A 144,179-nucleotide genomic window follows, 5' to 3' on the forward strand; every position below is an offset into this window, starting at 1 on the left:
TCTTGTTTCTTTTTCAATGATGAAAATTATCTAGAAGTCTCACATTAGCATTCGAATTATGATTCGTTTTTAAGAAACTTAAGCTAATACGTACGCAATAGTTTTATATCTTTTATGAGTATTCATGCACTGAGTATCATTGATTGTACATGACAATAAGTTTCTGGAAACCACGGTTAGTCTACTTAAACTATCAATCTTGTGAGAATCTAACCAAAAGCCTCGATATGAGTGATTTGTGAGTAATGACACAGAGGAGTAGTTTTTCCGAATAGAGAAAATCACGCATCGACTTACTTGATCACCATCCGAACCTAGGCGAGAATTTAGGCATTCTTTGGATCGACATAGTTATAAATTATTACCAGTTACAAATTTTACCGCTAGTCACTCCACTGAACCTTTCATCAAACCTTTCACTTTCACCAAAAATTCCTTACCCATATATTAACCCCAAATAAAAGAACCTACCTAAGTGATGAGTATGAGAAATAGGACGAAATGTAGAAAAATAAAAGAAGACTTGTTCCAAATAAAAGTTAGTTACCTACTTCAAAAATAAAAATAAAAATAAATAAATAAACAGGATCATGTTTCTTAAGCCTAAAAATAAAATAAAAAAAAAAAAAAAAAAAAAACAAAATAAGGCTTAAAGAGCAAGGTGGTAGGAAAACTTCGGTAGGGAGCGGGGAAAAAGAAAACAAGGATTTCTCAAGTGTAAATATCTTGAAGACCTTATTCTCTTATACTTATCATTTTTGATCTTCCACTTCCATTTCTTTCTACACTATCACCTAAGCCCCATAATACCTAATAAAGACCTATAGCTCAATTAGGAGTAGGATGGTGTGATAATAAGTAGTAGATGTGATTGATCGACCTAGGCTCCTCTTACTGTCATCGAGTATGTGAGGAAAAGTGTGCCCACTGCACACTGGAGTTAACAAAACCTGAGTGGGAAAATTATGAGCAAATTTGTGTTTCTACACATACATGTGAGAACCCATTTAGGTACACTCTCCAAAGGATCCAGAAACAGCCATGCTTGTGCAATTCAATGTAAATTCACTGAATGCATACTCATATGTAGATGTTTTAATTATTGTATGCATATTAACTTGAGTTTCGAAAGAATTAATCCTCGTTCCCCGCCAAAGAGATGTATAGATATCTGAGATTAATTTAGGAAACAAGCTTTTGTTACTAAGTCATTGTAGTATAAATGAAGTTTGTGAGTATCTTCTCTGAAAAACTCTCACGAGGCTATAACTCGTCCACTAGGGAATTCCTAGTGGTTTAAGGCCTTGTTGCATATGGTCAATGCAACCGCACTCTGCGAAACGAGACTTAGCTTAGAATGCACAGTTTTGGCCACTTATCTATTTTAATGTCTCTTCTTTGCTTGAGGATAAGCAAAATGCTGTTTGGGAGTGGTGTGATAAGCACCCAAAACTGTATTATAAAACCAATAGTAGAGACATAACATTTCGGTCAATTTTGTGCTTAATAATCATGAAATAATCGCATCTTCGTGCTTTTGCAGGTTAGCAACTAATGTAAAAATGATGATAAAGCCAGACATTTAAGCACGGAATAGGAGTATACACATGCCTTCCGATCAAGCCCATGTGAAGCCCAACAAATTCGGACTAAAGCCCAAAGACTCAAATAGTACGTAATCCAAATCGAAACGGGATTATGTGCAATGTAAGCATCAAACTTCGAAGCTCATATCTCTTGAACCCGGGACTCACGAATCACGGCGAGTGAACTGCTCCGGCGATCGGTCGCGATGAACTCTACAAATAGGCGGAAGTTGTAAAAATGCCAAAAGACGGACTGCCACTAGACAACATGCGTGGACCCACTAGGCGGCCCATAAGATTTGATGAGTCATCATGCAAGTCAAGACAAAGGTGCAAATAATTGGTGCAAATTTGACACCTTGCATGAAGTTAATGAGTTAGTTGGATTTAGGTGATGATTATCTAAAAAAAAAAAGGTGTCAAATGGGGGTTAGTTGTGGATAAGTGAAAAATAAATGAGAGGAGAGTGTTTCACGGGAGAAGAGAAAAGGCTCTCTTATGTAAAGGGGGCTGATTTTGGGAGTTGGAAGCTTTTACTTCCTTGACTTTTACTTTTCATTTACATCCATGTCTTTAATTTTGTTTTTTAGTTCTTAGTTTTTAGAGAAAAGCTTGTAACTTGTTAATGGGGAACTCTCTCTAGTTTTTAAAAACTCTTCTTCATTTAGGTAAGCAGGGTTGTAGTTTTCTTGTTTCATTCTCTTTCTTTTTCATTTCACATATCTTCTTGTAGTTTAATTCAATCCTAGGATCATGAGCTAAAACTCTCCCAAGGGAGGGTTAATGATGCTCATGTGAGGATCATCTACAAATTTAGGATTCCAAAATCACTACTTAAAAAGACTTAGGTTCTATTTTTCATCCCGGCCCCAAAATGATTTAGAGATTGACAATTATCTGATCAATTGTTGTAAAGTAGAACTAGGAGTTGGAATGATATTTCAGAGATGAAATATCATTTCAATTCTACATGCTAGCATGATATGTTTAGAGATAGGTATATTATGTTAGGGATTTGAGATGGTAGTGACCTGTTTCTAAAAGACTTGTAGCTAGGCCTTGCATGAGTAGGATTAATCCTTCCCTATCTCTCTCTCTCTTTCATTTAACTATAAACAAACTTACAAATTTTAGATAACTTGTGTAAAAAAATCTATCTATAAAATCCTTCTCACTTAGTTCTCCAAAGTGTAGATTCGGTTTGTGATCATTTAAATTCTTGTCTTAGAAGTTGGAACGAAATCCCTACTTCGAACTAGATTGACATTCTCAAAGAAAAAAAAAAAGAGTAAGGAATTATTGAGTTTTAGCACGTAGTAAGTCAACTTCTAAAAACACTGAAAAGTGCTAAGATCAGAGGTATAAGAACAGCGTATCGCCTTCTTCTAGTTTTATCAAAGTTGGTACTTCTTGCAAATACTTTTTTAACTTAGTGAATGCGAGTTCGCATTTGTCATCCCATACAAATTTTATATTCTTCTTCAACAGTTTAAATAAAGGTTTACATCTATCAGAAGTTCGAGATATAAACCTATTCAACGCTGCAATTCTGCCTGTAAGCTTTTGAATCTACTTCATTGTGCTGGGTGAAGGCATCTGCTGGATAGCTCGAATCTGATCTGGGTTAACATCAATTCCTCGTTTTGTGACAATATATCCGAGGAATTTTCCTGAACTTACCCCGAAAGTACATTTCTCAGGGTTAAGCTTCATATTAAATTGTCGGAATATCTAGAACACCGTATTCAAATCTTGAACATGGCTAGACGCCTTCTTTGATTTGATGACCATATCATCTATATATACTTCCACAATATGTTTAATCAGATGTTTGAACATCTTTTCGACCAACCACTGATATGTCGCCCCAGCATTCTTCAATCCGAATGGCATTCTAATGAAACAATAAAGACCCCCTTCAACCACGAATGCTGTTTTCAATTGATCTAATATCGACATAACAATCTGAAAATACCTAGAATGACCATCGCAAAAACTCAACAATTCGAATCCAGCTGTCCTATCCACCAGTTCATCAATTCTAGGCATCGGATAGTAATCCTTCGGGCATTGCTTATTAACATCTGTAAAATCCACACATATACGAACCTTGCCATTCTTTTTCGGAACAACCATAATGTTTGCAACCCATTCTGAATTATCAATCTCTTTAATGATTCCACATTCCAGCATTTTCTGAATTTCATTTTGTACTGCTTGCGCAGACATCGCCTAACCCTTCTATGGCGACGATGATGAACTGGATTGCTCCTTCTCATATTCAATTTATGGGAAGATATCCGAGTAATACCGGGAAGATCGACCATCGATAAAAATACATCTTTATTCTCCTTTAGAAACTCAATTAAATCACTCTTGATTTGTGATCTCAACTCTGTTCCAATGAAAGTGAAACAACTTTCATTGTTTTGTCCAATATTGATCTTTTGCACTTCTTCCATTGTCTTACTTAGGATTATCTCAGAATCTATTTTCGCTTCTGATGTAAACTGAACCTCCTCCTGACGACTTTTACTATCAGACTTTGGAACTAAATTTTCCATTAATTGCTATCTGGCGACTTTCGAGACGCCCCCAGTTTCTACTTGCTTTTCTTTCATCATACCATTCACAGTAACAAAATTGCACTTCTCGGATTCCGACTGGTCTCCTCTTATCTCATGTGGCCCATATGTTGTCGGAAATCTGATAACTTGATAAAAAGTGCTCGAAACTGCTCTCATAGCATGTATCCATTTCCTTCCCAAAATGGCATTGTGATCTGAATGATGCTTTATGACTATAAATTTAGTCATAATGGTATGTGGGCCTGCCCTTACTGGCAATTTGATTTCGCCCGCTGGTCTTGTTGAGGTTCCATTAAAACCATACAAATTAAATTGTGGTTCTTTTAAATGGGATTCATCGAATCCGATACCGGTATATGCTTTCCAAAAAATATATTTACTGAACTACCACAATCGACCAATATCTTTTGGACATCATACCCTGATATCCTTAAAGTGATTAGCAAAGCATTGTCATGAGGTAACATTACCTTCGATAGATCGTCGGGTACAAACATAATAGCTCCAGGTATACTTGCCGATATGAGAGCAGGGTCTACTGGGATTGGTTCCACATTGACTTCCAGCACCTCTTTGATCATCGATATCTTTCGAATTTTGTCCCTTATGATCTTCTTCTGTGGAATAACTCCCTTATATATCATGTTAATCACCCCTAAAGGCTTATCATTCATCACCGCCACCTGCAGTGCGGCATCAGCTCTAAACTCCCTGAGCTTTCCCTCTCTCATTAATCGATCCACCTCCCTGAGCAATTGAAGACATTTGTTTGTCTCATGACTTTTCACCTTATGAAAATTACAGAAAGGTTTATCTTCTATCTCCCGAGGTTTATGAGTCAGATGTTGGAAGTATGGCTCTTTCCCTACCCTTCTCAAAATGTCTTCTAATGTAATATTAATAGCGATATAATTGGATGGGTCCAACTCTTCTCTTAATGACCTTTCGAACTTCTTCTTTTGTGAAGATTAACCGTCAGCTTTTGAGTAAGAATCATTTGCCTTTCGCTTTTCGGATTTATGATGGGTCTCTTCTTTCGCTGAATTGCTTGCCTCAAATACTTGCAACACAGGTTGAATTAAAGCTGATAAAATACCTTCTTCAACTTGCTCGTCTTTCTCGGCTTTATCATATAACTCTCTAAGAGTTTTAATCTCCTTTCGAAGCATATACTTGTGCATATCGGACACAGGAATGAGCCCTGTCTAAAAGGCCATTACTGCCGTCGTTTCAGATTCATCCAAATGTTCTACTAGATGCGCCTCTGCCTTGAATTGTGACAAGAATCCTTTTAGAGATTCCTTCTTTCCCTGCTTTAATTGGAACAACGCCGATACCTGCTTCGGTTTCACTCGTTGATGGCCATAGTTGGTCAGAAATTTTTCTTCAATCTCCCTATAACTTGATATTGAACCCTCTTGTAAAGAACAGAACCACTTCAACGTCTTTCCCTTTAAACTTGAAGAAAAAGATTTGTATAACAATGAATCCAAAAATGCAGTTTCCTTATATATCGAAAACTGATGCCGATATGCGAAAAGATGGTCCATCGGATCCGACGATCCATCATATTGTATGAACTTGGGTAACTTAAACTTCAGTGGAACAGGCATCAACTCAATACTTTGATGTATCGGATTTCTACTCACATCATCCGCTAACTTTCTTATTGATGCTGAAGTCTTCTCGAGCCCTTGATTTCCCAGTTGCTTTATCATCATTTCTTGTATCATCTCCTTTGTGATAGGTTGTGGTATCGGAATTTCCGATATTGGAGATACTTTGGCAACTCTTTCCTTTCTTGTTGATTCCTTTCCAGTATAATGACTACCCAATTTTGAACTGCATTCCTCCTCGTCTTCCTCATGAAGATCTCGTACTACATTACTTAGACCTCCCTTCTTCATCTCTTGGTTCTCTTTAAGTAAAACAGCGTTCAGTCTTTCCACCTCTTTCAATCTTTTCAATACTTCTTAAAGTGAAACTTCACCCTCAATATTTTCTTCCTGTAACCTCCGACTTATAGAAGTTCTTGTATTCCTTGTATGTGATTGATTATCGTTATCTATTTGCTTGCTATTCGCTTTCTCCTGGGAGCCATTATAATCCACCTCTCACTCCTTTTTCACACTTCTTTCACTCAAATTCAAAGAAACACTTCGGATTCTTGATCGAAGAAAAAGAAAAGCTAAGTTCTTCTTGTCTTCGATGCACAGACGGCGCCAATGTGATGTCTAAGAACACTTTTCTTAAGTATTCTAAGATCACACAACCTTACTAATGAATCAGAATGAATGGGAAGAGTGAATGAAGAAATTGAATCAAAGTTTTATTGATTGGCAATAAATGTTTACAATCTCTCTTTCTCTCTGTTTCTCTCTCCTGTTTTTACAGTTTTTTAGAATCTGGATTGAATGAAAAACATGAACCCTTTCTGATGCCCTTCTAGTTTTATATAGTGCCTCATTTGGCCTGGATCCAGTCAATCTTTGACACGTGTCCCTTGCCTTTCTTTCTTGTTTCCGCTTTGTACCTGCAACATAATTTGAACACCCACGAGATTTACCGAGATATTGGCCTATCTCGAGTTTTTAAAAAATCAAAACGAACATGTTTATAAGTACGATATTTGCCTACTACAACCTTCGCTGAAGTCCAAAAACTTTTCGGAAGAGGGTGCCCTCTAGGATGATTGGAAGAAGATGCAGAAGGTTAGGTCGGACGGTTCGAAAAAGCATTCCAGGAAGCAAGCAAAGATAGAGAATAAAGATGCTAATAGGACGAGGAAAGAGAGAAAATCTAAACACAAACACAAGAGTCGGAATTGCAGGTATTTCTTGTTCTGTTTGTAAAATTTGAGCAATAAAGTTCCTTTTCCGTTGATCAGCTTGGTCCTTTATTGAAGTTTGTGTATGCTATATGCAGTGAAGTAGCTACACCTTGATATTTGTTACTTTGTTAGGGCCATTTGATAGCTAGTGTGGAAGAGGTGGTTATGAGCATATATTCATTCGCTACGGCCATTTGTGATTCAAATCAAATATACGCAGTGAATTTTTTTTGAGCATCAGAAATTCAGCCATAAGATGTAACTTCCTGACACTGTCGTCATTTTTCTTTCCATATGCACTTTTAGTCTGGAACTCTGGATAGCTCAAGACTGCATACAAATTTTCTTACTAGTATAGAACTGTTTTCTATATCATCAGTGTCATATTTCTGTTTGCATGATTTAAGGGGAAAAATTTCAATATCCGTAGCACTCCCGAATTGTAATTAGAAGTATCATCTCAAGAAATCAGTAGATTTCCCCACTGAAGACAGCAAAAATTCCTGCATCTGGGTGAAGATTATCTTTGGCTCAACCATCTGTACAATTGTTCTCTTAAGGGTGCCTTTGATATGTGGAAAATTTTCTCTTGGGAACTTCTTTTTCTATATAGTAGGATTTGTGGCAACTTTTCACCACTAAATTGCTGTAAATTAGGTTAAACCTTTTCAAAGTAGTGCTCTTGAGTTGGAAATGTAAATCAAGATCTCCTTATATTTTCTGTAGAATGTTTGTACGGCTTGTTAAAAAGTAAACATGAATCTAGATTTACCTAGTTTTCATTTTAACCCAACAATCCATATCACGAAGAAAACTTTTCAAAAATACATTTGAAGGCAGTAGATGATTTCCTTATCAGAAATGAAGACAATGACGTATGGCACTAAATATTATGAAAACAAAATTGCCATTCAGTATAAAATACAACACTGAATTGGCACTCATTCTGGAAATCCAAGAATGGTAGGGTCAAAATTGCATTTGTATTACAACGAATGTCAATTTACACATTTGGTAATCCAAGAATTTAGTAGATTCAGAGATTATAAGCTTATTATCTTCATGGATACATAAATAAAAACGAAAATTCTATATGAACAAACTGAGGTGGCAAGTATCAGGTTTAGCTACAACACTCCTCAAGTTGCAAAACAGTTCATAAATAAATAAATAAAAAGATTCGATCCCTTCTTTGTGGCGCGCAACTCTCTCTCTCCATAAAACAAGTTGCAGCTAGTATAACAAGTGCTACTCCATAAAACAAAATATTACATGCAAGCCATTAACTAGAATTTTCGTTCTAACAGAGGTTGTTCAAATTTAAGCTATAAAAACTCTTCTGAATTTCCAACTAAATCCAACAACTACTCTATGACCGCCAAACTACTCTACCAGCCATCGTTTCTTATCCTCGCTTATTTCTCTGAATTGTTTGGTCCTCCATTTTTCCCATTGTCCATCTCATCTAAGAATGTCTTCCAAAATGTGTCATCATCATAAGCCTACAACAATGTAAAAAAATATATATTATAAAGATAATAAGTTCGTCAGTTAGTTGAAGTATACCAAAAGTAAAATTAAAGCTATACCTGCATTGGAGGATAGTTGTTTGTTCTATGAAGTTGATCAGAATGAGAGTCTTGAAAACAAGGAACATGAGATACATTGGCTATATATCCCTCAGCATATTTCTGATTGACATCTTCCATGGGAAGATTATATTTTGGAATATTCAACTGGGTAGATATCACTTGGGAAGCATCGAATTGGAAGGATAATCCATCAGTAACATTTAATTGACTAGATATGTCTTCTGAACCATGCGGAATGTGAGATCTCCTACAATTTAATAAAACATAAAGAAACTAAACAAAAAAAATCATTAGGCAAAAAAAAATACGGAGAACTAAATTGTGTAAAATCACCGTACCTTGGAAGCATTGAAGTTGGTACATATACCTAGTGTCTCATATGGGATGTCAGATGCACCTTCTAATTCCTATGTGTTTAACATTATTGAAAACGAATTTGTAGTACAAAAAAATAGAAATTAAAAACTTGCCTTTCTCTTTTTTCATTTGTTCTTTGGAACAAGTTTCTCCTTCTTTTCTTGTGCCCCTTCTTTTTCCTATACGATTAATGAAAGGAATAAAGAACCAGAAAAGTAATAGTAATATAATTAAGAAAATAAATAATATGACAAACTCACAATTTCCTTATTCCGTTTGTTCTTTTGAACAAGTTTCTTTGTCTTTCCTTGGGTATCATGAGGGATGTTAGATGCACCTTCTTTCTCCTATATATGTGTAATGAAATGAATGTCATTATCAGAAAATAATTAAGTAGTTTTACTAAAGAAGATAAATAGTACAAACTCACTTTTTTCTTTTTCTGTTTGGCCTTTTGAATAAATATCTCTGTCTTTCCTTGTTTCCTCTTAATAGTTGGTCGACCCTTTCGTCGAGCAACCAGCAGGTCAAAAATGGTACCACTTCCACTTGGTTGATCAACAGTTGATGGAGTACATTGAGTAGTTTCATTGATGCGTGCACCATTCTTAAACTCATTAATAAAATGTTCAATCCAACCCATTGCCATTTTAGTACGTCTTCTCTTCACTTTCTACGACCAATTCTACCCCCTCATAAAATGCATTGCATAACTTATCACGACGCTCATTCTCAGGATTCATAGCCCAATCGGAATAAAGGATTTTAATCTTCGTGTGACACCTCTTCACATCTTTTCTCCATCGCCAAAAAATATACTTTTCAGGTACATTTTCAAACTTTTTGTGAATCAAAACTGTACGTAAGGCAATGTTTGCATAATATCCCTTGGAACTCAAATAAGCGACAAATACACCTAACATCACAATCAACAGGGTTAAACAATACCATAAAAGTGATGTCTTGCTGTTTTAGTCCAACCAAAACTTCTTGAACTTCATACTTCTCAATGTTGCTATTACCTCCGGTGCGTGACAGACCACAATAAAGCAAACCTTTCAGCTCATTTTGAACCTCAAAAAATTTCTCATTGGTCTAACATTCATGAAATTGTTGCTCAATTTTGTACTTAGTTATATGATAAGCACACAAAATTGTAATATTATACCTCATAGAGACATAGCAATTTGGTTAATTATGTGTTTAATAATCAAAAAATATTAATCGCATTTTCGTGTTTTTGCAGGTTGGAGCAACTAACGTAAAAATGATGATAAAGCCAGCATTTAAGCACGGAATAGGGAGTATACATAAGCTTTCCTATTAAGCCCATGTGAAGCCCAACAAATCCGGACTAAAGCTCAAAGACTCAAACAGTACCGAATCAAGACAAAAACAGGATTACGTGCACAGAAGCATCAAATTTCCGAAGCTCATATCTTTTGAACCAAGACTCCGAATGCGACAAGTGAACTGCTCAGATGATCAGTGTGACGAACTCTACGCATAGGCGGAAAGTTATAAAAATGTCAAAAGACCAGACCGTCACTAGACACTGCATATGGACCCACTATGCGGGCCCGCAAGATTTGATGAGTCATCGTGCAAGTCAAGACAAAGGTGCAAATAATTAGTACAAAGTTGACACCTTGCATGCATTTAATGAAGTTAGTTGGATTTAGGTGATAATTATGTAAAAAATGCAAGGTGTCAAAAGTGGGTTTAGTGTTTGGATAAGAAGAAGGTGAATGAGGGGAGTGTTTCACGTGAGATAAGAGAAAAAGCTCTCTTCATTTCACGTGGGGGCTGATTTTGGAGCATTAACTTCTCTCTTTTGTAGATTCCTTTTTCCATTCCTTGTCTAGTTTTAGTTTTTAGTTTTTAGTTTCTATGAAAAAGCTTGTAATAGTGTTAATGGAGAACATTATTAGTTCATAAATAAAAGTTCATCATTTCTTTAGGTAATTAGTTTTTTTTTGCATTCCTTTCTTCTTTCTCTCTCTCTTTAACAAATATATCTTGTAGCTTTCAAACAATCCAAGAATCATGAGCTAAAATCCTCCAAGGTGGAGGGTTAATGATGCTCATGTGAGGATTCGTATATGTTCTTAGAAATAAGATTCACTGCTTAGAATTAAGGACACAAGTAGCACACTACCCCAAAATGGTGGTGTCCGGCCAAACTTGAGGCCTGGAAGTTAAAAAGGACTCGCGTGCACCTTCCTTTTCATGCCTGGGATAGCCGCGCGCGCGGGTCTTATTTAACCTCTTATTTCCATATTTGACAAGAATATATTGCGTGAGTTCAGGAGTTGAGATGGTATTTCAGAGATGAAATACCAGTTCAACTCCTTATGCTAGGGAAATGGACTTAGAGATGAGTTTGTCTCGCTAGCTAGGGATCGACGTTCTATCCGTTTCGAGTTTGATAATGAACCCAAAGCGGCTTAAAGATTGTAGTAATATGAATTTAAGGGATTATAATGAGTCCTTGCATGAGTAGCATAATCCTCTACCATTTCTTTCTCTTTAAATTACAAGTTAAAAATCTTAGTTTTTCCGTTTTTTTTATGTGTCTCGCATTTTTAGTGTCTGAAGCTTGATTTAAAACACAGCAAACCTTAGCTAGCAAATCAACAATAAAAACCTACTCACTAGTTTCCTAAGGAACATAATAAAGTTGTAAGCTGTCTTAAACTTTAGGTTGGTTTGAATCCCTACTCGGACTAAATGCACAAAGACACATGAGTAAGGAGATTGAGTTTACACTGAACGGAGTAGAGAATTCAAATCTTTATACCGCAAAGTGTAAATATCATTATACGAGGAATTGAAGCTCTAAAGGTGTCCGAATCTGCTTTCTTCTCCTTCTCTGCTTTCGTTCGCAAAGCATTCTTATACTGCTCAACAAACTACTTCAAAGTGGTCTTTGAATTAACATATCCATCAAAGAAAGCATTCATGCTCTAACTTCTTTGAGTGGTTGACATCCCTGCCCAAAATGTATCTTTCGCAAAAGTAGGAACCCAACGATGTCGCTCCTTGCATAGGCTATTCAACCATTCATTTTCTTCTAAGGTTAAACTCCTTAATTAATCATTTCCAACTTGCTTCAAAATCAGCCATAGTTAAAGAATCATAGAAGACATATTTTATAGAACTCTTCATTGACTCATATTCGGTATACCCCTTCAACTTCTCAGGTATTTTTTTCATAATGTGCCACAAGCACCACCTATGTCTTGCATTTGGAAAGACAATTTCAATAGCATTTTTCATGGCCCATCTTGATCAGTTATAATAGCACTAGGAGCTCGGTTTTTCATGCATGTAAGCCAAGTGGAAAAAAGCCAAGCAAATGTTTGTGTTTCCTCATTTGATATCAACCCACATCCGAGCAATATTGATTGCCCATGGTGATTCACCCCAACAAAGGGAGCAAAAGGCATGGCGTACTTGTTCGTCAAGTATGTTGTGTCAAATGTGATAGCATCACCAAACTCCTCATACGCCGCCCTACACCTCGCATCTGCCCAAAATAAATTTCTCAACCTACCATGCATCATCATCAAAATCCATCAAAGAGAAAAAATTAGCATTATTAGCATGCATTTTAACGAAGTAATTTTGAACTGCTAAAGCATCTCCATTCCCAAGTCTCATGCGTCTTTCAGTATCCAAAAAATTATAACTATCTTTCATAAAAAATGGCACATTCTCATTCCCACCGGCTTCATTCACAAAAGTATTATAAGACTTATTTGCTTTTATACTGGATTTAGCATGTTCTAGAAGCGTTCTTTTAGCCGCTGGAGGTATTTTTCAGTTATTTTTAAAACACCGTGCTTTACTTGGACTCACGTCGTGATTGTGGCTAAGATAAACAGAGTTAAGCTTCCACTTTTTATCCACACATAAAACACCACTAATCTTTGCATTACACTTCGTATTACCGATTGGTTGTTTTTGAACAAATTCTTACCTGTACTCCTTGATTTGCCCTCTCGACAGCACGCAAGAATAACCCATCTCATATCACCATCATCCCCTTTTCTTGAAGTCCTAATCTTCACTGGAAAACCTTTTTCATTACCGTATTTTCGGTAGTACTGCAACATGTCATCAAAACTATCAAACTTCATTCCCACCTTACGTTCATTCAAGTTTTCGTTTACAACTTCTTCAATTTTCTCACTACCTTCCATCTCAATTCCCTCGTAGTCTTCATGATATTTATTCAAATCAATGCTTGGAGATTCAATAGAAGCTTAAACATCCATCCCTTATTTAATATTGAAATCACTATAATAGTATAGCTTAAGACAGAGATTGACAATCACAAAAAGATAATGTTATTTATCTAAGAATCATAGCCATTTTCAAGATGGAGTCTTTAGTGAAAAGATTGAAGTTTTAGCACAAGAGATGAAAATTGGAGTATACGCGCCAAACAAAGAAGACAAGTAGTAGTTTTTTTTTTTTTTTTTTTTGGGTTGTTTTGGAATAAGAGGAGTGTTGGTTTGAGAAGTGGCGAGCGCCACGTCAGTTTGTTCTCTAGAGTTTGTTCAAAATTGTTTACAACGAATGTCAATTTACACATTTGGTAATCCAAGAATTTAGTAGATTCAGTACATTCAGAGATTATAAATCTTATTATCTTCATGGATACATAAATAAAAAAGACTAACAACATAATGTCGTTTATTTTCAAAACGTCTCTGCAACAGCCACCACCAAGGCACCAACCAACCCGTTTCAGAAACAATATATGATTCAACATGATGTGATAATAAAGACGCCGCTTTCTCTCCTCTCTTTTTTTCATGCATATTGTGGGAAGAAGATTATCTCCCAACCAGATCCTACCCCCAACAAACATTCTTCACGACATCAGTAATCGTAGGACCACCACCTCTACTGAATTTATCTTAGGGGTTTTTGTTTTTCTAAGCCTCTGAATGCTGAATGCTGGATGCTAAATGACTCATCCTCTGAATGTTGAATGTTGAATGTTGATTGCTGAACTCTGAAAAACATGTTTGTTTTATGTTAGAATAACCTGGCTCTGAATGCTGAATATAAATCATTTAGACAATTTTACCCATGCTATTTATTTTAAACGGTAACTTGATTTCTTGTAAAACAAAATATATATTAGATTTGAGGAGAGGAGATGGATTATCGAAGAAAAGAAATGATAAATAAACTTATTTTAAAATATGTTTTCACAAATATATTTTAACGGTTTATTTTCATATTTTGTTTACTTTCAAAAAATATATATATAATTCTATTTTTAACAAAGTAGATATCATTCACCCTAAAAATGAAAAACTCGTGACGCAAACATCAAATTTTGAAGAACTCATTTTGAAGCCGTAAAGGTTAAGGTAAGAAAGTATATGAGTTTTTGGGATTGGGTTCTTAAGAAATGGCAAGAAGGGACTTCTTTGTTTCAAGTATTAGAATTCAGCATTCAGGAGGGACTTTGGTGCGGAATGCGAATGAATGCTGAAATATCACTGAATGCTTAAACTACTTAAAAAAACAAACAAGTTTTTGAACCTCTTAATGCTTAAAACTTAAGTTTAAGAGGCTCTGAATGCTGAATCCAAAAAAAACAAACAACCCCTTAATATTATTCTCTATTTCTCAATTATCTTACCATGACAGTGCTCAAAAGGATCAATCGCTGATCTTTAACTTGCACTCTGCAGCAGAGAGGAACTCACTTCACCTTTGTGAATTGCAATCGTTGCCCATTAGTTCCAATTCTTTACAGAGGCTGGTTAAATTGGGCATAATCCCTTCTTTGTGATATCTCAAAATCTGGTCTCCTGCCAAATCCTTCAACAAGGTGGAGGGTTCCTTTGCTCCTCCATGCTGCAAGAGTTCAGATCTAAGAGTAGATCCTGCGGCCCGTGACAGTGGATCCTCCACGCATACCTCCTGCCATATGGTGGCTGCGAAGCACCTGGCATATATGTAGGTGTAGTAACCTACACCACCAAGGACGAATTACTTCACTAGGACCAGTTAGAAAAGATAAATTAATTGCATTAACAACATAATCAGGTTGAACTCGAACGATCTAACATTCCAGTCCAGTGAACTAATGCAAGAGCAGAAGACATCAGCTTGGAGAGGCCATCCAATCAATCCCGCCAAAAAACAACAAATGTGTCTTGGTGATTTCTCAAATTAAATAGACGTGAAACTCCACTTGCAACAGTCAATTTGGAAAAATTAGATGAATGGAACAGACCAAACAACCATGTAAATTATATGTAGAGATCCCAAAACATACTATGTGCTTATATGTAGAGTTTAACTATTCAAGGATTGGATTAACAAACCAAGTGATTCATACCGTAACTTTCTATTACAAAATGACAAATTTCTCTTAACAAAGAATTGAAGATGTCAACTGCCTTTCCAATTGCCACACAGTACCATCAACGAATCCCACTAGTGAATCTCCACAACTAAATGGCAGTCTGAACGACTTCTATGTTTGATCATAAACATCTGATCTAGACAGCACTTTTAACAGTTACCCAAGAATTTTCTGACAATTCATAGATATATCAGATTATAAGGCTCATTCACTGCTTCAACTATCAGCTTAATAATCTTTGTAGTAGGCTTAATTAATTGGTACTTTCAAAGCTCCATAGATCCACATTTCCCTTATTGTTTGGCTCAGGAAGGCAATGGTTTTTCCCTATCCTTATTTCATACTTGTGATAATTGTAGCACGCGTGAGATCCTTCTACGGATACTAAAATGTGATCACATGTTTTTAACGCCTACCATAACATGATAAGCTAACCAGAAACAAAAACACGATACCAAATTACGAATAAAGAATATTCTACTCACTTGCTCCATAAGTTATAAAGTGATTAAAACGTGAGTGCCAATGGGTGCCCTCTACATGATTCCAACTAGTATATTGTCTTTTTAAGTCTGCAACGACTGAAATGGTATCCATTGGCATGGTCGACTGTTCCCCGAAAAGCTTTTGATCAATGAGAGAATAAAGAACCTGCAAGGCAGTAATTTTGTTGTTTAGCACACAAAAAAACACGATTGTTGTTGTCAGTGGAAGTATTAACTCCATATGGTATAGTTAATAGTGGACCTACATGGAATTAGACCTTACTACCTTAGTCCTACATTGGTTGTAGTGTGTGCCTCAATCCACATACAGAGGCTTGGTTATGTCCCCAGTTTACTTAGTTGATACTAATAACAACTTTCTTTATTATCATAGTTGCCTCGTCATTATCATCCAGAACCAATATTCAAAACTATGAGGCTCACGCGAGTCTTGATGTTTCATTTTATCTTTACTAGGGCAAAGTCTTCCATTAAAGTTTGTTCTTGAAAGAGCATAGTCTCTCCAAAATATGCTCTAGCATGACCTCAAACTTGCAAAAGTTGTTTTGTAATAACCCTCACCTTACCAATGGTACTCCACTGAATTGCGACCAACAATAGAACAAGTGTTGCAATGTGGTATTTGTTTTGTTTCAAGCTTACATTCAAATTTTGAATGTTCAGCTTCAGAGGGAGTGTAAGAAGTAAGGAGAAGTAAAGTCACAGTCTTGTTCCGAGATAGGTCAGGTGTCTTACTTTGTTACTCACCTCTCACTACCTAAGGAGTGAGGGTTACATACGCACTTAAGTAGCAAGAACATATGTCTTCAAACTTCAGGTCTCTGGCAACTAACCTGACGCTGCAGTTCAGTTGCGGCAAACATCTTTTTAGCAGAATTCATTGACTGTACGAGTTTTTCAGGAATCACTTCACCAGTCAAATAGTGTTTAGCAAATGTTTTTAGGAACCGATAATCCCATGCATAGTACCTGGAAAAAGCGCCAAAACATTACCTGTATGACATCAAATAGAATGCGGATCTTCTACATTGAACAAGTGTATACTTAAGAACCTACAATGTAAGTGGAAAAGAGAATGAACTGAAGGGAAAAAAAAAAAAAAAATGGAGAAGGAAACCTCTTTATGCTTAGGTATCACTCTTCTGGGCATACAATTAGAGAAATCATTTCATGATGACTAGTCAAACCTTGGGCGGTTGGGCCCAAGGTCTTGGGTTCCATTTGCACCTTTACCAGGGAGTAGAGAATTTAAGGGGTTAGGGAATAATGTTCCATCTTCCAACTCTTTAAGAAAATGTCAAATCATGATGACATCGACTCTTTTTGTCTTTTTATTATTTATGCTCTGGTTGATTAGCACGGGAGAAATTCCATGGACTCTTTTTTTTCTTTTTCTTTTTGTGTGTGTGGAGATTTACAAGCATATGTATACATTTACCCAGTTTAAGATACAATCACAAGAGACTTTTCATGACAACTTTCTTAGAGCAAGTCCAATGGAGAGCTGCTAAAAGGTGCCACATAGGCCTTTTAGCTTGCCTAGCCAAATTTGGCACCCAAAATCAAAAAACCAATCCAATCGCGTTTTCTGTTTTGAAGTGCTAATGATACGGACAACATAGTTTCTGCCGTCTGTCCATTATTTTGTAACTTAAGTTGAATATTTTTTGGATGGACGGTGCAGTTTCTGCCGTCCGTCGAAATTTAACACACGAATGACATAAACTATGCCGTCCATCTCCCGAAACTTATTATGGCAGCTGCTAGCGAAGGTCTTAACTTTGGCTGGGTTTTTGACTCCTTCCAAATTTAAGACCCTTTTAGCAGCCCCATTAGAATGACATTTTTGTGGTTGGGGTGCTATATGGCCCTTTAGCAACCCATATTGCCCCCCATTGGACTTGCTCTTAGGAGGCAAAGAAATATTTTTATGCCTTAAGAGACCTCAGAAACAATTTTAAAATGAGAGAGTTAACAAAAGTAAATTACTCACTCGAAAAGATGTGATGGTGTTTCAGCCAAATCAATAACCACTCTGACTCCCGAGAAATGTTGGTAGTCCTGTAGGGTCGACCGAATGTCAGCAAGAAAAGAATGTCATAATGGATAATTTGGAAAATTTAGTGGTACCAAAGGGAAAATGTGTACTGTTCTTGAAAGAAGAGAATGAAGGGCATGCCCAAACTCATGGAACAGAGTTACAACTTCCCCATGGTTCAGCCTTGCTATTGATGAACCGGATGGAGCAGAGAAATCACAAACAAGAGCTACAATCTGCAGTGGACGTACAAAATGGTCATTTGAATGTTACACACTTACACTCTCTATAATAGGGACATAAGTACAAATTTTCTACACATTGAGTTAAGTAAAACTGATAGAGAACCTACTGAAGTGTCCATATTTGCCTTAAGCACGATAAGAGACGGTAACCGACATGGACAATTACTATAAACTAGGTGTCATTTTAAAATAATTTGCAAAACTAAGCGTAAGCACTGACACCTATGAACTATTGTAAGCACTGACATATAAACAACCATATGATACAATTTTTTGTTTTTGTTATATGTACTATATTGATAATGTTAGAGTTCTAAGAGGACATCTCCCTGGATTTTTTGGGATCTTTCTACTATGTTAAACCTTGTTATATTCTTATACATATTGAGTGATACGAGGCCAAAACTAACTAAGGCCGTATCCTCTATTTTCTCTCCAAACTTTCTTCTCCATCAACAGTAATATACTTGTACTGATAATATGAAAAGCTAAAGGATATACAGCAAGAGAAAGAAGAAAAAGAAAAATAAACAGGGGCAGATCAAATGTCCACATGACAATTGCCCAAAAGAGAGTCCCATCTAAACACAAAAATATCAAAAGGAGTATCCCTCCACTCCTCCCAAACCAATGCCCAATGAGCCACCAAACCTTTGATTGAAATAACTATCTGATCCACACTTCGCTTTATCCTCAAAGTGCCTTGATTGCCTTCTATACCTCTCCACCACAAACCCCACATAATCGCAGAGGGCAGGAAATCCCATGATTACCCTCTGAAGAATGCACCCTCAAACCCCGGGACGCTAAGAGATCTTCCACTCACCGGCGAGCAACTCAAAATACCCATTTAATCCAAGATTGATGGACAAAGTAACACCATACCTTCCAAGAGTAATCACAAATGAAAAGGTGATTGACTGACTCCCCATTAGACAAGCTGTCTAGCCAACAATTGACAATGATTTTTTTCCCACTTACGAAGGTTGTCTATGGTAAGAATTTTATTCAAAGTTGCACACCACGTACAAAAAGAGACTTAGGATGGAATTTTGGACCTCCAAATAAATAAGGAAAGCTAAAATAGGATGAGCACGCTGATTGGCCGAACGTGGGAACACATGGAAAACTAGAAAGACTTGGAGAAGTTTCCGTTCCTGCCAGTAGACCACAGTTGATTATCTAGATACAACTTAAAGCTACATAAAATCTCCGATTCTGTAAGATAAACCAGTTCATGTAACTGTACAGTAAATTATTCAAGAGGAATGAACAATTATTCTAGCAGTATATATGAGAACACTGATAGATTTAACTACTCCAATAAATCTCATCTTGTTTTAGATAACAGTGAGAATTCTGTATATGTTAAACCTTGAAATTCAAATTTTGTCTTGACAAAAAATTGCATTAAGCTTGAAAGTTATAGAATTTAGCTGCTTAACAATTCTCTTATACTGTTTCAATACCTATGAAGTTTACTAGACCACCACATTCACAGAATTTAGTGAAGCATCCCATCACATCTTAAGTCAAACGACAAAACCCTACTTTGTTGCACAATGGAAATGATAAGACAAATTAACTGTATGCATTTTATGACAGAAGAACCAGAGTCGGACAAATTCATAAAACTCGGGAGGGAAATATGAACCTACTGGTAGTTGGTACTCCTTCTCAGATATCTTCCGTCCACCTTTGATGGTAAAATGTGCACTGCCAGGATACTTGCCCTTCCTGGAGTACAGATCTAGGTAAAGGTACCCCAAGTCTCCCTGAGAAAAGACAATACCTGAATTCAACTGTGAATAGAACGGGAAAAAAGATAAACAGAAAAGGCAGCAGTAAGCAAACAAAAGATTGTTTAGACCTAAAGTTACATTGACGTGGATACGTGTGTCCGTATCCGACATGGATACGAAGTGTCTGACACGACAAAATAAGAAAAATTGAGGTATATCACATAAATATGTGCCGGACACGTGGATACGTATCCGGCACAGATTATTTTTGAAATATGGCGTGTCCATGTAACATAGCTCGATATGTATAAGAATATAACAAGGTTTTACATAGTAGAAAGTTCCTAAAAAATCCAGGGAGCTGTCCTCTTAGAACTATAACATTATCAATATAGTACATATAACTTCACCGATCAAAAACAAAAACTTGTATCTATTGTTGTTTATTTTTCAGTGCTTGCAATAGTTCATAGGTGTCGGTGCTTACACTTAGTTTTGCAAATTATTTTAAAATGACACCTAGTTTATAGTAATTGTCCATGACTGTTACTGTCTCTTATTGTGTTTAAGGCAAATATGGACAAGTAAGATCAAGCACCAAAAGAGATTGGTTAAAACCTGTGACAATCTTGCTGTGGAAAAAGTATCAAACCAAACTTTGAGGTGAATCCAAAGATTAACAGGTAAAAAAAATCAAAGTATCAATTTATCAATTTCGTTAATGTTTTGTGAAGATGAATTATTCAACATAGAAAAAGATCTCATCAGACTAAAGTCAATACAAAAAGCTTAGCCTATAGTATGTTGCATATTCCCATCATTAGCTTCTAATTCCTAGCTCTAAATTCATCAAAGTTCAATCAAAACTATACTATACCCATAACTGCAAACTTCCAACATCCCAAGTTTAACAAATAAATAAGTAGATACTGTAAGGGTTCTACAGAAGTTTTCCAGGATGTTTTCAATATGTAAAACCTACAATTTTCTTATATATAGATGTGCGAGAGAAGGCCAAAACTAATTAGGGACATATATTCTTTTTCATTCTTCTTCTCCACATTTCGTTCTTCTTCTCTTATTATGTAGATAAAATATAGTTTCACTCATACTCAAAGGAAAATACATAACAATACTTCATGGGAAATACATTATAGCACTTGAGGACAAAATAAGTAGTGTATTGTATGCTCCTTAAAGAAAAGAAAAAACCATTAAAAGAACATAACAAGAAGGGAATACGAGAAATACTGTAGAAGCCTACTATTTCTCAAATCAGCTAGGGCTGCTAGACTAGAGACTGGGGTAAGAAGAGAGATTAACACACGTTAAAAAAAAAAAAAAAAAAAAAAAAAAAATGGCAAGAAAAAAAGGGACAACACTGTGATTCATTATTTGTAATTACAAACATCATAATTTAAGACAAATACACAACAAATGACATCATTCACGGCTTACCCAAAAGTATAAAATATGGCATGCCTTCGAAATTAAAAGCTTTTCAATAACTCTCTGAACAAGGTCTAACACCATATGCACATCGATTGGTCATTTTTATCTGGATAATAAATAATGTTGGAGATATTATTAGGGTGTACTAGGGCAATTTTGTTTTTACACATATCTATTATAATATTAATAATATATGAGAGACCCAGCTACACTGTGCAGCCAACTCAACTCTTTCTCTTCCTTTTCTCTTTTGTTTCTCTCCTCAACTCCTCAATTTTAGTACCTTAATTCCCAACTTGGTATCAGAGCAGGTGATTATCTTCTCTGTTCTTCTTTTTCTTTTTCATCTCTCTATCAGTTTGTAGTGACATAAATCAGTTGGCCGTTTTGGTTAGGGTTTAGGCAAACCAGATTTTTTTTTTTTTTTTTTTTGTTGCTTGTTTTGTGGTGTGTGAAAACCCTTCATGGTTTAAGGATTTGATATCTAGGGTTTGCACAGTTTGTTTTCGATTGGTGTGGATTTGTCGTCGTAAGGAGTTACTTTTGTTAAAAAACGTTCTGTATTTGTGGTTGTGCTCAAGAATCTACATCGATCTCAAGAGGGGTGCTGGAAATTATATGTATATGGATCTTTTGGTTCTCCTGATTTTTGGTTTGTGCTTAAGAACAACTTGGTAGTTAGTGGTTCATGTTCTTGTGGTTTACAGTTCATGAAATTTGCTACCAGCCCCTTGTTTGCGCAAGCGTGTTTGTTTCCTTGTGTAAGGTAGTCAGTTCTTTTCGCAATGGGTGACTCTTCTAAATTGCAAACAGCTGCGAAGTCACCTTTGTATTACGTCAATGATGATCTGGGTAAGCCTATTACTAATACCCGTTTGAATGGGAATAATTATCTGTCATGGAGTTATGCCGTTGAACATTTTATTCGTGCAAAGAAAAAGTCTAAGATTCTAACTGGTGATCCTCCCGATTCCACTGATCTCACTTATGAAGACTGGATGGCATCTAATTCGATGGTTTTGACTTGGTTGTGGAATAGTATGGAACCGAAGGTACTTACTAATGTATAATTTTTGCCCAGTGCAAAACGAGTTTGGTCCTCTTTAAAGGAGATGTATTCGCAAGAGAATGATATATCTCGTATTTATGATTTGTTTGAATCTTTGTTTAAAACAAAACAAGGTGACCAACCGATTGATGAGTATTATAGTACAATGAAAGGATTGTGGGAAGAACTTTTACTTTATCAGCCATTTACCAATGACTTGGAGAAACAACAACAGCAACATGAGCAATTTCAGATTGCCTTGCTTCTGAATGGATTAAATTCCGAGTACAGTGTTTACAAAGACCAAATTTTAGCAAGTGAGACGGTTCCTTCTGCAGCTCAGGCTTTTTCTCGTCTTAAGAGAAAGCGACAGCAGCATGGCGAGTCTCTTTCGGTTGCTAAGGAGTAATCAGCCTTACTTTCTACCCCTAGCAATCGTGGTGGACATGGTAATTATACTAGTGGCTGTGGTTCCTATGGTCGTGGAGGTCGTGGAAACTTTGGTAATGGTAGAGGTAATCGTGATCGTGGTCGTGGTCGTGGTCGTGGTCGTGGTGACAGGTATGACGGTGCTGATGAAAGGAAGTGTACTCACTGTGGTAAGGATGGACATACTGAGCCTTTTTGCTGGAACAAATATGGACGACCTTCTACTTATGCAAATCAAGTTTTTTATCACACTTTTGGTCTTTCCGCTGCTGCCACCCCATCTGCTCATTCTGACCCTTCTACTATTGACGTTTTGGGTCAAATTCTTCACCTTCTGAACTCTATTTCTGGTCCTTCTGCCACACCAACTGCTACTATGGCTAGTTCTGGTAAGTTTGCCAGTTTGGTGATACCATCTACATCTTGGATCATTGATTCAGGAGCTAGTGCTCATATGACCGGTAATCCCTCTTTTCTTTCAAATTTTGTGCCCACTAAGACTAGTATGACTTTAGCTGATGGTTCCTCGTGTCCTGTTCTTCGTACTGGTGTTCTTCATCCTACTAAGTCCTTAGATTTGCAGTCGGGTCTTTATGTTCCTAATCTTTCATTTAATCTTGTCTCCGTTAGTGAACTTACTAAATCTCTGCGTTGTTTTGTAACCTTCACTCCTACTGGTTGTGTTTTTCAGGACCTCAAGACGAAGATGATGATTGGTTCGGGGTATGAGCGTGATGGGTTATATGTCTTGAATGTTGAAAAGTCAAGTTTTGTTTCTGCTTTGAGCGCGTCTGTGTCTCCACTTCAATGGCATTGTCGTCTTGGTCATCCGTCCATGGTTAAGTTGCGTCAGTTACTTCCTAAGTTGAGTCCAGTATCTGTTTTAGATTGTGAAGCATGTCAATTGGGAAAACACCATCGTAGTACGTTTCTCTAGTAGGGCTTTGAGTCCATTTGATGTAGTCCATACGGATATTTGGTGTCCTTGAAATAAAAGTTTATTTGGATTTTTTTATTTTGTGGTGTTTGTTGATGATTTTTCTCGAATAACATGGTTATATATGTTAAAAGACCGCATTGAACTACCTCGCATTTTTTTCATTTTCTACAATGAAATTTTAACACAGTTTGATAAGAAAGTTAAAATTATTCTATCTGATAATGCCTTAGAGTATGTTCAAACTTGTGTGAGACTTTTTTGTGATCGAGGTATTATTCATCAAACCACTTGTCTACATACCTCTCAACAGAACGGAGTTGCTGAACGCAAACTTCGTCACTTACTAGATGTTACTCGTACTATGATGTTTGCCATGAGTGTACCTAAACCATATTGGTGTGATGATGTTCTTACTGCCAATTATCTAATAAATCGTATGCCGACGTCAGTTCTAGATAATCAGTCTCCTTTTGCATTGATGTATCCTAAGCAATCGACTTATGGTTTGCCACCACGAGTGTTTGGTTGTGTTGCATTTGTTCATGTGATGGGTCTTGGTCATGACAAGTTGGATCCTCGTTCTATAAAGTGTGTTTTTGTGGGTTATTCACGTACTCAAAAAGGGTATAGATGTTACAGTCCTGTTACTCGTCGGTATTATGTCAGTGTTGATGTTACTTTCTTTGAGTCTACGTCATATTTCTCCACATCAGGAAGTTGTTTGATCTCGATTTAGTGGCTTGTCGTGAGGGGGAGTTGCTTAGTCCTCGACTTCAACCGGTTGTTCCCTTTCCGATGGTTCCTTGTGAGGAGGTTCCCCCCTTATTCCAATTGTTCGTTGTGAGGAGGTGCCTCTCTTACCGGGTATACCATGTGAGGAGGTGCCTAGTTGTGTTCCTATTACAATGAAAGGCACCATGCCTATTTATGCTCAGTCTCATCGTACTTTCCTTCGAAAGAAGGTTGCGACTATTGAATCTGCTACTGTTACTACTATTGAACCAGCTCCAAACCACTCATCGTCTTCTATAGAGGCTCTTTCAATTCCTATTAAATCCATTGCTAAACGGATCCGGTCTCAAGTTGAAACCGTTGCTCAAAGGACCAGGTATAAGACTTCTCATCCTATCTCTCATTTTGTTTCATTTCACCGTACTGCTCCTGCTTTTCGTACTTTTGCCTTGTCTATGTCTTCTATTTCCATTCCATCTTCTATTTCCCAAGCACTAGCTTCTCCTGGTTGGAAATTTCAACCCTTCATGAAAACAAAACTTGGGAACTTACACTTCTTCCACCAGGGAAGAAAACAATTGGATGCAGATGGGTTTTTACAGTGAAATATTTACCATATGGTACTGTTGAGCGTTTGAAAGTGCATTTAGTTGCTAAAGGGTATATCCAAACTTATGGAGTTGATTATATGGAGGCACTTTCTCCCGTTGCTCGCCTTAACTCTGTTATGATATTGTTTTTGGTTGTTGTGTGTAAAGGTTGGCCCCTTCATCAGTTGGACATTAAAAACGCATTCTTGCATGGTGTGTTAATGGAGGAGGTGTATGTGGATCAGCCACCTGGGTTTGTTAGTCCTGGTCAGGAAAATTTGGTGTGTAAGTTAAAAAAAGCTATTTATGGTTTGAAACAATCACCGCGTGCTTGGTTTGATCGGTTAAGTTCGGTGGTTATCTAGTTTGGTTTTCATCGGTCTGTTTCTGATCATTCTGTATTTGTTCGGCATTCCACTTCTGGCACTATTGTTCTTATTGTGTATGTTGATGATATTATTATTTTTGGTAGTGATGCAGCTGGTATTTCAGATTTGAAGCGGTATTTGGGGCAGTGTTTTCATACAAAGGACTTAGGTCTCCTTCGATACTTTCTTGGGATTGAGGTTGCTCGTTCCAATGAAGGTGTTTCTTTGTCTCGGCGTAAGTATGTTCTTGACCTTCTTAGTGAGATAGGGCTTCTTGGTTCGAAACCCGTTGATACTCCTATGGATCCTACTGCGAAGCTCAATGCCGAACAGGGGGAGGTATTTTTTTATTATGGTCAGTATCGTCGCCTTGTGGGCCGTCTAATTTACCTTACAGTGACTCGTCCAGATATTACTTATGCAGTTGATGTTGTTAGTAAGTTTATGCATGCTCCACATACTTCTCATCAGGATGTTGTCATTCGAATTTTGAGGTATTTGAAGGGCTCTCCGGGTAATGGGCTTCTTTATCACCCTTCACAGACACAAGATATTTTTAGGTTTTATGCTGATTGGGCAGGTGATCCTATAGACCGTCGGTCTACTTCGGGGTATTGTATTTTTGTTGGTGGCAACTTAGTCACCTGGTGTAGTAAGAAGCAGAACGTTATGGCTCGGTATAGTGCTAAGGCTGAGTATTATGCTATGGCTCACACAGCTTCTGAGATGTTGTGGGTTCAATCTCTTTTGTCAGAAATGAGTGTTCATGCTCCTTCTCCTATGTCTATGTTTTGTGACAATCAAGCTGCGATCTATATAGCTAGTAACCCAGTGTTTCATGAGCGTACTAACCACATCGAGGTTGATTGTCACTTCATTCGTGATTTAATGATGTCCAAGAAGATTGTTACTCCTTATGTGAAGTCTAGAGATGATATTCTTACCAAACCGTTAGCTCGTGGTAGTTTTTCATCTATGTGTTCCAAGCTAGGCATGTTTGATTTGTATGCTCCATCTTGAGGGGGAGTGTTGGAGATATTATTAGGGTGTACTAGGGCAATTTTGTCTTTACACATCTATTATAATATCAAGAAATAAGCCAAAAGGCCCAATTTCCAACTTTAATCATAGTCTAGGACAGTTGGGTTTTGATTTTGAAACCATTGATAAGGACATTTTTTGGCTTATAACTACTAAAAAACCCAAATTTCACGTTTTAATTATTAATAAGAACAGACTTGACTTTTTTATTTTATACCCTTTCCAATTTTACCCTTCTATGTTTGGTATGCCGCGGCCCCGGCATACCAAACATAAAAAAGAAGGTGGTATGCGACACATTGTGCATACCAAACATCACAAAGAAAATGGTATGCACTAACGCCTGTGCATACCTGGCATACCAAGAGGTGGTATGCACTGACACTTGTGCATACCATTTTCTTTGTGATGTTTGGTATGCACTGACGTCTGTGCATACCTCGCATATCAAGAGGTGGTATGCATTGATATTTGTGCATACCATTTTCTTTGTGATGTTTGGTATGCACAGACGTCTGTGCATACCTCGCATACCAAGAGGTGGTATGCACTGACACTTGTGCATACCATTTTCTTTGTGATATTTGGTATACATTGACGTCTGTGCATACCTAAAGTGGTATGCATCGACACCTATGCATACCAGGGTACTATTGTCTTTTTCGGACAAAAGTCAACTATTGTCCTTGAGAGTGTTTTTGAAATGAGGGTGGGTTTTTTAGTTCGTTATTTCGGAATTTTGTCCTTTTCAGTTTTGTCTCCGTATAATATTAATAATATATGAGAGACCCGACTACAATGTGCAGCCGACTCAACTCTTTCTCTTCCTTTTCTCCTTTGTTTCTCTCCTCAACTCCTCTATTTTAGTACCTTAATTTTCAACTTATAGAAATAAAAAAAAGAAACTATTTTCAACTGTTTGTGGCTCCTTAAATACACATCTAGAATGTCAAAATTTCAACCCGATATGGAATGAAAAAAATCTATTATCAAACCTATTATTATGAATTAGAATTCAGAGAGTACTTGAGAAACTATCATACCAAGTCAATTTCCATAATCCCATGGGATGGTCAATCAATCAGAAAATATTTCCAAGTCAAATATCTCAGTGCTGTTGAGATGCTGAGCTCGATACTGTGACGATAGATTATTAACTAAGGTATGAAATAGTACCTCTTCAGGATGATGGAGTGCCATTTTAAGCACATCCTGGTGCCATGATTCACCAGGTGCAAGAGGGATGCTACAAAATGTTACACCAAACAATGATTGCACCAGCACATTCAAACCCTCTAGGCACTGTGGTAGGGGAAAATATGATGATATGACCTGCTCAGAACAGCAAACAGACAATTGGTGACAAAAAAAAAGAACAGGACCTTTCAACAAGCCCGAAGCAAAATATACTTCAGGAGTTTATGAAATAGACCATTTCTGCAGGAAAATGAATAATTAAAGTTAAAGGTACTGAACCGTTGTGTATGATTTTCAGTTTTCTTAATTTTCTTTTTTCCTGCTTAAATTCTATAATAGGTTTTCACAATCTAATTTTCGTATTAGCTTATGTTGATGCCTCTCTTTATTTTACTGTCTAAAAAAGGTGATGCTAGTTTCCACAAACAACAGTGAAGTATCTTACTGAAGACTCTAAGTTATAGGCAGAAGATTTCATCATTCCGGTCAAGTAGGTTTCATCCCATGGCTCCAAATCTTCATATGTTTGCCTGTAATTTTGCCTCTTATAACTTCTGATGGAGTTAAACTCCTACAGTGTGAAAAAACATTCATAGAATCAGTAACTGGGAGGTAATTACAACTTTAAAAAAAAAAAAAAAAAAAAAAGACAAAGCAAAGTTTCAGAATACACATGTAACAGATATCAAATATACCTGATCAGCCTTGGGTCTGACAATGTTGCTTAATTCGAGTAAAGACGACATCACAACCTCTGGTGATGAAGCCAAGGTACGATGATGCATAGAAAAATCAGCAAACGAATTACACCCCATTATCTGCATCCATATCCATAGATGTAGTCAATATTGCATGTAATCAAACTTACATTTATGCTATTTACATGAAATACTTGAGAAGTTAAGTCATATCTGGAAACTATCTAAGAAAAGCTGCAGAAAGTCAGTTATATACTTATATACTTTCACTGGGTACTGTGATAAGTGCGTAACTAAAATTTATAATAATTTCATTTAGACAGAGCTTATTTGATCGATGAAAATATTGAAGATGGGCATCCAACTTAAAACCAATTGGTGATAAGTGGAGAGGCCCCAAGACTTACCTATTTTTATGCGTGACTTAACATATCCCATGCGGGAATAAACATCTCAACACGCCCCTCACGTGTGAAATTACTTGAACCTAACACGTGGACAAACATATTTGGGTTACGTGGAGTAAACAACAGGCCCATTGGGCGAAACACAATAGCCCACTTGATACCATATTGAAGATGTGCATCCAACTTAAAACCAATTGGTGATAAGTGGAGAGGCCTCAAGACTTACATATTTTTATGCATGACTTAATATATCCCATGAGGGAATAAACATCTCAGGAGAAAATTTTATTACTATAGAGATTGACCTAATCACACTGTAATATACATTCATGAGATTCACTAATAAAGTTGAACTGTGCCCTAAATTTTATTTATTGTATTCACTTTAGGGTTGTAAACTCAAATCATAGTTAAAATTGTTATATTCCCAAAAAAATCATGTGTTCTTTTTATGCACTCTAGAGCAATAAATCATTTAACTGCGTCAACAATAGTACATAATTTCAAATTTATAAATTAATGGCATATACAAAAGGGATGCAAATCTTCAAATGTTGGCTAGCTTAGTTATTTGAAACTTGCCAACAACTTCAACTACTCACTTAAATATCTGCATCACACTCAAATCTCTTTTCTATTTATCTACGAATATTGTTTCCGCATATACCTACTACCGACCTTCAGTGAAGAAAATAAACGGCATTCAAAGACCTGATAAAGTGCAACAACATACCCAGACCTCCATTACCAACCACTATACCGTTACGTCTACAATCTGACACAGATAAGTAGGAGAACCTATATTCTTTTTGATTTCAAAGAATGCATTTTATGCAGAAAAGGCAACCTGTGCGAGTTCATGACGAGCTTCTATAAGCTTATCAAGTATACCAAGATTTGCATGCGGAGAAGAATTTCCTTTGATGTAGGACTGCTTCCTAACCTGGAAAGGAAACAATGTACATTCAGTTCATTTAGATTAACATTTAAAAGATATTCAATCGAGACATACAAATAATGGTAAAGTAGGGCATGCAGTACTTACTATGCCAGTAAATAAAACATGTTCCTTCAAACTTTACCGTCTTAAACATATCGAAATTCCAAAAGAGAAAGTAATCTATCATCAGCCAATAGAACGAATGCTTCACAGACAAAGATGACAAATGCAACATGCATAAGGTTAATACTAAAGTAAAGTAGTAAACTATTCTAACTTTTGTTAATAAGTAAAATGTACGAATACGAACTATGTTGATCATTTTAAAAAAGAATTTGGAGAAATGGACCAACGAATTGCTAATGAGATACAAAAGATTCTCACTCTCGGCAGAAAGTTGCACCAAGAAACTAATAAACTCCTACTTTACCTGCCAACAGTACATGGAACTGCACTACATTTCTACAGCCCAATCAAATATTGAATGCTGCTCCATAATATTACATACTGGAGACTCAATTCCTCCATTTCCCCCCATCATAGTCTCTATTGGATTCTCCAAAGATACAAGAATACTATCATACATCTCTGGAACAAAAACGTTATAGAGTGTCATCACTGGTGGTAAGATGCGGGAAGACAGCTTCCTTGCTTGACCTTTTCGTGGCTTGACTTTGAAATAATTGTGACTTTAAGGACCACACCGATCTCTTCTCAAGAGAGACTATTTTGTATGATCAAGGTCTCAAGGATGGACATAAACCCTTTAGAGGACGAACATATGGACCTTGTGCCAGCTTTAGAGGTGCATATGCAGATGTCAGCCTTTGCTGGGATTTCAAGTACTGATGACTGACCCTTTGGAAGGGCCCTTAGACAATCCTATTGCAAGGACCCAATCCTTGATGGTATGGACACAATTTGATATGATAGATGCCTCTGGTGAGCCAGAAGCAGATAAATATGAATTGCCTGTCAGCTGAAAACATGGGTTTCCTTTCATAGAGATTGTTGCTTACAACCTAAACAACTAGGCATTATGCAATGAAACCATACACCGCATCCGCATCTAAGTAGTCCCAACTCCCAATGTGTCTAACTGCACATAACACACCTCTGTGAAGACTTAATTTCGCTTTGGTCCAAGCAGCCACGCTGTCGTCGTCTATCTGGACCGAAGGCTAACATGATCGGCCCTGAAGAGTAAATGACCATGGAGCCATGACTGACTCTGTAGAAACCATGCCCGAAGGCTATAATAGCAGCCCTGTAGGGTTTACATAATTACATGAGTGATAACTTTCCTATGCGCTGTACCAGCTACCTCCCACACACAACCATTCAGCTCCAAACCATTGCAAACTAAATTAGGGCTGTAAAATCATTTATGAATCCCTAATATCAGTAATCCTAACTCTATATTAAAGGGTTAGTCAGTGATCCTCTTGCTACTTTCTAAGAAAAAAAACCTTCAATTAAGCGTTCACCTTCATTTCGAAGTGCTAAGACGTTGTCAATTAGATACTTACACTCAGGATACTTATTCATGATGTAAAAAATGTACTAAACATAAAAAAGTAAGAAGGCAAGACAAACATGTAAGAAATAGAATAGAAATGTTATAGTTCCAGGTACACAATTGGGAAGCTACCTCGTCATCTAATACCCACTGCAGTACAGATGATAGGGTAGTTGAATCTGTTGTTATTCGGAATCCCATTTCTTTATTGTTTATTCTTCTCCTCAATGATTCTTTTGATGTGGCAGGAATGGAGCGATAAATAGGCTTAAGAAGATGCTGTACATGCTTTGGAATGCGTGACTCTGGAAATACATCTACAAAGCCTGGATCAGTGACGATATTGTTGCTGAACCTGATAATTGCAAAAGGATAACTCTGGAAATAAACACGCCATCTTAACAAGATATTAGTTGATGTGCAAAATATCATTTAGACTCTATGTGATGCACTCGAGTTGTATGCATCTTAACCAGTCTGTTTCTCAATCAGTAAATCCTTGAAAAATACATCTGCAAATTGTTAAACTCTCCTGAACATAATCATACCTACATAGAAGAACTACATTTAGTAATGATATATCTTTATTAGATCAGTTATTTAAAAGGCGTTTCTGAGCGGACCTTAAGGCAAGGTGTAGGAGAATAGCTTTGAGGCACACACCTTACACTCTTTATAAGTGTTATGTGAGGTATACGTCTTATTCTTGTACCCATACATGAGTTGTATGAACTTACTAACAATAATGGTTTTCAAACAAAGTATCCAATGTTCAACGCTTTTATCAGTTAGAAGAATGAACTATAAAGTCGAGATGGAATTGAAGAAAATTAATTAAATCCTAAAGCACAGGATCACCAAGGAAATGATATACAGGAAATGATATACAGCAAGCCAGGTGTTTAATAGTGAAAAAAGGTAATGGTGAATTCCGCATGTAAGTACGCCATGGATTAGATAAAGCTTGTGGTAAGGATCGAAAGAATGAGTACTTGTGCTTCTGTGGTGCTTTAATCAACTGGTGCTTTGTTATATGTGATAGATATTTTTTTACTATATTTGAATCCACAAATTGAGCTTGACAAGCAATTTTGATTCTTTTTTATTATCTCCTTGTGTTTATATATTGTTCTTATTTTTTTTTTTTTTTTTTTTTTAATTTAATTTAATTTTTTAAATAATTTTCCTTGTGACTTGTCCAGCAAAAAAAAAAAAAAAAAAAAAAAAAAAAAATTTGTATGAGTTTTATTCCACTCAGGCTTACTAACCCATGCACAAGCCGCATGGTTCAGAAATTGGCAAAAAGATAAATAAGCTATTGCACCTTGAGGCATATGGAAACCTATAATAACCACAATAATTCTACACTGACACACAAAATTTGACCGACACAATGACGTGGCACTGCAACATCAATGTTGTACCGATAACTATCACAACAACATCAATGTTTCACCATGAAAACCACAGCAACATCAATGTTGCACCAATAAATACCACTCAACATCAATGTTGCACCATGAAAATTACTGCAACATCAATGTTGCATCATAAAAAATCAATGGAATTGAGGTTTGCTATGACAAAAATATGAGAATGGAAAAATGATAATGGGAAGAGAATAAGTGTTTTGAGTGAGAGAAAAGAGATTTTTGGTTTTTATTTTCACCATTGCAACATCGATGTTGCAATATGCCACATCACTGTGTCTTGACTGTGTCATTTTTCATATGCCAGTGTAGTATTACTCTAATAACCATGACCAGTTGACCACAGAGAAGGCAGACCCAATGAAGTACGCTGCATAGCCTAAGAAAATCTATGCACTCATTGTACACAAACTTTAAGAACAATTTCATGAATTGAAATAACACCATACGAAAAACTGGTTTAGTTGATGTGAATTCAACAAAACAACTTACTCTCTACATAGATGATCAATGTCAATATTAAGGCGATTGACTCGCTCTAACTTCTCTGCAGAAAAAAAAAAACACAAAATATAAAAAACAAAACTCAGAACATAAATTTATAATTAAAATTCTATATTTATAACTGTAAAACGACGACAACAACATTAACAAAATTATTCCAATTGATGTTGAAAACCTGCTGGAAGATGGATGCCACCCTTCTCAAAGTCCGTACGTAGGAAATGAGCTGTCCTTTGAGCTTCATCTGTTTGCAATAGGCCACTTTCATCAGCCCTCAGCAGAGCGCTATACAGATTATGATTTGTATTTAAAAACTGTGAAAAATGCCAGTTGAAGAAACACTGGAGTTATTATCAATAAAAGATGTAATATCAGATACTTATAATTTTTATCAAACAATGGTCATAACTCACAGTATGATACCACCCAAGGTATGTGTAAGGGACCTAGATCAAACAGGTGAAGGTTGTGCCAAAGGTTTAGTCTCATACCGCTTAGGTTCCATCCAAGATCTGGGTTTCTTAAGTGATTGACATACTCGGCTTAAAACCTTCACTTGTGGCGATCAAGTGAGGAAATTATCAATAGTGGCGGTCAAGTGAAGATAATATCAATAGCGGAAGTTGTGGTGGACCGTTACAAAATCTAGAGATTTTAAGTGGTTGATCAATCTCTACTTAAAACCGAGGCCTTTGGAGGAACCCACACAGTTGGTTAAATAGTTACATGAGAACAAATTGCCATAGAGTGGTACACATACAGTCCTAAGGCAGAATTTAACAGAATGTGATGAATTAATATCTAATCACACTGACACAGATACGTCATACGTGTGTCGGTGTCCGACATGGATACAGCACCCTATATGAAGTAGGAGACGGGGACACAGCTAATTAAAAGAAAATTAGTTACTATTCTTTAGTTGCTCAACTAATGCTTAGGGTCAAGATCTTACAAAGCGCTTCCTTACAAAGAAAAAACTATGAAAGAGGCATATATCATGGAATTAGAACTATGCTAATAGTTTATTTTCTTAGTCTTCTTGGTATAGAAGAAACCCTAATTTGAAATCATATGCACTAGGGGTCCGTGTGTCTGTGTGTCTGACATGTATTTTTTGTGAATCTAAGGTGTCCGGGTTACTTGGATGAATATATGCTTAACTCTTTGTATACAGATACAAGTCCAAACAATGACACGCCAAGATGAATATACAGATCAATATGTACTATAATGACAAAGTAAACTGTGTCCTAGCATTGAAGGTTGCTTTAGTTTTCTTGTAAAAGCATAATTTCCAGACTCCCGGTACTATTGCTTGGGTCCCCATGGTAGTATATGCATCCAGAGACCTACGCAGTTAAAGGTGCAGGCACTAGCTACGCGCTTGGGTTGAGTTGAACCCAGGGGTCAGGCACATGACTAGAAGACACTATGTGCGAGGCGCAAGGGTAAAGTATTGGCGTGCTTTTGAGTTAATAGGGAGAGCCTAAGTTTACATTCTTGAATCAGCATGCAGGAAGTTTCTACCTGGCTACCTTTAAGGGACTTCCAAGATTCTTAACTTTGGATTTTCAGTTTTGATGTATTAGCATTTCTTAAGCTAACAAACATGACAGTATCGAGCTTTCTTTTCGAGTATAAAGATTCCCTACTGTAATTCAGTCCATTCTAATGAAATAATCTCTATTGAGCTTTCTTGCCAACTGTATCGACCCCCCGTTCTTGGGAAGGCGTCACATTATTTAAATAGACCATTCATTAGTTCCAAAGCCTAATCGGACCCAGTTTGGCCTGTGGACTCATAAATTGTTAATGGCACCCAGTGCTCAGTCCTGGCTCTATGGTCACACGTCTTTTAATTAAATAGGAGTTTAAAAAAAAATTATAATTACGTCTAGATTCAGTTCCTACTTCATTGTAACTCTGCTTTAGCACTTGATAAACTATAGCATGTAATGTAAACTAAATCTAGATATAGGATTCTCTATTCTGCAACCTCTGTAAATACATTAAGAACTAAACCATTAGAGACTTTATCCCAGCTTCTTCCACAGCACCTGCAAAAGGTTTAGTCCCGACTGTTTCGATATCACTTTCTCCGTCTTTACAATCCAATTGTGTTTTAACCCAGTTTTTGTAGAGACATCAAACTAAGTTAACCCAGCATCCTTGAGCTGGTGTCACTAATTCCCTTATAGGTTTTTATTTTTCTCTCTATCATTTCATGATTTACAACTGAGGTTGTTCGAGTCAAAGCTTATGATAGACACAACATACGTAGTAACACTTATTTAAGCAACCAACTGCAAAATACAATACATAAGAGTAATATATAAAGTAAAGGTTGACATACACTTAGATATTCGTTGATTCTCATTGATGCCTTTGTTGCCTCCTCAACAAACTCCCTTAAGAAAAACATAACTACAATATCTCAGAATAACAGAAATATGAAATCACACAACAGAAAACTAAATAAAATATTGGTTTTCACAGCTTATTATTTACCTATCCGGATGAGTACATCGACAGAGCTGCGCCGAATCAACAACAGAACAAACCTAACAAATAAAAAGGCCTCATATCATTTTCACATAAATTCAATCTTAAAACTAAACGTATAAAAAATATTATAAAATGAGAGACAGACTGAATATGATAAAAGTTAGTTATTACAGATGTTAAAGATTCTAGAAACTGTTATTGTCTAACTGATGACCTGGCATTATTGTCTTCATCAGTGGTTTATGTTTAGCAAAAATAGAAAAAACCTAAAAACCATTCCCAAAATACATCATACCGTGTCTGAAATTTCATCCATTGTTTTTATAGTCTCCATAGAAGGAGGCAAATTCGATACATCACTAACAAGTTCTATTGACCTGCCAAACAAACAAACAAACTTAAAATTTATATATATCAACAAAACATTTTAAAACAAAAAAATATATATAATTAATTGTACCTTGCAATTGCTTCATCAACAAAACGTTGAAAACATTTAGGAGATTTCAAGAGTTTGAAACCATATAGACCAGTTTCTTCACTAATGTCACGTGCGTTCGACGTGACGAAATGGTTATTACGGACGAGAAAGTTTTGTTTTGAGATGAAGACTGAAACTCTTCGGCGGAATAGAGTTTGCATTTTTTTTTTTGTTTTTCCCCGCCAGAGAATGAAGTTGTATTTATAGGTTGGAGCTCAATTGGACACTAGTTTTAACAGTCCACTGTTAAAAAGGCCCATTACATTTGGGCTTTATACGATGTGGGCCGGGCCTTGTATTAAACCTTGATCATTAGTCATGACTCATTGACTCATGACGATTGCTGAAAATTTGGGCAGTCCGTTAACATTTTTAGTGGACTGTTTTATCATTTATTTATGGACTGGGTACTGTGGTACTCAGTTTGCTTCTCTAAGAATCTAAGTGGTTTACTTTATTTGGGATTTGAGATGAACAAAATACAAGATTACAAGATTCTTCTGTTTCTCTTTCTTTCTCTCTGGTTTACAATGTTTTTTGTAGGAAGAAGATAATGATCTATCTTTTCTAATTTTGGTCTTTATATAGTCTTCCAAAATAGATTTTCTCCAATCAGCTGCTCACACGTGTTCATTCTGTTCTTCTCCACTTTCTTCCCGCTCATACATGCATATATTCAACTGTGGAGAGATATCGATCATTTATGTCGATATCTCGATATTTAACTAAATATAAAGATTGAAATATCAACTGACGATATTAGCCCACGACATCGCCCCCTCTCGAAACTTTCAATATTCACTCTTGAAATTTGAATGTTTTGAGAATGAAACGCAAAAAACAGTTTTGAATTTCAAAAATAAATAAAAAAACCGGGTAGTTGCTTTTGGAAACGAAACATCGTGCCCAGAACTGTGAGTATAAAAATTGTTGTCCCTTTTTTTCTTTCTTCACTTTTCAATTCCTCCTCCAAAACAAAAAAATCAAAAGAAAACAAAGGCGAAGAAAGCAGACCACGACTTTTAATCTAATCACCATCCACTGTTGTTTATCTTTTCCACTTGAATTTATCTTTTGAAACACTCTCTGTTCAGGTTAGAACATTTAAAACCTCTTATCTTACTCTTTAAATTCTTACTTTTATCTTGTATGTTTATCTTCTTTGCCAGAAAAGCTAGGTTTTAGGGTTAGGGTTTTTATTTGATGCTACGCACTACTTTAACTTTTCGATACTATGATAGCTTTATATAGGGTTTTTGAATTTCATGTTTTTACTTGTTTCAGTATGACTAGGACAAAAACCTTTGGTAATTGTAGACAAATTACCTCCATGCATTTCTGGCTTTGAAACCGAGGTCTTATGGCAAAACGTCGGATTCCACCTCTTGGAACTTCGTCACCACCACCTCAAAATTTCCATATACGTATTATAAATTATATATATATATATATATATATATATATATATATATATATATATATATATATTATTATTATTATTATTATGACCGTACTAATATATATAATATATAATATATATATAGTGATAGTAGTACCGATAGGGGATATAATTTTAATTCAAAATTTGTTTTTTTTTCTAGTGATAACGAAATGTCTAGTGAAGATATCGAATCTGAAATTAGAGTTAGTACCTCTGCCTCGGCATTGACATCTGATAGATGTGTACCTGAGGACCAACCTTGGGAAATTTCCTACCTTGCTGATGGTCTACCTTGTCATCCTTTCGAGACGGTGACCTCTGAATTTGAACATGACATCACTGAAGATACCAGTAGATGGAGTCGTGGGTTAAACCTTTATTTCCCAAAAAGACCCAATTTAAAATTGGTTCGAACTGCATATCTGATACCCGACAATGTCCATCTCCGACACTATGCTGGAGCAAGGAAATGGACCCAATGCCAAAGTGGTAACCTGATAAGCACCCAAAAGTGTAGTTTAAACCCCTTAATAGTATTCTACTTAGGCTAATTATATTTACAATAAATGAGAGTTAGTACTGTTTACGTGTTTTTGTGTATTACAGGACTTGAAGTTGATTATGTGACTAAAGACACCAGTTTTGCATGGAAAATGAGTTAAGATGATTGTTGAGGAAGTTCTATGTTTAAAGCCCAAGAATCAAGAAGGAAAAGTCTTTTCAAGCCCAATCAAAGCTAGGAAATCAAAGTCAATTCCGGAAGAAAAAAGATAAAAAGTCATCATAACTTCAAATGGGCGAATCTTTGGATTCCAGACTCGGAATTGGGCCTACTTTATGTCAAAATAATTGGATCAGAACCAGCTTTCCAATAGACCCAGCCTTGCCCCAATCAGAGCTGTAATAGTAGACAAAAGGGGTATTAAAGTAATTTTCAGTATAATTGGCCCTTTTAGATTTAACCTAATGGACTTTAGGCTCACATTAGAGGCCCAAGATCCCCCTTCCATGTCCATGCACGAAAATGTAACCCTAATCCTCTCATATATAAAGAGAATTAAGGCTAAACTTAACATCTCCTCTATATAGCATAATATAGAATAATTAAGATTAGTTTTAGTTTAGTTTTTAGTTAAGTAATTAGGGTTTTATAATTGTAGCCTCTAAACCTCCATTCAAGACTTTAGTTTCTTCAATTCAATTCAAGTTCTTTATTATTATGTCTTCTTATTATTGTTTAAGTAGTTTCAATCTGATGACACAAGACTAAACCTCAATTAGAGAGGGTTTATGAAGCCATGTGAGAATGATTGGTAATTAGTTTACTTATTGTTTTTAGAGTTTCAAGTTCTTCGTTGTGAGTTTCTATAGATAGAACTCATAACGGAGAACTAGAGATTAGAATCAAAGAGATTTGTGGGGTTGCTAATCTCTCATGCTAGTGAAACCTTGATCAGAGATGACTTGGTATTCATTAGGGATTAAACAAGCAATTCGACAACTAACTAATAGTCAATCGAATTGTGTGGTGGAATTTTCCCTCTCTAATATCTTCTCTCATTCATTCAATTCACTGTTTAGCATCTTAAAAGTACTATTTTGATCATTCAATATTACTCTCATTAGTGAAATAGTTAGTTTAGTCTAGATATGCATTCAAGTATGTGCAAACAAAAGTGGATCGAACACGACTACTCCCCTTTATTTTTTTTTTTTTTTTGTGGGTACGCGAAGTTGTTATAGAGGACCCCTACCCCTTTAAATTAAAAAAAAAAGAAACGGAATACATTCTCATAGTCTTACATATTCCTTGCCCGCGGCATCCTCAGTGATAATTGTCTTGAACGTCACATGTAGAGTGTTGGGATCAACTTCAATGCATTTTACAGGTGGTATGTTTGAGGCTAATGCATCAGCTAGTCAATTTCCCTCTCTAGAAATGTGGCTTATAGAGAATAGTTCCATCTGAGCTTTCATATAGTGAATGCTCGTCATGAGTCCGTTTGCTTCCCAGGGATAGTTTTCTCGATTGATGAAAGAGACAACATTGCTCGAGTCCGTTTCTGCACATACCCTCCTAATGTTGTGGTTTTTAGCAAGTCTGAGTCCTTGTTCGACCACTTGGAGCTCTATCAGTGCAATGTTAAGGTAGTCAGACTTCCCATGTGCTGCAGCAATTACTTCTCCTTGCTTGTTACGAATAACTGCAACCCAGCCACTGTTGCTGGGCTATAGTTATTCACACTTTATCTTATGATATTTGAGAGTATCTAAATCACTGTTTTCACACTTCAATCTACTGTTCAAGCATCTTTTTATTACTGTTTTCATCAATAATTCAAACCATTATTGTCAAATGGCGCCGCTGACCATCTTGCTTGTTTATGTATTGTGTTGTTTTTACTATTCACAAACCAAAACACTATTTTTATTGTTCGTAGTTTTCCGAAATATTTCTGCTACTGTTTGCATACGAGTTGAGAAACCAACTCCCTGCAACCCTGTGACCTGGCCCTAAAAAAATCGAACTCTAGTTTTCACTTACGAGCGCGCTCGCCCTACATTTGCCCTGTCTCAGCGCATCCCGTACCATCATTTGCCTAATTCGAAGTGCGCCCGCACCCTAGTTTAATTAGAATAATTTGATTTTTTTATATTAATTGCAATATTCCCTCAAGAGTACAGTACAGTACTCATATGTCACCAACTACAAAATTTTATAATTAATTCTTCATACTATACGATGTCTAGAAAACTCAAAGAATTGGGGTTATCTAATTAAGGAACATACACGCACGGACAACCTCCCTAAATTCTTAAGTGCCCTGGCTGTTGGTTTGATAAAAAAATATTAGTTAAATTAGTAAGCTCACCCACTACCAAATCCCGTTTCGTAGGCCTGACATCCAGGCCTAACACGAAGCCCATAGTAATTAGCTTGAACCTTATTCTTAAACTCTAGCACTAATCAAGTTAAACTTTTTACAAGACTTCACAATCCACCTCGTGTACCCGGACCAGTACTAGTATAATTGTAGCAAATAGACGTGCTTCAAGGCTGTTGAAGGCGCTATTTATACGCGTAGCAAGGACGCTCAAGGTGACACCTCTTTACATCCTCGCATATACTGTATGAGTATTATATTTCTAGTAATAATCAGGCTAATTTTTGCATGCTTATTAGGAATTGCATATTGGACTTAAAATTTGCATGAGATTAAGATCTGGTACGCATAAATCTGCCATATTAGTTTCTCATAGACGAAAAAATAATTGCCTATCTAGAAATTCACACATCACCACACACACACCACCTACACCCACCAACCCTACATCTGTAGAAATGGGTGAAGAAATAGCAGAGATACCCCTCTCTGATTTTTGTAAGGCTTTAAATGATAGACCTGAGTCCTGCATCATTCTTGCAGATACTACGAGAGATTTTAGAATCCCCCCCAAATATATTTAATCAGCTACCTGTTTTCAATGGTTCAGACCATGAGAAGCCTTATCAACACTTACGTAGGATACAACAAGTTCTTACTACATTTCATCATCCTAATGTAAGACCTGAACAAATAAAGCTTAGGGTGTTTCCTTTCACCTTAGCTCACAAAGCGGCTGCTTGGCTAACATCACAAAAGCCGAACTCTATCGACATATGGGAAAAACTAGTTGAACTATTTATGTAACAATTCTACCCACCACAAAAGACTGACGAAATGCTACAAAATATTCATTTCTTCCACCAAAAGCCTCAAGAATCTTTTTCTGAGGTTTGGAATCGTTTCACTGATCTTCTAGTAGAATGTCTCCATCATAACCTTGGTCAAGACACACTAGTTCGTACCTTTTTCAAAGGTCTATCTCAACACCATAAGGAGACGTTAAACATCATAAACGGAGGTAATTTCCTAGGTAAAGGAGTCACAGATGCATATAACTTTTTAGATAATCAATCCAAGAAAAGTAACAATTGGGGAGGTAATGATTACTCCTGCTCCACCCCTTCTTCTTCTACAGCTAAGGCAGCCAGTATGTTTGAGGTAAAACCAGATCCTGAACTTAGAACTTTAATTGAATCCCTCACTCGTAAGGTAGATGCCCTCTTTGTACATAAACAAGAAGTAAAACCCACTCCAGTCATGAACATAAACTCTCTTCGTTGTAATTTCTGTTTTAGTCTTGAGTATTTCGATTTTTATCGTCTTCTTACCTATGAACAACCACCACCACAGCCAGAAGATGTCTGCGTTTTTAATATTCCTAATGCACCTTGGAGACGAAATCCTAATTTTAGTTGGCAAAATAATCACCACCAAGCCGCACCTCCAGGTTTTAATAATAAAAAAGGTTAGTTAGTGTTACCCCCCCCCCCCCCCCCCACTAGATGAGCCAATTAGGATTCCCCCCACTAGATGGGACATTAGGGTCTTCCCTCCAAATACACACACAAAAAAAACACGGTCAACCCAAGTTGACTTCTTTTTTTGTGTGTACTTGGGGGGGAGACCCTAATTTCCCCATCTAGTAGGGAGCAAATCCTAATTGGCTCATCTAGTGGGGGGGGGGGGTAATAATCAAAATGTTAGGTCCACCAACAACTACAACCAATTTCAACCAAGGCAAGGACAAGGGCAATCAAGGTAATTATAATAATAATAGAAGTCTCGTCCCGGTAAATAACAACTATCAAAATCCACCCATTAATAATCAACATGAGATAGTTCCTGTTACACAACCCGTGGCCACTCAACCTTCCCAACCTAATAGATTCGATATATACATGCAAGCTCAACAACAAATTTTACTATCCATTCAACAATCCATCCAACAGTTAGCCCAAGAAAAGACCCAACAAAAAGGTGTGTTTCCAGGTCAACCTGTACCTAATCCAAAATCAACAAACACATCCAGCCTTTGAAGTAATCGGTAGTACTAGTAATGACAATTTAATCCAGGGTGAATTAAAGGCCGTAACTACTTTTCGTTCGGGGAGAGTGGTTGACAACAAAGTGATTATGCCTGATGATTCCCCACAAACTGAAAAATATAATGGAACCTTACTAGATACCATAGTTGAAACTAAAGATCCTATAACTGTAGAAGTACTAGTTAAACCTCAACCTAAGGGGAAAACAACAAAAGTTAAAGAAAAGAACAATACTCCTATTGACCATTATGCTAAATATAGGGAAAAATCCGCGTTTCCCCAGAGACTAGCCATGCTAAAGAAAGACGATAATTTTGATGAGATTAGGAAAGTTTTCAAAAATATAACTATAAACCTACCTTTCCTCGATGCCATAAAACGTCTTCCAAAACACGTTAAGTTTTTTAAAGATTTGTGCACCAGAAAGGAAAAAATGAACATACCTAAGGAAGCCTTTTTAATTTAACTGAACAGTTTCCCTCTTTATCTGAGCACAACGAAATCGTTAAGTACAAGGACATTGGTCGTCCTACTGTACAATGCACCTTAGGCGATACTTTCACCACAACTGCTCTTCTAGATCTAGGGGCGAGTGTTAACTTACTCCCGTTTTACCTTTATAAACAACTAGGTATACATAATCTCAAACCAACTAAAATGACTTTGTAGTTAGCCGATCACTCGATTAAATATCATAAAGGCGTAGTTGAAAACATTCTTGTTAAAATTTAAGACTTCTATTATCCAGCCGACTTTGTCATTCTCGACACAGAAGTCGCTCATGACTTTGTTCCTATATCATCTTAGGGCGTCCATTCTTGGAAACTGTCAATGCCCTTATTAATTGCCGTGATGGTTCGATGTCCATTTAATTTGGAAACCTTACTATTGAGGTAAATGTTTTCAAGATGATACAACAGAGACCAAACTCGACTATAGATGGAAAAGTTAGCATGATTGAGAGCCCTGCTCAAGATTATTTCAATAAAACATTTCCAGAAAACCAGATGCACCAATTTTTTTTCTTTGGCAGTACCGATGATTCCTACATCTAAGAAGTACATGCCCTTTTAGAGTCTACTCCTATCCATGACCTCTCAGTAGATTTAGCTCCTGATTTCGAAGAACTCATTCCTGAACAAATTTGCATTTTTTAGGAGGAATAACCTCTCGAGTCCCTCCTACCCACTCCTCCCACCCCTGAGCTTAAACCTTTTCCCGCTAAGTTAAAGTGCATTCATCTTGATCCGGATGGCACTCATCTGATTATCATCTCATCTCAATTATTTGGAACTGAAGAAGTAAATTTGATTGGGATTATTCGTGAACATTGTTCTACGATTGGTTGGTCTCTAGACAACATTAAAGGGATTAACCCTAATGTATGCAAACATCGCATACGTTTGGAGGATAATGTGAAAACCTCCTATGAGCCACAACGTCGTTTGAACCCTGCCATGAAAGAGGTGGTTAGAGTGGAAGTTTTAAGATTACTCGATGTTGGTATTATATACCCCATCTCTGATAGTGAATGGGTGAGCCCAGTTCATGTAGTCCTTAAGAAATCAGGTGTTACAATCATTTGTAATACCGATGGAGAGTTAGTTTCCACCTGAGTTTCCTATAACGTGGCGGATTTGTATCGATTATAGGAAGTTAAATTCCATAACACGTAAGGATCACTTTCCTTTACCTTTTATAGACCAAATGCTTGAACGTCTAGCCGGCCATGCTTATTACTGTTTTTTAGATGGCTACTCTGGCTATTTTCATATTGTTATTAACCCTGACGACCAAGAAAAGATTACATTCACATGTCCCTTTGGTACGTATGCATACAAACGAATGCCATTTGGCCTTTGTAATGCACCTGGTACTTTTTAGCGTTATATGCTTCATATTTTTAGTGACATGGTGGAGAAATTCATGGAAGTGTTCATGGATGATTTTTCCATTCATGGTCATTCCTTCAAAGATTGTCTGACAAACCTCTCTAAGGTTTTGACACGGTGTCAGGAAAATAACTTAGTCTTAAATTGGGAAAATTGTCATTTTATGGTAACAAGAGGCATATTATTAGGTCATATTGTATCTAAAGATAACATAGAAGTACACAAGGCTAAATTAGATAAGATAGCGACTCTGCCTATACCACGCACTGTCCGTGACATTAGGGCCTTTTTAGGCCACGCAGGTTTTTATAGACGTTTCATAAATGATTTTTCCAAAACAGCTAGACCATTAACAAATTTGCTCCTAAAAGATATTGTTTTTTATTTTAATCATGACTGTAAATATGCTTTTGAAACTTTGAAAGACGCTTTAACCTCTGCACCTATCATACAACCACCAGACTGGTATAAACCTTTTGAACCTATGTGTAATGGTAGTGATTATGACATTGATGGCTTGGTGCTGTGCTAGGACAGAAGTTAGATGATAAGTCTACCATAATTTTTTATGCTAGTAAAATCTTAAACAATGCTCAACGTAATTACGCTACTACTGAAAATAAATTTCTAGCTGTTTTCTACGCCTTAGATAAATTTCGTCCCTACTTAGTTGGTTCCACGACCATCGTCTACACAGACCATGCAACACTGAGGTACCTTCTCACAAAGAAGGATGTTAAATAGAGATTGATCCGTTGGATTCTTCTCCTATAAGAGTTTACCTTAGAAATTAAGGATAAAAAAGAGCTAAAAATGTAGTTGCAGATAATTTATCTAGGTTAACTAATGAGGATGACAGTGATTTGTCTCGAGAATCTGACGTTAAAAGACTCAATCTCGTACAAACTTTCAAAAAAAAATAAGTATTTTAAATTCTCAAAATCCTTCCCCTTCTCAACCTCTCTTTCTAAAAACTTTCAAAAAAATTCCAAAAATGTCTTCTGTTAAGAACAAAATCCCTCCATCTAGCAAGACTAGATGGATCAGTTTCAATGATCGTGTGCAGGCACTTCCTAGATAACTGCAATTAAAGATATGAACACACATACCAAAAACCATTCCTGGTTTGGGTAAGAGTTCATACACACGTAAGAGACACGCTATGAGAGAAGGCTGGTGCTCGAACTGTCAAACACCAACTTGGCTCGACCTTCAACCTCATAGTGAAAGTTTAGTTTTCAAAGTTTTCATGTGTCAGCAACCTGCTCACCGATTACAGCTAAAGAGAGTAATCCAGCCATCTGGTTGGGATTGACTCAAGTTTTCAAAAACTTCAAAAAATCTTGGGAATCTGACTTAAAATGACCCACCTTTTTAAAATTTCATTTCATCAATATTCAAAACCCAAATAAAATTAATTAAAATTTTCCTTCTTGTGTTTGTATATATTTCCCTTCAGTTCTTTTTCATTTCTTTCCTTTATTTGTTTTTCATCTATTGTTAGATGTGAGTGTACCTTATACCTTTATGTAGAATTTTCGATGATGATCGTTTTGGTACCTCACGGGTCGAGAATCGACGACGAACGGCTTGCCTTTGTTTGCTTCCTCGTTGTCGAGGCACTAAAGACATGATCGGAATTACCTGATTTCAGTTGGACTTGGACCCAAATTCTAAACAACTTAAAAAGGCATATGTGAGGCACATGTTATCCAATCCTTTATATACCACGCAGCCGCCCGACCTACCCATCGTCCCTAAAAATTTCAAACCCTAGTCGCACCGTACCAGCGTGCGTCCGCCCCTTACCACTGTGCGACCGCCCATCCAACTTAAACCCACCACTCCAAATTTTTACAGTAAGCTCCATTTTCAACCCTCATTAAAACTAACCACCCCAATTTCATCAACTCTTACCCAAAATGACTCGAGTCTTAAAAATCGTGCCAGAGCAAAATTTCGAACTCCTCTTTAATTCCAATCTGTTTGAAATGCACTTCAAGGCTGAGATTAGAAAAAGAGGATGGGAGTCTCTTATATTTATGGGGGTAGCGAGTTATTCTCCCTCTTTCACTCTTTCATTTTACAACAACATTCAACGAGGGGAGAAAGACCGCGTCATGGTTGTCGTGGAGGGCAACACTTTTGAGCTCACTAAGGAGGTGGTGAGTGAGGCTCTGGGGATTCCTTTGAAAATCTATACACAGACAGAACAGTCCCCAGACAACAAGACCATCGATGTTATGATGGCAGAAATGCTTCTTGAGGGTAGGAAAAACCCCATGCCACACTGCGCATTTCAGAGTTCGCTGTGAAGGAATCAGTTGGCAATATCTCAATGGACAGCCTACAACTTGATAGGCTCAGTCAAGCCTTCTAATATCGGTAAGGCAATGCTCCACATCCTATGGATTCTTCAAGAGCAGAAGAACGGCTTCTGCATCACCACCTTCGTCTGGGAGCAACTCTGCAAACCCAGGAGGTCCACCGCTCCTCTACCAGTGTTGCTCACTAGGATCATGTAGCATTGGGATTTAACTGCTACCGACGCTCTAGTGGAGGTCAAGGATGCTACCGTAGGTCCTATCTATTTCCACTGTATCCAGCAATTCTGGCATCCACCTGCCGCCGAGCACGCATGCGCTACTCCCACACCTACGCCAACAGACTAATTCGATGAAGGTGCCACTTGCCAGTTAACTCGATCAGTCTATGGACGGAATTCATTTCCTCCATGAGGGTCAGAGGATTCTGCACCAACACGTCCACCAACTCAGGCAAGGGTAGCGAGTTATTATAGCGGCTCAACAAATCCTCATAAAGGAGCAGCAGTCTTTCTAGCATGGGCAGCGACGTTTTCAGCTTAATATCAGAAAGACACTGCACAACATTAGAGATGCACTCCAACATAGTGATAGACACTCTAGGACCTGACATCAGCGAGGAGAAGGATCTTCTCGACATCATGACAAGTCACGCACGGATTATAACTAGGCAGCTCCCTAGTGTTCGTGTTTAGGTTTATTTTATTTTGTTTTTCCTTTCAGCACTTGCATGTATAACGTTTAGTATAATTTTAACTTTATCTGCTTGTTTTAATTGTTTCTTATGTAGAATTTGGTATATGAGTAGAAGGTAATACAAATACATCATGCCAAAAAAATTCACTTTTCTTTTCTGCATTACCATTGTTTTCAAAAATACAAAAACCCAAAAAAATATTTCAGAGTAGAATAACTACGTAGCTTCCTAATACAATAAACCATGTACTTCTCGTTCCATATCAAACAACTCACACCACAAACTAATTTGGGGGTGGTATATTTTCATCACGAAGAACAGAGTACAAATATATTGCCGTTTTTGCTCATGTTTCTATAGTAATCTCTTTCCTTATCTCTTCATACTTTGAGGACAAAACATATTTCTATTTGGGGGTGGTATAACAACATTTTGCAAAAACTAGGCATTTCTTATATTAGATATAGTAGTATATTTCTTCATTTCTTAAATAAAATTCGAAAAAGACCAAAAATATTTTTCTGTTTAATTAGTACTAAAAGTCTTATTTCCTTTTTCTATGATGAATAAATAGTCTAGAAGTCTCATTATAGCAACAGAGTAAGGATTCGTTATTCGAACTTAGACTAATATAAGTACAATAATTTCTGCATATTTTCATGAATGGCATGCATAAGTATTTGATTGTATATAGTAGTGAGCTTCCAAGACCAAGGTTAAAACAATTAAGCTCCATATCTTGTGAGAATCTAGCCAAAAGCCTCATCTGAATGATTATTTAGTGATGACATAAAGGATGTCCGGATAAAAAGACCACACGTCCACTTGTTTGATCACCATGCCATATCCTAGAAGAGAATTTAGGCTATTTTTAGATCGATATAGCCAAATAAACGTTAAAAATCCAAAAATATAGTTTTCCTCTAGTTACCCCTTTTGAGCCTTCACAATTTTCTAAAAGCCTTTTTATTCTTCGCCATAAATTCAAAAGAAACAAAAGCAAAAAAAAAAAAAAAAAAAAAAACAAAGTTAGAACTCCCAAAATTCAAAATCATGTGAAGTCACAAAGCTAAAGAGCTAAATAATTAATCACAATTCGGAAGCAAAGAACAAAACGAGGTTCTTCTCTAGTTACAAGTATCTTGAAGACCCAATTTCTCAACTTATCATATTTTGTTTTTCCATTCCTTTTTCTTTCTAAACCATCACCCTAGCCCCATAACTCCTAATAAAAGACCTTTAGCTCGATTAGGAATAGGATGGTGTGATAGCAAGTGGAAAGTGTGATCAATCTACCCCTGTTTCCTTTGGACATCATTCGTGTATGTGAGGAATATAAATGCCCGATGCATTTGAGAGAACAAAACTTGAGTGAATCTATTAGAAAGTTTGTGTTTTAACACATCCCTGTAAGAACCCACCTTAAAGTTGCTCTCTAAAAGTTTCGGAAACGACTCTGTTTTTGCATTTCATTGCTTATGTTTGCGCATTTATCTTTAGATGATTTAATTACTGTACATATGTTATTCTAAGTTCAAAGGAGCTTGTCCTTATTCCCCACTAATGAGATGTATAGACTTCTGAGAATAAATAAGGAAACAAGACCCTTTGTACTAGATAGAAGAAGTTTGTGAGTACATTTTCTAGAAAACTCTCACGAGGCTTAAGCTCATCCACTAGGGAATTCCTAGTGGTTTAAGGGCTTGTTGCATATGGTCAATGCAATCGCACTCTGCAAAACGAGATTAGTATAATAAATAATAAATTACTTATTTGTGATCTTAGTTTTCTCTCTCATCCTTACTAGAAGACAAGAAAAATGTTATTTGGAAGTAGTTGATCAGTTCCCAAATGTGTGTTTTATTACCTTTACATTACTGCATTACAGCCTTTCTTACACATAATGAAAAGACAACTTATAGCTTTTATTGCCTTTTTCAGGTTACATGCCATTTCAGACCACTTATCATAAAAGTTGCATTTTAAAGCCAAAAGAGTCTTATTAACGTTTATTATGAAGACTCAAGCTGCTATGAAAAAGTGCTGAAAATGTCAAAGGTTAAAAGTCAAAGGTCAAGGACTCAAAACTAGATAACTGAAAGTCACGTCCTTAACTCAGAAGACTAGAGATGGATGGCCTTACTACAAAAGAAGACTTGCTAAAAAAACCTAGTTTGCTCAAGAAGATATGAAAAAGCAAAACAAAAGCAAAAGGAAAAGCATAAAGCAACATAGTGAGTTCTCTTGATTGTAGAGGGAGAGGGCAAATCAGTCTTTGGCAAAAGGTGTAATATAAAAGCCAAAAAGTAGGAGGAGATAAGGCACCTAGACTTAATCTATGGTCATGTAGGAGTAAAGTAGATTTTAATTTCAAATCCTTTACATTTTTAAGTTTTTATTGTTTTATTTCCTTTTTGTTCTTCAATTCAAGTTTGTTCTTCAATCTTCAATATAAGTTGTTTTTCAATACAAATTTACATACAAGTTTGTTATTCAATCTTTAATAAAAGTTTCATTCATCAATCCAAGTTTTTCATTCAAGTTTTAGTCAAGTTTTAATACAAGTTTCATTCATTCAAAAAGAAGTCATGAACTTTAAGGATACTACCTTCTCACCTTCACAAACTCCCATCAATCCATCTCTTAAAAATCTATGGTGAACCTCATCAAACAAAACTTTGAACTCATCATTATACTCATACTTCATGGAGCTTCCGTTAAAACCATACAAGTTGAATTGTGATGCTTTTAGATGAGTTTCATCGAGACCGATGCCGGTGAATGCTTTCCAGAACAAAATATTCACAGAACTACCACAATCCACCAAGATCTTTTGTACATCATATCCTAAAATGCACAAAGTGATTAACAATGCATTGTCATGAGGCAACATAACCTTCAATAAGTCTTCTGGAATAAATATTATTGCTTCTGGAATGTTGGTCGATACCAGATTAAGATTTACCGGTACGGGTGATAAGAGAAGAAAAGTAGATGTGAAAACAGGCTGTTTAAACATGTTAATTCATCCTAATCAATATATAATAATACTCTCAAACATGTTGTTATATGGGAGTAATCGACCCACTCTTTCTTGCACGTACTTAAAACGAATCTAGGCTAAACAAACTATTCACTAATGAGAGTAATATGAGATGGTAAAACAGTACACTAAGAAGCTAAAACAGTGATTTAACTATGAGAGAAAGATATAGAGAGAGTAATAAATTAACTTAATGATTAGTTTCATGCAAGAATCGAATTATTCATTAAAAAGTAATCTTATTTAGGTTTTCCCACAATGATCCAACCTAAAGCCTCAAACTTTATCATCCCCAGCAACAACAACCTACATCTCTATAGTCATTATTATAAGCATGTAGGATTATTACAACCAAATCTCTCGACTTAATCATAACAATTCCTAGTTTAATTTGCTATATGCTAATTGTGTAAGTCATACAATAAACTAAACTCATTGAAACACATACACGATTAAATAATTCTACTAAGCAATTTATTCCTCATTAGGCTTCATAATCACTCTCTTTAATGAGGGGATTAACCTAATATCATTGGATTAATTAACTAAAATAATAAACTAAAGACATTAAAGTAAAGAGAAGAATTAAATTTAACTAAAGCTTGTATTGAAGGGTTTTAATGGAGGCTACACTACAAAACTTAACTCTAAACTACATTAACCTACTCTACACTAAAAAAAAAGGGAGATAGAATAGAGAACCCTAATTACAACTAAACTAAAGAGGGAGTAGCTGATAAGTGCTCAAAAAGTGCATTTAAACCCTCAATTATATCTCTTGTTTAGCCAATTTAGTAGACTAATAGTGTTTGTAAGTTCTGTTTTATGATTCTTCAGGTGAAAGAGAGAGTTTTGTGGAATATTATAGGAAAAAGGGTAAAACGGAGCAATTCAGAGCATTAAGGATCACATGGGAAGCCCGTGGACAATCATGGAGAAAGCCAACGAATTGAAGCTATTAAAGATGCAACTTTGACCTATTTTAAAGCCTATTTGGAAGCCTAAGGCCAAAGGATTCGTTGCTTGCACCAAAGCCTGCAAAAGAGGATAGAAGGATAGAGCAAAAGAGGGAAAATAGACTTCCGCATCTGGAATGCATGGATTGTGCGTCCAGACGCATTGCTCGCGTCTGAGACGTATGGATCATGCGTCCAGACACATTTCTCGCGTCTGAGACGCAAGGATCGTGTGTCCAGACGCATGAAACAACATTGTAGCCAATTCCATCTCAGTTTTGGAGACAAAGTTGGACTCTGAAAAAAGTTGATTTGTACTAGGAAACAAATGGCGGCTTGGAATTTTTCTAGAACTCATTGTAACCCCTATAAATAGAGGACCTAAGTGCCTCATATAATTTGTCAATTCACTTATACTCTTGTCCCCAGAACTTGAGGCAGAGAGAGATTAATAATAAAAGATATTCGGTTTTAACTAGTCGAGTCTTAATAAATTAGTCTTTCTAGTCTTATGTTCTCATTCTTCGTGTTCTTCCTTCTTTATGGAAGGCTAATCTTCTCCTTCAAGGGAGGCGATGAAGCCAGTGCTTAGGGTTTGATGATTCTTCTGGTTCATGGTATTCTCCAATCATGTTAGTTCTTTATATTTTTAGTTATTAGTTTCATTACCCAGACCAGGGGATGGAAGTATAGATTAAGGTTTTTATTTATTATAATCGAATATCATACTAGTTTAGGGTTTTATTTATTGCAATTGAATATTTGCTAGTGAAATGCTTTTATTTATTGCAATTGAATATAATATTAGAATAGAGTTTTATTTATTGTAATTGAATATTATACTATTATTCTCTACTTTTCTTCTAGTTGTGTAGTGTTTTAGAGTAAAGAAAGTATTCCTTGTGTTTGCCTTAGATGGTGATTCATTGAATAGCTGCCCAAGCTCACATAAAAGGAAAGAAGATATTAATAGCATAAACATAGAAACAACATTAAGTATAGTTATTCGTTAACGATGTTTTGTCCAAGAGGGCATCGGCACTCGCTCGATTGCCTAATTGTAGTCTACTTGTGAGAACAACCATGAAGCATAAGGTCACAGATCAAAAGTATCGGCAGATTCTAATCTCTTGAATTTCCTCTCTTATAAATTCTCAATAGTTTAGTTAGTTTAGTTTAGTTTAACATTAGAATCTATAATATCTATAATCATAGTTTTTAATCCCTCAAACCCCCTTTCCAGTCCTGTCCTTCATATAAACATACACTTAAAAGTGGAACGATACCCTACTCATCCTTTCCAGTCCTGTCCTTCATATAAACATACACTTAAAAGTGGAACGATACCCTACTCATCCTTTACTTATTAAGGGATAATTAGGTTTTGATACGCTTCTATTTTGTTCAACGACCATCATCTATCTACATTATCCATATACCATCTCACACACACAAAAGGAGCGTGTATCAAATGGCGCCATTTTTAAGTTGTTTATGTTTAACGTTTTCTTTCAAGATTAGAACTTTGGATTTTGAGGTAATTTTAGCCGCATCATCCATCCTTTTGAGAAAGACAGAAGCTTGAAGGACATCTCGAAGACAAGATCTACCATCCAGGTTAGTCAAATCTTCATTCTTTTTATTTCATTCTTAGCATAGTTGCATCGTAGTTTAGTATTATTGTTTTCTAGTATAATTGCATTTAGGACCTTTTCAACAATTGAAGTTGTAAGCAAACACAGTGAAATATCAAACTCTAGTGTTTCTTGTCTAAATCTTGACAAACGGACTATTGTCTGTAGGTTGTGGTATTTAAGTAATCCAAGTGATTCACCATAACCCTAGAAGAGATAGCTTTAGACAACGGGCGAGATACTAGCTGCAAAGCCCAACCCAGTTGAAGGAAAGTAGTTTTTAGTATAATTTAGAATAGTTGCATATTAGTTTAATTGCATTCAAGCATAGTAGGATAGTTTTTCATCATCCTCGCATAGCATTTTCTAGTGTATGCCCCGTCGTCCCAATCATCGTCCAGTAAGAACACAATAGTGGACAAGGTTTAACAACCGACTCACAAGAATACTAGACAAGATTGATACAATGGCCGCACGTAATGTGGAGGTGTTGTGGACTTGAATAATCCTGAAGCTATCCCACCCATACAAGCACAACAGAGGAAGAAGTTGAGCGATTTCTATTCGCCAATCATTGGAGACCCACCCAGCAGGATTATTTTTCCAGAGACAGAATCTAACCAGTTTGAACTTAGAGCATCAGTAATCTCTATGCTTCCAAAGTTCAATGGTTCAGACAATGTTCAGCCATATGTTCACATGAACAAATTTCTATCAGTCCTCAGAACTTTCAAGAACCAGAATATCAGGGATGAGAGTATCAAGTTAATTCTTTTTCTGCTCTCACTTGAAGGTAAAGCCTCCGAATGGTTAACTGCACAGCCGATCAATTCAATAGACAACTGTGAGAAGTTGAGAACGAAGTTTATGAACAAGCTTTACCCACCCCAGAAGACTGATGCCATGCAACAAGCTATTAGTAATTTCAAAGGAAAAGCAACTGAAGAATATCATTATAGTTGGGAGCGATTCAACAATCTGCTTGTCTTGTGTCCACATCATGGATACGACAAGAGCAAACTGGCTCATTTTTTCTATCAAGGACTCTCGATGATGAACAAGTAGATGATACAGTCAATGCACAAAGGCAACTTTACATCGATGGATGGAGAGGAAGCTTACAATTTTCTCGATAATTTAGCTGAAGAAACACAACAGTGGACTACTAACAACGAGGATGTAGCTAGAATGGAGGGAGAGCCAAAGCAATTTGGTTACCAAGCACATGAACAATTAGATCAAGAACTGAAGTCTACATTGGCAAGCCTGGCCACCAGCATTGAAACTCTGAGTAAGAAATTCAACCAGTTCTCCATGAATCCCTCCAAGATCAACAAGTCTCAAGCTAAATCTCTCCCAGTCATGCAAGCTAGCCAATACTGCAAAGTCTGTTCGGACACTTCTCATGCAACTCTAGAATGTCCTGCTTACTATCAACATGCATCAGTTGGAGAGTACAATATGAACTTATTTTAGAGGCCCAACCAAGGTGGTAATAACTTTCAAGGCAATTATTGGAGACAGAACATTGGACCCCCAGGTTCTTAAGATCAAAGTTATATTCCACAGACAAGTCAAGCTTCACAGTTAGTTCTTTAACAACAATTATACTCTCAACAGAATTCCAATACAAGTGGAGAGTTAGTACCTTATCCTAGGAGAAATTATGCCTCACCTGCCAACCTGGAGAATGATATTACTTTGCTATCACAAAAAAATCAGAAGTTTAAAAGTGTTCAAGAGCTTCTTGCACAGTCTCAACTTAATCTCCAGCAATCTCAAGCAAGTCAATGTTCTAGAATGGAGTCTCTAGAGGCCAAGATCGACCAACTCACTACTGCTTTGTTTGTAAAGACACAAGCCACTCAACCTAGCTTATTGGAACCAATATTGAGGAGTGAAAATGTATGCCACATTGGGACAACTTCTAGTACTGATCACCTCCATGATCATGTCAGCTCAGTTACTACTCTCAGATTAGGATTGAAGATAGACAACAAGGTTAACTTACCTTCTCATGATGACATTGCTACAGAGCAATCTATCAAGATTTCAAATGAAGTTCGAAAGGAAGTGGGAGAAATCTTTTCCACTCCTAATTGTCAAGATGAACAAGACAAGATATGCAAGAATGGCAAAGAGAAAGAAGAGCAGACACATGCTGATGTGTTTGTATCAAAGGCACATTTTCCTATGTTTTTTGCTTAAAGCAAAAAGGACAAAAAAATTTTAGAGATGAAGGAGGCATTTGAGAAAGATAAAATCAATATCGCTTTTCTCACAGCCATCAAGTAGTTGCCATCATATGCCAAATTCTTGAAGGATGCATGCAACATAAAGAGAAGTACTCATGTTCCAAAGCGAGCGTTTCTAGCTGGACAAACAACATCTATTATCCATCAGCAAGCTCCAGTCAAGCTCAAAGATCCTGGAAGTCCTACAATATCATGCAAGATAGGAGAAAAATTCACAGGTAATGCTTTTTTTGCTAGTGTTAATCTCTTGCCATATCATGTGTACCAAGCGTTAGGCCTAGAGAACCTAAAGCCTACAAAAGTCAAATTGAAGTTAGCTGACTGTTCTACCAAAATTTCCAGAGATATAGTTGAGGATGTTCTTGTTCAAGTAACCGATTTCTACTATCCAGTGGATTTCATTGTGATAGACACCCAGGAAGCCTTTGATAAAATACCAATAATTCTAGGTCGACCTTTCCTCGCTACCACAAAAGCCTTGATAAATTGTCACAACGGTGAAATGAAGATCAACTTTGGTAAGATGTCCATGGACATAAATTTCTTTCACCTGTTGCATAAGGATTGTGATGATGCCGAAGGTAGAGAAGTGTACTTCCTTGATAGCATGATACAAGAATTTGTCCCATTCAAAGATACAATTGAAAGTGCTCAATCTACAGAAAACTGCGATGAGCCTGAGAACCCCGCCACAGAGGCGTTGCTAGCCATGTTCTTGGAATCTCTGTAGAAAATTCAGGATTTAAGTGAGCAGAATGGAAAATTGACAAAGAGAGTATCATATCTTGAGAAGATGAACTCTACATTTCAGGATGAAGAACAGACTTCTACCTAGAAAAATCAATTGCTAGAGAATCAGCTTAAATAAGTTTTGGAAAAACAACAGAACCTAGAAACTGAAATGAGTCTTTTGAAGCAGAAACTGGACATATTGATAAGAAGCATTGCACTGTTGAAGCTTCTTCTACACCATCATTGTTTGAACAAGAGAAGTATGTGAACCAGTCTACCGCCCACCTTGAGCACAGTCAACCAGACATCCATTATCATTACTGTGGTGGTAAAGGGCACATCTGATACTATTGTCCTGTTAGAAAGAAAGATTTTCATCAATCTTCTACACAGAGGAACCACAAGGCCTATCACACAATCATCAGACCTGAAATAATTCAAGGTAGAGAAGCAACTTCATCAGAAATCTTTCCAAAGATATCAAGGAGTATTTTTGACAACCCACAAGGTGAGACCTCCTCGTCCTCCAAACATTCGTCAGATTTGGGTAAGAAAATTTGATCTCCTCACTCCAAATTGATAATGCATGATATATAGTCTTAGGGATCTGACTTAAAAAGACCTAAAAAAAAAATCTTGGTAAAAGGAAATGTTCTTATTTTTTGGATTAATTTTGATTTTGACTGGTAATATCCTACTTTTTCTCATCCATTTCATTTACTTCTTTATACATTGAGGTCAATGCATGCATAAGTAGGGGGAGGGTGTACTTGAGAAATGAATTTCGAAAATTAGTTTTCAAAAACAAAATATTTTTTGTTTTCTATATCAATAGCATGAGAAAAATTAATTTTTATGATGAGTCTGGAATATAGATTCTATACTGCTTAGTGTTGAGTTTGATAGATAGTTGATATTATTGATTTCATTACTGCTTAGACTATTTATTATGCTCGGATATAGTTCTTGTTGATAGAATTCTTTATCAAGGCACCACCATAGTACTTGATCAGTTTTGTGTCCTTTTGCTAGAAGAGAGATTTAACCCCTAGTAAACTGAAAGTAGAATTTTTTAGACTTAGCCCGTGAGACTTGAGCTTTATACCCATTCTTTGGAGAGTTTTACGAAAAATTTGAGTCTTAGTGACTCAACATCTTTCAGTTTTTTATGTCGTTGTAATATAGTCTTATTATTCGTTGATTTGGTTAATTACGAAGTGACATCAACTAGGGAGATAGCCATTAGGTCTTGAAGTCTATTCGAAACAGAGTATCATACTGATAAGTCAAGTAGTGGATCTATTCAGCCTTTATCCCACCTAGTAAGACCATCATGTTAAACCCTTTTGAGCCTTACAATAAGCCATTTTCTTTCATAAAACCCTTTACCCTTTACCCAACTCCAGACAAGGAGTATAGCCAAAATCTTTATCAGCCATACCCATATGTTTATGAGAATACGAGGGGAACAAAGAGGAAGGAATAGCACAAAAGGAAGATTACAAGGAAATGCCAGAGAGATACAATGAAGACCATCATTCTGTCCTAAGTGAAAGAAGTTAGTGGAAAATAAGCATATCCAGTACTAATCAAGGATATACCACTGAGCTAAAAAAAAAATGTGTTGAACAGAATGGATGGAAAAGCTAAGACAAAGGAAGAACTTTCTCTACAATACGGAATTTAAAGAAATCTTCCAAAGAATGAAGCAACCCTTAGTGTTTTTCAGAAACAACCTTAGAATTCTTTTTACCTTTCCTTCATAAACCAATACCCAATCCAAGTTACAACCCATGACTTATCACTACAGTATGGTACAAAGTCTAGAATAGGTGAGAGGATGCTAAAGTGAAGGACCCGAGACTTCATATGTGATTGACATTCTTTCTATGAGACTACTTTTATTCAGAAGTCTATTTTTCAAGATAGTATGTGGGATGTTCGTATGCATTATTCTTTTCCCCACATACATGAGGTAAAATAGTAGACCATCTTCTGAGAGATTTTTTTCTGAGAGTATGACCTGTGAGGATTGAAAGTCGAGATTATCTGTCTAAAGGTAAACTAGGGATTCCGTTTCTTGGATAGGAGAGTATAGGAGATTGACTAAGTACACACATAAGCCTTGATTGAGAATTTTGTCAATTTTCACTATCTCCCATCATAATCTATGAGTCTTTGCAACAATGTAGTTAGCAATGGAGACCGTCTGTTGGAGTAAGTACTAAGTGGGTAAGGAATTTATCTCTCTGAAAAATTACTATCATTCTTGAACATGTTATTGATTGATTTTATGGGTATATCACCTGAAAACCTTCACGAAACTATAACTCGTCCTTTTTGGAGAACTTAAAGGTTTAAAGCCTTGTTGCATATGGTAAATCCAATCGCGATGCCTGTGAAAATGAGTTAGGATTTTATTTTTGTTATTAGGATGTGATTTTGATCACTTATCTATTTTTTTTATCTTATTTGCTAAAAGACTAGCAAAAGGCTAGTTGGGAGTTGTGATAAGTTCTCAAAAAGTGCTATTTAACCCTCAATTATACCTCTTGTTTAGCCATCTTAGTGGACTAATAGTGTTTATAAGTTGTGTTTTAAGATTCTATAGGTGAAAAAGAGAGTTTTGTAGAATATTAGAGAAAAAAGGGTAAATCGGAGCAATTCGGAGCATTAAGGATCACATGGGAATCCCGTGGACAATCATGGAGAAGGCTAAGGAATTGGAGCTATTAAATATGCAACTTGGACCTATTTCAAAGCCTATTTGGAAGCCCAAGGCCAAAGGATTCGTTGCTTGGACCAAAGCCTGCAAAAGAGGATAGAAGGATAGAGCAGAAGAGACAAAATCGGTTAAGGCGTCTGGGACGCATGGATCGAGCGTCCAGACGCATTGCTTGCGTCTAAGATACATGAATAGTGCGTCCAAACGCATAAATCGACACTGTAGCCAATTCCTTCTCAGTTTTGGAGACGAAGTTGGACTCTGAAAGAAGTCTATTTGTATTAGAAAACAAAATGACGGTTTGGAATGCTTCTAGAGCTCATTGTAACCTCTATAAATAGAGGACCTAAGTGCCTCATGTAATTTGCCAATTCAATTATACTCTTATCTCCATAACTTGAGGCAGAGAGAGATTAATAATAAAAGATCGGTTTTAACTAGTTGAGTCTTAATAAATTAGTCTTTCTAGTCTTATATTCTTCAACTCTTCTTCTTCTCGTTCTTCGTGTTCTTCCTTCTTTATGGAAGGCTAATCTTCTCCTTTAAGGGAAAAGATGAAGCCAGTGCTTAAGGTTTAATGATTCTTCTGGTTCATGGTGTTCTTCAATCAAGTTAGTTCTTTATGTTTTTAGTTATTAGTTCCATTGCCCATACCAGGGGATGGAAGTATAGATTAAGGTTTTTATTTATTGCAATCGAATACCATGCTAGTTTTCAAGGTAGTATGTGGGATGTTCGCATGCATTATTATTTTCCCCATATACATGAGGTAAAATAGTAGACCATCTTCTGAGAGATTCTTTGTTGAGAGTATGACCGGTAAGGATTGAAAGTCGAGATTATCTGCTTATGGTAAACTAGGGATTCCGTTTCTTAGATAAGAGAGTATAGGAGATTGACTAAGTACAAACATAAGCCTTGATTGAGAATTTTGTCAATTTTTACTATCTCCCATCATAATCTATGAGTCTTTGCAGCAATGTAGTTAGTAATGGAAACCGTCTGTTGGATTAAGCACTAAGTGGGCAAGAAATTTCTCTCTCTGAAAAATACTATCATTCTTGAACATGCTATTGATTGATTTTGTGGGTATATCACCTGAAAACCCTCACGAGACTATAACTCGTCCTTTTTGGGAAACTTAAAGGTTTAAAGCCTTGTTGCATATGGTAAATGCAATCGCGATGCCTGTGAAAGTGAGTTAGGATTTTATTTTTGTTATTAGGATGTGATTTTGATCACTTATCTATTTTTTTTATCTTATTTGCTAAGAGACTAGCAAAAGGCTAATTGGGAGTTGTGATAAGTGCTCAAAAAATGCATTTTAACCCTCGATTATACCTCTTGTTTAGCCATCTTAGTGGACTAATAATGATTGTAAGTTATGTTTTATGATTCTAAAGGTGAAAGAGAGAGTTTTGTAGAATATTAGAGAAAAAAGGGTAAAACGAAGCAATTCAGAGCATTAAGGATCACATGGGAATCCCGTGGACAATTATGGAGAAGGCCAAGGAATTGAAGTTATTAAAGATGCGACTTGGACCTATTTTAAAGCCTATTTGGAAGCCCAAGGCCAAAGAATTCGTTGCTTGGACCAAAGCCCGCAAAAGAGGATAGAAGAATAGAGCAAAAAAGGGAAAATAGACTTCCGCGTCTGGGACGATGGATCGGATCGGCCCGTCGGACGCATTGCTCAGTCCGAGACGCAAGGATCGTAAGGCCCGCATTAACATGAAATGACACTGTAGCCAATTCCTTCTCAGTTTTGGAGACAAAGTTGGACTTTGAAAGAAGTTGATTTGTATTAGGAAACAAATGGCAGTTTGGAATTTTTCTAGAACTCATTGTAACCCTTATAAATAGAGGACCTAAGTGCCTCATGTAATTTGTCAATTCACTTATACTCTTGTCTCCAAAACTTGAGGCAGAGAGAGATTAATAATAAAAGATTCGGTTTTAACTAGTCGAGTCTTAATAAATTAGCCTTTCTAGTTTTATGTTCTTCGACTCTTCTTCTCGTTCTTCGTGTTATTCCTTCTTTATGGAAGGCTAATCATCTCCTTCAAGGGAGGAGATAAAGTCAGTGCTTAGGGTTTGATGATTCTTCTAGTTCATGGCATTCTCCAATCAAATTAGTTCTTTATGTTTTTAGTTATTAGTTCCATTGCCCAGACCAGGGGATGGAAGTATAGATTAATGTTTTTATTTATTACAATCGAATATCATGCTAGTTTAGGGTTTTGTTTATTGCAATTGAATATTTGCTAGTGACATGCTTTTATTTATTACAATTGAATATAATACTAGAATAGAGTTTTATTTATTGTAATTGAATATTATAATATTATTCTCTACTTTTCTTTTAGTTGTGTAGTGTTTTAGAGTAAAGGAAGTATTCCTTGTGTTTATCTTAGATGGTGATTCATTGAATAGCTATCCAAGCTCATATAAAAGGAAAGAAGATATTAATAGCATAAACATAGAAACAACCTTAAGTATAGTTATTCGTTAACGATGTTTTGTCCAAGAGGGCATCGGCACTCGCTCAATTGCCTAATTGTAGTCTACTTGTGAGAACAACCATGAAGCATAAGGTCACAGATCAAAAGTATTGGTGGATTCTAATCTCTTGAACTCCCCTCTTATAAATTCTCAGTAGTTTAGTTAGTTTAGCATTAGAATCTACAATATCTATAATCATAGTTTTTAATTCCTCAAACCCCCTTTACAGTCCTGTCTTTCATATAAACATACACTTAAAAATGGAACGATACCCTACTCATCTTTTACTTATTGAAGGATAATTAGGTTTTGATACGCTTTTATTTTGTTCAACGACTATCATCTATCTACATCATCCATATACCATCTCACACACAAAGAGGAATGCATGTCAAATGGCCAACTTAGGTTTAACCTTAACTCTCTTTATATAGGAGAAGGTTAGGGTTACATTTTCGTGCATGGGTCAAAAATGGGGATTTTGGGCCTCTAATGTGATCCCAAAGTCCATTAGGTTAAGTCTAAAGGGGCCACTACTACTGGAAATTACTTTAGTACCCTTTTTGTCTATTTTTACAACTCTGATTGGGACAAGACTAGATTGAAAGTTTGTTCTAAGTCGGTCATTTAGACATAAAGTAGGCCCAATTCTGAGGCCTAAGTCCAAATATACTCCCTTTTGAAGTTGTAATGGCTTTTTATCCCTTTTCTACCCGAATTGACTTTGACTTTCCAACTTTGATAGAGCTTGAAAATATTTTTTATTCTTGATTCTTGGGCTTTAAACATAGAACTCTATCAGCAATTATCTTTGACTCGTTTTTCATGCAAAATGGCATCTTTAAACACATAATCAGCTTCAAGACTTGAAATACACAAAAATACGTAAACAGTACTAACTCTTATTTATTATAAACATAATTGGCCTAAATGTAATACTATTAAAAGTTCAAAACTACACTTTTGGGTGCTTATCACACTAGCCTCAAACAGCATTTTGCTTGTCCTCAAGTAAAGATGATAAATAAAAATAGATAAGTGAATAAAAATGTGGTCCTAACTAATCCCGTTTCGCAAACTGCGATTGCATTGACCATATGCAATAAGGCCTTAAACCACTTAGGGATTCCTTAGTGGACGAGTTATAGCCTCTTGAGAGTTTTCCAAAGAAGATACTTAAACTTTATTTATACTACAACGACTAAAAAATAAAAGTAATTGTCCCCTAATTGATCTCAAATATGTATACATCTCACTAGTATTTAAACAAGGATCATCAATTTAACTCATAAATTAATACATGCATAATAATCAAATCATCTTAAGATAAATAACTATATAATGTATTATGCTATAAAATGTAATGGCATGTCCGTTTTTGAAACTTTTGGGTAGCGTGCCTTAAGTAGGTTCTCACAAGGAATGTGTCAAGACACATGACACTCTGATTTCTTCACTCAAGTTTACTAACTCTAGTTTGCAGTGGGCACATGTTTTCTCACAATCTCAATGACAATCCAAGGAAGCCGAGGTCGATCAAACACATCTACCACTTACTATCACACCAACCTAATCCTACTTGAGCTAGATGTCTTTATTAGGTGATATGGGGCGTAGGTGTTGGTTAAAGAAGCAAGAAAATGGATAATCAAAAAGACAAGTCTGAGATAATAGGGTATTCAAAATATGTAACTAGAGAAAATATTGTTCTTACTTTACTTCTACACTTTGTTTCCATCCTTAGTTATGTTTTTGACTCCTTTGATTATGTTTTTGGAGTTCTAACTTTTTATTTTATTTTTATTTTCTTTAGATGGAAACTTTCTTTTCTTTTCTTTTTCTTTTGAAGCAACTAACTAATTTTTATTTACACAGGTTTTTTTCTTCTCTTTTCTTCACTCATCATATTTCTCAGACTTATCCAGATAGGTAGGCTGATTATTATTTTTTTTATTGGGTAAAGGATTTGTAGTTTGTGAAAAGGCTAATGAAAGGCTTAGTGGGGCGACTAGCGGAAAATATACTTAGGTCATAATTTCTAGCTATATCGATCTAAAAAGGGTCTAAATTCTCGCTTAGGATATGGTATAGTGATCAAGCAAGTGGATGTGTGATTTCTCTACTCGGATTTGACTACTCCCTTGTGTCATCACTCAAATATTTCACTCTTATGAGGCTTTTAGGCTAGATGCTCACAGGATATGTATTAAGTACTCTAACCTAGGTCTCAGAAAATACTGTTGGTACAATAATCCTAGATGCTCATGCAAGATATTCATGAAAAGATGCAATGACTATTACCTACATATTAATTTAAGTTTCAAAAATTAAATCCTAATTCAAGTACTACGTGAGATTTCTAGACTAATAACATCATGAAGAAGGAAGCAATACCATTATCACTAAGTGCATAGTATAAAATATTTTTATGATTTTGATACTTTTCTAATTTTTATACTACAAATAATACTACGTAATATACAACTTAATATGTGCTTAAATATTTACAACATGTTTCTATACCACCCCCAAACAGAATCATGTTTTGTCCCCAAAGTATGGAATGAAAAATAAAGGATAGAGAGTACCATAGAAACGTGTTTGTAAATGAGAGCACTTGAAAAAGAAGGTTAATCTATCTATTATAATAAAACAAAATGGATGGACAAAGGGTGGTCGAGATTTCGTGGAGATCTGAGTTAGATGGGGGACACGTGTATGGTCTATATAGCGTTTTGAAACAGCTTTGAATAGTCTTTATGTATTAAAATATTATGAAAATATGCTGATTAATTAAATGACTTGCAACTCTTTGGAGGCCTTTACTCCATTAAATGTGCTAGGGTTGTGATAAATAACTGTGGGCTTCTAATTGATGCAACTCTTTGGATGCCTTTACTTCATTGAATGGGCTTCTAACTCATTAGCGACAAATAATAATAATGAAATGGATGACAGGCATGAGACTTCTCTACTGAATTTGTTGTAATGTTTTTATGTGTTGGTCAAACCGCCCTTTCAATTGCCTAGTTTCAACCTTTTCACTTTCAAGTTTCAACACCGTTCAGATTTCGATATCACCCCATCTCCAGCATTCGATGATACTGTTAGGTCGAGATGAAATGGCCACACCCCTTGCCAAATTAAATGACCAAGATCCATGCAATTCTCAATAAAACCTTCATTATTCTAAAAAAAAAAAAAAAAAAAAAAAATCAATCATGCAGGTCTTTAACTACAAAATGTGGTTAAGAAAGACTTTCCATGTGACCAAATTGGTGAACAGTTCACTTTATATAGTTTATCCTTTAGGTCCAGACTTCCAGTGCACTTTCCATCTATAGTCTCAGGTGTATTAAAACAAAAACACTCTCACATAAAGGCTTCCATAAAGTTCCCCTTCTAATCAACTCTTCTACTTCTATAATAACTGAAACTCTTTCGTCCCTTGAACTCCCAATCTATACCATAGTTAAAGTTTGAGTTCAGGTGCCACTGGAAAGGAGTTGTGGTTTGATTAAAGTAATCGAGTAGACACGAAATCTCATGCAATTGCTTCCCCTCCTAAATCCTTCTTCAAGGTAACTACTTTCTATTTTTTTTTTCCTTATTTCTAGAGCTTCATATTAGGTTGCGATTATAGCACGTTTGTTTATTTCTAATTACTCTCTCTTGCTGCTCATTTGCTCCCATCCAATTTAGATTAAGAAAAGCTAGCATTATAGAAAAACTTTTGCTTTCTATACAAATTTGGTTATGTTTCATTAAATTGGTATAGTTGTAAGATAATGAGTTTCACAAAGGAAAAAATCAAAACCAATAAAATATTGTCATTTTTTTCTTATTTGCATTAGCATGCATGTAGCAAATAGGATTCTTTCCACTTTGTTTGTTGCTACTATTTCCTTTCCTCATTTAATGATAAACAAGAACAATTTACTCAATTGGTAATGCATATTTCGTAGTTGTTTCTAACTACGAGTGAACCGATTTCTTCCAAACAATTTTTCTTCCAATCACTGAAGGTCATTCTGTCATTGTGCTACTCTAAGCATTGAATCACAACCTTAAAGTTTTAAGTTGGAATGGGTCTGGAATTCACTTTCATTTGTTAATATAGCTTCTGATTTCAGTTTATTATGAAAGATGTTTGCAAGTCATTAACAGTAATAGGCAGTTGTTGAATGTTTGACATTTTCTTGAGCTCTTAGACATTATTGTAGCTTTGGTTGTCCCACCTAAAAATTAATGATAGAGTTCCATTAGTTTTGATCAGGCAGTTTGTTGCCTATGCTACTGTTGTCAGTTAGTACATATAGAGCTTATTAGTAATTATAACTATAACCTGTTTCTTTTGATAATACCATAATAGTGGAAAATGTGATAATTTGTTTACTCTAGCATTCAAAATTTATATTTTACTAATCAATTTAAATTTTCTAATATTTTTTAGCTTTTATCACTAATTTAAGCAGCTATAGAAGCTTACAGAATAACCAAAGGCACGACTTATCATACGAGTGGAGGCTGTTAAAAAGTCTTATAATGATTTGAAACAAGATCCACACAAACCAACAACAAGCAAAGTGAGTTTCTTTTCCGTATAAATGCAACTGACATTGTTGTGCACATGTTTCTTTTCAAGTATTCTCAGTGGCATTTAAAATATGTAGTTAGTGAGTTAAATGGTTTTCCTAAAGTGACTTGAGGGGTTTCATTTGAAATTAAAGACTGATAAATGGTACAATAAATATTTGAAACTCTTGATTTGAGAAGAAATGACCATATACTGTATCTATTATCTATTGCGGTGTAGATCTGTGAATATTCTCATGTCGAAGTGGATTTGGGCTTGGATTGACTTTATTAGAAAATAAATAACCTCCTCTTACAAGTTCGGTTAATAAGGGTTGTATTAAGTTCTTATTATTGTTATATTTCAGCCTTTGTAACGCTCTTTTCTTCCTCTCTTTCAAAACCCCTATAATAATAAGTTTCAGCACCACCAGCTGACCAGCTCATTTGTTAGTTAGAAGAAATGTATCATCCATTTAATTTACCATATAGCTCCGTTTTTGGCCGCTTGAAGCTTTCGTCTCCTCAAATTTCTTAAGCGACTCTTTTCATTATTCGAGTGGATGTCTCTTTCAGTTACTTCCATAAAACTTAAGTTTTTTTTTTGTAAAAGGCAAGCATGTTTTTTTAACTTCTCTTATCAAATTTATTTTATTCTTGATTGATTCCAGAATGTTAGATATTTGAATCAATATCGAAGACTATAATCTATAGATTGAACTATATTGTATTTCTTATTTAAACCCTTAAATTCAATGGTTATTACATGCTCTTTTTCACACCTCATTGTTTTTTTGTTTGTTTGTTTCAGGACAGTATTACAACCCCAGTTGGTGATTTCCATTTCTATGTTTCTCACTTCTATAGGATATTAGGATTTTAATTTTTTACTGCCCTATTCATTTGTGTGCAGATTAGCATGTTCATTTACTGGTGGGAGACAGCTTTTGCCTCGAGACCAGGTAATTTTCATTCTTCTTTTATGGTCATATTCCCCGTTTGAGTGGAGGTTATCAAGTGGCGGTTAGTTGACTTGGTATTGGTACTGTTATATAAGTTGATTGGTTTATATGTAAAAGTGAGATTTGCATATATACCTTAAAAATCTTATTTGTTGCCACTGTGAATTGGAACAAAATGATAAATTTGGTCTAAATAGGGAGCCATCAAAACTCAATTAATAAGTTACACAAACCTTAATCAACAGTTATGGTTACATTGACTAATTTGTTAGAATGTAATTATATGGTAATTGCTTCTTTTACCAAGATAATACATACAATAGTAGGATTGGTGAAAAAGCCAAAAATTCCTTTTTCTTTTAATTTATAACCCCGACTCAGCAATCTCTCTCCCTAACACTTTGCACAAAACTACTTGCTGAGGCCATCCCCTAGAAGGTACAACTTTTTAATTTGTTTTTAAAACACTGTCTCTGTCTTGATTTATGTGCTGACATTTCTTCCTCATTTGTGTTTATTTTCTCATAGTGTATTTGAAGGTGGCATAGTCAAACTAAGATGCCACAAGAACATTTATGTCATGAGGACCTATGTTTCGAACCTGGTACACTTCTTCTCATCTCCTTCATGATCCAATTAATTAGAGCTACCTATTTATTATTGTAAAATCCATCTTAGTCGTGATTATTACGATCATATTCTTGAAATTTGTTAGAAAAACATTTCTACTTATTTTTCTCTGAAAAATCTGTAGTCATTTTTTGTCATTTAATCAGTAATTGGGTTTATCACATTCCATTTATCTTTGTAATGGAATTTGGTTTTGTTTCCTCTGGTTTTGTTACGTTGTATGGATCTGAAACTATGGGCTTCGTGTTAAAAAAATTTAATACAAACGTAAAAGGTTTGTTGCACATAATAATTTTTGTATTATGGATAAGCTTATGTAGTTTGATAGCAAATATATGTACCAAGAGTTTACCTAGATTGAATTCCAATAACCATTTGGTTTTCATAACAAATAGTGCGTGCGGGTATTATGTGTCACTAAGCTACTCCAGAGTTGCCCCTATTGAGTTAGTAAGAATCCCTTACTGAGTTACCAAGAGTTCAACGAGGAGGCGGAGCCTTAAATTTTCTAAAACTCTCTATACATTATGAAACTCCCAATCCATGTAGCTTGGAGCAGATGATTGGAGAAAGTAGATTAGAGCCGCCAAAGTGTATCATGGTGGTAGAAATTAGGTAAAATACCAGGAATAAGAGCTTCAAGCAGTTCATTGGTATATAATGGTTGGCTCTGCGACAGGGTTTTCTGAAATTTTAGAGCACCAGCTCTTTTCCTCTCATGCTTATGAGGTTAACGTCATGAACATTTTTAGGCAAACTAAATCTTGTCAATTTGGGGTGGTTACAGAATTGAAAGAAGAGAACAGTTTGTTGTGTGTTTCTAATATTAAATAAACTTTAAAGATGGATGATATACTGTTGAATTCCAGAAAGGATGTGTCTGCCACTGACTTGCCTCTTAACTCAAGAACGAAGCGTGTGCGAAAGTGTGGGCCAGCACTCTGTCAACAAATTCTCATGTGTCTCCCTTTCACTTTTAATAGAGTAGTAGGTTTATTTGGATCTCCAGCCACACTATTTTAAAAGCAAGGTAGTGCGTTGACATTTATGTTGCACTTGATATATATAATCTCATATTAGAGCGTAAGGGCCTTTTTTTGAAATTCTCTCAACTCTGTTATGGTTTCTATCTCTTACGTACTTCATAAGAAACCCCAAAATTCAATGACGGTGAAAAATACAATATTCAAACTCAATGATTTGTATCCAACAAATATAAGATTTGTACTTGGTGATTCACGCATACTTTACATAATGGCACTTTTGTTGTTGATTTTGTTGTTGATTTCGTTTCAAATTTGTGTCATATGCAGTAACAAACTAATATTGATAATCTGTAGGCACGTGTGTGTGTGGATAATTATTTTGTGTTACCATTGCTGCTTGAGGAAGGTTAGGTAATGTATATGTGTTTTTGTCTCCGTTATCATTTTGGATAATCTCATTTTTGTGAATTGTTTTAATGATTCTTATCATCGTATGATATATTTCATCTATTTCAATTTGATTTGATGGCTGCTAATGTTTACCAACATGTACTTAGGGTGCTTATGAGTAACCATAGTATGTGTTCTTGCATTTCATTGTTCTTGCTATTTCATTGTTTTCTTGTATAGCCTAATTTGTTAGGCAGTGCAGAGCATAGTATATGTTAAAATAAATAAGCAACTCCTCAAGAGGGAAGAGACGCGACACTAAAGCTGTCGGTGGTAGGCTAATAAATAGCTCAGTTGATACCTAGCACACATGCTTATTTTAGTTCATACAAGATTTATGAGATGATGTCATTATTTGATCAAATTTACGATCCAATGAACTCATTGGTTTCACTTGATGAGATAGTTTCCTGATCTTGCTGTATTGTTTCTTGGGATGGATATTAACTATGCAAATGGTGTGCTAAGTATTAATTATTGCCACTTTCTTACTGTAGAATGGCATAGCTTTGAAAAGTATAAAAGCTATATGAACACGTACTGTTAGTTATTAAATTAGAATGTACTCAAGAATGTATAGAGATTAAACTTAAGCAAGATAATGTTGATATGAATTATTTTTCAAACAATTCCAAAATATGTCTTCATGCCGTAACAAAATCTACTATATATAGTTTAATTGTCTACATTAAAATAAATTATTACTTTCACTTAAACACAAGATAAATATATCATTTCTCTTTAGCATGCAGTTTCTTAACATGTAGCAAACTCTACAAAAAATAATATTTTACTTAAACTAATCAATAATGTGAGGTAAGTTCATCCCTGCATAAAATATTAGGGAGTTTTTCATTATCATGCACAAGAAAACATTAGTGTCTTAATACACTTAAAACAAAAATCACTCATGTCATTGAAACTACAATAAAGAATCTCAAATATTTTAATTAAGTGTACTCCTGTATCATATGAGTCAATTCGAAAGGGAAACATCTAATTAAAAATACAAACAATAATATTAATCAATAACGTTTACTACTCTAAGCACCAATGTATCGTCATCAATAACGCATAAATATTCTGCAACATGGTATTTTTTTTTCCCCCCTTTATGTTCATACTATCAACAAAATGTATTAAAATACTCTTATCCAACTTTACATCAATTTCTTCTCATGAATATATCATTTTTTTTTTTACTCGTAAACTATTTTTTTTCTTACTAAACAAACAAATCAAGTTTATCTTATTATCATGGATGACAATATAAGCAACGGACATACTACGTATTTAATAAGAAAATTTAAACAACAAAACACCTATAATTTACAATTTCATCCCTAACAACTAATTATGATAAACCATGAGATTAAATGAGATGAAAGGAAATATCGGCACACCAACACACTTTATATAAACAATAATAAAATTAATTAGTTGGCAAAAATTATAGAGAATGGATGAATTACACTAATTATTATGCATGTGAAATTTATGGAAATGTCACAGGATAGTAACAACCTCAAACAATAAAACTTTATATTTACTTTAATCATATATGTTCTCATAAACCCTTTTATTTCATTATTTTATTATATCTACAAATATTATTTCTTTGTATTATCAAACAAAATATTAAGGAACTCTAACTCAACTTCATGCAACTATAATTCATCTACATGAGAGAAAGATAAACAATCAAACATATAATACTCTCATTTCAGCAAAGCAAAAATGAATCATTTAAGCTATAGAAATCAGAAATATTAAATTTAAAACAATCATTGAATTTTAATTAATGCATGCAACTAGATCAAATATAACACATATTCCAAAAATAATTCTTCATATCCATCTATCAAAATTACATAGACTTAAACAACAATTAAGAATAAATAATCAACGTTCATTGCTATTATTATTATTACTAATTCTTAATTTTAAACAGAGAATAGGTTAAAAAATCAATGTTCATATACAATGACAATTAAAATAAGACTTTCTACCGTGTAACACGAATTTTAAAAAATTTAGAATAATATAAACTTACTTCTAATATATCATCAACAACAAGTTATATTGGCATAAACAAAGTTCAATATATTAATCAAGAACAATAAATCCAAGACATATGTTTTAAAAATACTTGAAGATGCAAAAATCAATGTGAAACTAATGTAACAATATTAATAAATCATGTCATAGATTATAGGCACGAAACACACTTATAAGACAAAATGTATTGTCTTATATAGAAATGGGTTAGAGTATATTATTACTTTCCAGTGCTAACTGAGTCACAGACATGATTCAGTTGGTCCTTTGAACCTAGATCTTGGGATCTCCAGTCAACTAGATTGGTTATTCCATTATGAGGACTCTTGGTTTATTATCTCAAAGACTTTAAGCCCATTCCCCTTGATAATCTTTTCACTTGCTCTCTTGTTAAACCTTTTGTAAGCGGATCCGCAATGTTATATTTTGACCTTACATAGTCGATTGAGATAACTCCATTTGAGAGTAATTGTCTAACGGTGTTATGTCTACGACGTATGTATCGAGATTTCCCGTTATATATGCTACTCTGTGCTCTACCAATAGCAGATTGGCTGTCACAAGTTTAGCCCAGTTTGGAATATCTTCTAAGAAATTGTGAAGCCACTATGCTTCTTTTCCAGCCTTGTCCAATGCTATGAATTCTGATTCCATAGTGGACCTTGCTATGCACGTTTCCTTTGGAGGATTTCCATGAAATTTATGCATCAATCTCCTAAAGTAAAACACCACATTTGATGTCTTTTGAGTAATGCTTCAACGAATTTCCAAATTTGAATTGATTAATTCAAGGAGATACATAATCCCCCACATTTTCCAATTTCTCATGACAAAGTCAATAAATTGGAAAACCATTTAGATGTATATTTTCCCAAGTGAGGTGTCTTGTTAAAGAATGTAACATATCATTCATATATTGTTTAAACACTTCTAAGACCTCAATTTTGCTTACAAGTATGCTTACAAAACAATATCTTGAGCAATCTTCTTTATTGGCACTCTTTGGCGCAATAGTGAAATACATACATCTTACAAATAATAAAATACTTTTAGAACCCTTTTAGCACCCGCCATTCCTAACGTCTGGAATAAAGCAAGGATTCTCATAATCTTGGATCATAATTCCCCCCAAGTGTGGCATTACCACCACCTTGTTCTCTTTCAAAAAGTCCATTCCAAGAATGACTTGAAAGTGGTCTAAGCTAATAGGATTATATACTAAAAGCATTACTTTTGTATTAACTCTAATTCTTTATATTTTGAATGAGAATCATATGGGCAAATGTTATGCCTATTATATATGTTATTAGTTATATGCATGTGTCTAATACTTTATGTTGTAGATGATATAGTGTGTGGTGACACACAGAAGATCATATCATCAGTACCTTATAAAGTATAAGTAAACGTTAACAACCTAGATGGATTTAGACAAACCATTGGTACGGTTGTAGTATAATCTGGTATTAGTCTATCTTGACTACAAGATTATACTAGTACACTATGTGTGTATTGAACAAGACCAAGTGAGGTTGTTTCTCTTTATACTAACTATATAAGATAACAAACACCTCTGTTATTATAGATGCTTGTCCTCTTAATCCGGATATAATAACGGGCACTTACGTGCATTGTATATTACTTTAAATCATCAATGAGTGAGATTCATTTGTGAATCAACAAACTCGATGGATTGGGTAATGACATTGTATATAAGGTGTGTTGTTGATTATAGAAAGAATTCGTGACCCGTAGGAAGTCAGGCTGATGATGTCCCCTTGAAGAGCTCATAAAGATTGTCATGTAAACCCTGCAGGTGGATTCAATCCGACATGACAATGAGGTTAAGTAGTACTACTCAAGGACATAAGAAGTTGATTAATGTAGTTGTCAGTAACTTGACTTAATCAACAGGCATTTGATATCTTAAACACGGGGAAATCAACAAGCATATAATATGGAGCCCATAAACGTAACACGTAATTTGGGATTAGGGCGGTAGCGTAACAATGGCCTTTAGTGGAATAAGCCATTTGTTGACGGACTTGGGCCGTGTGTTCTGGGCGAACATGGGAAGCCCAAGCCCATCAGGAGGCCCAACCCTAATTTCTCCTCATGGTCCCTGTTGTAGCCTATAAATAGAAACCTCTTTCTTTGGCCATTTTTCTCAAAGTTTTGCTCAAGAAAAGTATATCTAAAATCGGTTCCAAATTCTGTGAGTGAGAGAGGCCAAGAGAGAAAGAAGAGGGTGGTAGATCGTTGCCCACACAACGTCCATTCAATTCATAGGAATATAACAGAAGATCAAGAGGTTGATTCGGATTCGTAGATCTTGGACTCTCAGAGTTATCTTAGCCGATCTAAAGGTATGAATTTCCAACCAAAACCGTGAGAACCACTTATTCCACTGCGCGTGGGTTTTCGCGGTTCGTAGATCATTCGTTGCAACCATAACAGTTCCTACATAAGCGAGCTACCATCATGTCCACCTTTCCTTGCCTGTTGTTCATCTTAATGTCAACTTCCAAAGCGAGTCCTTTCACCGGTTCGGCTTCTTGGTTCAAGCCTCTTATATAGCCTTTACATTCTGCGAGTTTCAATCCAATATCCTCGGATAAATACTCTGAGATTAACGTATGAGTCGAACCGGTATCCACCATTGCTAGTATACACCCGTAGTTGTTGAGTTCCACTTCTACGAACATAAGGTCTTCATTGGTGATCGAAATGTTCATACCATTCAACGAACTAGTAGGACTAGCAACTAGAATAGGAATAGTAACAATAGCTCGTGATGTTGCCATTTCTCTGAAATACAACCACAACACACCTTGTTATTCCTTTAAACCAAAAAAGAAAAGAAAACATAAAAAATTCTGTTCGGTAAAGAAGAAGAAAAGAGAAATCTGTCTTAAGTTGTTAGGAATATACAACTTAATTGTACTTACTCTTTACCAATTACCAAACTATACAAACATTTTGTCTTGTACGTCTCTTGTACTTCTTAGTTAAATCCGAGCCTAGTGTAGATACACTATGTCCTTAAGACAGATTTTCCCCCTCACGATGCTTGAAGGTTGATGGAAAACTGTCTCCCAAGATAGAATGGATTTCATTCTATAGAAAGCTAGCACTTCAATTCTACAAAATTAGCGAACACAACATAGTATTTGACTAAGAACAGGAGGAGAAAATAAAGATCGGAACTCTGTGTGATCTGGTGTGTCTTTCTCTCTAAATTCATCCACTATTTATAGGTGAGAAGTGCCTTTTCGAAACAACACAGTGACTCTTTGAATAAGTTAGGCACCTCTTTGAAAAGTCACATGTTTCGAAAGGACGCACCATTTCGGCATAAAACACTGTTTTGAACCAGTGCCTATTTCAAAAGGTCGCACCTTTTCGACATAAAACACTGTTTCGAACTAGTGCCTATTTCGAAAAGTTGCACCTTTTCTGCATAATGCACTGTTTCAAACTAGTGCACCCTTTCGAAAAGGTTTTTCTCACCTACTGTTTCAAGTGAAACCCATTTCATCTCAAGTGGGATAACTTGGGAGACAAATTACTCATTCATATCTCAATGGATTTATGCAACTCCATTTTTCTAACAGCTCTTGAATGAGCTTAAATGGAGGATAAATGAGTGCATGGTTGATGTTATAGAATTGCTGTAACGGTTGTCTTTTCTTCTTTGAGCATTACAAGACTTGGCTGAACGACCTGGCTGAGGTCTTGACGTGAGTGACCTGGCAGGTCTTGATATGAGCGACCTGGCAGGTCTTGACGTGAGTGACCTAGCAGGTCTTGATATGAGCGACCTGGCAGGTCTTGATATAGTTATGTGATGAGTTGTGCTGGACACGTGTATAATATACATTGATTGTGTATATTAGTCCCTCGCAATATTTGTTCAACAATAATCTGAAACCCTTAATGTTTATTTGCTTTAAGGGCATCTCCAATGGGGGGTGTAAAATTACACCTCCACATAGGCGCCACTTAGGTGCCATTAGGATTTTACTACTCCAATTGTAAATTATTGTAGAGCCCATAAATATCCACTCTCTATTGTTCTCAATGGAAAAGTATAAAAAAGTTCAATTTTAAACTCGGACGTCACTTCAATTGACATCTCTCTTTAAATTAAAGTGGGACGTCACTTCAAGTGACGTCCGAGTATAAAATTTTTAAATTGTGACTTTAGAAATAAACAGGGATGACACTCCAAGTGACTTCCGAATTTGTTTTTACTCAGACGTCTGTTTGAGTGTCGCCCGGGCTTTTTATTAGCTGATAGCGAGAGGGGGAATTCCCCACCCTCTCTATCAACTAATACTTTATTACCTACGGTATAACACCACCATTGGAAAGAGTTTTTTGACATTTGTGGTGTAAAATTTCCACTCTATACGGTTTACACTCTCCATTGGAGATGTCATAAGACTTGCAAAAATTCTATGGGGTTGGAATTTCTATTTGATAATATTGAACCGGATAAAGCAACACCATATGATGATATCGTATTGAGTTCTCTTTTATCATTCAAGGGATTGAAGAACTTGTTATTATTTATCCATACCAAATTGAAGAGAATGATGGGTATGAACATTACATTCTGAAGATACTAATGAAGCCATAGACGTTGTTGCTGGAAACAATATAAATGGGTCTCAAAGTGTTGAAATCCAAGAGAAAGATTATGAAGATAAAGTGGATGAGGAGTTCCTTTTTGGGTGTTGGGAGCGAGTAGTAGTTCTCACCATAAATAAATAAATAAAAGTAGTAGTTCTCACTCGGAGAGAAGGAAGTAGTAGTTTTATATTTGGTGTTGGCTTTGACAAGAGTTTAAAAACAGGAGATACTGTTGAGATGAATACATATTTGGTATATATTTCCTTGTAAAATATGATATATATATATATATCTTTTGGGCTGCGCTATGTATTCATGAGAATATGAGATGTTGAAATATGAATTTGTTTGTGCTCGGCTATCTACACTCTACAGTACTTTAAGCATTATATATATATCTTTTGGGCTGCGCTATGTATTCATGAGAATATGAGATGTTGAAATATGAATTTGTTTGTGCTCGGCTATCTACACTCTACAGTACTTTAAGCATTTTTAGTGAACTTTATTTGCGTTCTAATCACGTCATATTCAGGCAAAATAATAATGCATGTCTGCCTAATTGTATATGGGCATGAGGGAATAAGGTGTCATAGCGTGTCTACATTTACCAAAAAAAAAAAATAGCGTGTCTACATAGCTCAACCTATGGGTGTAAAAATGGCCTTCAAACCCTCAGCCTGTCTGCCCGTCCTGACCCGGTTTATGGGCTGAAAAAACCCTCAAAATGAGGCCCTAATACATTTGTGGACTGGGCCTACCCGGCCCTCAAGCTTTTGAGGGGAGGATAAGGGCCTAGACTTTGAAACTTAAGCCCGCCCCCATCAGGCCCTCAACATTTATTACATATATTTTAATAAATTTTTTACAATATATTTTATTTTAACATTAATATGCTAAAAATCACTTAAAATAGCGTTTATCTATTAAGTTTGTCAACCTTATAATTTTATTATAATATTTTATGAAATGAATTTAACCGATCTTAATTGACTAATACAACTTTAACAAGTTTTTTTAGTAGTTTGAAGATTTAATTGTGAAGTGCATTCAATTTTATCATTTTTAACTAATATTTCTAAATTTATTATGTAAATCAAATGTATAATATAGTATCCGGCCCTCAAATCCTCTCGAGAGGGTTGAGGCCGGAACAGGTAAAGACTTCGAGATTTAAGCATTGGCCCGACCCGACCCGGCTCTCGAGGTAAATATAGTTGGACTGGTCCGGCCCTCAAAATTAGGGCATTATTATTTGAGGGCATGGTTAGCCATAGTCTGCCACTAAAAAAAACTAAGGTTGAATGAAGTTGTGGCTCATAGATCAACCATGGTTAGCCAGAGTCTGGCCACCAAAAGAAACTAAAGTTGAATAAAGTTGTCATCACACATTTGTGTTGGTAAACAAAATAGGATCTGATCTATGAGCCAAATTTTGGTGTTGGTACAATAGTGGCTAAGTTGGACAATCATGGTGCTAGGCAAGATTTGGGAACCCTATCAATTGTATCTCTATGTGCCAAAATGGATCGTGTTTCCCATGGAGTGTATAAACAGAGTTTCGGTGGTCCCGTATAGAACTATTAACTATTAACTATTAACTATAGAGTGCACGTTACCAAGGATTGTTAAATATTTTGTTATGGGGTGAATCAAATAATTGGATCTTACAAGCATCAAATAATCTCCACATTATTAGCGAAAAAATAATATCCACACCAACGCCGCCAAGATAGTGGATTGGCCCGGAGGTGAATGACTGGGGACAAAGTCGGTGCTATGCAATATGCCAAAATATGTACTATCACTCCGAACAAAATACACACATTATTCAGGAATCCGTGCACTAAAATCCAGTTTATGTACTCTGTGCGTTGTGCAAAGAGTTGAGAAGAGGTCAAAATTGAGTCTATTAATCTGCGCGTTCTGGTAGAACTTTTTGTTAAGCCGTAATCAAGGAATAAAGACTAATCGAAGGTGTGCCTAAATAGAAAGTGTTTCCTTTTCCTTTAATCACATTTTAGTTGTGTGTGCCTAATTCTTCTGGAATCCTTCCATTGTTCCATATGAACTTTCTCTAACAGCAATGGTTTTGTCATCACTGGTACACACATAAATTTTAATTTTCTCAGGTCCAACGATTTAATGATGTAGTCGTTGGATTGTATGCTTCTATCTGTTTTTCATGTTCAATCACTATCTAACCCAAAAAAAGAGTTCTATTAGTAAACTTATGTTTGGCCAACGAATTACTATGTAAGTTACGCTTTTGAAAAAATGCTCGAACGAAACACACTAGACCTTTTGATTTGTGTGGTGGGGGTTTAGCTTTAGATATTTTGGAAAGAGTGAAAGACAGGCCAGTCTTTAAACTAAATTGCTAATACACACAACATGATCTAAAATCACTTGTTACTTGTTAGGCATGAATTTCACTTAATGTAGGCATAATGGAGCTCGAAAACTGTGTCAAACTTCCACCATAAACCAATTCACGCATACACTTATATATTTATGTTACTGTCAAAAAATTGTCGATTTTGAAATGTAGATGATTGAATAATAAAATAGCATCAATTCTCAAAGGCTTGGCCGGACCACCGGACTGTTCGTCTATTTGGATTCTGGTCTCAAATAGGAAATACACATATCTTGAGGACCATTACAAATCCAATGGTGTGTCATTGGAGGTTTGGAATATAATATTATTTCAAACCGTATATATATATAGGGTTTAGGGTATATATATATATATAAGTTTGTTTTTAAATGCGATCAGTAACTAATTGATAGGGCGGGGTTTGAATTCGAGACTTCTGATATCATCATCCAAAGATTTTACCATTTTTACTAATTGGCACCTGTACGACAAACACCTGATTGAATTGAATATGAACTCTAAAGAGAGATTCAAATCTATATAATAAAAATCAATGGTGTGGGGGCTGTAGGGTCTCTATCCAGTGGTTGTCATTGTCTTTTAGTAAGTTGTGACATGGTAAATCCAAGTGTTTGGAGAGTTTATGTAATTTTGTTAAGGGTAATCAATACTATGGAATCTGTCCAAAAATCAACAAAAAGTCAACAATTGTGGCCGGGCTTATAAATTATTAGGTTAGCCCATAAACTGTTAGGCCTCTAATTGATTTGGGCTTATAGATAATGGGTAATTGGGATGGCCTTGGGGTTGGACTTATAAATTGAGTTGTTTATTTAGTCTTGACCAATATTTTCATACCGAAATGCGTACATGCTGCGACGGCCGCGATGAGTTGTCCGGTAGTCTTTGCGCGTCTCGAGTTCTCACGGGCCGTAGGCACGGGCATACCCTAGTATCTTATAACATAGCTAGACATGACGCTATCTTCCATAGATTTATAAGAAGTACGAAATACAAATTACACTCTGTTTGGTCACATGTGAACATAGCTGGTCTGGTTATTGTTTAAATTTTTTCTTATTTGGTGTATGCTATTGAACTACATAAATATTGTGACACCTCGTAACTAACATTGTCAATCCAGCTGGTAGTTATTGAAGTCTTAAAATAACATCACGTTGGCAATATATTTTCCTTTTGAAAGAACAATGCCAATAGAAATATTGAACATGTGGGAAATAAAATAACAATAATAAAAACATGCATAACTATTAAATATAACAACATGCGTATAGATTAAGGGGACCCTAGATTAATTAAAAAAAACGAAAGTAGTACATGATTCTCTGGCCACACTCAGAGAGTCAACATGGTGGTGTTCACAATTATTTCATTTATATTACTGTGAGATTTGTGATGATTAAACATAAGAAGAAGTACCAATTATTGTTTCTTTTTTGATTTTTCTCCTTCTTATCGGCTTTTTCCTTGATGTTCCCATCTTACAAGTTACAATGATATGGTCAATTGGTATAATCAAATTGGTTAACGCTTTCGACTGAGTGTTCAAAATTGATTAAACTTGGTCCTTTCGCTAATTTTTATTTCGTACGTTATAGGAAGGGTTCATCCCCTTTTCAACAAAAAATAAGTCTTCATTAGATATAAATAATCATATATATTAACGAAATGCAACTTAAACGACCAAAGGTATATATGACGTATCTAAGTATAGGATGGTATCAACGTAGTAACCCGTCATTTTCAATTAGGTTGACTTGTTCGATCCAATTATTGATTTTAAGATGTAGAAAAGAAGTAGGATCTTCATGTCTCGGTTGGCATATTTGATGGAATCTTATGAGAGCAAAGATCGTCAAACAAGTCCAGTTCTAGTGTATTTTGAGCTCCAAAAGGGTAAGATAGTGCAGTTTCATATAACCTAATCAGGTTCAACTAAATTTACGGCCTAACAAATTGACAATGTTCTATCTACTAGCACAACACCTATGCCTTGCCTGTTCTCAGTGCTCACTGCTCAGTGCCCAGTGCCAACTAAAGTACGTGTCTAGATGTCTTTAATTTGCAAGCGAACATATACAGTTTGGATTAGCTCGAGATATGTACAGTGCCGAAACAATGATAAGTCCAGAAGTTTAGAAAGATCTTAATCGATATTAGTTTCAAAGTCGTGACATCAATACCTACAAAGACTTTTACCAGGGCGGATGCAGGATTCTCCACAAAAAGGGGGAGGTTATCCCTCACATTAAGAGAGAAAATGAGTTGATTTATGTTTAGAGAAGTCTGAGTGCGACCCGTGTTCAGATTGGTCTTGACCCAAGCGCACCCCGCGCCTAAGCGCCTGGACATCGTCAATTTCGAAGCCGGACATCGTCCCATTCCAACATTAATTCCCCCGCCCATGCCTATTTTGGCAGGATTCTATTTTTCCGGAACCACGAGTTTTGGTTTATATGTTTGGATTTTTGGCAAAACCAAACACACGAGAGGCAGCACAAAAGTCAGAGAAAACCCAATCTTAAAAACTATCAAGATTGAGAGATAACCTTTACAGAGAGACAACCCTGTAAAGAGATAAGAGTGATCTAGTAAGGTGAGAAACTGAAAGGAGAGATTGTAATCTTCCTTCCCACTTTATAAAGAACTAGCTCTTGTGGAAGCAGACACCATTGGCCAAACCACGGTATATCTTTGTATTGTGGTTTGCATTTAATTATGTTTTACATTATTATCTATTGTTAATAGTTGTTTAGCGAGTTGGGCATGTTAGTATAGGTTGTAGTTGATATTTAGAATTTGTCTGGAGTTGAATTGTGTTCAAATACAAGTTATCTGTGTAGTGGGGAATCGATTGGTATTGGTATAAACCCCAACAAGTGGTATCAGAGTCTTGGTTAGATTAGCCTAGGGGTTATCCAAATCTTGGTCGGAAGGTGTTTGACAAAACTCCTGAGAAGATTTGAGTTTAAATAACTTGTAGAAATAGACCATTCCGTGAACACTCGCATGACGAGTCTGAATAAGAAGAACTACACCATTTGGAAAGCCAAGATGGAAGACTTGGTTTATTGTAAAGACTTGGCACAACCCATTGAGAATGGAGGAGAAAAACTGGAAGCAGTTGTTACGATTGAATGGAACAAGCTTGACAGAAAAGCAATTGGGTACATTCGACAGTGGATTGACGACAGTGTCTTTCACCATGTATCTCAAGAGACAACAGCTTTTGGCTTGTGGAAGAAACTCGAAGACCTTTATAAGAGGAAGTCGGGCGAAAACAAAGTGTTAGTCGTTAAAAAGTTTGTCGACACGAAGTACCAAGAACGTTCTTCAATGTATGAGCATCTTAACGACGTACAAAATATCATCAATCAGATGCATTTGATGAAGATTAATTTGGGAGACGAAGTTGAGGCTTTGTTTCTATTAGGCTTTCTACCCGAAACTTGGGAGACAATAGCAGTCTCTCTACACGGAGCAGCCAAGGATGGAATTGTTACTATGGAGATGGCTACTACGTCTTTGTTGAATGAGGAGACTAGAAGGAGTTCAAAAGGCAGCTCCTCTCGCTTAGAGATCCTTGTCACAGAGAAACGGGGGAGAGGTAGATACAGAAAGCCATCTCGTTCTAGAGGTGATGACAGAAGTAAATCTAGGGATGAAGCTAGAACTCCTAAGGCAGAGAGGCAATGTTACTATTGTGCCACCAACGCCACTTCTTTATATGAGTCGCGAGAACATTGAAGAGGGATGAGAAGAATAATTGTGTACATGAAGACATGGTGCAGAGGAACGAAAACACAGGCAGAGATACTACCGCACTAGTCGACGACCTAGTGGGAATTGTGTCAGATTGTGGTGTGTGCTATCTTAGTACCTCATATCAGGATACAGAGTGGGTGATAGATACAGGAGCATCCTATCACGTCACACCGCACAGAGAATTCTGCACTATCTACAGCTGTGGTGAATATGGTAAAGTGAAGATGGGTAACAGTGGTGTCTTGAAGATTATAGGCATTGGAGATGTTCATATAGAAACCAATGTCGGCTACACCTTGACACTCAAGGATATAAGACATGTCCCTGACATTCGGCTAAGCCTAATTTCAGCTGGGAAATTAGATAACGATGGCTTTGTAAACTCGTTTGGTAACGGGGTATGGAAACTGAACAGAGGTTCCATTGTAGCACCTAGAGGGAAGAAAATTTGCTCTTTACAAAACACAGGCTAGTTTGCGTAAAGCAAAAGTGAATGCGGCAGAAGAAGAAGCTTTCTCCGAAGTGTGGCACAAGAGACTGTGGTCATATGGGTATAAAAGGGATGGAAGTTCTTGCTAAGCAAAAGGCTTTCCTAGACATTAAAAGTACACATTTAAATACATGTACTCACTGTTTGGTAGGAAAGCAACACAGGGTATCTTTCCAAAGATTCATGTCTCACAAAAGGACAATGTCCTTGAACTAGTACACACAGACTTGTGTGGTCCTATAAAAGTGAAGTCACATGGGGAGGGGTTCATACTTTGTGACCTTCATTGATGATGCATCAAGAAAGATATGGGCCTATAGTTTGAAGACCAAGGATGAAGTACTTGGCGTGTTTAAGAAATTCTACAACATGGTGGAAAGAGAGACTATGAAGTTGTTGAAGTGTATTCGCTCAGATAGTGGGGGTGAGTACATTGGGCCGTTTGAAAAGTATTGCCAGAGTCATGGGATTCGTCATGAGCAGACTGTTCCCAAGACATCGCAACAGAATGGAATAGCAAAAAGAATGAACCGTACCATTGTAGAGAGGAGGAGATGCATGCTGTCTCACTCTAAGCTACCTATAACCTACTAGGTAGAAGCAATGCATACAGTCGTGCATGTGATCAACCTATCGCCATCAAAGCCTCTGAATAGTGACTATCCAGAGAGAGTATAGTTAGGCAGAGATGTTGATTATGGATACTTGAGGGTATTTGGGTGCAGGGCATTTGCGCATATTCTGAAAGATGAGAGATCCAAGCTTGATAACAAAGTCAAGCAGTGCATTTTTTTGGGTTATGGAGATAAAAAGTTTGGTTACAAACTCTATGATCCGATTAACAAGAAGGTAATCCAAAGTCGAGATGTTGTATTCTTGGAAGACGAAACCGTAGCAAACTTTGAGGAGGGTGAGAAGCTACAGGCTTTCACCAATGATTTTGTTGATTCAGAACCAGAAGTTCCTACTGTAGAACGTGCAGAAGGCATTGAGAATGCAAAGAACCATGAGCTTGAAGCTCATGATGAGAATCGTATTGCTCATATATATATGGGATAGAACCTATTGGTATAGTAGATGTAGATGAGATGCATGAACCACCACCAGAGCAAGCAGAAGTGCATCCTCCTGAGGCACCAGCAGATGGGGCAAGGAGGTCGAACAGAGAGAAACTAGCTTCAACCAGGTATCCACCATATACGTACTTGCTACTATCGGATGGTGGAGAACCTATGTACTATCAAGAGGCACTTGAAGGTATAGACAAATAAAAGTGGTTGAAGGCCATGCATGACGAAATGGATTCTTTGCATAAAAATCACACTTATGAGTTAGTTGAGAAACCGCAAGGACGAAAAATTCTCAAGAATAAGTGGATATACAAAGTCAAGCATGAGGAGAACAATCCTCACCCAAGGCACAAAGCTCGCCTTGTTGTGAAGGGATTCGGCCAAAGAAAAGGGATTGAATTTGATAAGATTTTTTCTCCTGTAGTGAAGATGACTTCTATCCGGGTGGTATTGGGTATGACCGCAAGTATGAACCTAGAAGTTGAGCAGCTAGATGTTAAGACAGTTTTTCTTCATGGAGACCTTGAAGAAGATGTCTACATAGACCAGCCATAGGGGTTTGAGGTCAAAGGCAAGGAGCACCTAGTATGTAAGCTGATAAAGAGTTTGTATGGGTTGAAGCAGGCACCGAGGCAGTGGTACATAAAGTTTGATTCCTTTATGGCGAAGCAAGAATACAAGAAGTCTGCTTCCGATCATTATGTGTTTGTTCAGAGATTTCCAGATGGGGATTTCATAGTGTTATTGCTGTATGTGGATGATATGTTGATAGTTGGCCCAAACATCAACAAGATATCCAAGCTGAAGAAAGACTTGAGTAAGTCTTTTGAGATGAAAGATTTGGGTCAAGCAAGGCAGATACTTGGGATGCAGATCACTCGAGACAGAAAGAGTGGGAAGTTGTGGCTTTCTCAAGAAAGCTACATTGAAAAGGTGTTGAAGAGATTCAACCACTACACCATAACAGGCTATTTACAACGGCAGAAAAGCGTTGCTAATAATTTTTGCAACGCTTTTTAAGCAATGCAAATATGGTTTGGGTAAATTGTTGGAAATATTTGCAACGGTTAAAGAGCATTGCAAACAAAAATTTCCAATAGTTATTAACCGTTACAAACAGAAATTTTCAACGCTTATTAACCGTTGCAATAATGATTTGTAACGCTTTTTATACCAACGGTTCTTAACCGTTGCAAAGTTGTTAGTTAATTTTTTTTTAAAAAAATCAGTTTGTTCCTGCCAATTCATTTGTAACGGTTATAAACCGTTACTGATGGGTTGCTGATAAAAAAAATAAAAAAATTCTCATATTTTGTAGCAACCAGCTAAATCTACAAAAAAATGCCCCTCTTGCACCATATAAAAAAATCATAAATTCTTATTTACACTAAATTTATCCTATACACAATATGCATTTTTATACCATTTTACAAAGAAACCATAATATACATGGGAAAAAAAACTTATAAAGTACTAAACTAATCTAACCATATACATTCACAACTTTGAGTGATTTTCTAAACCTCACAAACTTATTGTTGGACTATCACCATAAAAGAAGTTTTTCGTACCATAATCCTAAACAAGAGATAACAGCTTGCGTTGTTGAAAACCATACGCCCATTTACTTCCACAGATGCTCCAAAAAAGGTCCTAGCAAAGTTTGCAATTAAATACAAATCACGGATGAATATTATCAAGAGCTCTTATGAGATGAAGCCTTCCTAGCTTCCAGTAGTTCTTTTACTCTCTTCGTAGCCATTGATGCTTTTTCAGTCTTCCTTTGCAAAACTTGAAGTATAAGCAAAATGCGTAAATAAAAAGCATTGATTGCACACTTATAAAAAATTTAGACGTATATGGAACTAACCATCTTTTGCCCTCTGATTTAGAGCCAACAGCTTATGAATCTCATACTCATACCTCCTTCCTTCCTTTTTGAGCTATGACAGTAAAATCACATTACACAAACTCAAAACCCTAGCATATTAGGAAATCCAAAAGGAACACGAATATATGCAATAATACAGATATATGCAGATAAAATAAAGCTGACTCTAGATAGTTTTAAGGGTTATTTAGCTTTTGGGCCCAATTATAATTGGATAATTTGCGTTTGGTCACCAATTGATCGTTTATTAGACATTGGGCCAAAATTGATGGTGATCCGTCCATACTTTTTGAAATGGCTAATTTACCCTTACATGTGTACTACAAATTATTCAAATGAACGGGCAGAGATCAACGGCCAGCACAATCTTATATCCTGTCCGTTTAGTTGTAACACGTGTCGTAATCTCTCACTACCTATCCTATTAGCGAGAAAAACACTCAGTTAACCGCTCTCTCACCAATTAATAAAGTCGTTTCCTATTGTCTTTTACGTTCAAATTATCAGATAGCAAGATGGCAACAACAACAGCAGCCTACTTTTTCAATTGCTTCTGTTGCTTATAGTGAACTCAAGGATCAAAAGCAAAGTCCTTTGGTGTGACATTCAACTCAGGAAACTCTCTTAAGAGTTTCAGTGGTCTGAAGGCAGAGTCATCGGTAAGATGCGAATCTGAAACTTCTTTCTTTGGCAAGGAAAGCAGTGCTACACTTCAAGCCTCATTCGCCCCAAGTGCTGAAAAGCAAGCCCAGAATTTTGAGAACCGTCTCCAACCTCAGGCTTCAACTTTCAAAGTTGCTATTCTCGGAGCTGCTGGTGGGATTGGACAACCTCTTGCCAACATTGTGAAGATCCTGGTTGAGGCTGTTTTGGACAACTGTCCAGATGTTTTTATCCACATCATCAGCAACCCAGTCAACTCCACAATACCAATTGCTGCGGAAATACTCAAGCAAAAGGGTGTGTACAATCCAAAGAAGCTATTTGGTGTTACAACTCCAGATGTTGTTAGGGCGAACACTTTTGTTGCACACAAAAAGAACCTAAGGCTCATTGATGTAGATGTCCCAGTTGTGGGAGGACATGCTGGAATTACTATTCTACCTTTGTTGTCGAAGATAAGACCAGCTACAAACTTTACAAGTCAAGAAATTAAAGAGCTAACAGTGAGGATCCAGAACTTTACAAGTCTATGAGTGCTCATTCGTCCAGTCAGACCTTACTGAGCTACCATTCTTTGCATATAAGATTAAGCTCAGTAAAAATGGGGTGGAAGTCGTGATATCTTTGGATGTCCAAGGGTTGACTGAATATGAGACAAATGCTCTGGAAGCTTTCAAGCTAGAGCTTCAGTCAAGCATTGAGAAGGGTGTGGCATTTGCACGTAAAAGCAAGCGACCCGGCAAAGATCGAAAGAGTCAAATAATAAACTAGCATACAAGCAGTAATGACCTAGCTAATGGGTTTTCGTGAAAGAATAAGAAGAAGTTCAAACAATTTTTGCATCCACCATTGATTGAAAAAAACTTCGGATATTTAATTGAAAAAAGACTTCTAGCGATATTTAATTGGGACTGTTGGATCAAATCTCAGATCTCACCGTTATTTTGATGATATTTGAAAAGTCTCATGTAAACACGTGCAAGGGTGTTTTAGGCATTACACAAAAGCTATTTTTGGGCCCAACGGTAAAATCACAGAAAACACAAAGTCAATGCAGTCAACCGTTAATTTTGGCCCAATGTCTAATAAATGATTAATTGGTGACCAAACACAAATTATCCGATTATAATTGGGCCCAAAAGTTAAATATAATAAGCAGGAATGACTAACTTGGAGAATTAAAAAGATAGCCAAAATATATAGTTAGCTAGTGCAAGCAAGAAATAAGTTAATATCTTCACATCTTCATGTTGTCATCTCTATGAAGAAGCAAACACCAAAAGTCCAAACTAAACAAGAAACCAATTCTCGTGCATCCGAAAAATATAAATACACAAAAAAAGGGATAAATATAGAGTTAGTGACAAGTTCCTGATTTTCGTAAACACAAATGTCTTTTGCCATAATGCAGAGGTACACTTAAAACTACATCATGTCATTTGAAAACCAGATAGTGCAAAAAAATTGGGTTCATTAAAAAACTTCTATGCTGGTTAATCAATCAACTTTAACAAGGGACAACCATGATTTAAATAAAGAACCTCTAGACTAATCTATATTAATCAACTACAGACGACAATGGTCAACTGTAATTTGTAAACAAAGAATACACCACTTATAAGCATACATAGCGAAAGCTAACTTGTTTTGCCTAAAAACTAGTGCTTACCTGACGAACTTCTTTCTCTCGTGAAGCTTTCCACAATCTAAATTGCTCCAATTCTTGCTTTATTTTATGCTGCAATTGAACCTGTATAATGCATATTGTGAATGGCTGTAAGAAGCTGGGAGAAAATTTTCCAACTATGTATAAATCTAGCAACAACAACAAATACCTTTTGAGTCTTTATTCTATGAATTTCATCCTGCAACTGTTTTGCAGCTTTATCACTTTTCTGTTTTTGCCTCAGGAGTTGAGATTGTGCATCTTGCTTCTTCTTCAACTCGACACACTGTAAAAGAGGTAAAACTAATCAAAATAGCTAGATAGGACGATACCAAATATAAAAACAAAAAGAAAGTGAAGCATGGAAGTTTTACCTATGCTTCAAGGAAATTCAATTTTTGCAAATATGTTTCCTTCAATTTTTGAGCTCCATCGTTAGATGCAGAAGATATGTTTGAAATGTTTGATCTTAGGTCATCAATCTCCCTCTATCAATATAAAAAAGAGATAAAGGTTAATTGTATTTGTGAAGTATGTTAATGACAATGCCTCCTTTTGTGTGTGAGATGTGGTATATGGATGATGTAGATAGATGATGGTCATTGAACAAAAAGAAGCGTATCAAAACCTAATTATCCCTCAATAAGTAAAGGATGAGTAGGGTATCGTTCCACTTTTAAGTGTATGTTTATATAAAGGACAGGACTGGAAAGGGGGTTTAAGGGATTCAAAACTATAATTGTAGAGATTTTAGATTCTAATGCAAAACTAAACTAAACTAACTAAACTTATACTAAAGCTAAGAATTGGAAATAGGGAAAGAATATGAGAGAGATAGATTCAAGAGATTCAAATCCACCAATGCTTTTGATTCAATGACTTTTAGCTTCATGTTGTTCTCCAAGTAGACTACAATTGGGCAATCGAGCGAGTACCGATGCCTTTTTGGGTGAAACATCGTTAAACAATTAACTCTACTTAAGGTTGTTCCTATGTTCATGTTACTAGTATCTTCTTTCCTTTTATGTGAGCTTGGGCAGCTATTCAATGAATCACCATCTAAGGCAAACACAAGGAATACTTCCCTTACTCTAAAACACTACACAATTAGAACAAAAGTAGAGAATAATAGTATAATATTCAATTACAATAAATAAAACTCTATTCTAGCATTATATTCAATTGCAATAAATAAAAGCATGTTACTAGCAAATATTCAATTGCAATAAATAAAACCCTAAACTAGCATGATATTCAATTGTAATAAATAAAAACCTTAATCTATACTTCCATCCCTTGGTGTGGGCAATGGAACTAATAACTAAAACATAAAGAACTAACCGATTGAAGAACATCATGAACCGTAAGAATCATTAAACCTTAAGCACTGGCTTCATCTCCTCCCTTGAAGGAGAAGATTAGTCTTCCATATAGAAGGAAGAACACGAAGAACGAGAAGAAGAAGAGTTGAAGAACATAAGACTAGAAAGACTAATTTATTAAGACTCAGCTAGTTAAAACCGATCTTTTATTATTAATCTCTCTTTGCCTCAAGTTCTGGAGACAAGAATATAAGTGAATTGGCCCATTACATGAGGCACTTAGGTCCTCTATTTATAGGGGTTACAATGAGCTCTAGAAGCATTCCAAACCATCATTTGTTTCCTAATACAAATAGACTTCTTTCAGAGTCCAACTTCATGTCCAAAACTGAGAAGGAATTGGCAATAGTGTCGATTCATGCGTCTAGACTCATTATCCATGCGTCTCAGACTCAAGCAATGCATCTGGACTCACAATCTATGCGTCCCAAATGTGAGCATTGAGTCCAGACTCACGATCCATGAGTCTCAGACTCAGAAGTCTATTTTCCCTTTTCTGCTATATCCTTCTATCCTCTTTTGCGGGCTTTGGTCCAAGCAACGAATCCTTTGGCCTTGGGCTTCCAAATAGGCTTTAAAATAGGTCCAAGTTGCATCTTTAATAGCTCCAATTCCTTGGCCTTCTCCATGATTGTCCACGGGCTTCCCATGTGATTCTTAATGCTCCGAATTGCTCCATTTTACCCCTTTTTCTCTAATATTCTACAAAACTCTCTTTTTCACCTGTAGAATCTTAAAACACAACTTATAAACACTATTAGTCCGCTAAGATGGCTAAACAAGAGGCATAATCGAGGGTTAAATAACACTTTTTGAGCACTTATCACAACTCCCAACTAGCCATTTGCTAGTCTCTTAGCAAATAAGATAAAAAATAGATAAGTGATCAAAATCACATCCTAATAACAAAAATAAAATCCTAACTCATTTTCGCAGGCATCGCGATTGCGTTTACCATATGCAACAAGACTTTAAACCTTTAAGTTCCCCAAAAAGGACGAGTTACAGTCTTGTGAGGGTTTTCAGGTGATATACCCACAAAATCAATCAATAGCATGTTCAAGAATGATAGTATTTTTCAGAGAGAGAAATTCCTTACCCACTTAGTGCTTACTCCAACAGACGGTATCCATTGCTAACTACATTGCTGCAAAGACTCATAGATTATGATGGGAGATAGTAAAAATTGACAAAATTCTCAATCAAGGCTTATGTGTGTACTTAGTCAATCTCCTATACTCTCCTATCCAAGAAACGGAATCCCTAGTTTACCATAGGTATATAATCTCGACTTTCAATCCTCACCGGTCATACTCTCAGAAAAGAATCTCTCAGAAGATGGTCTACTATTTTACCTCATCTATGTGGGGAAAAGAATAATGCATATGAACATCCCACATACTACTTTGAAAAACAAACTTCTGAATAAAAGTAGTCTCATGGAAAGAATGTCAATCACATATGAAGTGTCGGGTCCTTCACTTTAGCATCCTCTCACCTATTCTAGACTTAGGTACCATCTTGTAGTGATAAGCCATGGGTTGTAACTTGGCTTGGGTATTGGTTTATGAAGGAAAGGTAAAAAGGATTCTAAGGTTGTTTCTGAAAAACACTAAGGGTTTTGCTTCTTTCTTTGGAAGATTTCTTCAAATTCTGTATTGCAGAAAAAATTCTTCCTTTCTCTTAGCTTTTCCATACATTCTTTTTTTTTTTTTTTTTTTTTAAGCTCAGTGGTATATCCTTGATTAGTACTGGATATGCTTGTTTTCCACTAGCTTCTTTCACTTTGAACAGAATGATGGTCTTCATTGTATCTCTCTGATATTTCCTTGTAATCTTCCTTTTGTGGTCCTTGTTCCTCCTTGTGCCCCTCGTATTCTCAGAAACATATGGGTATGGCTGATAAAGATTTTGGCTATACTCCTTGTCTGGAGTTGGGTAAAGGATAAAGGGTTTTGGAAGAAAATGGCTTATTGTAAGGCTCAAAAGGGTTTAACATGATGGTCTTACTAGGTGGGATAAAGGCTGAATGGGTTCACTACTTGGCTTATCAAGATGATGATACTGTTTGAATAGACTACAAGACCTAATGGCTATCTCCCAGTTGATGTCACTTCGTGATTAACCAAATCAACAAATAATGAGACTATATTACAACGACATAAAGAACTGAAAGATGTTGAGTCACTAAGACTTCGGATTTTTCTCGTAAGAACTCTCCAAAAAATGGGTATAAAGCTCAAGTCTCACAGGCTAAGTCTAAAAATTCTACTTCCAGTTTACTAGGGGTTTAAATCTCTCTTCTAGCAAAAGTACACAAAACTGACTAAATACTATGGTGGTGCCTTGATGAATAATTCTATCAACAAGAACTATGTCCGAGCATAATAAATAGTCTAATCGGTAATGAAATCAATAATATCAACTATCTATCAAACTCAACACTAAGAAGTATAGAATATATATCCTAGACTCATCATTAAAATTCATTTTTCTCATGCTACTGATATAGAAACACAAATATATTTTTTTTTTGAAAACTAATTTTCGAAATTCATTTCTCAAGTACACCCTCCCCCTACTTATGCATGCATTGACCTCAATGTATAAAGAAGTAAATGAAATGGATGAGAAAAAGGTAGGATATTACCATTGATGCCGAATTTTTAGGTTTTTTTACGTCAGATCCCCAAGACGTAATGTATTATCAATTTGAAGTGAGGAGATCAGATTTTCTTACCCAAATCTGACGAATGTTTGGAGGACGAGGAGGTCTCACCTTGTGGGTTGTTAAAAATACTCTTTGATATGCTTGAAAGATTACTGGTGAAGTTGCTTCTCTACCTTGAACTATTTCAGGTCTGATGATTATGTGATAGGCCTTGTGGTTCCCCTGTGTAGAAGATTGACGAAAATCTTTCTTTCTAACAGGACAATAGTATCGATGTGCCTTTTACCACCACAAGAATGATAATGGATGTCCGGGCTGACTACGCCAAGGTGGGCGCGACTGGTTTCACATACTTCTCTCGTTCGGACAATAATGGTGTAGAAGAAGCAACGGTGTAATGCTTCTTATCAATATGGTTCACTTTCTCGCTTGAAGACTCATTTCAGTTTCTAGATTCATTTGTTTTCCAAAACTTCTTTAAAGGTGATTCTCTAGTAACTGATTTTTCTCAAGCGTAAGTATGTTGTTCATCCCGAAATGTAGAGTTCATCTTCTCAAGGTATGATACTCTCTACCAATTTTCCATTATGCTCACTTAAATCCTGAATTTTTTTCTGAGATTCCAAGAACATGGCTAGCAACGCCTCGTGGGTGGGGTTCTCGGGTTCATCACAGTTTTACAGTAGATTGAGCACTCTCAATTGTATCTTGAATGGGACCTAATTCTTGTATCATGCTATCAAGGAAGTACACCTCTCCACCTTCGGTGTCATCACAATCCTTATGCAACAAGTGAAAGATATTTATGTCCATGGACATTTTACCAAAGTTTATCTTCATTTCACCGTTGTGACAATTTATCAAAGCTTTTGCGGTAGCGAGGAAAGGTCGGCCTAGAATAATTGGAATTTTATCAAAGGCCTCCTTGGTGTCTATTACAATGAAATCCACTGTATAGTAGAAATCAGCTACTTGAACAAGAACATCCTTAACTATACCTCTGGGAATCTTGGTAGAGTGGTCAGCTAACTTCAATTTGACTTGTGTAGGCTTTAGGTTTTCCAGGCCCAACGCTTGGTACACATGATATGGCAAGAGATTAACACTAGCACCAAGGTCTAAAAGAGCATTACCCGTAAATTTTTCTCCTATCTTGCATGATATTGTAGGACTTCCCCGGATCTTTGAGCTTGATTGGAGCTTGGTCGATGGATAATAGATGTTGTTTGTCCAGCTAGAAACGCTCGCTTTGGAACATGAGTACTTTTCTTTATGTTGCATGCATCCTTCAAGAATTTGGCATATGATGGCAACTGCTTGATTGCTTTGAAAAAGGGGATATTGATGTTATCTTTCTCAAATGCCTCCTTCATCTCTAAAAATTGGTTGTCCTTTTTGCTTTGAACAAAACAACATAGGAAAAGGTGACTTTGGTACAAACACATCAGCATGTGTTTGCTCTTCTTTCTCTTTGGCTTTCTTGCATATCTTGTCTTGGTCATCTTGACAAATGGGAGTGGAAAGGATTTCCCCCACTTCCTTTTGCACTTCATTTGAAATCTTGACCGATTGCTCTGTAGCAATGTCATCATGAGAAGGTAAGTCAACCTTGTTGTCTATCTTTAATCCTAATCTGAGAGTAGTAACTGAGCTGACATGATCATGGAGATGATCAGTACTAGAAGTTGTCCCAATGTGGCATACATCTTCACTCTTCAATATTGGTTCCAATATGCTAGGTTGAGTGGCTTGTGTCTTTACAGACAAAGCAGTGGTGAGTTGGTCGACCTTAGCCTCTAGAGACTCCATTCTAGAACATTGACTTGCCTCGAGATTGCTAGGAGATTGAGCTGATCACGCAATAAAGCTCTAGAACACTTTCAAACTTCTGATTTTTTCTGTGATAGCAAAGTAATCGCATTCTCCGTGTTGGCGGTGTCGGCATAATTTCTCCTAGGATCGGGCACTAACTCTCCACTTTGTATTGGAATTTTGTTGAGAGTATAATTGTTGTTGAGGGACCAACTGTGAAACTTGACTTGTCTCGTAGAATATAACTTTAATCTTGAGAACCTAGGGGTCCAAAGATTCTGTCCAATAATTACCTTGAAAGTTATTACCACCTTGGTTGGGCCTCAAAATGAGTTTATATTGTACTCTCAACCGATGCATGTTGATAGTAACCGGACATTCTAGAGTTGCATGGGAAGTGTCCCAACGGACTTCGCGATATTGGCTAGCTTTGCATGACCGGGAGAGATTTATCTTGAGACTTGTTGAACTTGGAGGGATTCATAGAGAACCGATTAAATTTCTTACTCGAGTTTCAATCTTTGGTGGCCGGCTAGCCAATGTAGACTTCAGTTCTTGATCCGATTGTTCATGTGCTTGGTAACCAAATTGCTTTGGCTCCCCCCATGCTAGCGACATCCTCGTTTGCTAGTAGTCCATCATTGTGTTTCTTCACTAAATTCTCGAGAAAGTTGTAAGCTTCCTCTCCATCCATCGATGTAAAGTTGCCTTTGTGCATTGGATCATCATCTGCTTGTTCATCATCGAGAGTCCTCGATAGAAAAATGAGCAAGTGTGCTCTTATCGTATCCATGATGTGGACATGAGACTAGCGATTATTGAATTTCTCCCAGCTTTGATGATATTCTTGATCACCTTCCCTTTGAAATTGTTGATGGCTTCTGCGCAAGATTCCGCCTTACGGGGTGGGTAGAACTTGTTCATAAACTTTGTTCTCAACTTCTCCCAGTTGTCTATTGAATTGATCGGCTGTGCAGTTAACCATTCAGATGCTTTACCTTCGAGTGAGAGTGGGAACAAAATGATTTTGATACTCTCATCCCTGATATTCTGGTTCTTGAAAGTTCTGAGGACTGATAGAAATTTGCTCATGTGAACATAAGGCTGAACATTGTCTGAACCGTTGAACTTTGGAAGCATAGAGATTACTGATGCTCTAAGCTCAAACTGGTTAGCTTCTATTTCTGGAAAAACAATACTACTAGGTGGGTCTCCAATGATTGGCGAATAGAAATCGCTCAACTTCTTCCTCTGTTGTGCTTGCATGGGTGGGATAGCTTCAGGATTATTGGTGTCCAAAACACCTCCATCATTGCGTGCGGCCATTATATCAATCCTGTCTAGTATTCTTGCTATGCAAAGATGATGAAAACTATTCTATTATGCTTGAATGCAATTAAACTAATATGCAACTATTCTAAATTATACTAATATGCAAAACTACTTTCCTTCAACTTGGTTGGGCTTTGCAGCTAGTATCTCGCCCATTGTCTAAAGTTGTCTCTTCTAGGGTTATGGTGAATCACTTGGATTGCTTAAGTACCACGTCCCACAGACGATAGTCCGTTTGTCAAGATTCAGACAAGAAACACTGTAGTTTGATATTTCATTTGTGTTGGCTTACAACTTCAATTGTTGAAAAGATCCTAAATGCAATTATACTAGAAAATAATAAAACTAAACTATGATGCAACTAAACTAAGAAAGCAATAAAAAGAATGAAGATTCAACTAACCTGGATGGTAGATCTTGTCTTCGAGATGTCCTTCAAGTTTCTCTCTTTTTCAAAAAGATGGATGATACGGCTAAAATTACCTTAAGATCCAAACTTCTAATCTTGAAAGAAAATGTTAAACATAAACAACTTAAAATGGCAGCGACGCCATTTGACACTCTTTCCTAGGGCTACAATTAATTATATCCCCGGCAGCGGCGCCATTGACCACCTTTTTTTGTGTGAGATGTGGTATATGGATGATGTAGATAGATGATGGTTGTTGAACAAAAAGAAGCGTATCCAAACCTAATTATCCCTCAATAAGTAAAGGATGAGTAGGGTATCGTTCCACTTTTAAGTGTATGTTTATATGAAGGACAGGACTGGAAATGGGGTTTAAGGGATTAAAAACTATAATTGTAGAGATTTTAGATTATAATGCTAAACTAAACTAAACTAAACTAACTAAACTTATACTAAAGTTAAGAATTGGAAATAGGGAAAGAATATGAGAGAGATAGATTCAAGAGATTCAAATCCACCAATGTTTTTGATTCAATGACTTTTTGCTTCATGTTGTTCTCCAAGTAGACTACAATTGGGCAATCGAAATGAGTCATAGATGCCTTTAGGTGAAACATCGTTAAACAATTAACTCTACTTAAGGTTGTTCCTATGTTCATGTTACTAGTATCTTCTTTCCTTTTATGTGAGCTTGGGCAACTATTCAATGAATCACCATCTAAGGCAAACACAAGGAATACTTCCCTTACTCTAAAACACTACACAATTAGAACAAAAGTAGAGAATAATAGTATAATATTCAATTACAATAAATAAAACTCTATTCTAGCATTATATTCAATTGCAATAAATAAAAGCATGTTACTAGCAAATATTCAATTGCAATAAATAAAACCCTAAACTAGCATGATATTCAATTGTAATAAATAAAACCTTAATCTATACTTCCATCCCCCGTGTGGGCAATGAAACTAATAACTAAAAACATAAAGAACTAACCTGATTGAAGAACATCATGAACCAGAAGAATCATTAAACCTTAAGCACTGGCTTCATCTCCTCCCTTGAAGGAGAAAATTAGTCTTCCATATAGAAGGAAGAACATGAAGAACGAGAAGAAGAAGAGTTGAAGAACATAAGACTAGAAAGACTAATTTATTAAGACTCAGCTAGTTAAAACCGATCTTTTATTATTAATCTCTCTCTGCCTCAAGTTCTAGAGACAAGAATATAAGTGAATTGGCCCATTACATGAGGCACTTAGGTCCTCTATTTATAGGGGTTACAATGAGCTCTAGAAGCATTCCAAACCGTCATTTGTTTCCTAATACAAATAGACTTCTTTCAGAGTCCAACTTCATGTCCAAAACTGAGAAGGAATTGGCTATAGTGTCGATTCATGCGTCTAGACTCATTATCCATGCGTCTTAGACTCAAGAAATGGGTCTGGACTCACGATCTATGCGTCCCAAATGCGAGCATTGAGTCTAGACTCACGATCCATGAGTCTCAGACTCAGAAGTCTATTTTCCCTTTTCTGCTCTATCCTTCTATCCTCTTTTGCGGGCTTTGGTCCAAGCAACGAATCCTTTGGCCTTGGGCTTCAAAATAGGCTTTAAAATAGGTCCAAGTTGCATCTTTAATAGCTCCAATTCCTTGGCCTTCTCCATGATTGTCCACGGGCTTCCCATGTGATTCTTAATGCTCCGAATTGCTCCATTTTACCCCTTTTTCTCTAATATTCTACAAAACTCTCTTTTTCACCTGTAGAATCTTAAAACACAACTTATAAACACTATTAGTTCGCTAAGATGGCTAAACAAGAGGCATAATCGAGGGTTAAATAGCACTTTTTGAGCACTTATCAGTTAACTACCTAAATATCGATAATAAAATATTTACTATCAAAGCTTTCTTTTCTTGTTACATTTCATGAAATTTCTTCTCATAGTGTCGTTTGAGCGCTGATGTATCCACCATTGCAAAATGCTTCATTTCATCCTTCAAAACATAGAATATTTAAGGGAATAAACAAAGAAGAAAAAGTAAAAGGGTGAGGCCAAGGTAACAACCCAAACAAAAATAAGATAACAATGATGATGATGAATTCGAAATCTCTGCCAGTGCGCTTTTAAAATGAGAAGAACTTCCCAGAAAAATATAATAACTAAAAGCAGCGATTTTCGAGCATGCAGATGGTGGTCCGCATTTCCATATTAATTGTACCAAACATAGGAACAAAATTCCTTTATAGATTTATTATGTTAGCAGGGCCATGCCCCAATCTTATCAGCTCAGACTTTTCAAACTCAGTACTTAACAGTACACAATGATCCACATTATGACTAAATTTAAAGGGGCCACTAACTTAATGAAAAAAGTAACAAACTAGCAGATATATTTCAAAAGAGAGTACAAGGTAGTGGAATCGCTTTCCCTCTTAATTTAGTAAGCAAGTAAGGAATTCATTCCTCCGGGTGATTCTTGTTTCACATTCTGCACTGAGCTTTTTTTTACTATTATTCATAGATGTAAGGGGTCCCCAAACCCACCATTTAAATCGTGGACCAAGTTTTTGCACCAACAACACATTTTAATGGTATGTGTCACCTACTTTGGTACTTAAGGAGTTAAAAGTAATCATGGAATTACTTGCTTCCAGCAATGAAATTTTGTGCCTAAGAATCTAAGGAATAAAGAGAGTAAGAATTTTGGCAAAAGAGTATTGTTACTTTGTTAGTCAAGTTCTTAACAGCGGCTTCATACCTGAAGCTCCTCTGATGGTGTACCACCTTCTCCACAAAAATAGAGAAGCTAAGCTTGCAATTGCTCAACTTGGCTATGCATTCTTTGCATTTGAGCTGTCATTGGGTCACGATTTATCTACATAAAGCAAGAAAACAATGACACTTAGTTGAATAGCATGGTAGAGTAGATGTATTTGTATGCATTTTGCAACCAACAACCCAACAAAACCAATATACTTTGCAACCGGCAGCTGCTTTCTTGGAAATAGTGCTAGTAATATTATAATCTCATGACAGATAAAAGAATACATATGAAAAAAGATTACCCAACATCCTACGACACCTACCATTGTTTCATTGCTAACCCTATTTAGTTCGAATTTTGCCTCTTGGCATGTGTAATTCATTTTCACGCACAAAACACTCCATGTTGTTGTAGGACTTATGTGTTCTGATGGCATTAGGATTATTTTAAATAACATGCAATTAAAATGGGGACCCCTGTCCTATGTCTTTGAAGAGTTTCAACCACATTATGGTAAGAGATTAAGAAGATTACGAAGACCAAAAAGTTTCAAACCTCTATAGAAATTTATCCATGTATTCACAACAAAAATAGCAATTTCTTTACAGTGGGTCTGATACTCTAATTGGATTGGTCAGCATCTGTAATGTGCTCGTATTAGTAGGTTAACTTTCAGATAATCAAGAAGTTGCAGTTCAACATCAAAGCCAGAGAGCTCATAATAATGTTCCCTGTAGGGATGATATTCACTATCCAACATGAAAACTTTCATGTCTGTCATGAAATCAAGTATAATATATAGGAACATTCACATTCATTAAAAGGACAGATACCTGAGGAAAAGAAGGAAAAATGATTGGAGACCCACCTGTACATCAAATTCTTATAAAATTCAACATCCTTCTCCACCTTTAGCTCAATAGCTCTGTCTTTCAGTTTCTGCATCCTATCCTCATCCTCCTTGTTCCTGCAACCTTTGGCCTGGGCAAGTTTGCTTCTAGTTCCCTGAGAACAACGGAGAAGGCCTCAAAGTATAAGAATGTGGGCCTGAGAAATAGTAAAGCAAGCAGGTTCACCTAACTAAGTGAACTTACAATGAGATTTCAATGGAACTGACGTGTTTATGTACACATTGTGAGAATAAAAAACTATTACCTTCTCTGAACAAAACTGTGAGACAGATATGAAAAACACAGATTAATTAGTAAAGGTGAAACCCTAGACCATCAATCATTCAAATACTAGAGAAATCATTCACTACAATAAAACACAGATTTTTTTTTTATCGATTACAAACAAATCACAAATTTCAACAAAACAAAAAGTTAAGCCCAGAATCAAAATCGACGGTTTTCTGGTGGTGGGCGATAACCTAAAAATCAAAATCCCAAACCCGAACCTAAAACCGAAATCAAACCTTTGAAATTTAATATGTATAATGAGGGGAAAAAAATCAAAGCTTTGAACTTTATTTGGTTTTTTCTGTGGTAAAAGACTAACCTCAATTCGTTAATGGGGGATTGAGAGAAAAGAAGGGAGTGGAAGAGAGAGGGTAGCGGCAATGAGAGGGAGAAGAGAGAAAGAGAGGTTATGTTTTATGTTTCGACGAAATAATGAGCACAATTTTATTTCATTTCCCTCTTTCGCCCAAAATTTCAACTTTCTAACACTTATCCTACGGTTTTCTCTAATTTGAAAGCGTTAGTAATTAATTCTCAAAATTCCTCCGAATTAAAGCAACACTTATCGACATTCGCAACGCTTATATAGCATAGGCAACTTACTAACGGTAAAAAAGTGTTACAAACCAAAAAGGTGTGTTGCAAATAGCCTATTATGGTGTAGTGAACATGGATCAAGCGAAGCTAGTTAGTTGTCCGCTTGGTGGCCAGTTCCACATGACCAAAAAGATGTGTCCAAAGGGTGAGCATGAGCAAAGTCAGATGGAAAAGATTCTTTATGCATCCCCAAAATTGATGTGATGTATGTGATGGTGTGTACAAGACTGGATATAGCTTTCGCCATGGGTGTTGTAAGCCGATTTCTGTCAAATCTGGGGAAGGAGCATTGGGAAGGTGTTAAGTGGATATTGAGATATCTCAAGGGCACTTCCAAATCGCGTTTGTGCTTTGGTGGAAGTAAACCCTTACTTGAAGGCTACACTGATGCAGACATGGCAGGTGATGTTGACTCGATGAAGTCCACCTCCGGTTATCTGGTTACTTTTGCAGGGGGAGCAGTTTCTTGGCAATCAAAGTTGCAAAAGTTTGTTGCCCTCTCCACTACAAAAGCCGAGTATATTGCAGCCACTGAGTGTTGCAAAGAGATGTTATGGATGAAGAGGTTCTTTGACAAACTAGGGCTAAAGCAGAAACAATTTGTAGTTCTATGTGATAGTCAGAGCGCCATCCATTTAAGCAAGAATCTGAGTTTTCATTCTAGATCTAAGCACATACACGTGCATTATCATTGGATTAGAGAAGTACTCGAAGATAAGCATTTGTGTATCGAGAAGATACATACCGACAAGAATGGGTCGGATATGATGACCAAAGTTTTACCGAAAGGTAAGTTTGATGTTTGTTGTGCTATTACCGGAATGGCGGACACTCTTCCTGTTGATTTGGAAATTGCATAGAGGAAGCCCCCCTCACTGTTCGGGAGGGGGAGATTGTTGGCATTATCCCTCACATGAGGAGAGAAAAGGAGTTGATTTCTGCTTGGAGAAGTCTGAGCGTGACCCGCGCTCAGATTGGTCTTGACCTAAGCGAACCCCACGCCCAAGCGCCTGGACATCGCCCAAGGCAAGAGCGCTCTTCGCGCCCATTCCAACACAATTCCAAGCGCGCCCCGCGCCCATGCCTATTTTGGCAGGATTCTATTTTTCCGAAACCGCGAGTTTTGGCTTATATGTTTGGGTTTTTGGCAAAACCAAACACACGAGAGGCAACACAAAAGTCAGAGAAAACCCACTCTTGAAAGCTATCAAGATTGAGAGATAACCTTTACAGAGAGACAACTCTGTAAAGAGATAAGAGTGATCTAGTACGGTGAGAGACTGAAAGGAGAGATTGTAATCTTCCTTCCCACTTTATAAAGAACTAGCTCTTGTGGAAGTAGACACCATTGGCCGAACCACGGTATATCTTTGTGTTGTGGTATGCGTTTAATTCTGCTTTACATTATTATCTGTTGTTAATAATTGTTCAGCGAGTTGGGCATATTAGTATAAGTTATAGTTGATATTTAGAATTTGTCTGGAGTTGAATTGTGTTCAAATACAAGTTATTTGTGTAGTGGGGGAATCGATTGGTATTGGTATAAACCCCAATAGGGTAGGGGTGGTTCATGAATAGTGACCACTATATAGCCCCAAATAGCCCCTGTCTTTTTTTGTATCCGGGTTATGGACCATTGGCTTAGTTCATAATGACTTTCTCTATTGTGATTTGTGAACTTCATTTTTTTTTTAACTTGAACTCATTCTTTTTCTTAAGTAGTAAGATGTCTTAATAATTTCATGAGACTAAAATGGTGAAAAGTGGCAAATGTATGAAGCTTAAATTGTAGCGACCACTATATAGCCCTGGATGGCCAACTCATAGATCCGTCCCTCACTTTTTTTGTATCCGTGTTACCGTGTTATGGACCATTGGCTTAGTTCAGCATAACTTTCTTGTTGGGGTTTAATACTAATACCAATCGATCCCTACTACGTAGATAACTTGTAATATGAAACACTTCTACTCCAGACAAATTCTAAATATCAACTACAACCTAGCTAGCATGCCCAACTCTCTAAACAACTATCAATAACAAATAATAATGTAAAGATAAGAACAAGCATACCACAACACAAAGATGTACCGTGGTTCGGGCAATGGTGCCTACTTCCACAAGAGCTAATCATTTTATAAAGTGGGAAGGAAGATTACAATCACTCCTTTCAGTCTCTCACCTTACTAGATCACTCCTATCTCTTTACAGGCTTGTCTCTCTGTAAAGGTTTTTTCTCAATCTTGATTGCTCTCAAAATTGGGTTTCAATTGTGTTGTTTCTGTGTGTTAGGTTTTCAAAACCTTACTTCTCTATTTTTATAGTAACCTGTAATCTCGCTAGCTATTCAGAAGCAAACCGAACTACTTAATTTAGACATGAGCTGGCGCCAGCTTTTTGTCCGGAACAAAATCGAAGCGTCGTACCCTGATTTTCTCTTGGACCAAAAGTCCAGTAACATGAGGGCGGGCGCGCTTGCGGGTAAGACCAATCTGAGCGCGTGCGCGCTCAGACCCTTCATGCAAACATAACTGATTTCTCTTTCTTCCTCATGTGAGGGATAACTCCAACATTTCTCTATTGTGATTTGTGAACTTCATTTTTTTTTAACTTGAACTCATTCTTTTTCTTTTCTTTTTTTTTAATAAAGTTTTTTGGGTTTTGGCTGACCCTAACCTGTATTAAGATCGAATATAAACCATTCTTGCTTTGTCCTCCTCAACATAGAATGAAAGCACAGAGCTCACAGGAGGTACAAAATAGAAGCACCTATTACAAAATTCCAACCCTGCAAGGTGGTCTGCAACCTTATTGGTTTCATGATAATCATGCGAGAATTCAACACTAGTAAACTTAGTTACTAACCCTAGTATAGCATTAACCACGATCTGACAATACCAAGGAGCTCTCTCTTTTCTTTGCAGTATTCTTGTCACATTCATCAAGTCTGAAGCTACAATGATCCTATAAAGTTGTGCTCCATAGCAACCCTCTAGCCCTTGCAAGATCGCATTTAGTTCCTGAAACATAACTAATTTCAAGCCACCAGAACCTACAAATCCGAATATCACTTCACCATTTGAGTTTCTCACCACTCCAGCCGAGCCCCATCTAGAATCTGATACTACACCATCAGTGTTTAGCTGATATACTCCCTCTTCTAGCTGTAACCAAATACACTGGACTCTCTTCTTTGTCTTATAATAAGATACTACCAGCCCCAGTCTATCCACCAAAACTCTATCGTAAATATCTGCATGAACCACAGTGAGCTGCCACTGTAGGTACACTTTGACATCATTGATTAGTCTATTCTTAATAGATTCCCAAGGATGAGAAGAGTGTTTAAACCTCCAATTGTTCCTTTCTTGCCAAATATAGTACACTGCTGCAAATAAGAACACTTTGATGATCTCTGCTGATAACGACTTAAATCTACACTTCTGCATGAGTTCCAGCTATTCACTATTTGAATCAGAAGAAGTGGTGTGAAGGCCCAACACTTGCTTTATATCTTTCCAAATAGCTTGACTGTAAGGACAATCAAAGAACAAATGAAGAGAGTTTTCTCTAGAGTTGTTACAGAGACAACAAGATGAATGATGGAGGACTTTCTTTTGAATTAGTCTATCTTGCGTTGGTAGATTGTTAGAGAGTAGTTGCTAAGCTGTAAAAGAATTTCTTAGTAGGGCATACTTCCCCCAAACCAAGCTATACCATTATACCCTTTCTCTAGGAATTCTAAGAGCGTCATACGCTGACTTTGAAGAGAAGGAACCAGAATGATCAGGAGTCCAGACCACAAACATCTTTTGGTATATTACAATTTATATCAGTTCCAAGGATGTCGTTTTTCAGGGGTGAAGAAGGTAATTCATGCACTTTATGGTTCCATACACCATTAGAGATCAAATCACTAACCTTTGTATTGAGGGGAAGAAGCAGAGTATCTGTAGCATAAGAGTACATCTTCTATAAGGGGTTTTTCACAGCACCACAAATTATACCACAGCGAGGTATCATCGCCTATAGCAATGATGTTTTTGATGAATCTCCTTGCAGTTTTCCTAGAATCTAAGAGGTTTCTCCACACCCAAGAGCAGTCTTTTGGAGTAGTCATAACCCAGAAGTGTTTGTCCTTTATGTGATAATTCCAAACCCACTTTACCCACAAGTTATTTTCCTTTGACACAATCTTGAACACTAAGCCACAATACAATGCTTGATTCCACATATTAAGATTCAAGATCCCTAATCCTCCCTCTTGCTTTAGAAGTGCAGTGCAATCCCTACTAGCGTGATGCATTTTATTTCCCATGTCTGATCCATTCAAGAGAAATTTGTTACAAAATTTTGTAACATGTTCCAACACAGTGATTGTCAGAACAAAAGTTCTCGCCCAGTACACATGGAAAGAGGATAATACTGAATGGATGAGTTGCAACCTTCTTGCATGTGACAAACATCTATTTTTCCAGTTTTGGATCCTTGCAGTGATTTTCTCTATCAAAGGTTGACAATCTCGAATCCCAAACCTTGTGGATGTAAGAGGCATGCCCAAATAAGTAATATGAAAGTCTGCATGTTGTACCCCTAATGAGTCAGCAAATAACTTACTTTCATCTTCCCTCAAACCTCCTATTATAAGTGTAGACTTTTGAATATTGATTCCCGATCAGCCCAGTACCATCTGAAAACACATCTAATACCTTCATGATCTCTACAGCTAACTGAATCTCACCTTTGAAGAAAATCATTAGATCGTCGGCCAAACACAGGTTGATGACTTCAGTTTTCCTACACTTTGGATGAGCTCTAATGGTATTGTTTAACAATCCCTTTCTGAGCAAACAACTTAAATCTTCCATAACAAGGACAAACAAATAAGGTGACAATGGGTCTCCTTGTCTAAGACCCCTTTGAGCATGAAAGTAGCTCTCGGGCTTACCATTGATCAAGATAGAGTAGTGAGGAGTGGAGAAGCATAACTTAATCCAGCTATGAAACTTTGGAGGGAAATGCAATTTGCACAACATAGATTCCAAGGCCACCCAAATAACAAAATCATAAACTTTACTGATACCAACCTTTAGGGTGCATCTGGGTGAAACATACTTTCTATTGTAACTTTTGAGAAGCTCATGAGACAACAAAAGGTTATCTTGAATAGTCTTTCCTTGAATGAATGCAGATTGATTTAAGTCCACCAGGGAAGACATGAAAGGCATGTAGTCACTACTACATAATGACACTTATACCACTATTTTTAAGTGTGGTATAAATATATTTACCACTGTTATATAACCGTGACAATAGGTGGTGTGGTATATAATAATAGCAAAACTGTGGTATATATGTTTAACGGATACCACGGTTTTTCAAAGAACCGTGGTTTGTAATTCCCATTATATACCACGATTGTCAACATAACCGTGGCATATAAGCTATTGAAACCGTGGTTTATATTAGTGTATGTGTTATAATACCGTGGTATATAATTATACTAAACACTACGGTTTATGCCAAACCGTGGTATATATATTTTTTTTTTATTTTATTATTATTTTTTTAATAATAATGCTAGTAACAGTCTTCCACTTAAAAACCGAACCTGCATAACAAAATTTACACAGCCTACCTATATACAACATTTCCATCTTCCCAACAAATTCCAAAATGTACAATAAAACTATCAAACATTGCAAAAAAAGATAATAATAATAAAAAAAACTTCCATTAATTTTTTGAGTGCACTAAGAAAACAAACTTCAAATTCATTTTCATAAATTAAAAAGGTAAGACTCATAAATTAAACCGAGGGGTCCAACATAGCTAAAACTCATCCTCATTCGCTTCGAATTTGAAACACCCCATTTTCCCGGATGAATTGAATAATATCGAAGTTGAACACCGTCAAGTTCATCTTGCGTGTATGTCTCCTTCAGTTCTAAATTTGTTATCCGGATGAGTCAAAACACAACATGTGGAGTTACTATATAAGAATAAAGCTAAGTCGTTGAGCCAAATAAAGTGTTTTTCAAAACTTTCAATACCTTATTTTCAAATGATCCAAATTGAACAAGCTTCTACTATTTCCCTCATAAACTTCATTGTATAATACCCACACTCGTACCACCAGTTGATATGGGCCCTAACATATAGACTCACAACATATGTAAACATATATTTTTCAAAGAAAAAGACAATAATGTGTAGGATTTGTTTACCTTGATCTTGTCCCACTTCAGCGGAACTTGTTTCCCATCAACCCTTTGCAATGTGAGGACCGCACTTCACAATAAGATAAATGCAAAATATTTAATTCACAAGGTTTAGAGACAACCAATAGAAACTAAGCTACGTTCTATTAAGCGAAACATGATTCACTCCCACATAGTTTGTACATACAGGTTTTCACCTCACACATGGCTACCAAGAGGTTTGAGAATAGATGCATTGAAAGAGAATCGAAGAAACTATAAAGATTAAAGCAAAACACCACCAGGGGTAAACAAGTAGGTCCCTCATCAGACGATTTACTCCATCCATAAATTAACATTTTTTTATGGTAAGAATGATCAATGATAATCATCAACTTGACACATTATGAAACAAAAAGGAATAAGGTGGTTCGCAGTATCTTCAAAACCAAATTAATATGAATGGAAAACCAAGAAAAAAATATATCAATCATTTACTTCCTAAGTTGCACTGCAATAAAAAAAAAAGTAATATCAGAGAGGGTGTCCTTACCGGAGAGTTGATGTAGCTTGCCCCTTGCCCAAAAGATCCCTGATGAGTGAGCTGTGAAATTCAATTACCCGTATTTACAACAACTCTTTAAATCCCAAAAGACCATTGAAATGTAATAATACCTGGGAACTTTGACCCGATTGAACTGCAACAACCTCTTTTCTACCATGACCCTTCACAGATCCTTTGCTATCACCCTATCGAAATTGCATTTCCTCAGATAAATTAAATATCGTGTAGAAAATTAAGCTACAATTGACAACCCACACCAAGCATCCCCAACAAACATAAATGCCAGGCCGATAGATGTGCAATATCTGTTGCATTCCAACTTCCCACCAAAAGAACTGTCAAACATATACCACCATCAATGTCGAGTCACCAAATAGAGAGTCAACAACCCCCATTCTCAAGGATCGACACTTACTAATGTGGAGGACTAAACTATTTCACCAATTTAAGACTTTTAGAGAGCATACTTTCCATAAGCAATCCCATTTCTATGTTAGTCCAAAGGCTACCACATACCAAGCAAATGACACAAAAAGAGGACTGAATTGTATTACCATAAATAGTACTTCTAAAATTTTAACAAAATCGGTAAAAGCACCGACCTCACCACATTAAAAATTGATGAGTTAACCACCCCGAAAAAACATAATTTGGCTCAGAAAAAAAAAATGCAACATCAAATACCAACATGAGCCTGGATACTTGCACGGTATTTGAATATAAAAGAACCCTATGCGACAGGGCAACAACATCAACTACCAAAACTAATCAACAGGAGACAAGGCAAGTTTGAACGCTGTCAACTACCCAAACTTGTAACAATATGAATAGCTTCTAACACATGTTTACAAAAGCATCACATGTTAATAAGATTGTGCCAATTTTAATAGTTACCTCACCCTTCCTTGATATCACACAATGATAGTCACCAGCATTTGCGACAACAACACGGTTGTTCGGAACAATTGCAATACAAGTTGTGCTTCTAGAAGTTGGCCCAGAGAAATCTAAGTGGGAACCTGCAAAGTTTATTAAAAAGCCTAGTAATTAAAGAACAAAGGTGTGGCAACCAAGGAATAAAAACCTCGCAGATCTCACTTCAACAAGTTTAATAGTTACCTCACCTTTCACTACCCCACATACAATCCCCCCCCCCCCCTGGGACTGCCATTGCCAATGCATGTGACAGACTCCACCAATTCATCAAAATATAGACACTAAATTACCATATGGCACATCTACACATTAGCAAAAAAAAAACTAGCATAACATTGATTCTACATTCAAAAAAAAAAATGACAAGCATCACAACCAGAATACCACCATTACCTTGATATATTAACCACAAACCCAACATGTTGTATACACATATATACTTTGTTTAGAAAGAGACGTCAAAGAGACCCCTCCTTCCTCCTTTGTTTGGGCTTGAACCGCAATGCAAAAACTTTCTTATGTTTGCATTGGCAGAGTAAGATAGGGGTAAATATACTCACAACCCTTGTCAATGAAAATAACATTTTCTCAAGCACAAGGATATTCATTCAATAATTTTATATTTCCTAGATAAACAGTATAAGAAATTAGGTATGCGAGGTGTAACACATTACGTTTTAAATCATAAAGGAAGACGAGATAGAATTGGAAATTAACAACATGTAGAAGCCAATTTGAAGTAACTAAGTGGTAAACAAGCCAATGAAAAAAAAAGCCTTGAACCATCTGATCCAGCTGGTAAGTGATAGGCAACAAGGCAAATAAAACAACAAAGATGAGACTAAAAGCTAAACTCGGAAGCTACAAGATGCATATGTCTGCAATCATGCTATACTATATATATTATTACTACTATCTATCCACTTCCAAGATGCAGACCAACTATTTAGTAAAGACCATAAACCCCGACCAAACAAAGGCATACTTGCGCAAACAAAAATCATTTCAAACAAAGCAATCAAGCAGTTCTAACATAAAAAGACTAATCTAACACAAATCATATAACCATGAATGGCATAGCTTCTATTAATGATGACTAAGAAATAAAAATGCTACTTATAGGGCGTCAACTATGTTCCAAACTTATTTAGTTACCAATTCCCAACCCATAGTTGCACACAGAAAATGGGAACTAATAGTAAGCCCCTCCATATAAAGAAACAAATTTGTGAATCACTCCTCACATGGCCCATTCTCCTTTGTATAGTTGAATATAAAAAAGTTGAGTATATGAAATGACCAGTTAGCATAAACCATTTTTCTATTAGCATAAACCAATTTTTTGTTGAATCAGTTTGTATATGTGAGCGGGCACCCAAGTCTTACTATTGCAATGGTCTAATGGATCACTTCAAACCATAGTTGAAAAGAAAAGGCATTCTCAATTTTTACGCAACAAGAATCAGCAGTAAAGATGAAGTAAATCATGATTTTCCGACTTCAAACAACCATAAGCTGAAATGCCCATCTGAAGGGAGAAATATCAAAGCAACCACTGTTTTCAGCACCAAAATAAAAGTAGGCGACTACCTTTTATACAAATGCACTGAGGTTCACTATGAGCACCTCCTAGCTTACTTACCGTTAACAGAGCCTCCTCATTTGTTTCCCCTTCTTAATTTAGCAAGAGTTAAATAAATAAACTATCTTGACAATGACACTTATAACTCTACCCATTACCCCTATAACTACCCTCTATAATATGCTCAGCGTTGCTTTCGAAAACATTACTATTCTGTACAAACAGAATGAACACTTCACTCTCTGAAATACAATTGAGAAATACAAAAACATCATGAAAAGACATGAGAAAAGGGGATAGGATTCTAATAAAAACATTTACATATAAAAGAGTACCTTTGTAATTTCCATCCATCTCAGAGGCATTCAAGTTAATCTCGGAATCAACTTGACTATCTGCTACATCAGATGGGTATGCAACTTTCGATTTGGGAGAGATATTAACGTTTTCCACAAAAGCTGGACCACCCAAATGCAACTTTAGTACAAAAGCTGTATATCAAAAAAAACAACTTATCAAAGTGAATAAACTAATGTCTTAAATTTTTCACTGCAATTCTACCACACTCCTTCACTTCTAACTTTACCAACAGTTTGACATTGCAAAATTTAGAAATCAGTACAAAAGGGCATTCATTTAGTCATGGCTACATGGGACAAGAAAACTTTAGGTTTGAAACCTCGCTCAGTGGGGCTTCAAGGTAGGCCATGAATTAACAAGAAAAGAAAAATCAAACCCTACAATTCCCACACATTAATATACCTCAACAAATTGCTATAAATCAACAAGAGATAAAATAGAGTTCAAATACTTTACATATTTCCATAAACAAAAAAGATAAATCAAGAAAGTTATTTTCCTTGCCCTATATAATCCTAAAGTTTGGAGTGACGTAAAAATGGAAATTTGCATGAAAGGGGTAAAATCAAACTAACCTAAAAAAATAACCCAAACCTAAAAAAAAAAAAAAAAGTAGTCCTCATTTTAACTTTTACAAACAATATTATCAAAAACCAAAATCCCTAATTTATCAAAATCAAGCAATAAAACAATGTCAATCTGTAAATAGAACTCCCGTGAAGGGGGATAATTAGGAGTTGTATAGAACCATGACTCAGCAAATATATCTTATTAATCACGAATTGAAAAGGGAGAAATCGAGGAAGAAATCAAAGAGGAAGATGATTACTTACCGTGGCAGTCGCGGCGGCAACCCTTTCCTTCTTTTTGTTTATGTTTTCTCTTAGATAAGGTAACGGAATGCTAATTGTCATTAATTTACTAACGGCTGAGTAAGTGTTACAAATGAAAAAATGCAATTGTTAGAAATTGCTTCATCTGGTGTAGTGGTTCCAAAGCCTGAAATACACCGAGGAATGTAAGACAATATCATAAAGTGCATAATCATTACTTCAGTTAGAAATGAGTCAGATGAGTGTGACATCAAACGATTGAAAATACTCAATACAGCTAAATCTCAAAAGCTATATACCTCGTAGCACAAGGGATCGGCCTTGATAGCGCATATGGTCGCATCAATTTTGCGTAACGAGTTAGCAATCTATCAATTCCCTATTCAAAACGCACAACTAGAAACGTAATATACCGTCCAGATTTCAACATCTTACTCGCCAAATTTCGTATACCGGTATCTAATAACATCCACCGCGAAGTAACCACCAAAGTTTGCAAAACCCGGTTCAACTCTAAAAGAAGTTTGCCACCGCATACTCAAATCCCAATGAGTTCCGAACGTAAGAGCAGCTTATACTAAATAACATCACCGTAAAGCCATTGCAAGATAGAAATACCTTCAATGTGCCACGGTACCTACAAAGACGCGCCGCGATGGACAAGATCAAAGACCCCGCCAGGGATACGGTAATCTCTTAGTCCCCATGACGGCCGATATAGCCGGTAAAACAATAAAATTTAAAACTCAATCAACAAGAAATTTATAAACCATAGAAAACGAATTCAAGAATTACAAAACCAAAATAGCGAAAGACAAAATTGAACTTCGAAAAAAGTAGTATGGATACCTTTAAAAATCGGAAAGATGGTACCTTTGTCCGAGATGAAGAAATTGAGATGAACAAAAAACGCTTCCTTTAGTTCAATTTCATCAAATTTGGGGAAGATGAACGAAAATGAGGTGGAATTCGAATAGATCAAGAAACATAGAGAAAATCATCATGCGGGTTAAGAGGGAATGGTTTCTCTTTGTTGTATTCTTGAGTTGAGGTCGAGAACAAATCCAATTCTTTTGCACCGTTATGGTGTAGTGACCGTGGGTTTTCTCCGCGGGGAATCCTAAGAGTCGTAGAACTATAGAAGTTGTGGGGAGAGACCGAGAGAATAGCGGGAATCCAATTTGAATGAGTTTCGTACTGTGTTTTTTTTTTTCGCGTATTTGACTATTTGGCATAAAGTCATAAACCACGGTAGAAAGTGGAAAATTTATATACCACTGTTTATGTTTAAGGTAGTGGGGATGTGGAGTACTCTCATGCTGAAAAAAAAAAACTAACCATGGTATATGGCCCAACTTATCCCACGGTTTTCATGTAACTGTGGCATATACTAGTAAACCAATGACCAAAGAAATTTCCGCCGTGGTATATAAGTATTTCCCACGGTTTTTGGAAGAACCGTGGTATAAACGTTTTTATTGACCGTGGTATATGTGTCATTCTGTAGTAGTGAGTCTATTTGAAATAATCATAACAACACACTTGTAGGTGGTGCTGCACAATGAAATAGGTCTAAAATCTGAAATCTTTGAAGGATTTTGAACTTTAGGGATCATGCAAATGAAAGTGGAATTGAAATCTGATGGTAAGGTGTTTGAAGCAAAGGTAAAGCTTAATGCCTTGACAAAATCATCACTAACAAAAGACCAACAAGACTTGTAGAAACATGGGTTGAACCCATCCGAGCCTGGGGCTTTCATGTTGTCCATGGAGAATAGGACCTCTTTAATCTCTTCTGGCAGTACGTCATCAATGAGGGAAGTAACATTAGAAGAATCCAGCGTTGCTCTGACTTGCACCTCCTCAAAGATATCTAAGTTAACATAAGTCCTTTGGCCCAACTGCTTTTTGAGTAACAATGAAATCCACCACTTCTGCTCCAATAATCTTGTCACCATTACTATAAAAAATGGACCATATCTTATTCCTCATCCTTCTTTATTTTATAATGTTATGAAAGAAGGTTGTACATCTGTCGGCTTGCAGTGACCATTGACAACTTGTTCTTTGTTTGATGTCCTCATACTCCATCTTCAACAATTCTAAATAATCCAATCTTGCTTGTTTTTCTTGCATAAACAGGTAAGAATCCCCTTAATTTGCATTGAAACCTTTCTATAGGGGAAAGAGTTTAACTCTTGTAGACTCAGTTCTTTGACCAATATCTGAAATTTTTTGTTTAGACCAATTCTTTAGAGTGCCTTTTATAATCTTTAGCTTCTGGGCTAATATGAACAGAGGTTGCCCACTATCTGAGTATCCCAAGCTACTTTCACTATATCATTAAAAGAAGGATGTAAAACCTAAGCATTGTAGAATCTAAAATGGTGAGCATGCCTCACTAGAAAATACCAAGTAAGAATCATGGGGGTATGGTCAGAAACTCCTTGAGGCAAGAACTCAGCTTCACAAGCAGGAAACAGAGAACCCCAATGCACATTTATTAAACATCTATCAATTTTTGAGCATTTCCTTTTGGGACCTTCAATATTATTTGTCCAAGTAAAAAAGCTCCATGTACAGTTCATGTCAACTAGCCCGATAGAGTTAACACAATATGAGAAATTCGTTAGTTCTCTTGGATGAACTGGGGCACTTCTAAACCTCTCATGAGAAAATAAGATGTTATTGAAGTCACCACTAACACTCCATGGGAGGTAAAATTGTGGCTCAGTGAGACGAAATCATGCCAGAGCACGTGTCTCTCCCTAGGAGAATTACTTGCATAAACAATTGTTAGTAGAAAATTGTGATTTGTAGGTAAGACAATTACCTCACAATGGATCATGCATCTGGGATGTAGTTTTAATAAGAGTCACTTGTATGATGCCTGGGTCCCAGCAAAACCAAATTCTTCCAGAAGGTTCAACATTATAGTTGTTCAAAGAGGACTAGAAAGGACAACAATATCCTCTAATAGAGTCGAATCTGTCAGTTCTAACCTTTGTCTCAAGAAGCCTCATCATACACAACTTATTCTCTATTCTAACTTTATTAATCTCCCTCGTTTTAGCTTTATCATTGATGCCTCTAAAATTCCAAATACATAACTTTGATATTAAAATAAACAAAATATTTATTACCCTCCAATCCCCTTATAGAAAGAGAGATTACTTCCTTCTAAGGACTTTGCCTTTACATCTCCCCCTTCCCTTTACTGAACTTTAAATAAGGTTCTGCTCACTCTGCTTAGCCCTAGCATCTGTCACTAATGCCTTTTCAATTTGTTGTTTCTGCTGATTCCTTGTGACAGGGCTGATATAAGAGTGCGCGCAATAGGTGGGGCATCATGCTCTTTAACAATGTAATCAGTGAACACTTGACAAGACACATTGTCGAGTTCTTCTGCTGGAACTGGTTCCATATCCTTGTATAACACATGTTCCTCAACAAAGGCATTCACCTATTCTATAGAGCTTTCAAGAGCATCAAAGAAACGAGAGGATGGGTCTACAAAGTGTACCAATTATGTGTTTGCATTCAGCACAATTGTATCAGGTTCATCACTGGCTCTTCTTCTGGTACATGATCCAAAAGGTTCACATTCACCTGGTTTTCCCCATCTTCCAACACCGAGAATGGGTGTGGCACTACATTGATCTCAGGGAAGTAGTCTAATCTAATATTTCCATCTCTAAGAATCATAGCCCCACTGCTATTAACCCCATCCAGAGTTTCCACTGGTATCTCATCATTGGTCTCGTGTTCTTATAAAGTTGGTTCTCCAACATTGTTTATGAAATAGCTAATGCTTGCCTATTGTGGTTGGGAAGTTGTACTTCTAGGAACCCATACAGAATTTACCCTATTTGGGCATTTATTGGTATTATGCCCAAATCTCTTGCATATTGAACAAGTGGGGGGAACCCAAGGATACTCAACTACTCCGACAGTAGCAATTCTATCACCCCTAACTTAAACCTTTGGATACTTACAACTAACATTTACTTCAATGCACACTCGGGTAAAGTTGAGTCTCTGTCTCTTCTTAGTAGCTGCATCCCAACTCAAAGGTTTCCTAATTCTGCTTGCAATCATACTGATTCCTTTACATGTCCACAATTGCTTAGGAACTGCAGAGAATTTAACCCAAATAGGAATAGAGTTAATAAGGCTTCTTTGGTATTCTACTTCTTCAGACCATTATCGGATCATGAAAATTCTACCCGCCACAAAGACTGGGCCACCTTCAAGCACTTTCTTCCTATCTTTATCATTTGAAAACTTGAAATAAAACAGATCATCGTTTGTTGAGATTTCATAAGATGTTGTCTTCCATGTTTTCTCTAAAGTCATTTTCACTGAAGGAAAAGGAAGTCTTTTGTCAATGAAGAAAGCAACCACATAATCATACCAAAGGTCGCATCCCTCTTGGATTATTGAACTTGGTACGTCAACCACTCCTTCAACTTTGGATGTTTATATCTATTCTAGTGTGTCATCTACGGATACTGAACCTTGATTTGCAAAGAGAGAACTCCAGTTCATAGTAGCCCCACCCCGATACCAAACCTTGGTGTGAAACTATACCGTAAACAACAAAAATAAGAGGGAAAGAACGAGATAAGATGGTCTCTCCTACTTTGTTTTAACTAAAAGAGGTAAATTAAGGTGCACCAGATCAAAAGTAGGAAAAGACTAAGTAACTCTCGGTCGCCAACATAAGGTCCCCATTTTTACTAGTTGTTGTCTAATTTTTTGTTTTTCTCAAGAAGTAATCATACTAATTTTTACTAGTTTCTTTTTCTTAAGTAGTAAGATGTCCAGAGCTGCCCCTGAGTTTCTAGTGGCCCGAAGCCAACGATTAAAATGTGGCCCTATATGTGTCCATTCACATGTCAAAAACAAAAAATTAACGCATTTTTAGCCTCACGTTATTATTTGTTTTCTCCTATTTTTAGTCAATTTTTTTTTTTTTGTTTTATGTAACAAATAAGATTTTATACATCTTTTGATGTGATATGGTAATTTGTGAAGTAAAAAGTTGACTTAATACTTTCATTAGCCATAGCTTCAATTAAGCCTATAATTATATTGTTCTTAATAGTAAGTGTATATTGTGGACTCTAGTGGTGGCTTCTTACTTTGCCAAAATAATGGAGCCCAAAGCAGTTGCTTGTGTGAATTTGTCTTAGGGCCGGCACTGAAGATGTATTAATAATTTCAGGAGAGTAAAATGGTGAAAAGTGGCAAATGTATGAGGCTTAAATTGTCATTTTGAATAAGTCAAAGAAGTCTAAAAATGTTTAATCCTAATTGGGATGCTCTCTAATGAGAAGGGTGCACTCCACGTTATGACTTGAAGACAAATTCATAGTAAAAGTCACCCATAATGTAACTATGACTGACTTTACAGACCCATTCACGGATTCACCTTTGAATTGGATAGATGAAACCCAAAATAAATACAGCATCTCAAATACTTCACCAATTGATTAACTTTTTTCCGTTAAAATAAGTAGTGCTAAACTCAGAAATTAGGGACTAGCTCCCATTGTTGTTGGGCTTGACTCCACCCCGACACTCTTGATTAATCTAAAATTTTGATAAACCGATGTCTAATATGTTCTCGCTTTCAAGTTTCAATCAAGAAAAAGACAAATGCACTTGGTCATACATTTCTTAAGAATTACTCTGTTACTTGCGAAATTCACTGAGCGACTCAGTTATGTTAACTAAGTCAAACTCGAATTGTACTCAGTCCGCATATTTTGAAATTAAAATAAGTGATTTTTTGTTTAAAATATACTCTTTCAAAAATGTTTTAATTAGTATTATGCAATATATATAGGAAGGTAGAGTGTTAATAAAAATACTTTGATTAGGCATACTGTATTACGTATGTAGTCTTGCAATACAAAGTAGAACAGTAAACAACGGGAATGGGCGTTTAATATGAAATCCAAGAGGTTTGACTTTTTAAAGAGGAAGAAATGTTTTCCAAATTATGAATTCACAAGTTACGAGCCGAGTCAAAATTGGTAACGGCATGGAGTATACATTTGACCGAACTGGTTCAACCCTGTTTGCAATAACGTAACCTAAATTGATTTAGGCCTATATCATTTGCCCCATAGATTAAGGTAGCGTATCACGAGCCTAAACTGTACGTGTAGCTAGGATGCGTGGCTCGATCGGTTATATATGTGCCAAATGGTGTGCTGTAGTTCACCTCGGATTCCTGGTGTTTACCATATGTCTGATCCTGTGATTCATATTTCATTCCATTCAACACTGCTATGAATTATGAGAGAACACATTATCAAATTAAAGGAAAGTTTTCAAGTGAAAAAGCGTTTTTTTTTTTTGATTAAACTGAACTTTCATTTAAATTTCTCCATAAAGGAGGCATGATAAGTAACTCCATAGATCCAACTGTTTTGCCTACACATAACTTAAGTTCATCTGACAAAGTTTTGAACAATTTCAAGGATCGTTCGAGATTTCGTTCCAGACGTGATGTTTTTCCTGTTGGACGTAGTTTTAGTCTTTTGCGTCTTTCGAATTTTCTTTTATTAAAAATGGGGTCAAGGGGAGCTCGGTTGTATCAAAATTTGTTGGTTCATTATATTCCAAAGTTTCCGATTTATTTATTTGTTTATATATTTATTTTCTTGATGATGGTTTATTTCTAAGCGGATTCCCAAAGAAGATGAACCAAAATGTTTCACTAATAAAAATGAAAAAAAACAAACAAAAAACAAAACAAGGATGGGGTTTGCAAAATCCTATGAACTTTAGCTTGTAGGTTCACGGATAATGTTGGCTTATGTAGGCCGTTGGTGCATATATGTGTGGCTGTATTTTGGGCATTTTTATCAATGATATTAATTTGGGGTTTGTTTACTGATCAGAAAATATAATTTTTTTGACAACACTTGTTTCTTAAAATTTGAAAATGGTTTTTCCATCTTACTGGCCAAGTTATCACTTATCACACGCTTTTGCTAAATAAAATTAAGCAAAACTAATTTTCACCGTGCAGGTAAATTTTTGCAAGTGTTTTTGGCCTCAAGTACTAACAGTATTCCCTTGAACTGTCGGTCGTTACAATAGTTTGCCATTTTCAGTCACGAATGGAGTACAGAAAATAATTGCAAAAACCAAAAGTTCGTATGTTATAATCGTTAAATATAAAATGTGAACGTGATTAGCAGTGATCGTTCCTTCACTGAAAAGTGAGAATTAGTGAAAAACAAATACTTTAGGGAGGGAAACGTGATGAATAATTAGTTGCACATTTTTTTATTGTATAGAGAATATAATGAGTAATGTGGATGGTGGTGTAGATAGTTGGCTATTTTGTCAACATATCTAATTACATATTTACATATCAAGGTCCATGTTCAAAACTTCAAATCAAGCGAAGTATCTTCTTCGCACATACATTAATATATTAAAGAAGAAGTGTTCTAAATGATTCATTTGACATTTTCACATATAAATACGTCCAACATATTTCATTCAACACATTCCAGTTGTTGTTCTCTAAGAGTTTCAAAAGAAAAGTTCCAACTACTACATCAACTTTCATGGCTTCTTTTCACCTATGCAACTCTATAGCAAATGTCAATCAAACTAAAACGAATTTATCTCTAATGCTAGCTTCAAGCACTAGTAGCACCACAACTCCTATCATCAAACTCAACTCTAATCTTGGGAATCAATCTATTTCTTCTAAGCAAAACCATATCGCTAATCACATTGATAAGTCAATGGAACCATCTATCTCTTCTTCAACCAGCATAGTACCAGAGTTTCCTCTCAAGATTGGAATTATAGGCTTAGGCGAATTTGGACAGTTTTTGGCCAAGGCATTTAAGAGACAAGGTCACAATGTACTTGGGACATCTAGATCAGACTACTCAGAATATTGCCAAGAGCACGGCATTGAATTTTATCGGTGAGTACAATATGGAGTTTTTTTTTTTTTGAGTTCTATCATTTGGTCTAAGCGCTGATATCATCATTTCCTCCTGTAACACACACTAAAAATTCTTCTGTTTTTGTATCTGCAGACATGTGAATGGTTTGTGTGAGGCACAACCAGATGTCATATTAATTTGTAGTTCTATTTTGTCGACTGAGGATGTTGTTCGCAAAATTCCGTTTCACAAGCTGAAACCAAACACCATACTGGCTGATGTGTTATCTGTCAAAGAATATGCAAGAAACCTCCTTTTGGATGTTGTCCCAGAAGGCTTTGGTATCCTCTGTACACATCCAATGTTTGGTAAATTCAGTGGAAAAAACAGCTGGGAGGGACTGCGGTTTGTCTACGACAAAGTACGAATATCTGAGAATAGAATACAAGAACGAAAGTGCGAGCAATTTTTGAGTATTTTCCAAGATGAGGTTAGTAATTCAAAAGGATCTTGACGTACTCCGTCTTTCATGAATTTCGCCAATACATACTTATTTGTTTTATGATTTTTCTAACAAAGAGTAATTGTTCTTTATAGGGATGTCAAATGGTTGAGATGACATGCGAGGAACATGACCGATATGCCGCTGAAAGTCAATTTATCACCCATATGGTAGCAAGGATCTTATCAAATATGAATCTGGAGTCTACACCAATCAACACAAAAAACTATGAGACCCTCATGGAGCTGGTAATTAATTGATTATCCTTTTGTATTTTTATATACTTTGTACTTGTTACATTAAAAAAATATTTCTTTAATATAATATATAATTGACATTGTTCCATTGTTTCATGCAGACACATACAACCGTCAGTCATAGCTCTGATCTATTCGACGGACTCTTTTTGTACAATTTGAACGCCATGGAGCAGATTGAGAAACTTGATAGAGCATTTGAGACAGTGAAACAGAACCTATTCGGAAAACTTCGTTCTACATTGAGAACACAGATAGAAGAGAAGGTCACAATAGACACAAGTGCAGATAGACCATCGACTTATTTTCTACCAAACAGTAATAATGTAACAGATCTTTCTTCATTTTCCTTGGTTCCTAAGCAAGGAAAGCAAGATGCGTCAGTTGAACTTAAAACTGAAGTTCAACATGCCTCCGTATAAGTGTATAACACAACAAGTTGTGTAATTTTTATACTGTAAATTCTTTGTTTTTTTGCCAATTGTATCAATCATTGGTTGTTAATTACCATATGTTCTTTTATTCAATGAAACGTGTTTCAAGATAAATAAACAGTGAAAAGATCCGAATCGTTTTATTCAATGTTGGTCTAGGGTGTCAATAATGGTGTCAATAATGGAACTGTCAATTTTTTTTTTTTTTTTCGGTAATGGAACTGTCAATTAAGAAACTATAGCTTTAATCCGAATATTGCGCCGCCGCCTCGCCTCGCCCTATAGAAAACTTGCCTAGCACGTAGTATTGGTTGTTATTATTATATGCCCAAACTGAATTTGAAGAAATAAGGTTTTGAGGCTAAAAAACACCATCAAAAGTTTTGAGGACAAAGTCCTGGATTGCTGGAATTCTGTAATAAACAAACACAAAGCAAAATGCATCCACAAGCTGTTTTCCCATATATATACTGGTTTACTATTTTGCATGCTCCCTGTAGCCACATAGGCAAACACAGAACATGCTTCGATTGTGGCCTTTTGCCCTGAACAACCGTATCTCCATTGAAGTCCCCTCTCATGTTTGGAACAAATTAATGAACAATAGATTGAGGAAGTCAAACTCAGGCATGTTCCACCAGTACATGCGTACGGAGGAAGGGTTATGCCTTGTGGGTAGGATTTCTAGGGAGAAGAAAAACAAAGAAAAGAAAAGAAACACAACATTGTCCACTCTTTATGCGATTACTTAATATACTGTTGTGCTTCAGGATGAAATGGCTGTGTTGTTTTAGTACGCAGAGCTTGCGTTCTTTGTAAGTCTGTGACTATCTCTCTGGGTTTTTAGTATGATGTAGGCTGTCATACTAGAAATTAAGAGCATATTAGAAGTGTTTGTTGGGGATTCCATGAGCAGAATCTAAAGTTTTCTTTTATTTTGGTGATATTTTCAATGATACTGAATGTCTATGATCTTAAGTTCCATTGTGCTTGAGGTTCCTAGCTAGAATTTTCGTACTGGGAATTTCAGGAAGCAATTTGGCTAAGGCACCAATATATCAGAAGTGTTAGTTTGCATCACCCTCACCAGAACTCCTTTATGGAACTAATACTTTGTACTTTAAAAAAATTAAGTATGATTAGTTGTGGAACTAATACTGGCAGTGTTAATTTTCAGAATTTATCTCAGTAACCAAAGAAGTGCTGAAAAGTGTGAGGAACAAAAATTATCGAAAATGATATGATTGCACACTCATTTTGAACCAGAAAAACATTGAAGACTGAGGGGGAAATGGACCTTGCTCGATCAAAGGAACTTCCATATTATTTAATCACCATAACGTCAAATTTCTCTAACACCGTTTATAATTTGTATTAATTTTTATTTTATAAATTAATACAAATGAAAATTAATTTGTAATGTGGATAAAAAAATTAATATAAATTAATTTGTAATGTTGAAAAAAATTAATATAAATTTTCTAATTTGCAATGTTGAAAAAAAAATACAAATTAATACAAATTACAAACGGTATTAGAGAAATTTAACGGAAGTTCCTACATTGCAAAAATCAAATAGTTTGGTCCCCAAACTGTCTTGTCAAAAGATGTAAAGTTTGTTACCCTTTTTAGTCGTTTTTCGAATTTTATATCATGTGTTCGACCCAACTTACATTATGTCCAAAGTTCAAACCACCTTGTCGAAACGTTTAATCGACCGAGTGAAAAGGACATAAGTGGAAATAACATTTTCTCTGTCTTCGCTTATGTTGGTGTGTTCAAATAGGTTCACCACCTATTTTAGCAGTATATCAACTGATTGCTGAGATAGTGTCACCACTTAGACCATCTAATCTAATCTTATGGTTCTCAATTGCACAGGTAAAACAATTCTATTCCCTCTCTTGGTGATGTCATATGGGACTCACTCAATTTATATACCAAAAGCTCCAACCACCAAAGAGTTGCAACAAATTGATTGTGCTCAAACGAGTTCCTACATGTCTTACATCGTTCAAACTTTATAAAAAAAATGATTAAAAAGGGTATCAAATTTTACACGTTTTGACAATATGGAGACCAAACTTATTTTCTTGACAGTTTGGGGACCAAACTGTTTGATTTTTGCAATGTAGGAACTTCCGTCAAATTTCTCTAACACCATTTATAATTTGTATTAATTTTCATTTTATAAATTAATACAAATGAAAATGAATTTGTAATGTTGAAAAGAATTAATATAAATTTTCTAATTTGCAATGTTGAAAAAAAATACAAATTAATACAAATTAGAAACGGTGTTAGAGAAATTTAACGGAAGTTCCTACATTGCAAAAATCAAACAGTTTGGTCCCCAAACTGTCAGGAAAAAAAGTTTGATTCCCATATTGTCAAAAGGTGGAAAGTTTGATACCTTTTTTAGTCGTTTTTCGAACTTTATACCATGTGGTCGACCCAACTTACGTTATGTTCAAAGTTCGAACTACCTTGTTGAAACGTTTAATCGACCGAATGAAAAGGACATAAGTGGAAATAATATTTTCTCTGTCTTAGCTTATGTTGGTGTGTTCAAATAGGTTCACCGCCTATTTTAGTAGTATATCAACTTATTGCTGAGATAGTGTCACCACTTAGACCATCTAATCTAATCTAATCTAATGGTTCTCAATTACACAGGTAAAACAATTCTATTCCCTCTCTTGGTGATGTCATGTGGGACTCACTCAATTTATATACCAAAAGCTCCAACCACCAAAGAGTTGCAACAAATTGATTGTGCTCAAACGAGTTCCTACATGTCTTACGTCGTTCAAACTTTATAGAAAAAATGACTAAAAAGGGTATCAAACTTTAAACGTTTTGACAATATGGAGACCAAACTTATTTTCTTGACAGTTTGGGGACCAAACTGTTTGATTTTTGCAATGTAGGAACTTCCATCAAATTTTTCTAACACCGTTTATAATTTTTATTTTATAAATTAATATAAATGAAAATTAATTTGTAATGTTGAAAAAAAATTAATATAAATTAATTTGTATGGTTGAAAAAAATTAATATAAATTTTCTAATTTGCAATGTTGAAAAAAAAATTAATACAAATTAGAAACGGTGTTAGAGAAATTTAACAGAAGTTCCTACATTGCAAAAATCAAACACTTTGGTCCTCAAACTGTCAGGAAAAAAAGTTTGGTTCCCATATTGTCAAAAGGTGTAAAGTTTGATACCCTTTTTAATCGTTTTTCGAACTTTATACCATGTGGTAGACCCAACTTAAGTTATATTCAAAGTTCGAACCACCTTGTCGAAACGTTTAATCAACCGAGTGAAAAGGACATAAGTGGAAATAACATTTTCTCTGTCTTAGCTTATGTTGGTGTGTTCAAATAGGTTCACCACCTATTTTAGCAGTATATCAACTGATTGCTGAGATAGTGTCACCACTTAGACCATCTAATCTAATCTAATGGTTCTCAATTGCACAGGTAAAACAATTCTATTCCCTCTCTGGGTGATGTCATGTGGGACTCACTTAGTTTATATACCAAAAGCTCCAACCACCAAAGAGTTGCAACAAATTGATTGTGCTCAAACGAGTTCCTACATGTCTTACGTCGTTCAAACTTTATAGAAAAAATAACTAAAAAGGGTATCAAACTTTACACGTTTCGACAATATGGAGACCAAACTTATTTTCTTGACAGTTTGGGGACCAAACTGTTTGATTTTTGCAATGTAGGAACTTCCGTCAAATTTTTCTAACACCGTTTATAATTTGTATTAATTTTCATTTTATAAATTAATGCAAATGAAAATTAATTTGTAATATTGAAAAAAAATTAATATAAATTAATTTTTATTGTTGAAAAAAATTAATATAAATTTTCTAATTTGCAATGTTGAAAAAAAAAATTAATACAAATTAAAAACGGTGTTAGAGAAATTTAACGGAAGTTCCTACATTGCAAAAATCAAAAAGTTTGGTCCCCAAATTGTTAGAAAAAAAAGTTTGGTTCGCATATTGTCAAAAAGTGTAAAGTTTGATACCCTTTTTAGTCGTTACCATGTGGTTGACCCAACTTACGTTATGTTCAAAGTTCGAACCACCTTGTCGAAACGTTTAATCGACTGAGTGAAAAGGACATAAGTGGAAATAACCTTTTCTTTGTCTTAGCTTATGTTGGTGTGTTCAAATAGGTTCACCACCTATTTTAGCAGTATATCAACTGATTGCTGAGATAGTGTCACCACTTAGACCATCTAATCTAATCTAATGGTTCTCAATTGCACAGGTAAAACAATTCTATTCCCTCTCTTGGTGATGTCATGTGGGACTCACTCAATTTATATACCAAAAGCTCCAACCATCAAAGAGTTGCAACAAATTGATTGTGCTCAAACTAGTTCCTACATATCTTACGTCGTTCAAACTTTATAGAAAAAATGACTAAAAAGGGTATCAAACTTTACACGTTTTGACAATATGGGGACCAAACTTATTTTCTTGACAGTTTGGGGACCAAACTGTTTGATTTTTGCAATGTAGGAACTTCCGTCAAATTTCTCTAACACCGTTTATAATTTGTATTAATTTTCATTTTATAAATTAATACAAATGAAAATTAATTTGTAATGTTGAAAAAAAATTAATATAAATTAATTTGTATTGTTGAAAAAAATTAATATAAATTTTCTAATTTGCAATATTAAAATAAAAATAAAAATTAATAAAAATTAGAAATGGTGTTAGAGAAATTTAACGGAAGTTCCTATATTGCAAAAATCGAACAGTTTGGTCCCCAAACTGTCAGGAAAAAAAGTTTGGTTCTCATATTGTCAAAAGGTGTAAAGTTTGATACCATTTTTAGTCGTTTTTCGAACTTTATACCATGTGGTCGACCCAACTTACGTTATGTTCAAAGTTTGAACCACTTTGTCGAAACGTTTAATCAACCGAGTGAAAAGGACATAAGTGGAAATAACCTTTTCTCTGTCTTAGCTTATGTTGGTGTGTTCAAATAGGTTCACCACCTATTTTAACAGTATATCAACTGATTGCTGAGATAGTGTCACCACTTAGACCATCTAATCTAATCTAATGGTTCTCAATTGCACAGGTAAAACAATTCTATTCCCTCTCTTGGTGATGTCATGTGGGACTCACTCAGTTTATATACCAAAAGCTCCAACCACCAAAGAGTTGCAACAAATTGATTGTGCTCAAACGAGTTCCTACATGTCTTACGTCGTTCAAACTTTATAGAAAAAATGACTAAAGAGGGTATCAAACTTTACACGTTTTGACAATATAGAGACCAAACTTATTTTCTTGACAGTTTGGGGACCAAACTGTTTGATTTTTGCAATGTAGGAATTTTCGTCAAATTTCTCTAACACCGTTTATAATTTGTATTAATTTTCATTTTATAAATTAATGCAAATGAAAATTAATTTGTAATGTTGAAAAAAATTAATATAAATTTTCTAATTTGCAATGTTGAAAAAAAAAATTAATACAAATTAGAAACAATGTTAGAGAAATTTAACAGAAGTTCCTACATTACAAAAATCAAACAGTTTGGTCCCCAAACTGTCAGGAAAAAAAGTTTGGTTCGCATATTGTCAAAAGGTGTAAAGTTTGATACCCTTTTTAGTCGTTTTTCGAACTTATACCATATGGTCGACCTAACTTACGTTATGTTCAAAGTTCGAACCACCTTGTCGAAACGTTTAATCGACTGAGTGAAAAGGACATAAGTGGAAATAACCTTTTCTTTGTCTTAGCTTATGTTGGTGTGTTCAAATAGGTTCACCACCTATTTTAGCAGTATATCAACTGATTGCTGAGATAGTGTCACAACTTAGACCATCTAATATAATCTAATGGTTCTCAATTTCACAGGTAAAACAATTCTATTCTCTCTCTTGGTGATGTCATGTGGGACTCACTCAGTTTATATACCAAAATCTCCAACCACCAAAGAGTTGCAACAAATTGATTGTGCTCAAACAAGTTCCTACATGTCTTACGTCGTTCAAACTTTATAGAAAAAATGACTAAAGAGGGTATCAAACTTTACACGTTTTGACAATATGGAGACCAAACTTATTTTCTTGACAGTTTGGGGACCAAACTGTTTGATTTTTGCAATGTAGGAATTTCCGTTAAATTTCTCTAACACCGTTTATAATTTGTATTATTTTTCATTATATAAATTAATGCAAATAAAAATTAATTTGTAATGTTGAAAAATTTTAATATAAATTAATTTGTATTGTTGAAAAAAATTAATATAAATTTTCTAATTTGCAATATTAAAAAAAAAAATTAATAAAAATTAGAAATGGTGTTAGAGAAATTTAATGGAAGTTCCTACATTGCAAAAATCAAACAGTTTGGTTCCCATATTGTCAAAAGATGTAAAGTTTGATACCCTTTTTAGTCGTTTTTCGAACCTTATACCATGTGGTAGACCCAACTTACGTTGTGTTCAAAGTTCGAACCACCTTGTTGAAACGTTTAATCGACCGAGTGAAAAAGACATAAATGGAAATAACATTTTCTCTGTTTTAGCTTATGTTGGTGTGTTCAAATAGGTTCACCACCTATTTTAGCAGTATATCAACTGATTGCTGAGATAGTGTCACCACTTAGACCATCTAATATAATCTTATGGTTCTCAATTGCACAGGTAAAACAATTCTATTCTCTCTCTTAGTGATGTCATGTGGGACTCACTCAATTTATATACCAAAAGCTCCAACCACCAAAGAGTTGCAACAAATTGATTGTGCTCAAACGAGTTCCTACATGTCTTACGTCGTTTAAACTTTATAGAAAAAATGACTAAAAAGGGTATCAAACTTTACACGTTTTGACAATATTGGGAACAAACTTATTTTCTTGATAGTTTGGGGACCAAACTGTTTGATTTTTGCAATGTAGGAACTTCCGTCAAATTTTTCTAACACCGTTTATAATTTGTATTAATTTTCATTTTAAAAATTAATACAAATAAAAATTAATTTGTAATGTTGAAAAAAAGTAATATAGATTTTCTAATTTGCAATGTTGAAAAATAAAATAAAAATTAATACAAATTAGAAACGGTGTTATAGAAATTTAACGGAAGTTTTACATTGCAAAAATCAAACAGTTTGGTCCCAAACTAAAAAAAGTTTGATTTCCATATTGTCAAAAGGTGTAAAGTTTGATACTTTTTAGTCGTTTTCGAACTTTATACCATGTGGTCGACCCAACCTACGTTATGTTTCGAACCACCTTATCGAAACGTTTAATCTGCCTGGTGAAAAGGAGGAAATAACTAAAAACCTAATCTTAAATATGTAAACTGCAAAACTCTAAAACCCTACTGTAGTAGAACCCTTTTTATTTCCACTTCCTCTTTTTCACACAGAGAGAGAAAAAGAGAAGAGACCATTACAGAGAGTTGGTTAACATAATGGGTCGCATGCATTCTCGTGGGTAAGTTAGTTTTCACTTTACTTATACTCTTCCAACATTTCAAACACCTTTTTATTTAACTTTTTCAGGAAGGGTATTTCTTCATCAGCATTACCATACAAGAGAACACCACCATCATGGCTAAAGACCTCTTCACAAGACGTAAGAAAATATAATGAACACTCCCAACTTTTTTAAATTGAGTCCTATTATGTTTTAATATTTTGTTATTATTATTGTTATTATGGAAGGTTGATGAGAGTATTTGCAAGTTTGCCAAGAAGGGGTTGACCCCATCTCAGATTGGTGTACTTTTACGTGATTCACATGGTATTGCTCAAGTTAAGGTTGTTACTGGAAGCAAGGTTTTGCGTATTCTCAAAGCTCACGGTACGTCTTTTTTTTATTTGGTTTGTTGGTGTACTTGTTTCAAATGTTGGTTTTTTGAAGAATTGGTGATTCATTAGGACTTGCACCGGAAATTCCTGAGGATCTGTATCAATTGATTAAGAAGGCGGTTGCAATTAGAAAGCATTTGGAGAGGAATAGAAAGGATAAGGACTCAAAGTTTAGGTTGATTCTGGTTGAGAGTAGGATTCACCGACTTGCTCGTTACTATAAGACTATCAAGAAGCTCCCACCAGTGTGGAAATAGTGAGTATTTGCTTCTCTTTAGTCTTTAATTCCTTGTTCATTGTATTTATGTTAGTTGGTATGGCTATCTTATATTCTTATTGCTAGACTTGGTAATTTGTATCTTGCGATATAAAAATATGAAAGTTTTGTATGTTCTGGAACTTAGTTGCTTGGCTGTTAGTACATTCTTACTACAAATATGAAATTTTAATAGTATCCGGAGAAACCAAAAATCCCTAGGAGCTGGACTTTTCGAATTTTCTTTTTCATAGTTGCTATCAACAGGAGCTTGTCTCTCAAATTTGGTTGATTAAGCGGAAATCCATTGCTAAATCGGTCCGGGAGCGATTAGCGATTAGTCCTAATTGGACTTAATCTGGGATTAGTTGGGAACTAGTTGGGGGATTGTCCCAAATAAGAAATTTTTCCTCCCTCTAGGTAACACATAACACATATGCCACACATAAATAATAGCTTAAAAAAACAGTACATATTGAACTGAATGAAAAGCTCCCTATTAATTGGAATAAAAGTGCCGATTAATTGATCCCAGTTAAATATGACTTTGTTTTCATACTTGGTTCAGTCCACTAGCGCATAGTAATAAAAAAAAAATAGCCGGATAGCGATAACTCGCCGCTTAAACTGCACAGCCTAAATTAGCTACTTTTGTGGGGAGGTTGGACGTTGTCTATTGATAGTGAAAAATTGTAGTAGAGGTGAAAAACAAACAGAGAAGTAGTTTGTACATGTAGTATCTGGCTTTTATGGGCGCGGGGTTTGGCGGTTAAGCCTCTCTTCCCTCCATCTGCAGGTGGAGCACTGTTGTGCGGCCACCTATACTTTCAAGTTTCAACTACACTACTCATTGGTTTGTTTTGAGATTCAGCATGGGTAATGAGATTTTGAAACAGTAGTGAATTTTTTTCTATAAGCTTCTTGTTACTTTTATCCTGATTACATTTTATAATAATTTTTGTTTCAAACTGATCCAAAAAAAAAGAGGATATTTTCATGGATAATATTGTTACTGTTAGATCATGTGAATATTAATTTGGTTTAGCTGTCTTATGAATTCATTCTGGGTGTTCTTTACTGCTGCCCAGCCTTTATTGTTGTCCTTAATATAAATGAATGCTTGTTTCTCATACTCCTGAATTGCTTAAATCATCTCCAATCGTCTGCTATTTCCTCAGTAATAAACGAGTGTTACATTTATTGATTTCATTCATGCTTATTAAAATCAAAATGACGTTCATCATACATTAATTGAAAAGAAATCCACATACCTGATTCAGTTGGTGGTGTGGTACAGAATAGGAGCTTCACCATTTGAACAAGAATGAAGTTGAGGTAGAAGTTAGGGGTTTGTGGGTAATATTGGAAGAGATATGGGATGAAGCCTCTATGCTAACTAAATGGGTTTGAGATGTACTTTAGGTGGCACGTGGATATCAACGGTAGGTCTGCATCCCAAATGGCATGTTAAAAGTGGACAGTCAGTACACCTTCTGTCTTACCATGCAGTGTGTACATCTGTTTTGGAGTTGATTTTGCTATCATGCCATCTGCATACACTGTACAATGTGGGGATGCAGTAAAATCAGTGTTACAGTTGGAGTTGGTCTAAGAGATGCTAACTTGGAAAATGTTATTCATTTAACCTTTTCTTTGTCTTAGCTTATGTTGGTGTGTTCAAATAGGTTCACCACCTATTTAGCAGTATATCAACTGATTGCTGAGATAGTGTCACCACTTAGACCATCTCCACACGTAACAGTGTTTTCACTGCATACGCTCACCGTAAGTTGCATGGGTAGCAAGATATCAAAATGAACACACTAACAGCTTTACACAATTACACCATTGCAAGCCAAGACAGATGGCGGTTGAGTTTTTGTGTTATCAGGTGTGACACACTAGGTTTCCAAGTACGTCTAGAGCCGCCTTGGCAGTGCTTTTTGACAATAACCTGGAACTTTTAGCTGCCCTTGACTGAGTTGACACTTCCATTGATAACACAGATGAAATGTCTACAGGCTGCACATCATTTGTGATGAATTCCTACGATTGATGTACATGCATTACCAACAATTCATCTCATATTAGATCTACACCATTTCGTTTGGTGTGAGGTTTTATCATGTATCTCGTCACTATGGTACCTGTCGCCATCTGCCTCTACTTCGGTCTGGTTCTCCTTGTCATCTATTTTCTCCAATGCTAACAAAATCAGATTTGGGATTAATTTTTTAAATTAGTCAATCTTTATTTAGGTATTGTTTTGTTTAGAAAGCATGATGGATTAGGATATAAGGTATTGTTAGTTAGTAACAAATAACTAAAGTTCAGTTACTGAATAAAGGAATTCTATACGCAAGTAATATCAGAATTTAGGTGTATAAATGTTAGAAGGTAAATTGGAATATAACTGAAAGAAGGGCCAAAGGAGAGGGGATACTACAACATCAAGCCACCTTTGTCGGTGTGGCCGTGTGGGAGAATGTCGTCAAGCCATAGGATTTGGTGAATTAATTCAGATGCCACTTCAACTGGCACATGATCTACCCTGCATGCTTGTAATCTTCCCCGCACATATTTCCAAAATTAGGACATACCAGAGTGATAAAGGTGATCCTGGATAATGGGTTCTAATAGCCCAAACAGCCTCTTCACATGCAGGGGTAACGCTGCATACATTGGACCCTTCCCTGCAATGGCGTAGCCTCATGCGCTACGCTAGCCCTGGAGATCACAGGTTCACATTGTGGGAGCAGCCTCCTGGCAACTAGAAGTAAGGTTGTGTAGATATTGATCCCCCCCTAGTGGGAGCCTAATGCACTGGGCTTGGTCTATCATATTAAGGGGGATACAGATGCAAGACTAGCAGAATAACAGTCTGTTGGAATTTTTCCAAACATGAAGAAATACAAAACGGTTGGAGATGGTCTTGTTGGAGTATCTGTCCTTTTTTGTCAAAGCAATAGAAAGTTACCCAGTTAGTAAGAATTTTCAAATCAGTATACATGTATTATAACAGTATTAATGCACTTGACAATCAATTTCCATTTTTGGATTTTGTGTTCATCATTGGTCTTGGAAGGTCTCTAGAAAACACTTTTAGATCAACAGTATGATATTTTTGCTAAACCATGATGTACAACAAATCAGATCTTTGCCACATACACCATCTTTCTTCACCATGTCACTGACACACTGTAATTTGCTATGTTACATGGACGTGCCATATTTCAAAAATAATCCGTGTTGGATACGTATCCACGTGTCCGTGTCAGACGCACACAAACCCTTACTGTATGGAATATACCTCAATTTTTTATAATTCGCCGTGTCAGACATTTCCCAGATACGGACACACGTATCTGTGTCAATGTAACTTAGGCATTTTGCCTTTTCTTTTCTTTTCTTTGTCTTTTTGCATGTTTACACACATGCCAAGAAACTTCACTCATATCGTGTCTCTCGAAGGTATAGAACCTTTAGATTGTTCTAAATCCTCGATTGATAGCATTTTCCCAAAAATTTGTTTGTCCATAAGGAATCTTTATGTGGAGGGAGAATGGTGAAAAACAATCTTGCATTTGAGATTGAGTTTAAAGGTGTCATATTTTAGAGTGTTGGAGTTTTCTTGAAACACTGATTAATGGCTGATTTTGGAAAGTTAATTCTGGTATGATGTATAATTACATAGTATGTGAGAGGGCAGAGGAATAAAGAGGCAAAATGAAAGTGCTTGCTTGGAAGAGAGATAAGATGTACAAATGGCGTGTAGTTCTACACTTCTACGTAGCTTTTAGTGTTTAAATTCATTAATGTCGTAATGTTTTGCCTTAACTTTAAACTTGTGTTTTTTTAAAAAAGAATTAGGAGAAAAATAATTACTTTTCTTGCACTGGAGCCTGGAGGGCATGCCAATCTTCATGAGCAGGCAGCAATGGCCAATTGCTAGTGTAAGAACAATTCTGACGGGAAACATTGTTGAAATGCATTCTAAAATTGCATTGCCGTTAATAATTAACAATGAAGCTTTCCCTTTGTCTACTGTCTTCCATGTCTTATTGTGACTATTAGTAGTAGAAAACTTGAAATCAATGGAAATTGGTTGCTGTTTCTTGTGATCTAATTAGACGTTTTATTTAATTATTGTCAGTTATTCTCAATTGTTTTCTTGAACATTGTTAATTATTCTTATACTCAATTGTTATTGTTATTATAATTTAGTTTAACACAGCAAACTAGATCAATTTCATATCCTTTGCTGACAGATGTGCATTACTTTTGTGCAGCGAGTCTACCACCGCCAGCACTCTTGTAGCCTAGAGTGGTATGTTGCTTTTACAACTTTATAATGAATTATTGGTATTTCGTACTTAGTCAAATTGGGCCATCGGCTCATTAATTATTTTGGGTTCACTGCTATGTGTAAGTGATATATACACACCTATAATGTTTTTGATGATAATTTTTTTGTTCATTACAATTTATGTTTCTTGACAATTTGACTAGAATGCTGCCTGTTAGCATATATGTCTCTTGTCCATTGCCACAAGAATGTACGTACAAGAACAACCAAGTTTTTCCCAACTAAGATGATCCGATGTGTTTAATATGATACTTGGTTTTGGTTGGGTTATGGTTTTCTGTTTCTAGTTTTTGTTTTCTTAATTTGGTTCTCTAAGAGATCTGTACGGCTGGTTAGACGCCATCCTCCCATAATCCCATTACAGGGAGATTAGAGTTTAGATTCTAACTCTGAATTCTGAAATTGGAACTCCCGCTTATACACAGACGGGGATCTAAGTGCCACTTGGATGTTGAATATATCTGACTCTACTCATCTACTGTCTCCTGGTAAATCTGATTCGATGGAATTTCGTTTCATACACAAATGTGAATACTTACTTTCAGTGAATCAGAGTCCCGAATTATTTTAAGGACTAGCTGACATCGACAATTGACCTCTCACCGAAAGCTCAATCCCGAAGATTCAATAATGTTTTCTAAAAGATTGACTATAAAAATGTTTGGGTAACTGGTAACTCATTTCTTCATACGTAGATATTGCTGTGGAACTTTCTTGATTTGAACTTTAATTCAGTCATCTAGGGACACTCCTGAAAATCCATAGTTTCTGCACTCAAATCTAGTCCAGATCAGTGAAGGGTGTATTTGATTTGTAGGAATTATTCCCACATTTATCTTTAAAGATTTGTAGGCTTAGTTAGTACATTTTAGTGAGAATGTCCCAAATTCTAGAGGGTGTCTGTCGTCCTGAGAACTTCCAGATAAACAATGTTTGTGGTGAAAAGTTATCACAGAACGGGATTTGGTCTTCTATTTCAAAATACCCACTAAAAGGGAGTAACCCCCTACCATGAGATATGATTTATGAATCCGTGAACTCTATGCAAAATTGCAAATTGAGTGGTGCCGTGGGTGGGTACATAGAAATGTCATCAGACGCGCCTGAAACCGTTACTAAACAATCCGCACACTAGCCACCTTAGAATTGAAATTCTAAGATTTGAAGCCCAAACTAGAGAACCCAAAAGGTTTGGGCTAGGCTTGTTGAAGCAGATCTGACCTAACCATCTTGAGGTTCAGCATGAGTATTTTCGTGCGCTACTTGAAGTCTTCAACAATCGACATTACCATGCAAAAGGGCAGGGCACGCAGGTTTGATATACAAAAAGATAATTTGTAATATAATAAGAATAATCTCAATCACTTCAGAAACAACAAAACTTAAAAATCTACTTTCCTCTCACATCACATTAGCATTAAGAGCCCAAGAACAAAAACCCCCAATCTCAAGTTAAAACTATCTCTTGAACCACGATTATAAAATTGCTCCGCTTGATCTTTAGGAACTGTAGATGGAACTGTAGGTTCAGCGTAAGGTGGTGGAGGAGGCTGATTGAGACTTGGAGGCAATCCAAGACCATGTTTAACACTAATCTCAAAAGCCATCCCTTGTGCACATTGTACACCATCATCAGCATCTGAGAAAAAATAGTTGGTTACTTCACTAGTCAACGCAACGGCTAAAGTCAATGGGACATTGATCTCATTTCCACCACTGTAAACAAATGTATCTGTATCCAATGCATCTGCAGAATCACAAGCTTTATACGTTGTTTGGTTGTACGTCTGGATCACTGTTTGATTCGTTGTTGTCTTGAAAACTAAAAATTAAGACCATTTGATTAGTACATGGTCGTAAAATGTTTATGAAGAAGCTTTTTCCCACTCTGTGTAAAGTGAGCTTTCAGCGGTTGGATGCAGTTAGTCAGTTTGATGCTAATTATGCATTGAAACTTAACTGCATCTAACCGGTTACGGTTTACTCAGTGTAATCCATGAGCAATGTAATTCAGATCTCAATGAAATACATTCAGACTCGACCACTCGGGATAACATGATTTCATAGCATCCTGAAGAAATTATAATGGACTTAAAAATCAATGAAATATTGAGTGGCGGTTTTACTTACTGAGGAAGTCCCCAAGATTGAAGACTTGGGTTGAGGCCCATTTAGAATAATTGGCAGATGTGGTATTGGTTGAAGTATTGAATAGCCATCCAGCTGAATCTCCAACAGTGTGATTTGTGTAAGACTGTGAAGCAACGCATGTAATAAGAAGAGAAATGACCAATAGATTTGCTGTTCTTGCTGATCTCATGATTTTAAGCTGATTAAGAATGGTGCTGGAAGAGAGCAGCTCTTATTCCTTTCTGATGTTCGAAGTTTTGATTGGTTGGGAAAAGGGAGCGTGAAGTCAAGAATGAGAGGTGGGAAAAGAGTAGAAAAGTGTGATTTTAAGCACATGAAAGTATGAAACAGGTAGTAGGGACGTGGTGTATGTGTACTAGAGTACAAATAAAAGGAAAAAAACACTTCACAGTTCACAAGATATAATGTCACCAAAAAGAATATAAAAAAAAATGTCACCGTCCTCTTTCTACAAAGATGCCCAGGGGAGTGATTCACGGGACACCATTAATTTGTATTGAGAATTTGAGATATTTGCAGCTAGGGCTTCATTGGATCGGTTTGGGTCGGATTCAGGAAAATCTGAAACTGGGGGTTGAATTCTGGAAAATCCGAAACTGAACTAAAAAGATAATTGGTACCCGAAACCAAACCGAACTGATCCGACCCGACTTAAACCAAAAATTATAAAATTAATTAAATTCTAAATCAAATCAATTAATTTTAGACACACAATTGATAAAACCCATACAAAATTAATCGTAAATATTACTAAAATACCATCTTATCAGTTTGGTAGAGGACAAACCCGAAACCAAACTAATATCTTATCGGTTCGGTTCGATTTTGATTCAGTGGAGATCAAACTAAATTTTCAAAACCCAAACCATTTTTTATTGGTTTGATTCGATCGGTTATCAGGTTATCAAAACCCATTGATAGCCCTACTTGCAGGCTTGCTGTGTGTTGGGTGTATTGCAACGATGACATCCAATTAGGCAGCTGAGTGCATCCCCTTAACGATACAATTTTTTTTTTGCTAACCAGGCTCCAGGCTAGCTTACGCACACCTCGACTAATCTCGGAGCCCTGGTTGGAAATTCATCTGGGTATTGTTTTGCCAATGACTTTGAGGGGAATCGAACTAGTGACCACTGAGAACAAACCCAAGGTCGGACCAGTTGTACTACCCCTCAAGGAGTCAAGGCAAGCGAATATAGAGCACTAGCAAATCTAATGAGATATGGAGCACATATAGCAACATGGATGTGATTATGTGAACTTGTGGGATTTCAAATGGTCAGTGTTCTAAAAAATGCTAGACGATAGTCGGGCGGTGGGAGAGCGCCTAGGCGTTTGGCATTGCCTAGACCGGCTAGGCACTAGCGGTTGTTTTTCCTAATATATATAGTAATACACACCTATACTACAAGAAATAAAGAAAATTATTTACTATAACTCAAAAAATAAACACAAAAAAAAATACTTATTACAAAAATGCATAATAGTTAAAGAATATCGACTTCATATAAAAACACACTTTTGTTATAATGGTATATAATTTACATTAGACTTTAATATTTTAAATTCATTCAAATCTTAAGTCTATACGGGCATTTAATTTTCGACATTTAATCATTCAAAAAAAAAAAAATGACTGGACCGCCTAGCCCGCCTAATCGGTCTGCCTAGACTCGCTTAGTCGGTCACTGATTTTTTAAATGATTTGGGCCTAAGCGAATCGGTTGGACACCGCCTAGCGCCTAGAAACCGCCTAGACCGATTTTTAGAACAGTGCAAATGGTAGTTGAGTTGGCAATGTCATGCGGCTCTCGTGATTGATGGCGGGTTAGCCCTCTCGAAATCTACCAAGGTCCAATATCAGTTTGTCTTTTAGTCTGTTTATGGGCCTCACTCTGACGGTTCACAAAACTTAGCAATGCACACATTTCTACCTGGAAGAAATTAGCTAAAACAGTTTTTAAGTGCACTACCTAATTAAAGATCACGAGTTTGTTTGTGTCTATTATCATGTCTCTGGAAATATTCAAGATATCACATGTTCAAATGTGTTAAGACGGGTAGTTAGCTTATCAGTGTCACACGGTCCTAAGTCCAGGTTAGTTTTCAGGGTTCTGACATCCATCAATGAGAAGTAGCGAGTATGTGTTCGTAAATCGTAATGACGTACCGTCCTAAGTACCCCTCCCCCCCCCCGGTTGGTTATTCCTTGTTTCTTCTTTACACTATTTGACTAACTAATAACTAGGAATATTCAAATGCTTGATTACCTTTTTCTTACTGTTAGTCAGTGTTACTGACCAGCAGTTATGTTTCGATGTTTGAAAATTTGGCTGCCCCATAGTGCAATGCTAATATGGCATACCAAGTTGACCATGTGTTTAGGGGGGGAGACCCTAATTTCTCATCTAGTGGGGGGGAAATCCCAATTTGCTCATCTAGTGTTGGGGTAACACTAGTTCGCCTTTGTTTTTTTTTGTTTGTAGAGATAGTTGTGGAGCTCGAGATGGGCACGTGGCAGTCAAAGCACTAGTTGAGTTTTGTATGGGCGGTACTGATGTTGGACTTTTGGATGAAATGTTTCTGAGCTATGGATATGCATTATTTGATTTGAGAGTTCGCACTTGAAACGGTTAGAGGAAAGGTCGCGTGTGTGGGTCATTGATGATGGAAATGACGGTTTTCCATCTAACGGATGGTGTTCATCTGGTGCTAGTATATAAAACAAGGAAGTTTGCAGGAGAGGAGTTTATTTTGGAACTATTGGAAGTTGTTGAGTGATGTAAAAGGTCTGTGTGGTTGATTATTCTGGTGGAGGTTTGCGAGAAGGAGTGGAATCTGCGTTAGTGAGAAAGGTGCGTTTTCTTTGATCTTTGTAATAGGTTATTTGTTTTGAATTGTGTATGTTTCATTTTTGGCTAGGAAAGGTTTGGTTTAAGTTTGTGTAGCATATGAGTGTTTTTGTATTTGTAGTGTAAGTGTGGTTATGAAGTATGGTTGGATTTTTGGTTGTGCTATAAATAGTGATAGTGATAGTTCTGATGATACTTATGTAGGAGAGGAAAAATCTCTTAGTGAGGAAGAAAGTGGTTGTTCGGAAGAGATAGTGTTTGTAGTGAATGTCGAGTGCCTGACATGATTGTTGAGAGTCGCATTCGGTTTTGTGTAGTTGTGATTATGTATTGCAAGAATAATTGTGCCTATCTTCAATAGATAAACATCATTGAGCAGTAAATTAATGAAATGTGTTTCCATTCTTGGTATATCATATGTAGATAGATTGGATGATGTGGCTTGTGGTTGAGAAATAAAGAATGTCGCCCTCAGTGTAATGATATGTGCGTGGAATGCGCATTTGTAGATAAAGTGGGATGTCCGACCGACATATGTGTTGTGGTCATTGTAAAGATTGTGATATGGCCTCTTGACTTTGTTGAATAGAGAAAATATATAAGGATATCATTGAAGTTTTGGAGATGTTGTTGTTAGACTTATTGTGTAGTAGCATACTGATAATAGAGTCGTATATGTGTGAGTATACAAGGATGCATGTGCTATTGTTTGGATCGCCTTTGATGGAGCTCTTTGCGCTTGGGAGTGAGATGTTGTTGGGCTTAACATATGTAGATGTTGTGTGCCACTGTAAAATTTTAATGTCTCTTCTTTGCTTGAGGACAAGCAAAGTGCTGTTTGGGGGTCAATAAGCACCAAAAACTTTAATATAAAACCTCGTAGAGACATAACATTTTGGTTAATTATGTATTTAATAATCATAAAATAATTATATTTTCATGCTTTTACAGGTTTTCGCAGTCAACATAAAAATGATGATGAAACCAGTATTTAAGCACGGAATAGTGTTTATACCTGAAGTATTCCTACTTAGCCCATATGAAGCTAAACAAAGCCTGACTAAAGCCCGAGGACTCAAACAAGACATTTCCAAGTCAGAACAAGATTAACGTGCAGAAAAATCATCAAACTTCCGACGCTCATATCTTTTGAACCTGGACTCCAATTTTGGTAAGTGACCTGTCAAAACGATCAGTGCGACGAGCTCTACGTAAAGACGAGACTTTATAAAAAGTCAACATCCAGACCCACCACTGGTCAAAGCATATGGGGCCCACCATGAGGGTCCACACAATTGAGCTTCTCCATTATTGAGCAAGTCAAGGAAATTATTGGCACAAGACACCATGCCACAAAACAAAGATCTAACATGAGTAAATGGTGAATACTTTTGTGCACATAATAAATTCCATTTTCTTGATTGGAAATATGGATAAGATGGAAATAAATGGAGATATATGATTCACGTGGTAGTGGAGAGCAATTCTCTTGATATGCCAAGTTTGAAGTTTTAGTTTTCACATACTTTTTACTTTTTTTTCTTTCCAAGTTTGCTAGTTTGTAAGTTTAGGAATTTGTAAGAACAAACCTTCATGAAATAAACTTCTATCTTCTAATAAAATCTTTTATTCTAGTTTAATTTTAGCACTTATTGATGTTAGCACTTTGATGGTTTTAAATGTATGAAACAATAACAACCATTTACGGAGAAATTTTCAAGATTTTCTTAGTCAATTTTTTTCGTTTGTATGGTTAGAGTAAGGGTTTCGTTCCAACCTAAATACTAGACTGCTGTTACAACTAGAATATTTTCAAGAGAACTAGTGAGAAGGATTTTTGTTTTGAACTTTTATTTTTTTACTTCCTACGATAACTTAACATGCAAGACAAGGTAAAAAAAAACGGACTTCAGCTGCTTAAACAAGAAAACTAGAGAGAGAGAAAGGAAGAGGATTAATCATACTCATGCAAAGTCTAGCTACAAGTCTTTTAGAAACAGATCACTACCATCTCAAATCCCTAGCAATATGTACTAATCTCTGAGTCCATCTTACTAGCATAAGGAGTTGAACTAATATTTCATCTCTGAAAAATCCTTTCAGCTCCTGGTTTCATTCTACATCAACAAGTCAAATTTAAGGGTCTGAACTTAGCCGGACTCTACCATTTTGGGGTAGGATGTCAAATGATTCCTAAGTTCCTAGGTAGTTATTCTGGACTCCAAAAATACATAGCTTGATCCTCACATGAGCATCATTAACCTTCCCCTTGGGAGGGTTTTAGCTCATGTTCACGGGATTGAAATGAGCTAAGTTAAGAAAACAATAGAAGAAGAGAAATTAAAGACCTGATTTTACTTGAAGAACAAAAGATTTTATTGAGAGGAAAAAGAGCTACTCCATTAATACTATTACAAGAAAACTTAAAGCTTTTTTTCTAAAAATGAAAACACATGCATAAATGAGAATCAATGCTCTATCTCCCAATTCAATACATATGAGAGAATTCTCTCATTCATCCCACGTGAAACCACCTCCCACATTTACTCCTATCTTATCTTCTAATCCAAACAAATTGACACCTTACACAATTTGACACTATTAGCATCTAAATCTAGTCAACTTAATTAATGACATGCAAGGTGTCAATTTGTGCTAATAATTTGCACATTTTGTCTTGACTTGCTTGATGACTCATCTAATCATATGGGCTTACAGAGTGGGTCCACGTGCTGCGTACAGTGGTGGGCCGGGCTTCTGGTATTTTCACAACTTTTCGCCTTTGCGTAGAGTTCGTCGCACTGATCGTCTGAGCGGCTCACTCGCCGAAATTGGAGTCTCGGTTCAAGAGATATGAGCTTTTGAAGTTTGATGCTTCTGTGCACGTAATCCCTTTCTGACTTGGAATCGTCCTATTAGAGTTCCTGGGCTTTAGGCAGATTTTGTTGAGCTTTGCATGAGCTAAATCGGAAAGCTTTACGTAGGCCCATTATTTTGTGCTTACATACTGGTTTTATTCTCATTTTTACATTGGTTGCGCAAACCTGCAAAAGCACGAACATACGATTATTTCATGATTGTTAAGTACATAATTAACCAAAATGTTATGTCTCTACAGGGTTTTATAATACAGTTTTGGGTGCTTATCACATCACCCCCAAACAGCACTTTGCTTGTCCTCAAGCAAAGAAGAAACATTTAACAGATAAGTGGCAAAAAATGTGTAGTTCTAAGTTAGTTCTCATTTCGCAGAGTGCGGTTGCATTGACTGTATGCAACAAGGCCTTAAACCACTAGGAATTCCCAAGTGGATGAGTTATAGCCTCGTGAGAGTTTTCTAGAGAAAATATTCACAAACTTCATCTATACTACAGCGACTCAGTAACAAAAACTTGTTTTCTAAATTAATCTCAGATATCTATACATCTCCTTAGCGGGGAACGAGGATTAATTTCTTTGGAACTCAAGTTAATATGCATACAATAATTAAAACATCTACATATGAACATGCATACAGTGAACTTTACATTGAAATGTACAAGCAGGCCGTTTCTAGACCCTTTGGAGAGCATCCTTAAATAAGTTATCACAGGTATGTGTCGAAACACAAATTCGCTCTTAATTTTTCCACTCATGTTTTGCTAACTTCAGTGTGCAGTGACACATGTTTCCTCACATCTCAATGACAAACAGAGGAGCCGAGGTCGATCAATCACATCTACTACATATTATCACACCATCCTACTCCTAATTGAGCTAGATGTCTTTATTGGGTATTGTGGGGCTTATGTGGTGGTGTAGAATAAAATGGGAATGGAAAATAAAAAATGACAAGTATGAGAAAATAAGGTCTTCAAGATATTTACACTAGAGAAATCCTTGTTTTCTTTTCCTGCTTCTACATGAGTTTCTATACTTTGCTCTTAAGCTTTTGGAGTTCTATTTTTTTTTAACTTAAGAAAAAATATATATATTTTAAACTTAAGAAAAATAATTCTAACTTTCTTTTCTTTTTCTTTCCTGAGGCAAGTAACTGATTTGGGACAAGTATTTCTCTTTATTTTTCTACATTTCATCCTATTTCTCATACTCATCATTTAGGTAGGTTTATTTTATTTAGAGTTAATAGATAGGTAAGGAATTTTAGGTGAAAGTGAAATGTTTGATGAAAGTTTAGTGGTGTGACTAGCGGTAAAATTTGTAACTGGTATGAATTTTTGGCTATGTCAATCCAAAGATGGTCTAAATTCTCGCCTAGGGTTCAGATGGTGATCAAGTAAGTAGACGCATGATTTTCTCTATTTGGAAAAACTAATTCTCTGTGTCATTACTCACATATCATGCATATCGAGGCTTTTTGGTTAGATTCTCACAGGATTGATAATTTTAAGTAGACTAACCGTTGGTTCTAGAAACTTACTGCTATGTACAATCGATGATACTCAGTGCATGAATGTTCATGAAAAGATGTAAAAACTATTACGTACGTATTATCTTAAGTTTCTTAAAAACGAATCCTAATTCGAATGCTAATGCGAGATTTCTAGACAATTTTCATCATAGAAAAGGAAACAAGACTTTGTCACTAAGTACATTCACTAAAAAGAAACTAGAAACTATATACAACCTACAAGTTGCCTAATTTTTGCTATAGGTTTAAAGCACCCCAAACTGAATGATGCTTAGTCCTCGAAGTATCAATAGATTAAGAAATTACCTGATAACCATGAGCAAAATAAGGACTGGATCGCTATAATAGAAAGTTATTATAACATAATATATTATACATAAATAAACAAAGAAAAATAATAGCACACTAGACACAACTATATACAGTTATATATATATATATACACAATGGCCTATTCAAATTTACCATCCCGTAGGTCCTGATGTTCTTGCGTCATCTCTAGTGAAATGCATTTCTTTAGCATCACACCAATAGATAATGGTTTGCCAAATGGTGCTCCATTGTTGTTCCCCCGACTCGTTCAAATGTGCTAACATATCATATCATCATCAGGGTAGCAATGAACGTTCCTCAGGTACCGTGAAGGACATCCATGCCATTACCTAAACCTTAATTAATGAATTATTCTGTTCGCTGGGCACATAGAATCAACTTTAACCCAGTCGTTAAAAGTAGTCGAAAACTGTGGAAAATGTGTCCTCATAATACGACAAGCGGTTACAGGTAAAAGTAGATACTGATGCCGAAAGGTGCGAGCTTTTTTTAGATTGGTGACAACACATTTAATGATATCAAACAATGTATGACCTTTCACAAGAGCATTGAATACTACACAGGCGGCATCATTGGCAGTAGAAAAATGCCAATCTCCCATGATGTTTAGAAGGACAAACAACATTGCATTCCCCACGTTCATGGTCATGCTTGCTAATGGAATGGTGGTTTCTGGCCATCTGCCAGGTGCACCGCCTTCATCTTTAATTGCAAGACCATCACCATATGTTGCACGAAAAGCAGGCCATGAAAAAGAATGATGTGAGTTATGGCTGATGTATGGCCATGTTGCCGCTGGCTTGTGATAAGGATGATCCAAAGTTAGGGCGAGCGTTGGTTTAGAGAAAATGTGTTGTGTGCCACCAACTTAGATTGTGAACCCATCTAAGAAAAAGCCTTGGGTATGATTAAATGCCTGGGTGTCTCCCATATTAGCATAGAAGTATCCAGCCAAACTTGGATAATAAGTCTGGCTCAGGTTGAAGAATTAGGGAAGACCACCCAATGTTGGTGATGTAGTTACAGAAGTGAAGGCCATAAGCATTGGAATCCATCATAGTCTAGAAGGATTGCTCAGGAATGATTTTTAGTGCATCCATGCTTGATGAAGAAAGTATAGTAGGAGCAGAGAGAGAGGCAAGGTAGGGAGTCCTGACAGACTATCAATTAGTGTGAGAAAACGTCCAAAATGAAGTAGTCACGTTGCGTAAAGCAACAAAAGGGTCCCACATGAAGGAAATCAAGTATGTCTCCCACACCTGATGGATAAGGTTATATAAAGCAGTATCCAATAAAGTCTGATTGGATGGATGAAAGAGTATGGAAGAAGATATACCCCTCCTGTAATCAAATTTAAAATATCAATTTTAAATTTGATTATTGGCTATTAATAACAACTTGAATTATAACAATCCTAGTAGGCATACTCCATATACATTGCTTAACAAGAGAAGACACAAAGATAACAACAAATTTTTTATTATTAGAGAACACGACGAAAAGCTTAATTAATAATTTATTTATTTTAGAAGAAGATCATGGACCAAGATGACGATGATGATGGTTAAGGGGGCGCAGATCGTGCATAAGACTATTTAGTTGATCAATTTGTTGGCTGAGTTGAAGCTGAATGTCCCCTTAGTTGGCAGAGAGTGTAGTTTGATTCTCCATTAGGAGAGCGTGATTTTCCAAGGACTAAGAGTGATTTTCCAAGATTTCCTCTTGTTCAATGTCGTGCATTGCTTGACGTTCTTAGAATTCCAGAAGACTTTTGATGATGATTTCCTGGCGTGCGTGCAGTTCCCACATGCCTTGGTGAAGAAAATGAATTCCTTCCATAAGATTAAAAATGTTATGCATGCCATTTTCATCAAAGAAATGTTCAGAGTATGAGCTTTGGTCTTCTTGTTCATGTGTCAGAGTATCTGGAGTCCAAAAACCAGTGGTGCACTCTGTGTGAATTACAGTAAGGCCAGCTATTTGAAGAGGTACTTCTGGATAAACAACTAGATAACCCCAAAGCAACATAATTTGACTAGAGTAGGAAGTGGTGCTAACCATTTTTTAGGCCTGGTGATCGAGTTCCAGAGATATTGGATTATGCAAGTCATCCCTTTGATTCTACATAATCCAAAGTAGGTGGAGTTGAGGTTTTGTCACTTCAGATGTTTGTGATGTACCTGCCACATTGTGTCCTAACCAGTGGAGCACGGTTCATTGATTCTATTTCAAAGAGCGTTGAAGATCAACGTAATGTCTATTTCCGATTTTGCCATGAGATACAGTGACCTTTAGTATTTGTTTGACGGTATCAAATGGTGACTCTTGAATATGGAACTCTGGGTTATTCATTGGAATTTGAAGTATGTCGGAGATGATTTCCCTAGTTAATTCAAATCATTATCAATGGGCATGGAAATAGAATTTACCATGGTCAGGTTCGCTAAATTGGTAGAATATCAAAACCAATTATCTGGAATAAGTAGCTTCTGAATGATATAGAAGAGGCATCCATCCTCGACGTACAATTTCTGTGTCAAAATATGGAGAAAACAGACCTTCATCAAAAAAATTCAAATAAATTTTCTCGGGCACTATTTTTCTTGGTTGATCCATTTGAAAGTATATGTGAAGGAAGGACAGTGAAGAATGCGCGAA

General features: G+C 36.1%; 5 protein-coding genes, 1 long non-coding RNA gene and 1 pseudogene across 14 annotated transcripts; 4 read left to right on the forward strand and 3 right to left on the reverse strand.

Annotated features, from left to right (window-relative positions):
* Positions 1 to 6,831: 6,831 nt before the first annotated feature.
* On the forward strand, positions 6,832 to 7,732 carry LOC147494730 (uncharacterized). Its single transcript, XR_015198930.1, has 2 exons — positions 6,832 to 7,004; positions 7,100 to 7,732. It is a non-coding gene; the product is annotated as an uncharacterized LOC147494730 (long non-coding RNA).
* A 5,790-nt stretch (positions 7,733 to 13,522) lies between these two features.
* LOC147494731 (Zincin-like metalloproteases family protein) lies at positions 13,523 to 36,330 on the reverse strand. Of its 4 annotated transcripts, none has more exons than XM_086569225.1 (18): positions 36,145 to 36,330; positions 35,980 to 36,061; positions 35,688 to 35,740; positions 35,533 to 35,587; positions 33,352 to 33,490; positions 33,165 to 33,219; positions 31,375 to 31,597; positions 29,631 to 29,726; positions 28,374 to 28,496; positions 28,124 to 28,249; positions 27,658 to 27,813; positions 19,798 to 19,914; positions 18,005 to 18,130; positions 17,850 to 17,917; positions 16,690 to 16,825; positions 15,836 to 16,001; positions 14,619 to 14,952; positions 13,523 to 13,979 (listed from the first exon to the last, which is right to left on the reverse strand). In XM_086569225.1, exons 1-17 carry the CDS (start codon positions 36,324 to 36,326, stop codon positions 14,687 to 14,689), a joined length of 2,169 nt encoding a protein of 722 aa, XP_086425351.1. In that variant the 5' UTR covers positions 36,327 to 36,330; the 3' UTR covers positions 13,523 to 13,979; positions 14,619 to 14,686. The 4 variants fall into 4 exon arrangements, with proteins under 4 accessions (XP_086425351.1, XP_086425350.1, XP_086425352.1 ...); XM_086569224.1 differs by having other exon boundaries at positions 19,798 to 19,941; XM_086569226.1 differs by lacking the exon at positions 19,798 to 19,914.
* A 10,092-nt stretch (positions 36,331 to 46,422) lies between these two features.
* Positions 46,423 to 86,646, forward strand: LOC147494732 (malate dehydrogenase, chloroplastic pseudogene; annotated as a pseudogene).
* Positions 86,647 to 105,832: 19,186 nt separating this feature from the next.
* Positions 105,833 to 110,508, reverse strand: LOC147494733 (uncharacterized). Of its 6 annotated transcripts, none has more exons than XM_086565852.1 (9): positions 110,471 to 110,508; positions 110,172 to 110,337; positions 109,314 to 109,436; positions 107,355 to 107,479; positions 106,718 to 106,795; positions 106,571 to 106,645; positions 106,449 to 106,499; positions 105,923 to 105,986; positions 105,833 to 105,846 (listed from the first exon to the last, which is right to left on the reverse strand). In XM_086565852.1, the coding sequence occupies exons 3-8, from the start codon at positions 109,330 to 109,332 to the stop codon at positions 105,960 to 105,962; spliced, it is 375 nt and encodes a 124-aa protein (XP_086421978.1). In that variant the 5' UTR covers positions 109,333 to 109,436; positions 110,172 to 110,337; positions 110,471 to 110,508; the 3' UTR covers positions 105,833 to 105,846; positions 105,923 to 105,959. The 6 variants fall into 6 exon arrangements, with proteins under 6 accessions (XP_086421978.1, XP_086421977.1, XP_086421976.1 ...); XM_086565851.1 differs by having other exon boundaries at positions 109,314 to 109,469; XM_086565850.1 differs by lacking the exons at positions 109,314 to 109,436; positions 110,172 to 110,337; positions 110,471 to 110,508 and adding an exon at positions 107,585 to 107,861 and having other exon boundaries at positions 106,449 to 106,487.
* Positions 110,509 to 117,696: 7,188 nt separating this feature from the next.
* LOC147494734 (arogenate dehydrogenase 2, chloroplastic-like) lies at positions 117,697 to 119,437 on the forward strand. Its single transcript, XM_086569233.1, has 4 exons — positions 117,697 to 118,134; positions 118,250 to 118,586; positions 118,694 to 118,846; positions 118,957 to 119,437. Exons 1-4 carry the CDS (start codon positions 117,764 to 117,766, stop codon positions 119,275 to 119,277), a joined length of 1,182 nt encoding a protein of 393 aa, XP_086425359.1. The 5' UTR covers positions 117,697 to 117,763; the 3' UTR covers positions 119,278 to 119,437.
* Positions 119,438 to 126,538: 7,101 nt separating this feature from the next.
* Positions 126,539 to 132,044, forward strand: LOC147494735 (small ribosomal subunit protein uS15-like). Its single transcript, XM_086569235.1, has 5 exons — positions 126,539 to 126,775; positions 126,844 to 126,916; positions 127,006 to 127,144; positions 127,222 to 127,408; positions 131,698 to 132,044. The coding sequence occupies exons 1-5, from the start codon at positions 126,753 to 126,755 to the stop codon at positions 131,729 to 131,731; spliced, it is 456 nt and encodes a 151-aa protein (XP_086425361.1). The 5' UTR covers positions 126,539 to 126,752; the 3' UTR covers positions 131,732 to 132,044.
* Positions 132,045 to 133,088: 1,044 nt separating this feature from the next.
* Positions 133,089 to 134,248, reverse strand: LOC147494736 (early nodulin-like protein 18). Its single transcript, XM_086569234.1, has 2 exons — positions 133,905 to 134,248; positions 133,089 to 133,596 (listed from the first exon to the last, which is right to left on the reverse strand). Exons 1-2 carry the CDS (start codon positions 134,092 to 134,094, stop codon positions 133,181 to 133,183), a joined length of 606 nt encoding a protein of 201 aa, XP_086425360.1. The 5' UTR covers positions 134,095 to 134,248; the 3' UTR covers positions 133,089 to 133,180.
* Positions 134,249 to 144,179: the final 9,931 nt, after the last annotated feature.

This window comes from Coptis chinensis, chromosome 6, assembly GCF_015680905.1.
Source record: "Coptis chinensis isolate HL-2020 chromosome 6, ASM1568090v1, whole genome shotgun sequence".
NCBI classification, from domain to species: Eukaryota; Viridiplantae; Streptophyta; class Magnoliopsida; order Ranunculales; family Ranunculaceae; genus Coptis; species Coptis chinensis.

Coding starts and splice junctions, on each gene's coding strand:
- LOC147494731 (XM_086569224.1), bottom strand. CDS start 36,326: ATGCAAACTCTATTCCGCCGAAGAGTTTCAGTCTTCATCTCAAAACAA. Junction 35,588..35,687: donor CGATGTACTCATCCGGATAG/GTAAATAATAAG, acceptor GTTTTTCTTAAG/GGAGTTTGTTGAGGAGGCAA. Junction 29,727..31,374: donor AGTGGGTATTAGATGACGAG/GTAGCTTCCCAA, acceptor TTTCCTTTCCAG/GTTAGGAAGCAGTCCTACAT.
- LOC147494733 (XM_086565849.1), bottom strand. CDS start 107,642: ATGCATTGGCAATGGCAGTCCCAGGGGGGGGGGGGGATTGTATGTGGG. Junction 106,796..107,354: donor TGATATCAAGGAAGGGTGAG/GTAACTATTAAA, acceptor TATGTTTGACAG/TTCTTTTGGTGGGAAGTTGG. Junction 105,987..106,448: donor CAAGCTACATCAACTCTCCG/GTAAGGACACCC, acceptor CTTATTGTGAAG/TGCGGTCCTCACATTGCAAA.
- LOC147494734 (XM_086569233.1), top strand. CDS start 117,764: ATGGCTTCTTTTCACCTATGCAACTCTATAGCAAATGTCAATCAAACT. Junction 118,135..118,249: donor CACGGCATTGAATTTTATCG/GTGAGTACAATA, acceptor TTGTATCTGCAG/ACATGTGAATGGTTTGTGTG. Junction 118,587..118,693: donor TGAGTATTTTCCAAGATGAG/GTTAGTAATTCA, acceptor TGTTCTTTATAG/GGATGTCAAATGGTTGAGAT.
- LOC147494735 (XM_086569235.1), top strand. CDS start 126,753: ATGGGTCGCATGCATTCTCGTGG. Junction 126,776..126,843: donor GGTCGCATGCATTCTCGTGG/GTAAGTTAGTTT, acceptor TAACTTTTTCAG/GAAGGGTATTTCTTCATCAG. Junction 126,917..127,005: donor TAAAGACCTCTTCACAAGAC/GTAAGAAAATAT, acceptor TTATTATGGAAG/GTTGATGAGAGTATTTGCAA.
- LOC147494736 (XM_086569234.1), bottom strand. CDS start 134,094: ATGAGATCAGCAAGAACAGCAAATCTATTGGTCATTTCTCTTCTTATT. Junction 133,597..133,904: donor CAATCTTGGGGACTTCCTCA/GTAAGTAAAACC, acceptor CTTAATTTTTAG/TTTTCAAGACAACAACGAAT.